Here is a 121,896-nt window from a genome sequence, read left to right on the forward strand (position 1 = left end):
TCTGCTAACTTGATGGAGGATGTGCTGATATAGGGACTTCTCGTCTTGCCTCTTTAACTTGCAGTTACTTAAACAGTAATTATCTTACTGGAGGCATTCCAGCGCAGCTTGCAAATTTGACGAATTTGGAGATCTTGTAAGCTTTATGTTTTGGTCTTCATGTAAAGTGCTTATTTCTTGATAATAGATGCCAACTCTTTCCTGCAGTTATGCTTGTGCTTTCAACTTTGTATCAAATTTGATATCTTCGGTTACTACAGATACTTATCCTACAACAAGATGGCTGGAATTATACCAGCTAGCATTGCTCATATTCCCAAGTTAACTTACTTGTAAGTTTTCATCTCTATAGTTTATCTACGACTTTACTATTGGATGTGAGGTTACAGCCGTTTCTTTCATGTATGGCATCAAGGATCTTTCTTTAATTCTTTTTTAAGGAGATAACTCTAGGACTTTTCAGCTTAAGAATTGCTTTGGCATACTGGTTATAGATGTACTTGGGGCTGGCTGGCCGACCATATGGGACCTTAATCTTGACCATTTATTGATGCGTAACAACTGGCAGAAAACAATTAGTATAAGAAAGTTCACATCCTAACATTAGCTTGCCTGCGCAACCCTTACAAGAGCTATACATGATGAATGAACTCTTTCCAACATTTAAGCTTGCCGACAAGTTATAAATAGCCTTCTGCTTTTGGACTTCCACAAGGGCGATACACTGTGATATGTATGGTCCTAGATAAGAGCCTGTTATTGCAACTAACAACTACAATTCATAGGTTAAATGTCAGATTAGGTTTTTCTCTTTTGCCCCAGTCTACTCTCTCACCCCCAACCACCCAAAAAGAAAAGGATGGAAAAGGGTGTACTTTGAGTAGTGAAAACTGTTGCGTCTCTATGAAGCTAAACCCAAGTTTATTTGGGCAGTAAGCTCTTTATACATAGCAATATTTTAACAGATACTGGTAGGCCTGCCACGAAATGAGCTCATGTGGACTGGTTAGTCTATCAACATATACTCTTTCAGCGTTCAAAATCTTGACACCATATAGGTTTCAGTGCTTGAATCAACCAAATTACAGTTACTTAATTCTGCTCCTTGTCCATTTTAAGTGCTTACAGATCATTTTTTACTCTTCATGACTTTTTAATAGATCTTGTACTTGAAAACATCTTTGAGCATGCATGTGATTTTGATTCTTGAATCGTGATGTCTGAAGCTGTATCTGTTTTCAGGTATCTTGATCACAATCAGTTTTCTGGGAGGATCCCTGATGCCTTCTACAAACACCCCTTCTTGAAAGAAATGTAAGTGATAACTCTAAGCAACTAAAACTTTTTGGGCACCATGCAGATACTAATGTTAAATCATGTTACAGGTACATTGAAGGAAATGCATTCCGGCCTGGTGTAAATCCAATCGGCGTGCATAAAGTTATAGAACTTTCAGATTCAGACTTCCTGTTTTAAATCACTTACACCAATTAGATCAGCCATGAGTAATCACACGTTAATTGAAAGAAGCAAAGCAATTCTTTTAGTAACTATTCTTTAGTTGTCAGTTGAGTGAAGGTTATATTCTTTCGTGCAAATAAGCAGTAGTCCAAAGCTATCTGGTGCTCTTGATTTCTTTTCTGCGAGAGAATTAGGCGTTTTCGAGCTGAAGATAGGGTATATTCCACGGTTGGTCCTGGTTTCGGAATTAGAACAATCTCTGCTTCATGTTAAATTGCAAAATTACTGCAATAAAAGCACTAGTTATTGATTATAACTTCTAAGTCACTCTAAACCTTGCAACTTTGTACGTTTTGCTGGTTGAAAGTGATGATTGGAAATGTCTTAACTGAACCATCTTTCTATTTATTTTCTTGAAACTCTGTATTGCTGGGTTGGTTGTCTTACCGTCATAGGATACTATTGATCTGACAATTTTATACTTAACTCCTTTGTTCATCCTGCCCCAAACTAACCGAGGGAAAGGTCATTATTTTTTGAGTTTGAATTTGCTTAATGAGCTCATATTTTGTTCATAACTCATTCAAGTTTAGTGTGAGATGATTATTTGTCTTTTTGTGGGTGCTTTTCCCATGCTCGACAGATCATAGGATGCATTAGTCATGTGACAGACTGACAGTCAGCAAAGTTCCGTTAAGGTAATAGACAGAGATGGGGCAAACGAAACTTATACTACTACTTCTTCCGTCTCAATTTGTGTGATATAATTTAATTAGATACGTAATTTTTTTTTTTTTTAAAAAAAGACTTTTGAAACTTATGTAAAATAAGCCATAGGTATTTGTGTGGCTGTAAATTATTTCATTAAGTGTAAAAATGAAAGTTTTAAGTTAAGTTATTTCTAAATATAGAAATGTATCATTTTTTTTGACAGACTAAAAAAAAGTGTATTACATAAATTGGGACAGAGGGAGTAACATTTTTTAACCCGTTGTTCTTTCAACCATGAACAAGAAATGTTTTAATGATGATATTAAAGATGTATATTGTAGGTTCAAAAACTTTCCAGCCATAATTAGTTAGTGATTGGAAGGGAAGAGAAGGCACGTTTAAATTAAACCATAATTGTTGGAGGTGCATGTCTAAAAGAGTTCTGTCTTTTTTCTATAGATGTCATATGACTTAAAAGATACCTAAGGTATTATGAGTATACTTCCAAACATTATTACACACCAAATCAGATTAGCCTATAAGTTACTTCTCTTCTTGGCAAAAGAATTTACAAACGTGTTCTAGTGGAAATACAGTTATTGCTACTTGCTAGAACTTGAATTTCGATTTTGGTTAATAAAATCCTTGAGGAATTCTAACAGATAATATAACAATATAGTAAATATAGCAAGCGTCTATCATTCAAATAAGTAAGAAATGGACAAAAGTTTGAAACAGACAGGAGCAGAATCGCATTCCATATTTCTTAAATTCAAGTTATAAAAAATAGACATGCTTTTGAATTTTAGAGTATCAAAATAAAATTTTATTTAGTTCTAGATATTCTGAACGTGTATTTTTTTAATTGACATCGTCGATAGGCTATTCTTTTATCGAACTTTAAATTAGGCAAGGCTTTTTAGTTTACATTGGCGTCGATCTCTCAATTATTATCAAAAAGTTGTGTTTGTCTTAAATACTGCTTAATCCTAAAATTAGCCTTTTTTATTCGAATAACATAAAGCAGGATATTCGGATAAGTTAAATTCCCTGAAGATATGATATAGTTAAAGTAGGCATGTCAAACTATTCAACGATTGGTTTGAGCTTTGTAATTTCACAGTATACATGTTTTTTATACCATCAAATTACAATGACCTACATTATCAACACGTAATTTTCTATAATAATAATAATAAGTCTAATTTGGTGATCTAAAAATGACATGAAATCACCGGTCATAGATGGTGGAAAAACATTGACAGGGTAACAAAATCTTTATTTTCCGAGTTTATATATGTTATTATTTAAAATTATTTATAGAGAAAAATACTAATATTGTAAGAATTTTTTACACCGTTAGTGTATCTAAGTTGAGCTTCTAAGTTATATATACTCATATAATTTTTTTAGTGCAATTTAATTAGTCAATACAACAAATTATTACTTTAATATTTGGATTACAATACTATAAGACAACATAACCTGATAAAGTAACAATTCTTATGTTGTCGGTATATTACATAAACTCATAAAATCCTACTTGTAATCATGGACGAAATTTGTCTTTGTGTTGACTGTTGAGTCCTCTCAAACTTTGAACTCTTAATATTTACAATATAAAGGAATAATTACTGGATAAGTTTTCTAAATAGAATCATAGTTGTAGTAGTTCACATTTTGTAACAGTGGCCAACAAGGATTTAAAGTCCTTAAGCCACAATATTTTTTTCTCTATATAAACGTCTCAACCTGCATAATTTCTTATCACATTCTTCTTTCTCTTCCACTTCTCATTGATCATTAAAATCATTAATTAAATGATGGTTTCAAGAACTAGGTTGTTTTGTTTATTGGTTTTTTTAGTGTCATCATGTTTTTTTCGTTTGTCTAATTCAGATGAATTGAAATTGATGGTGAAAGGAGTTACATCTATTGCTCAAACAGATGATAATTTCATATGTGCAACTTTAGATTGGTGGCCAGAAAATAAGTGTGATTATAATCAATGTCCATGGGGAAAAGCTGGTCTCCTTAATCTGGTAATTATTCTATTTTTATTATCTGTCCAAGTTTTGTATTTTGTATATAATTATTTCTTGAAGAGAAGAGAATGATTGTTGAAAAATAATAATCATGCAGGACTTGAAAAACAGGATTCTTGCAAACGCCGTTAAAGGTTGGTACTGTAGTTTATTGCTTTAATTTCTATTGTTTTTATATGTAATGTAAATCCTCCTTTTTAATATGTACACACTATACATGGACCAACATTACTTGAAAATAATATCATTTAAACAAAAATAGAGCCTCTAAAACACCACGGTCCTTGAATCAACTCATTTATTGTGACAATATCACTACTTGCCTAAAATTAAGGGTGGATGCAGCATACTAATAGCGGCTTCATTAGATGTAATAAATATTAGATCTGAACTCATAAATTTAGAAGTACAATAAATTGATTGAATCTGTCAAGGTTTAATTCTAAATATGTTTCTACTAAAATCTTGTTAATTTAAAATGTAAGAACGGAATAGAAAAGAGAGAATAGAATGGAAACGAGAAACATCTAGAAAATATAATGAAAACAAAAGAATTTGTTGTTTTTTAATAGAATTTAATTTTGGAAAGTTGTCTTTTACTTTAGATGTTGTCATAGTTTTCTTGCCCAATTTTGTTTTTATTCTAAACGTTTGTGTCATTAGAAATACGTTATATTTGCAGTTTTTTTTTTTTTTCCTTCAAATAATGTTTATAATTTTAATTAATTTGCAGCATTCAATCCTCTAAGAATCAGAATAGGAGGTTCACTGCAAGATCAAGTTTATTATAAAGTTGGAAAATTCCCAAAGAATTGCTCAAACTTTGAGAAAAAATCTGATGGCCTTTTTGGATTTGGTGATGGTTGTCTCCACATGAATAGATGGGATGAATTGCATGGTCTGTTCAACAAAACAGGGTAAGCTCATTAAATTCTTGAACTCCTATTAAAAAAAAAATTGAAAAATTATTCTAATTAATGCTAAGACTATGTTATAAGTGTGACTCCTAAGGTGAATTTATGCTAAGATTATGTTCCTTAGTGTGATTCCTAAAGTGAATCTACACTAAGATTATTTTTGTTGGTGCGACTCCTAAGTTAATATTTCAACTTCTTTGTGAATTTATGTGTAAGATTATATTTGTTAGTGTGACTCCTCAGTTAATATTTCAACTTCTTTGTGAATTTATGCGTAAGATTATATTTGTTAGTGTGACTCCTAAGTTAATATTTGAATTTTCGTGAATTTATGCGTAGGACTATATTTGTTAGTGTGACTTCTAAGTTAATATTTCAACTTATTTGTGAATTTATGCTAAGATTATATTTGTTAGTGTGACTCCTAAGTTAATATTTCCAACTTCTTTGTGAAATAAATGCAGGGCTGCAATAACATTTTCATTCAATGCCTTACTTGGAAGAATACAATCAGATGAAGATAATACTCTTTGGGAAGGCGATTGGAATCAGTACAATGCAAAATCATTGATGAAATACACTATCAAAAAGGGATACAAAATTGACTCATATGAATTAGGTAAAAATACAAAAAATATGAATTGTGCACTACAAAAATAAACATTAATTAGCGACAGACAATAACCGTTGTACATCAAACTACAAATTTTGTAGTACAGATTAGCGACGAAATTTATATTATGTTTATATATTTATAAAAGTACTAACATCAATCTTTTTAAGGTAATGAGCTTTGTGGAGGAGGAGTGGCTGCAAAAATAAAAGCTCAACAATATGGCAATGATGTCAAGAAACTAAAGAGACTTGTAACACATATGTACCCTGACCCTACAAATAGACCAAAAATCTTGGCCCCTGGTGGATTTTATGATGAACAATGGTTCAAAGAATTCCTTCAAACTACTGGACCGGGTGTCGTCGATGGATTGACACATCATATTTACAACCTTGGAGCAGGTATATAACAATTTTCTTGCATCCAGAGACGGATCCAAAGATTTAAACTCCGTGTAAAAAATGTTGTATTGGACTAAGAATCTTGGCAATTTGCAGGAAGGGATCCAACTCTGATTAACAAACTTCAGAATCCATTTTACCTCAGTCAAATAGCTCAAACATTCAAAAATGTTGAAAATTCTGCTAAGTTATTTTCACCATCATCTGGACCTTGGGTTGGTGAATCTGGTGGAGCTTACAATAGTGGTGGCAAAACTACTTCACATACTTTTGTCAACGGCTTCTGGTAACTCTTCATAGCAAGTCTGATAATACGTAAACAATATCTTTTCATCGTCGTTGGCTACAATGTCTTATATTAGTCTCTGTGTTCTAGGTATTTGGATCAGTTGGGAATGACTTCAACTTTCAACCATAAGGTATACTGCAGACAATCTTTAATTGGAGGAAACTATGGTCTTCTCAACACTACAACTTTCATCCCAAATCCAGATTATTACGGGTATTTAACGCGATTTTTATGATCTCAAATCGCCTTTTGTCATGCTAAAGTTTAGCTCTTTTACAAGTTTTTTTCTGATAATTTTTGCAGTGCTCTTTTATGGCATAAGCTCATGGGAAAGAATGTGCTTTCTGCTACTCATGAAGGCTCTCCTTACTTGCGCACTTATGCTCATTGCTCAAAAACAAGTGTAAGCTACACAACATCATAAAAAAATGTTTCATTTTGGCCCGTCGGTCAAAAATTAATTACGGCCTCTAGCAAAAATATACAAAACCTATACACTAATTATGTATATTATATATCTCTATACTTAATATACAAAACCTGCTATGATCTTTAAAGTTGTCTGAAAAATCTTTATTTATTATTATTTTTTTTTTTGGTCTCTCAGGGTATTACAGTTCTACTAATTAACATGGACAAGTCAACAACCTATGAAGTCTCTGTGGTGGATGACTTGAATTTGTACCCTGATAGTGTTGAATCTATACATGAAAGGGAAGAGTACCATTTAACTCCAAAAGATGGAAACATTCAAAGTGACGTGTTGTTGCTAAATGGCACTCCATTGAAGCTCACTTCCTCATTGGACATTCCTGAAATGAATCCTAAGCTCGTTGATCCAACGTTGCCCATCAGTGTGGCTCCTCGTTCTATCGTCTTTGCTACCTTGAGAGGGTTCCAGGCTCCTGCTTGTGCATAGAGAATTTACAAAGTTCAAATTATTAATTTAGTTTTAGATTAGGATAAAGATATTAGGTCCTTCTCATGATCAACATGTTTAGAGAAGTTTCAGATTGAACTTAAGAGTTTGTTTTATTGCTTTAGTAAATTGCTTTACACTGCTTTTTAGTTTTGTTTTCTTTATTTCTTCTATTGGTTTCTGATAATGGAATTTGAATCTATATAACCAGAAAAGACTCAAGATTCTCCTTTTCAACTATAGAGGAATCTGAATCTCTTCTAGAAAAAGTAAACCAATTAGCACAAGAAAAGAATGCTTGATAACTTTGTTTCAAGATCCAAAACCAAGCCTTACATGCAAAAATACCTTAACTTAGTCCTTCAAATTCCTTCAAAAGCAGCACAGCTTTTATACCTGACAAAGAAGCTTCCTTTTTTGTTGTGCTTCTTCAAAATAAAGTTTCACTTTTTTATCTGGTCTTTGATTGAAAGAGCTTCAAAATAAGGTTTCGTTACAAAGAAAGATGGATATGCTAAAGCAAATGAGGTAACATACACCGTCAACTTCAAATTCTAGCATAAGAAATAACTTTTTCGTCGCGTTGCAATTAATACAACTGTTCCAGGGTGACATTCTCCGGTATAGGGGAAGAAGAGAAAGGAGGCAGCAGCAGCAACACAAGAGATAAAACAATACCACCTCAGAAAACTCAATCCTTTAAAGGTAATAACTCAAATTCATAGTCTCAATCTTAGGACAAAACAACATTGTAATTGTGAAACATCTGAATAATGCTAAAAGTTTGGTTTTTGTTTTGGCAGACACAAAAAGAACACCTAGCTGGTTGTACAGACAATTTATAAGAACAATGAGTCGTGATTATGATTCAAGCGATGTCGACTATCCAGCTGCGGTGGCTGCAGCTGCATTTGCTGTAAAATCAGTCGAAGACAAGAGTGAATATTATGACCACAGAAGGATCAAAGGTAAACCACAGGATATTGCTAAGATACCTGAAAAGTTTTCAGGTAGGAAGAAATCTTGCAATGGTTTTACTTTGATTATACTTTTGTAACAAAACTTTCTTCTTAACATTGACTTGTATCAGATGAAGGTTCAAAACTTCCTGATAAAAGTTTGCCAGTAAGGTCAGCAACAATCAATCCAGAGCCAGTTAAATCTGTTCCATCTATTAAGAAGACACCAACTTTTGGAGATAACAAACCTGGAAGTGAAGTTGCTGAAAAGGCCAAAAGAGTTCCATCCGGTAAGAAGATACCAACTTTTGTAGATACCAAACCTGAAAGTGAAATTGCTGAAAAGGTCAAAAGAGCTCCATCCATGAAGAAAACACCCACATTATCAGACCAAAGCACTGATATTAGAGCTCCTAAAACCCCTGAGGTTCCTGTTTCCGATCCTGCTCTTAAGCCAACTAGACAATCTCCATCTCAACTTGGAAGTGGAAATTCTAAGGCAGATATTTGGGAGAAAGAAAAGATGGAGAAGATCAGAGAAAGGTACCTTGTTAAACTGATGCCTTACAATTTTCATCACACTAGAAAACCTTCACTCATACCCTTTTCTCCGAAAACGTTTTTGCATGAAAATTGTCTGATCTTCTCCAACCTGCCCAACATGACTCAACTCCCTCCTCTTTTATTTTTCTTTTAGAAAAAAGGGACTTATATTTTGGCGCGTCGGCTGAAATTAAATACAAAACACATACACTAACTGTGTATATTTTATATGTATAAATGTATACAATATATATAATATATGTATATTTAAGTATTAAATATACAAAACCTATACATTTGCTAGCTAGTTTGTAAAATTAGATCACCCAAAGGCATTGTACTGTAATTATGTGAAAACCGATCTAAATGGTCAAAGCGATATGCCTGCATACTGACAATTACATTTCATTGTCCTATTATATATGACCTACTTGTTACCCTTTTAATAAGAAAAAGAATTTTTCAGGTACAGGAAGCTCATAAATGAAATAGTGGAATGGGAGACTAAGAAGAAGAAAAAGGCAAGGCGTGAATTGGACAGAATTGAGGTTGATTCTATGTTCAACTTATTATAGTTGGTCTGCTTGAATTCATTTATTTTACCAACACCAATTACATACTGAATGAAATTACAGGCTGAATTACGATCAAATAAAAGTATGAAATTACAGGCTGAATTAGACAGACGTCGGGCAAAAGCCTTGAGACATTTCAACAATGAAGTCGGAAGGATTGAAAGCATTGCAGGAGGAGCCAGAGAACAAGCAGATCAACATCGAATAAACAAAGAGCTTAAGGTTATAGAGAAGGCAAATAAGATCAGATCAACTGGGAAAATGCCATCAACATGTTCATGCTTTTAAATAGTACCATTCATTAAGAAAACTGTAAAAATTGTGAAAATCCAACTTTTACCACATTTGTTGGAGAAACATGTAAATATGCTGAGTACAATACTTGCCGTATATAAGCTTTCACAAGATTATCACAAATCAGTATTGATGTCAAGTTGTAATCCATCAAAGGAGAACAAATCTATCTGAATACAATTATAACAATTATATACAATTATACAATCTATCTGATGTCAAGTTATAAGCTTTCATAAGATTATCACAAATCAGTCAGACCTCTCTATAACAACCATTCTCTATAACAACATTTCACTATAACAACCATATTTTCTGCGGAAACGATCTTTCATATTATGTTATATTATATGTTCTCTATAACAACATTTCGTTGTAGCAACCAAAACATATCGAGACAAACAATGCTGTTATAGAGAGGTTTGATTGTAGTAGAAAGAGCTGAATGTGAAAGGATCAAGCAGTGAACCCTGCTATATCATCAATCCAATTACGACAAAAGATATAAACTATGAAGGAAAATTAACATTAACTTCCATGAAAACCAACAAATATTTACAGAATCTCTTGTTAACTAGTGCAAACAGTACTTTGTATTACAGCCTCGGAACTCTAAGAAATAATTCTCAAACAAATTGAACGGAAACACTTCAAGCAGTAATTTCTCTCACCAGCCAATCCAGAGCAGGATAAGCGAAGTATAATACTAGCAAAGATGGAAGCCCAAAGAGAATTGTGATAACCAGGTATAGAATCAAGATGCCCACACTTGAAGGTATCACAAATATAACAACCAGAAGAAGTACAATAACCAACGGAAACTTGGATGTCAATCGGAAAAAGAAATCAAGGGACTTCTGAAGAGAAAACTGGGTCCTTTGCATTGTAGGGGTCCCACTTGTATTGCTAGGACCACCTGAAGAGCCTAGACGATGAGACCTCCTGCAGTTTGTGATAGAACTCTGGGTCCCAGTTGAAGTACAAGGGGCGGAGCCCACTAGTTGATCCTGGTATATGGTAGATGGAGACTTCATCCGGTCACCATTTCGGCTCTCCACCATCCATAGGAGGAAGAAGTTTTTGCTCGGAAACTTTAGATTTCCCTGGTAGAACAATCGAAGTGTCAACAAATTACACCATGGGCAGGAAACGAACAATGGAATCTGGACTTGTTGAGTGGATATCTTCACGGAAGCCGGTTTAAGTCCCAACAGACAATTCTTACAAAGAGAGTGGCCACACCATAATACATAGGGAACATTCTCAACAATGTTAAATGATTCCCAACATATTGGGCATTCTAGTCCTTCCTCTGTGCTGTCATTAGAGCAGATATCATCATCGTCTGAGTATTCGTGACAAGTATGACTGGGTGTAGCAGAATCCTTCTTCTGACCAAAGCTTGTGATGGCATTTGAAATGGATTTCCACATAGCACAGAGCAACTAGTGCAATAAGGATCTGATAGGAAGCACTTGTTCAACCGAAGAACCTCTTTTGGTTCTTTTGAACCTGAATATAGAGTTTAAAAAAAGCATTTATCAGCAATCTCTAAGCAAACTCGGAGAAAGAGAAGAGCTAATGTTTACACGCCTCATAAACTGCAATCACAAACCTCTATAATATGTTTCAACGAAAAAACGAATAGCTCCATTTCGTTGTCCTTCTGCCTATTCACTACGTATCAGCACCAGAAAAATGAAGTATATATACTCAACGTCACTAGAAAAACAAAATCTAGTTTAGCCCCTCCTGAGGCCAGAAGAAAAACTGAATTGGACCTATTTTCCCTCTAAGTAGTGAAAACTGTATCCAAAGCCAAACTAATTCCTCTGAACGAACCGTTTCAATGTGAACGGATGGACTGTTGATTGCCATATTGAACAGAAAAGGGATTTTTTACATGGCTGCCTCGTCTGGTGCTTTGATGCTGGTTGTAAATTATACGTGGATTTTTACATGGCTTAACAGAACTATCATGACTGCTAGGCATAGCTCATGCGCAAGTAGCACAGTAACTCATCTAAATCTATGTCAACTTACAACTCCCATGAGGGCTACGGAATTCCAATATCTGGATATAGTTGCAGTTAAGTTCTCCTCTATTTGGTTTTTGTGTATCCGTATCATTTCAATGCTCAATAATTTGTTTTACAAGACAACTTAAAGGTTCTCTAGATATAGTTCTCTAAATCTTGCAGTTGTCCTTATACTGACATATAAATCTCTAACCAATCGTATCATTTCAATGCTCAATAATTTGTTTTACAAGACAGCTTAGCGGTTCTCCAGATATCGTCCTCTAAATTTTGCAGTTGTCCTTATACTGACATATGAATCTCTAATCAAACTGGAAAAGCTCCTTGGAAAACCAAAAGCCTAATGTGTAGTTAGAATAATTCCTTACAAAATTATCCTTGGAGAACGGGATAATGCTCAAAAGGAGATATCTAGACACTACGAGACTCAGACATTGGGTACTCCTTCACCCACTCCAGCCCTCGAAATAAACACTGTTAGAGGGGGAAATAGTGACCTTGATCACTCTCATTCATTTATTACAACGACGATGACATCTTAACCCCAAGCTAGTTGGGGTTGATTATACCAATCCTCATTAACTGTGTAACTCCGTTTAGACCCGTATCAACTCAATATGCAAGAATTTAGATCTATTAGCACTAGAAGTTATCTAAAAACGTTGGACCTGACATAAAATCTCAACACGATTGAACTTTAATTCCAACTGATTCGTATAGCATATATGATTTTTTTTTTTCTCTTCCATTTTGCTCTATTTTGTGCTAAATCTGCATTTATTCCAAGAGGTTTTAGGTATTTCCAGACAAGTTCCTTCTATAAGATTTTAGGCTTACCTCATCCCCTTTAACACATTCTATCACCATAGTTCTGCACCCATAGACCGATGCATTGAGAGCTCGAGGTAGGACATGACTGATTATCTCAAGAGACCATCTTTCATTGTGCTACTTGCATATTCTGCCTAATGTGGTCATTCCTAATCTTGTCTAATTTTGTACGACTGCACATTAATCTTGCAAACGATGACAACTGTGGGATCTGAACCCATGCCCTTTCTGACCAGAAACTAAATCTGACACCTTAACCACTCTAGTTCATTTAACACTTTCAAATTCTTACTAATCCAATGACGAGAACTAATCCAAAACATTATGCAAGCTCATCAGCAAAGTTTCAAAATCCAAACTTTTCTATTAAAACTTTACTAATCCAATGACAAGAACTAATCCAAAACATTATGCAAGCTCATCAGCAAAGTTGAAACTTTCAAAATCCAAACTTTTCTTCAACTCTTTTATTTCAAACTAAAATTAAAAACATACACAAGATAAAAAAACCAAGAACCTCCAAAACCCAAAAAGGGTTAAACCAAGAATTTGAATTCCATAATACTTGGCAAATCAATAAGCATTGCATCAATCACAAAATACCCACAAAAATTCAAAACCCACAAATAGATTTATCTATCTCACATGTAACAACAATTTCTACACATAACAAATCCACCAAGTTCATAATAATCCAATCTTGAAATTTAATCACCATCAAAACAAGATTTTAAAAAAAATAAAAAAAATTGCAGAATAGAGATAAAAAAAAAAAAAATCAAGAAAACAGTGATGGACTTACTAGAATTAACAACAATTATAAGGAATCCACAAAGTTCATAAAAATCCAATCTTGAAACATAATCACCATCAAAACAAGATTAAAAAAACTATATAAAAATTTGCAGAATGGATATGGAAAAAAATCAAGAAAACAGTGATGGACTTACTAGAATTAACAACAATTTCTATTCATAAGAAATCCACAAAGTTTATAAAAATCCAATCTTGAAACTTAATCACCATCAAAACAAAATTTAAAAAATACATAAATTTGCAAAATGGAGATGAAAAAAATTCAAGAAAATAGTGATGGACTTACTAGAATTAATTGATGATTCTAATTAAATATACATAAAGAGAGAGACCAATAAAGAGAATTGGGAATTTTTTGGTTTAGGTCTCTCTCTCTCTTCTTTTTTTTTTCTCCGTATGTTTTTCGGAGAAAACTTTGTGGAAATTGTACATGGTACAGCCAAGTGGAAAAACGTTTGATTTTCCTTTTTATTTTCATTTTTTAAACCCTTTTTTTTATGTTTTATTTATTTATTTTAATTCTGTTGTATGTTATAGGATGATTTCTCTACTATATTTGTTATGTCTGGTTTGTATTTTATTCCTTTAAAACTTCTTTTGATATGTGTTATTTGAGTCGAGGTCTTTCGGAAGCATTTAATAAGATTTGTGTACATTCTACACACTCCACTTTGTGAGATTACATTAGATATTTTTTTTTTTTTTTTTGTGGTTATTTGTGTGGAATTAGGTGTACTATTTTTACTTGTCCTGCCAATATTGGGAATTTGGTAAGACTGGATTTTTGCTACTTTACTATTAATAATATCCACTTTGACGGCTAGCTTCATTAAATGTGAGCACATGAGAATAAATTTGCATACTTTGGAAAACAATTGATCTTTTTGTTTATTTGGTATTATACATTTTTCATTATCTTTTATTTGGAAAACCATCACAAATATTATCTAAGAAAAGTTATTCCCACCACAAAATATTGTACTAAGAAAAGAAAACCAACACACAAATCTTTTGTATTTTCTTAAAGCGTTAGTCGGAACAACACTGCACTAATTTTATACATGAATAACTTACCGTATGTAATTATACAATGCAATAATGGTAATGATCGAGTGTTTACCATAATGTAATTACAATATACTCCCTCCGTTTTATTTTATTTGGTCCTTATAGTAAAAATAGATATTTCTTTTTACTTGTCCATTTAACAAATTAAGAGAATTTTTTTTCTCATACTACCCATAATATTAAATAACTACATAAAGTACAACTAGTCAAATTTAAAGTTTTAAAGCATCGTTAATAAGATTAGTTTAGTAACATACATTCCTAATAAATGTTTTAAGTGCCGAGTTAATATGGGTCAAGTAAAATAAAATGGAGAGCGTACTTTTTAGTGCTATATTTGATTGCACTTCTCATATTTTGATATCCTCTGATAATGTCTAACCAATATATGTGTTTATAAGAAATAGTTAAAAAAAAATTGAAAAGTCATCAAGTAATTATATCACGAAATTATTATCGATTCTTTGTACTTCTCGAGAATTGGGGAGTGGTTCTCTATCTTAATTGCACTCAATTACATGCTGACCAATTAATTATTTAGCCATATAAACATATCAATTAATGTAATCACACTCAAATCCTATTTCGAAATAGCCTTCCAAACATGCCCTCAAGGAAACATAGGATTAAGACCCTGAGTTGGGAACATAAAAAATGCTCCTCCACTTGTTTAAAGGAGAGTGTAAATTTAAAGCGGAAAAGGGTCAAAATTACCCTGAACTTTGAAAAATAGTTTATTCATACCCTTTTTATTATACTTTAAAATTCAATTATACCATTGCGTTATACTATGGGATCAATTATACCCTTATATCTAACGGATGCCACGTGGCATCATCCAACTTCAAAATTATTTCCCCTCAAATTATTATTTATCCACTATAATAACCCAACCCGACCCGGATTCATTTTTTTCAGCCAAAAATATACGGACCCATTGGGTTTTGAATAGAAACCCATTGAGAAAAATCAAAATCCAAAAAGCTAACCAAATCATACCCAAAAAAAACCATTCAAGATGGCAGAAACAAAACAACAACAAGAACCTCAAATTCCTTAAACATTTTTTTTCTAGTTGACCTGCTTTATATGCATGTTGTTAAATTTTAGCTTTTGGTGTTCTATCAATGGTTGCGCTTTAAAAATTTACTTTGAAAACTACTTTCGTGACTTGGATTACTATTTTGATTTTGTTAACATTTTAACGGTAAAAATAGAAGGGATTTGGTGTTGGAAGGAAAGAAATTGACGGAGTGACGTTATTGGATTTGTGGTTAAGGTTTTGATTAAAGAATGGAATGTTTCTCTGCTCTTTGTCTTTGTTTTTGGTTATTTTGCCAAAAGGAATAAAACAACAAGGAGATATATTGATTGAATTATTAGAAATTTGAATTTTGGGAAATTAGGAAATTGTAATTTTATTTTGTTGAAATCATCCCATGTCTACGTTAACGTTATACCATCATATTCATCTTTTCGTATAAAATTCGTATTTTTTTCAGCAAAAAAAATAAATCCGGAGTCGGGTGGACCTTATTATCAAATGGATTTGAGCTAATAATTTAAGGGAAAATAATTTTGAATGGCCTCTGGATGATGCCACGATAACGTTAAACATAAGGGTATAATTAATCCCATAGTATATCCGCGGGATAATTGATCTTATAATATAGCTAAGAATATGATTTGAGATTTCTCAAACATAAAAATGTCCTGGTAATTTTGGATTTTAAATTTAAAGTGTTCTGAGCTCACGATACATCAAATTCTAATGGTCTGAATCAAAATCCTAGAAAGTCCTAAAAAATATAAAAATACTTCCAATCTTGACAACTAGTACCACCTTGTTCACTCTGTGTTAAATTAATGAGTTCTTTTGTATTTTGCACTCTTAGACCGCCACCATTTATTTTTATGAAGCCAAATTGAGTTGAAATAAATAGATACATAAAATATTGGCCTGGTGATGAACAAGTATCAGCTTATAAATTAGGTTTAAGGTTTGATTCTTTGTAGGACTAAACTAATTTCGTAAACACTCAAACATTGACGTGAATAAATTTTTAATCGGGAAAGAATGAAAACTTATGACATGTTTGGCAAACAAAGATAAAAATATATGCGTTCTAACACGAAAAATAAACCACTTGGTTCTAGACTCCTATCCTAGTAAGTTAGAATGAACAACATCACTGTCGACGTCAGGTTCATTAAAAATAAGTTATATTGTTGAATTAAATTAGTGGCTAGCTGTCTTATTGGAATGTCACATTGTGTCAACATAAGTTATAAAAATAATTCGATAGCCGTTGTTCTGGTCACTTCAATTAAATAAGCATTAGCCCTTCATTTCAACATACAGGTACTCATGAAAGGCATGCTTTTTAATTAAGATTTAAGTAATAAACATTGACATGGTAAACAAAAATCATATCGTTAGGTGAATTAAATTAATTGTAACAGATTATTGTTCTATTTTCAAGTTATTATATTAGACTTGTTATAAAAGATTTGTTTATTGTTGGAGTTTAAGTTTTGTGCACCGTCAGTGTATAAAATTATTTATACCATCAGGTAATTTTAAAGGTAATAGATCTTTACTTTTATATTTACAATTTATTTAAAAGGAAATTGAATCCTAATTGTAACTAACCAAATTAAAGTTCTTTCCTTTTCCAGCATTATTTACTAAAAATACGTTTTCATGGTTTTCACCATTTTCTTTTCAACTTTCATGGTTTTCATGTCAGTAAATTGATTCTTCAACACCAAATTATTTCATAATTGAATGCTATTTACTAAAGTATTATTTTCTGTCAGCATCATGGGAAATCTTCAACGCCCAAACATTAGAATTCTTAAAAGAAATAATTCATCAACGTCACGTTGAAAACTTTTCTGATTTTCATTAGGAAATTGCTGCAATTCCTTATGAATTGAAGTTGTAGTGGCAATAATATTACCATTAACAATATTCTAATTCTGGTGATACAGGATTAAAGTTAGTGGTAAAGTTAATTATTTAAAAATTAATTTACTCATATTCATGAAAAAATACCAATAAATCCTGGAAACTAAACCCAAACAAAAATACATATAGCCAAGAAAATTGGATTTCATTAAAAATATGAGAATAGAATTGGCAAAAGTTTGGTATGATTGTTATGGACTGAAGAAGAATAGCAAAAGATACATTAGGCAGTGACAAAGAACTTCGAGGAAAATCTCAGAGATAGAAGTTGTGGATTCATTCAAGGTACTTCCTATAGAAAGAGAAAATAGATTAAATTTTGAGGGTGGGGGGAGACTATTGGATTGAAAGGGATAGAGAGAAAAGCCATTGTTTGACATTCTTTTTTGCAAAATATTTAACAAAAATTTGGTAACCTGTTGTTGCTCATTGTTCTGTGTTAAAAAAAAAAGTTAATGAGCTTAAATAAACTTAACATGATAATGTAAAGAAAATTATACACACAGTTTACAGAACTTCAACTCGTTTGATTATTGTGTTCCATTTCTTTTAGTAATACAAATGGAAATACTGCTGACTTAAGTTACGAGATAAAGTGACAATATTCTTCCACAACTTGAACACTGATCCCATAATTCTCATTGGTCTTTAAAATTTTGACGAGGTATAATGTGGTAATTAACAAAGCTAGTATAATTAATGGGTGTAAAATACATGTTTAAGTCAATGCAATAGAAATCAAAACGAATGACATATTCAAGCAATTAGTGGTAACTACTTGCATGCATACAGTTTTAAAAATGGTTTGTTATATACATAGTTTTAAATGCCCATGTACTTTAGAAGCAAACTATTTGAAAGAAATATTTCAAACACTGTTCACTTTCATTGTCGCGTTATGTTTTTCTAGGAAAATTTGAATTATAACTAATATCATTATACATGGAATGTAACTTATATAATCGTTATATTGTTGAATTAAATTAGTTACTAGCTGTCTTATTGGATTCTTGTCACAAATTTCTTATATATTTAAAGAATTTCACATTATAAATATAAGGTTCGGATAAAAATTGTGGGTTCCCGCGAACCCACACGCAATGATGTGGATCTGCCCTTGTATATAATCAATGACTATTTAATCCCCCAGAAAACTTTATTTATTTGTGTTAGGTGTACTATTTTTTTCTTGTCTTGCCAATTTCGGGAATTTGGTAAGACTGGATTTTGGCTACTACTATTAATAGCTTGATTAAACATGAGCACATGAGAAGAACTTTCAATACATTGTGTGTTTGGTACCACGAACGTTATTTTTCTAGAAAAATAATTTTTATTAATGACTATTTTTTGGTCTTTTTAATATAATATTGGCTTTTAAAAATACTTTTTAGTAAAAGTCAATTTTTATAAAATTATCTTGACTTTTAACTTCATATTACTTGTTCCATCTAAATCGTAAACATTATTATGACTCTCTAACCACATTTTGTTTTTTTTATATTTTAAAAAACGGAAACAGAACAATCTAAAGACTAATCATCTCATACAGACAAACAAACAAAAAAGAATCAATTTAAAACAAAATGGTACAATTTTGTCCTAGTAAGTTAGAACACTGGAAAAAAAAAGATAGAGCAAACAAAATCACTGTCGACGTCAGTTTTATAAAAATGAAATTATATTTGTTGAATTAAATTAGAGGCTGTCTTCTTGGATGGTCACATTTGTGCAACATAAATTCCAGAATAATTTCAATAGTACAATAGAGCAGCCACTGGTTCGCCTCTTCAATTAAATAAGCATTAACTTTCATTTAAACATTCAAGTATTCGTGAAAGGCATGGCTTTTTTACTTAGGATTTAAGTTATATATGTTAGACATATATATATTCCTTCCGTTTTTTAATAAATGACGTTTTAGGTTTTTTATTTTGTTCAAAATAAGTGGTGCTTTAGGATTTCAAAAAGAAATTGATCTTATTCTTCCAAAATTACCCTTATTTACATGATCAAGAGTCATTAAGTAGTTTTTTAGGAAAGAGTTAATTTGATTAAAAATTAAGTTTAAAAACACTCTTAATTTTCATGAAAAAATTTCTTAAGGGGTGTGCATAAGCTAAAAACACCACTTATTATGAAATGAAGAGAGTGGTAAAAAAATGTTTAGACGATCATTAGGGGAATTTAATTAGTTGTAATAGGTTGCTTTTTTATTTTTCAAGTTACTCCTATATTAGACTTTTTATAAAGATTTATGTACTGTTATAAATAAATGAACTTAACTTGATGATGGGAAGAAAATTATATGCACGTAACTTAACTCACGTAAAGAACTTGAGGAAAATCTCAGAGATAGAACCGGTTGTGGATTCATTCAAGGTTAACAAACCACCTTAACAAGAGAAAATAGATTAAATTTTGAGGGTGGTTAGAGACTATTGGATTGAAAGGGGTTCAGAGAGAAAAGCTCTTTTTTTTTTTTTTTTTTTTTTTTTGTATAGTATATATATATATATATTTAGTATTTATTAGTATATTGTAGGTATATTTATATTTGTTATATAAGTTTATAAGTAAAGTTTATATATTTACGACTAACGACAATACTTAAATATACGTAACATATATATATATATATATTAAGTTATATGCAAGTTATACTACATATACCTAAAATATACTAAGAATATACTTATATATATCAATATACTTAGGTTATATAATATATATATATATATATATATGTTTAAGTTATATGTATACTATATTGACTTATAACTTATATATATATATGTTTAAGTTATATGTATACTATATATACTTATATATTATAACTTAAGTTATTTATAGCTTAATTTTTTTCTAAGTTTATAAATTCGTATTTTATAAATTAAGTATATTTATATTATAAGTATATTTTTAGTATATTTTAGTTATTTTTCGAGTACATAACTTTCCGGCAATTAATTTAAGTAGATGTATATTATAAGTATATTCTTAGTATATTTTAGGTATATTCCTAACTTAATATAAGTAAAAATATGAACACAAGTAAATAGAAGAAAGCTCAATGAGCCATATATTTTATTCATTCTTGGATAACATTTATTTGCAAGTTGTAATTTTTTTTTAACTTGCAAATAATACATGAGTTGCAAAGAAATAGTAGAATAATAAAATCACCAATTCTTAATCATTTGGTTAATAATCATATTCGACCAAGATATCTTCAAAGTCTTCCATTTGGTCCGCTCCACTTGATCAAATCTTCAATCTCTTCCTCTTCGTATTCCACCGCTTCTAAGTTTTGGTTCCTTCAGATCTAATCCAATCGCGAATGCACACAAGTACTTGCAAGCTAGATCCGGATAATGAGTGTCTATGGTGTTCAATTTGTTGTCTTCTTGGCTAAATGCACTCTCCGAAGCCAAGGTTGATAAACATTGAGCACATAAGGATATCTCGAACTTTCTTGAGAGTATCGGATGACTTGCCTTGTATTTCTTCCACCATGCTAAGACGTCCAAATCATCTAGTTCCTTGATATCCCCATTTGGCCGCATCAAATAAAAGTGATATTCATCAAAGTTTGCATTACATGAAGGAGTTGGATGTGAATGTAAAACTTTTAAATAGATAAACTTTTAAAAATACCCTTTTTGCTACCAACATCAATTTTTGTAAAATTATGTTTCTTCCATTTAAATGTTTGTTATATTAAACCCAACTTAACAATACCACTACTACCGCAACCACGAAATCTCTTCGCCACTATTAAGTAGAATTAATTTAAATCACACTCAAATAAATCACAAGAAAATAAATTGCAACAAATTAAATTGCTAGAATTAAATTGCGAAAAATAAAGATAGAGTTGGAACGTACCAAACTGAAGTTACATAATTTCCAACAAAGTGAAGGCGGTGAATTCAAATCCACAAAGCTACTTTTTTGTTGCAAAATCACCAACTCCACCAACAATATTATAATTGCAAAATTAATAATTGAAACTATAATAAGACTTTATAATATTTAATTGAGAGAAATTTAAAGTGGTTAATTGTTGTAAAGTAACTATAATTGCAGATTGAGAGAAATAGATGTGAATGGTGTGGATTAAAATGAAAATGTATAGGGGTTATATATAGGGGTGGGGGATGGATTAAAGTGTTAAAAAAAAAAAGTTTGAGGGGTATGTTTTGGGACTTTGTCAACTTTTAAAAAATTGTCTCAACGGTCTACGTACTTTGCATTCCTGTTGGACATTTAAAAAAAAATTAATTCGATGGTTTTCCAGCAACCGATTTAACTAGTTCCGATTCCAAAAAAATCAAAACCGGACCGGTATTTAATAAGCAGAACAGAGCTGTCAATTCCTGGCCTTCAGTTTGGACCGGTTAACCCGAACCGATTGACGGGTTTAAGGTGCACACTCTTTGCCGGAAAATTACGTGCATATAATTTTCTTCCCATCATCAAGTTAAGTTAGCTTATAGTCGTTTGTTTATTGTATTCCATTTCTTAATATAAAAATGGAAAGTACTGCTGACTTAAGTTACAACATGGCGTCATGAAGTGACAATGTTCTTCCACAACTTTGACCTTTTCTTGGTGAAGGAAAATATTGTATTAATCTCCACGAACCGATATTACATTTTATCATCCAAGAGGCAAACCAGAGTTGCCTCACAGTTATTCTATGTAAAATAAAAACTCAACTTGTACATGTATCGTGCTATCTAAGTATATCCTCTATCCAATCCTTGTATTTTTGACTTTGTCGTCTGTTAGAAAATGTCTCCGTACGTGCTTTGCATTCCTGTTGGATTTGAACCAGCAACAATTGAGGTCTGGGAACCTTAAAAGTCCCATAGAGCTAAACCAATTCTCTGCAGCAGTTCTAACTGGCAAGTTTTTGAGAAATCACACTAAAAAAATAGGTGTTTCACATTCTCTCTCTCAGTTCCACATAACAAGCATTTGTCATCTTGACTTATCCCCATTTTCAGAAGTCTATCCTTTGTCATAAGTCTCCCATGTAATGCTAGCCAGCTGATAAAACTTTTGGAAGGATCTCTTTACTCCATATCCACTTGATCCACGGCCATTGATCTTGTACTCCAATACTCCATTTATACCCACTGCTTATGGAGTATTTGCCTGTCAAAGTTAGCTTTAATATTTTGGATGTATGAATATCGTAATTAATAAAACTTTTAATTAATTAACGGGTGTAAAATATACATGTTTAAGGTCATTTGTTATTTAAACCTTACTACTAAGAAAACAATTATATAGAAATCGAGACGGACGACATATTCAAGCAATTAGTGGTAACTAGTTACATCATTACATGCATACATTTTTCAATATGGTTTGTTAATCAACTACATAATTTTAAATGTCCATGTACTTTAGAAGCAAACTATGACAAGAAATGTTTCAAACACTGTCCAGGTCACTTTCATTGTCGCACTATTTTTTCAGGAAATTTTGAGAACTTATATCATTACATTTGGGATACTTATGTAATCAGTGACAAGAAAATTTCTATTTAACCCCATAGAAAATCAAATCAAAAATGTATATATTCTACTTAACATGCATGTACATTAACATTTGCATGGCAGCTCCTAGCTAGCTAGCCACACACACAGTACATGTTTCCATTATTACAATTCAAATCGAACTATAGCTAAAAATCCTAAAACTTTATGAAAGAAGAACAGAAAAATTGATCAAAAAAGCTTGTAAAACAACAGATCATGACATTCTACGTTACAATTAGTCTATGTTTCTTATTACTTGAAGAAACTTCCTGCCATCTTAAGAAAATCTCCTTTGCTCTCACCTTCCTCATTGTGATCTTTGGTAGGGCTACGATCACCCCCATGATCAGAATCTGTCTTAAACATACCTTGAGCCATTTTCATGACCCCACCAAACCCGCCACCGGAATCTCCATCACCTCCATCCCTTGGACTTTCATCACCTGATTTTTTGTTGAGCATTCCCTGAGCTTTCTTGATATAATCACCATACCCTCCACCAGATTCAGCATCATCTTTCTCTGGACCATCATCGTCAGCTGATTTTTTCTTGAGCATCCCTTGAGCTTTCTTGATGTACTCGCCATACCCTCCACCAGATTCACCATCACCTTTCTCTGAATCATCATCACCACCGGGTTTTTTATTTAGCATTCCTTGAGCTTTCTGGATATACTCGCCATACCCTCCACCAGATTTGCCATGATCATCTTCCTCTGAATGTCCACCGGATCTATTAGCTTTACCGTGCCCGCCTCTCGGATGATCATCATCTTCCTCTGAACGTTCATGGTGATCATGATGGTCACCAGCTTGTTTCCTGGGCATCCCTCTACCCTGCTGCACATGCTTGTCGTGCCCTATTGAGACATGATATTATTAATTAATTAAAAGTATGGTCTCACCTTAAATTTTTAAAATGAGATCGATGGTCATACAATTAAACATATAATTAGAGCAGGCAGAGGTCTTGTTTTCAGATCTCAAACTCACTCAAAAAGCAGAAAAAATATATCACGTGTTTGACCAGCAAAAAGCGTAGTATCCAAAAGTTATCATATGTATTGACACATAATATAATTAACTATAAAAAGTATGGTATCTGTAACAGTTTAAGCTTTCAGCTGAAACGATCACATGATCTAAATACTCACCTCTAGCATAATCATCATTACCTTCCTCGCGATCATGATCGTAGTTGTCACTGGATTGTTTCTTTGGTGGCATCCTTTTCTTATGCTCTCCGTGCTCATCACCATCATCATCATCTCTTGAATTGTCGGCATTGCCCCTTGGGCGATGCTCCGAGTCCTTGTGCGCCGCAGTAGAACTAGTTGTACTCTTTTTGGCTGAGGTAGCACCTGCACCTGCACCCGCTTTTTTTGCATTCTTGAGCTCATAACCATGGAGATAATCCTCAGCTTGCCCCACATACTTACCGATTCCTTCTTCGCCTAATTTCCCGTATTTTTGGGCGGCGCTAAGGAGGTCGGCAGCGGCTCCGGCAAGCTTTCCAGTGTCCAATTCTTCTTTTGGTTTGCCGTCGCCGCCGCCACCTAATTGAGATTGTGCAGCTGCAGCCAGCAGCTTTGCACTAGCCATCAGCTCAGAGTTTGTTGGCTCTTTGTGCTCATTTGGATTATGAGCACCACCCGCGCCGCGGCCTGCACCACCCTCGCCGCGGCCTGCGCCACGGCCTGCACCCGTCTTGGCGCCACCACTTCCGGTGGCACCACCTGTCTTGGCGCTGCCACTTCCGGCAGCACCACCTGTCTTGGCCCCGCCACTTCCGGTGGCACCACCTGTCTTGGCCCCGCCACTCTCGGCGGTGCCACCTGTCTTGGCGTCACCGCTTCTTGCAGAGGCAGTTTTGGCGCCACCGCTTCCGGAGGCGGCAGTCTTGGCGCCACCGCTTCCGGTGGCAGTCTTGGCGCCGCCACTTGCTGATGTTTTCTTTTCAGGGTGGTCATCGGAATCATCCACGTCATCATGATGTTTTGTTCTTTCAGGGCGAGGAGAAGTTTCTTTGTCACTGTTGGACCTGAGAAATTCCTTTCCTTTTGCAAAAAGAGCGTCCATTGGATTGAGTTATTGTTTGGATAATGAGAAAATAGTAATAGTAGTATTTGAAAATAGAAAGTGTATCAAAATGTGATTCAAATGACGAAAATGGTGAATGTGAAAATTTATATGGACGCTTTAGAGATTTTCACTGAAAAATGGGACGCTGCACAAAACTTTCGTAATTTTATGGCTTTAGAGTAAGCTTATACAAGTGAACAACGATTATTTTCCGCATAATACTTTCATCTTCAAATTAAAAGAATAAAAAGCGGATTATCTCACATTCCACATATACGCATTAAAATGTTGTTAATTGTTCTTTCTTTTTTCAGTTTCTTTCAACAAAATTTACAAGTCATTGTGAGATTTGTGTTTGACTGATGGCATGAAATCCGTTTGGATCACGCACCAAAAAATTGATGAAATTAACTCAAAATTTTTGCTTGATAGTATGGCTTAAGATAGGAGTTTTAAGGATTCATTCTCGTTAGCATCATTTCCAAATTTCCTTAGTCCGGTTCCCAGTAGCATCACTTTCTTGCTATGGCCTATGTTGCTCGAACTTGTTTAGTGACATGTTTCTTATACGTTCGTTTGAGAGTACTTGATATGAGTATGTAACTTTTTTCTCCCTAAGTTTTACTCCCTCAGTCCCAATTTATGTGATACATTTCGCTTTTCAAAGGTCAATTTGATTAAATTTTGAAGCTAAATTTGATAACATTAACTGAATATTTTAAGATTAAAATTTATATATTTGAAAGTTACATGAAAAGTATTATAAATTGCAACTTTTCTCATATCAATTTGGTGAAAAAATACATCATAAAATTTTGGTCAAAGATCATGTATGTAGTTTGAATCTCGAGAAGCGAAAAGTATCACGACAGTGGGAGTACCATATTTTAAAAAGTTCCCACGACGTACTCACACATTAACACATATGTTGGACATGTACATGAATATTCCAGTTAAACGACAACAAATGAAGAATGCTTTGGTATTAATCAATGGAGAAGACGAAAGGAGGGTGGGGTAAGAGTAATGGGACTAATAGCGGACATTTTGGAAGTTTAAGAAAATATAAGGGATAAAAAGGTAATACACTTGGTCAAAGGAATAGCTTTTTAAGTAGTTTTTAACTTATTTTAAGCACTTTTCTATTTTGCCAAACACTTTAAAAGTTAAAAAGGGCTTATCAGCAAGTTTGACCAGCTTATAAGCTAATCCAAACACCCACTATATCAAGACAATGGAGGATTCATATGCCATATACTTTTCTTGTGGTTGCATCTATTATGTACAATTTAGGCTAAACTCGTGAGTCATTAGTTTTCGAAGTGTCTCATATGTCCTCGAGTATCCATCATTAGTTAATCTGATTTAGACTTTAAATGAATGGAGAATCTTAATAGTCCGGTTAGATGACTACCTCAATGAAAATTTGTTAATGGAGAATCAATTCTTCGCCTTATAATATCATTGTATGCGTAATAAAAAACATTTTGAAAAATTAGACATGAATGATGTTGAGGTTTTTTTTTTTTTAAGTCTCTTAAACAGGGAAAAAGAATCAAATTTAAGTCCCTGTAACAAGTCATTTTCCAACACAAACACTGAACTCAAATTACAACTGAGAATTGGAAAAAAAGGTAATAGCAAATATTAGAGGAAGAATGTACCATAAGGCATGGACGGAGCTAGGTAATAGCAAAAGTTATACCATATATATAAGGAAAAAAATTTTAGATATATATAGACTTCTTTATATTTCTGGAAGAAGGTACCATGCCAAGGAAATGAGTTACTGGAACATAGAAGGGAGATATATATGAGGGGACATTTATCAGACACCGCAAAGCTGCAGTATATATATAAGTTTTTGCACGGGTTGTCCTTCAAACGTACTAATCTTTAATTTTTGTCCCTGCTGATCATTTCTGATTATTTCATAAATATATCCAGATGTTTAATTAGGTTACTATAACATTTATCTTTATATTTTTGTCAATCCCCTTAAAGTTAATAAAGCGCGTAGTATTTTTCGCATTATATTAACCACTTTGAAAGTTTTCATTGTCCGAATAACTTGGGAAACGAGTTACTGGAACATAGAAGAGAGATATAAAATTATACCGCCTTGTGGGAAAATATTAAGGACCATAAATTTGAGGATAAAAATTAAAGACCACCCCAAAATAGGTATTTGCTGAGTATATATATAAATATTTTGTTGGGCTGTCTTATTATTCGGCATTGAAGTTTAGTCCCTGATCCAATAACTTTAGGGTCATTTGCACTTTCGTCTCTATTTTTTGTTGGTTTTCAATTTTGGTCCTTTAAATGGGATGGTTTTCAATTTATGTCCGCCCTCTTAAAAAAATTATGTCCCTGCAGGCATAAGTTTTATTTTGAGGATCAAAGAAATAATATTTGAAGACAAAAAAATACAAACCGAGCAATTGTTGTTATCCAAATAATTGGCCCATATGCATTATTTGAGTTAACTTCACGATATGATATTTGCGCTAAGAATGTAAACTTTTTATCCTCAAATTTCTAAAATTTTTTTCCTTCACTAAAAAAAGTCAATGAAAAAATTTTAAGCTCGAACTCCATCTTAAATTTCGCAAGGCAAAGATTTCACAAAAGTTATGCCAAAGATTATGCCTTATAAACAAAACTTAGTTATGCTTAAGGTAATAACTTCTGTAAGTCATAACTTAGAACTACAAAAAATTTGCCTTAAGGCATAATTATATTATGTCTTATAAAGATAACTGCCTTAAAAGCGTGACTAAATTTCGCCTTAAGGCATAATTATCATGAGGTGACTGGGGCATAGTTCCGACTGCGTGACTAAATTTTAAAAGAAAATCACAAGACAGAAGTTTTTTTAACAAAATTAGGATTGAAACCCGTAATCCTCGGATATTTTAAGGCACTTTTTTTAGCAAAATTAAAGACGACCAATTTGATAAAAATTAAAGACCAGCCTTTGAAGCAAACCTCTAAAAAAAAAAAAAAAAAAATGTTGTTATTCCGGTCTACAATAGTCCCCTACCAGTTTTTCCGAATGATCTTTTTTTTTTTTACCAATTACATCCCAGTATCATAATTATAACGCCACATGAAAACTATAACTCATGAGTCGTGACTATCAGGTAAAGCACTTTTTTTTTTTTTTTTTAAAAAAAAACAGATATCTTAGATGCCCAAGAGTTTGTTTTAAAGACAAAAAATTAAATACTCTGCACCAATTGATAGGATGTTAATTGTTCGTGTATTACTACGAACCTAAGGACTTGGAATATGGTCCGATAATCTTTACTGAAGTGTACATTCGGGTTATGCAAATTATTTGTTGTAAAATTATGTCTCGCCAGACGCCAGTCGTCACCTATTTCATTTTGTCTATGTGCATGCAAAGGCTATTTTACATTGTACCCCAAAAAAAAAAAAACCGCTATGTTACAAATCCAACTGCTAAAGTAAAAATACTAAAAATTCAACAGCAAAGGCTCTGCTGGTCCATCATCAATAACTGGGCACCCAGGCATCTATATCAAATGAAAAGACTTCTTCATGGCCCTTAAATTCGAAAGAAAAATAATCAGACATTATGTTAAAGAATTATCCGAAGATATAAAGAATGTTAAAAATAAAAAAGGCAAACTTAAAGCAAAGACGATGATTGGACTCTATACTCTAGGTATATATTGATATCGTTACATATATTAATGCCAAATAAGTTTATAAATCAGCCAAAAAAATTACTATTTTCCCACTGAAAAATTTTTCAATAAATAAGTCCAAAAAGCATAGTAAATAGTAGAGTTTTTATGAATTATGAAATTTTGTTTAACAATTACATTTTCCAGTATCATAATTATAAATGAGGTGCCAAAAAATGAATTTTATACTAAATTTTTTGATGAGTGTGGCTAAAAAAATCTCTTTTTCTAGCCGTGAATGTAAATGATTGAAATATTTCAAGTATTGAGTACTTGTCTTAAATTTTTAAAAAAAAAAGTGATCACGAGTCATTCATAGACGTGTATGAAAACAGACCAAGGAAAAAAGGAACATGAACCTTGTATATCGAAAGGCTAATATAGAAAGAACGTGTTTAGGACTTTAGGTTGCTGCGATAACAATATTTCTCATAAATTATCAACATTAATTTGTTGTAAAATTATTCGTGGCAGCACCTTAGATATCAGTCTTGTCAAGGCTTGCTTTTGCTTTCGTTATTTAGATAAATTCAGAACAAATAAAAAAATTATTTCCTCCTAAAGTTATAATTTAACTCTCTTTCAAACAAAGGTAGAAGGCTATAACATTAAAATCCAACTATATGTTATGGGTTCCAATCGTAAAAACAATCAGTAGTTAATATTTTTATTAGAAAGGCTTGTGCTTACATCATCAATAACTGGGCACCCAAGCATTTATATCAAATGAAAAGACTTCTTCATGGCCCTTTTTTTCGAAAGAAAAATAAAGGATCATACCCTTGAATGCGATAATTTTTTAAAGAATTATACGAAGATATATAAAAAATGTTAAAAAAAAGATAATGCATAAATTTGTAAGATGTCTTAATAATTTCCATAAGCTGATTAGCTGAAAATGGGGATCCGTGATTGGAAGTCTTGTTACGAATGCCAATGAACTTGTTAGTCATACTTGATACATATTTGATAATAATGCTGTTTTCAAGTGTATGTAGTCAAGGAATTCAACTTTAATATTCTTTTCTCATGATGACTATAGTGACTACCAGTGTTTTAAAAGGCGTTTTCGGAGCGAGCGGGGCCTAGCATTTACGTAAAAAATGTCCCGGCGATGGGTCGGGGCGAAACATAATTACGTAGAGTTTTCACACAAATTTTTTTATTAAGGCGTGGTGAGGGGTTAAAACTTCTTTCAAAGTGAAAACGAAATTTGTTAAATAAGTCCTTAATATAATTAAATTCTCAAAAGTCAGATGTAATTACTCAAATGTTTTAAAAAGGCATATTAGATTTAAAAGTAAATTTTTTTATTAAATGTCAATATATATTCTTTCCTCATTTTCTTAGTTTCTACTATCTCAAAAAAGTGGATATGATTGAAATATAATAGATTGTTCTAATTAGTTTTTTTGTGAGGCTTAATCCAAAAAAAAAAAAAACTGATTTCACGATATATATATATATATATGTGTGTGTGAAAACAGACAATCTATTATACGAAAAGGAGCATGAATTTTTTATAGTAGAAAGGCTAAATAATTTTTTAGAAAGGACTTTATACACTAGACTGTCTTTTTTCAAAATAAGATAATGGATAAATTTGTAAGATGTCTTAATAATTTCCATAAGCTGATTAGCTGAAAATGGGGATCCATGATTGGAACTCGTGTTACGAATTCCAATGAACTTGTTAGTCAAACTGATAAATTTGTAAAATGTCTTAATAATTTCCATAAGCTGATTGGCTGAAAATGGGGATCCATGATTGGAACTCGTGTTACGAATGCCAATGAACTTGTTAATCATACTTAATACATATTGATAATGCTGTTTTTAACTGTATGTAGTCAACGAATTCAACTTTAATATTCTTTTCTCATGATGACTATAGTTACTACAGTTAATTATGCATATGATATATAATCAGGTGGGGTCATTTTATAAAGAGAAAAGACATCATTTAACCCCCTAATCCCCAATAGTAAAATTCACTTTAGCAACTAAACTTAAGTTATATTTATATACCCCCCTTAACAACTTTCATTTCAATTATTTTCCACCCTAAAAAATAATAGCATTCAGTAGTTAATGCTTGTGTTAGTGGTTCTTTACATCAAAATTTACCAACACTTCATTTTTTATTTTCTTTTATTATTTTTTTCTCTTTCTCTTTCTCTCTTCTTTCTCCTAATCCTCACCCTACTGTAACAACCCTATCTTTTTTCAAGACAAAGATAATGAATCATATCCTTGAATGCCACCATTCATTATTATTATTTTTATTTTTCTTTTATTATATTTTCTCTTTTTTCTTATTCTCCTATCCTCACCACACACCACCATAACCACCGCTGATTAAATCAACCCAACTAAAAATTCCATCTTTGTCATCTTCATCTTCCTCCTTATCCTTGTCATTGAACCTCCATTATCATCAACAAAAAATACCATCTTCAATTTTTTTTTTAAATCCGAATTAGTCAAAATTAGCAAAATATCAACATGACTAAAATCTTTATCACTGGAAAAGAGACCGTTTTATTGTTCTTTTGACACAAAAAGTTCAGAATTTCTCAATTGCTGTTGGTATTGGTATACTACAATTAAAATCTTTGACCCATTTAATATAAATCATTTGAACCCTAGGGTCATTTTATAAAAGAAAGGAAAAAAATCAGAAAGAAGTACAGAAGATGTATAACATCATTAGTGGGAAAGAAGAATTTGAAGGATGAGACCCTAGTGATGTTGTTATTGTTGTTTAATTTGCCTATTAGCTAATTAGTTGTTGTTTAATTTGTTGATTAGTTTAAAAGAGTAAAGAAAGAGGAAATTTAAAATTAAAAAAAGAAGAAATGCAATGAGAGGATGGGGAAGAAGAAGGAGAGCCCAGGGGGGGGTAGAAGGAGAACCTCCATCTTTATTTTTTATTTTTATTTTATGTTTTAATTGTATATTATTTTTATTTTATTGTTTAATTGTATAATAATATATATATATATATATATATATATATATATATATATTAGCGGGTCCATCTTTTTGTGTTGTTTACTCTCTTAATTTTTTTTTTTTTTTTATTTTTTGCCGATTTGTATTTAATTAAGATGAGTTGTTAAAGATATAAATACTTAAGTTTAGTTGTTTAAAAGTGTAGTCTGTAAATTCGCTTAAATGATGTTTTTCTTTTAAAACTTCAAGTTTAAAATATACCATCACCGTCTATCCGCATATTTTAATGTCGCGAAAGGAGATGATATTCTATTTAGAAGAACCAATCAACACAACAAAAATCATATTTAAAAATAATTTGAGAAAATTATAATCAAAGGAAATTATTTGACTCCTCCAATTATAACATGCTCGCATAATGAAAAAGGAGGAGTACTACTGTACTAGTAATACCGGAGGAAATTAGGTAAAAAGGGTCATTACAAAATGAAGAGGTATACGACCCCAATATTACCCTTTGTATACCTGGACGATTTTGAAATAACAAATAGGCAACCTGTTATATTATATTTAGCAGGGATCATTGAAAAGGAACAAAAAGCACCAATTCACTAAATTAAACACTCTAAAGGGAAGAAGACCACAAATTAATCCATACAACACAAATTACACTCTAAAAATCACACTGAAGTACATACATACACACACAACTTACATACATACATATTCCATAAGAAAGTGAAACGAAAAGAAACCTAGAACACAACAGCCATAACTAAAAAGCACAGGCCACAATTAATTAAAGAGGTACAAAACATATCTGAACTACTATTTTCTTTGCGAATTTTACACCCCAATAATCGGTAGTTTCTTTTCTCTACTGAACTATCACGATGTACTAAAACACGCCTCGATAATTTCTATCTATCATCATCTAATCAACCACGTGTCTTTTAATACATAGATTGTGACAGTTCAAATAGAAAAGGAAACAACTGATAATTGAAAAGTAAAACTCGCGAAAAAAAGCAATAATTTGAGTTATGTTTTTACCAAACTAATTATCTCTTAACTCACTTCTTGCCTAAGAAGTCACCAGCCATCTTAAGATAATCTGATCCTCCACTCTTCTTTTCCTCTTCATGCTCTCCTTCAGTAACCGGTGCCGTAGTAGGCGCCGGTGCTGCTTCCGCTGCTGCTGCCGGAGCTTTTGTTTCTTCCGGTGCGGCGGTTGGAGGCTTGTCTGTGGCGGTGCCGGTGCCAGAACCGTACTTGTGGAGGTAAGTTTCGGCTTTTTCAATGTATTGTCCAACTCCTTGAGTTTCATCTAATTTTCCATATTTCTGTCCAGCATCAAGGACATCAGCAGCAGCTTCAGCTACCTGTTGAAAAATTGCTTCTGTTACGGCTGATTTACCAAAATAAAAAGTAGTAGTAGTTTAGCTTTAAGAGGAGTTTTTGATTAAATTTATAAATTTAATTAGATTGGCTTAGTTGAGATATTTCAGGTTTTTTGAATATTAACGGGCGTTTAGCTATAGAAGTCAGAATATTTTTCACCTTATTTGGAAATTTTGAAGCGGGAGTTGTTTTTTATTATAGTTTTTGAACGGAAGAAAAAAAAGAAGTGAAAACAACAGTTTAATATGAAATTTTCATGGCCAAGCTATAATTTTCAAATGAAGTGTCCGGAAAAAAAATGAATAATTCTAATGACAAAGGTCCAATAGCGGCGAAATCAGAAATTTTATTAAAAATTCAAAAATATAAAAAAATAAACATGCGAACAAATCTAAAGGGCTTAACTTCTACTATATATAAACATAAAAAATCCTAAATTATACAGATTGTTTGTTTTATTTTAAGTTGACTATTAAAAGCACTCCTACACTCAATAAGCCCGGCTATACTTAATAAAAAAAATAAAATATTGAGAGACAGTTCCGATTATTCAACCTTTTTGCCGCACATCTTCTAAAGAACTAGGATTATTTAAAAACTAACCTTTTTGTTATCGACTTTGGTTCCATCTTTGTTGATGTGGCTTTGAGCAGCTTCTGCTAACACTTTTGCACTGGCAAAAAGCTCAGTTGTGGAACCTGATTCTTCGCCGGTGGTTTTTTTGGGCTCGTCGGTGGATTGGCCACCTGCACCCTTGGACAAAGATGAGAGAAAATTCATGATTTTTTTTTCTTGTGAAGAAAAGAAGAGTTAATTGTGTTGAAGATTTGCTTTGAATAGTGAGGAGATTGATCCTATATGTGTTAGGTATATATAGAGGTACTAGTAACATTTAGTGATCGTTTGGTAGGTATCTAAAATTATTAGTGGATTATAATTCTTCGCCGGTGGTTTTTTATCTCATTTTTGGAATTATTTTATTTCATTTGGGAGATGAGATGAAATAAATTCATGATTTTTTATCTCACCCTTAGATAAGAAGAGTTATTGTGTGTTTGGTAGGTGTATAAATTTATTTCGAATAAATTTATCATTGACCAAACATGTAAAATTAGGGTATATAGATACTAGTAACACCCCTTAGGTGTGTCGGTTGAAGGAAAATATTTTTCTAGAAAATGTGTTCTTAAAAAATAAGTAAATTTTTACTTATTTTTTCATATTTATTTGGGATGTGAAAAATAAGTGAATTTTTTATTTATTTTTTCTTGTTTGTTTGATATTTTAGAGTTGAAGTTGTGTTTGGTTATAATTTTTGTAAAGAATATTTAGTTGTTTGAATGTATTGAAAGTGAAAACAAATATTTTAGTATTTTTTAAATTCCAATAAATCTTATGTGAAATTTTTATGGTCAAACGTTTATTTTCAAATAACGTGAAAATGTTTTTTGGGGAAAAGTGAAAAATTTCATGGCCAAACGGGCCCTTAGATAAGTTTCATTATTGATACACCGACCAATAAATGATGAGGTTTCCCTGTTCGGTTCAAGGCTTAGAGAGAGCAAAACGGAAAATTCAATTTTCGTCCCTGAAATTTAAGTTTCACTTCTTGTTCTAAATGATTTCAAACTTTGTCCATTTATCCCGTATTATACTTTTTGCTTTTCGGTATTCAAATTGCATGAACCTTGATTAATATTTTTAAATACACTTTTTTATCAAATTGACATGAGAAAAATTGCTATAAATTTTAATTTTAAAATATTAATTTAATCTATTCCAATTTAGTTTTAAAGTTTAGTCAAATTGACTCATAAAAAAATAAAAAATATCACATAAATTGAGACAAGAAGAGTACATAAAATAATAAAGGACATAAATAGCTGAGCTTGAGTTGTATTTTTGTGGTAGTCTTGTAGTGAAATAAGGATAAAATTTTAATTCATAGTAACATTTTGTCAAATCATCCATTGTTAGATTAGTCATGGTTATACAAAAATTCGAACATGACAAAATGTCACTAGTAACGAAACAGTAAAGCTCCATTTATTCTTTCTAAGTGTTATTTTTTCCATTGAAGTTTCAACCTCGCACAGCCACACCTATGTTTAGTCTATTTTCGAAAAACTTAACTGTAAGATATTGTATTATTTTTAATAATGTTTTATTTAGTTAAACATTCGTAAAATTATACACCAAGATGAGGAATTAAGACACTTCTGATAATTTTCAAAAGATACGAGATATCTGCTTAAACAATTAAAATAACTAAGAGATTATATCTACACATGTAGATGTCACTTGAATGCTTTAAACAATAAAGCCAGATACTTTGTTTTCTTTTATATCTTGTTAATGAACTTATAAGGAAATATTTACCCGCATCGAATGTTATATTAAATTAATAAATATTTAATTAATAAATTTATAGTGAAGATTTTTTTCTTGGGCTTTATGGCTATGAACGTGCCTCATGGAGGCTTGGGCCAGGCCCCCACTGTTCTGGAGGGGCCCATAATTTGACAGATCCAAATCAAAAGAGGATATGATTTGGGAAGAAAATAAAGACTGTCGGCCACACACATTATACGCGACTCAAATAATTCAATTGCTTTTATCTAACAAATCATCAAACAAAGGCTTTGAATAAGTCCTTTTGAATTTAATATTCATTGAAAGCTATTTAATTGTCTATCCACCACAGTTCAAGCCATTGAAAACCCCATCACTGATTTGTTTTGAATTCCGCTCGGTGTTCGGTATTTACATTAAAATTTAACTAAATTTGAATTTATACCGAAAAGTTTCATATTGAGAGTTGAGAAAGGGAGGGGCGATTGATGTCCACCAGTTATTTTGACGCATAGTGTGAACTTATGTGTAAAAATCAACTACTATTGCAACAAATAATAGATATTAACCCATAATTTAAATATATAATGGGTTTAATGCTAAAAAATTTAAATATTTAATTCATAAAAATTAAATCCTAGCTCCGCCCCTACTTTGATCACCACAAATTTTTTTCCACAACCTACCGCTAGCCATTTAAATTATACTCCCTCGGTTTTAATTTTTTGGTCTTATTTTAACTGGGCACAAAATTTAAGAAGGTAAAGAAATTTTTTGAATCATGTCGAAATTTTTTGAATCATGTCATCTTAAACTAGAGATATGCATAATGTACCAAAAATGCATTTTAATTTTGTCATCCTAATGTGCTATGTGTGATGTTGTGACAAATAAGGAATGAAACATTCTTTTTGAAAAAGACTAAAAAGAAAAGTAAGACAAACAAATTGAAATGGAGGGAGTAATACTTGGAGTTATTTTCCTTAGCTAAATTTTGGATAATTGAAGGATTATACTCTTTTGTTTGATTGTTGGGGAATATTGCTTGTATTTTCCTAATTGAACTTCTTTAGATTCAACCCTTGTATGATTTCATGTACGAGTTTAATCTTTTTTTTTTTACTTGGATTAATTAATAATAATAATAATAATAATTTATTATATTATTATCTCTTCTTTCTCTGATTTATGTTCTTCTCGATCTAATTTCTTATGTTATCTATTAATCGTATATTTTGTTCTTAGTTATTTTGTTACAATTCCTTGTTTTTTTATTGTTATCACCTACTCACGAGAATCTATCTCTTTCCTTCCCTTGTATAAACAACCAAGCCACGATTGAAAGCCTTAAAATTTCTCAAATACGTAAACTACTTTTTTTTTTTTTTCATCATCACAAGCACAACAGAAAATTAAAAAGAAATAAAAAAATAAATGTGATGATGGTGACAAAGGTACTCGAGATGACAAAGGACTGAAGGAGAATTTAAAAACAATTTAATTTCTGTCGGCAGAATATACCATGACGATGCTACAAAATTTCACCGCTATTTTAAATTATCATCATGTATTTCATGCTAGGAAATTAAATATTTACGGCTTCCATTTAGAAATGAACCTAGTGATCTTTTTTACTTTTGTTCACCAATAATTGGTATAGTTGAATTTGTATACATGGTCAAGGACATGTAGATCAATACGATAAAATTATGAGATAATAAGCAAAATAATTATAAAGAAAGCTAAAGTAATTTAAAGTAATAGCCTGAGCCTTGACAAAATAATGAACTAGAAAGATCCGGGCAAGCTATACGTCAAAGCCTTCTAAAGAGCAATCAAGACCAAGAATAAAGATATTAATTTAAGAGTATTTGTTTTCTATTAGATTTCAGATGTCCCACTTCTGATGAAATGAAGAAGGCTCATTTATATTGGTATAGAGTGTGACAAGTTGCATGAATCGTGCCCTTTTTACTACCAATATTAATGCTATGACAATGAATGGTAATAAAGGGTATTAATGCACATTTAAGACTCAAGGAAGACTTGAAATTTCTTGTAACGGTTGTGCATTGAATGACATTTGACCGGTGAGTTGGCATGCTTCTCCGGGCCCTTTATAGTTTCTGTCTCCGTTAGTGGTTACTAAATTACTTCTCCAGAGCATCGTATGCTTTCCCGAAGCCTCTCCTTGCTGACTCGAATCTGACCTGTCACTGTCACCACATGTCATCTTTTGATACGTCCACTTGGTGTTTACGAATTTTGCCCTGTACAATTTTAGCAAGAAGTCTCTAAGTTAGTTCTTACTTTTTATCTTTTTAAGTGTCTCTTTTGCAATCATCGTGAGCTTTTATCTAAATCCACGTGAAATTTGATTTGCATACGCAAGTTGCAAAAAATAAAAATCAATATATAATATAAAGTTAGGCATAGATAAGGTGATGTGACACCTCTCTATGGCCTAGAATACCATTTATCTTTTTTCTCCTTTTTTTAGCTCTTTTTCTTCCTATAAAATGTCTCAATATAAACTTTCCATGAATTTTCAATTATAAATCCTTCATTATAAGCTTTCAATAACACTAAAATCTATATAATAATGTCTTGAGTCTCTTGAGCTTCCTATCTTTATTATAGTCTTTAAACCTTAATTAAATCTTATACACTAGGCTGAAAAAGAATGTTAAAAGTCACACCTTTTAATGAAAGACTCGTGAAGGCAATTAAGACTTACAATGGCATATTATATGAGGTAACGGTTGATTAATGTTAGAATTAATAACAATGAATCATTACTTGCGTTAAACAGTAACCTTCTTATTGACCACATAGTTCCTCAGGTATTAAAATTTATAGCTAATCTATAGTAATATAAAGCAGGGACATGAAGTCTATTCATTTTCGCAGCAATGGATTTTGGGTCTTTGTCCGTGGGGTTGATATTTGGGACTTCAGACTATATAGTTCCTCAGGTATTAAAGTTTCATTCTTCACAATACATTTTTATTTTGTTAGCAGGGAGATTGATATGATCCTAAATGGTACAAATGGCACAAGGATGCTTGGAAAGACGTGGGACATTTGGATGATAGCATGGAAAGAGATTGTGAAGGCTTCTACACCAAGTGGCTAAAAGCGCAAAGCGCTAAAAGTGCAAATTGTGGCTATAAGATGCAAATCATGGCCAAGATCCCAAATTCAAGGCTATGGATGTAATTTGGGATATAATTGCAAGACAATTGGTGTTTGGAAGATGAAGATCCCATGTTGGGCTATTTTCGCAAAGACCCACTTTAGGGCCTTTGTTGTACTTAGTCTTTCATTTCTTGCTTAGCATATGCATTATGAGAAGATGAATGCTCTTGTTGAGTAATATTTTGTTTAGCTATGTAGCTATAGTTTTAGTGATGGACAATGGTGGATTCCATTGTTGGCTTATGAACCTCATTTCCATTGATTTCATGAACAGTTGTTCATTTGTGGATTCAGTTGAATTTCTCTTGCCTTGATTTCAAGTAGTATTGGTTCTCTTGATTGAATCCAATTGAAAGGGTCTAGATTTGATTTATCTAGGTTTGTCCATAGATTCATTATCATTAGGGTCTAGTTTTTATCTATATTTTCTCATCCTCTTTTCTTCAATTCTCATCCCAATTTTTTGTTATCCTTTAATTCCGCATTTTAGGTATTGATTTGGTCTTTCCCCCAAATTGATCCTTGTCATTTGGTATCAGAGCTTAGGGTAGAGTGTTATTTCTACAATCCTTAATCCTAGGTTCTTCATATTTGAAATTTTTGAAATTCTAAAAAATTGTTGTTGTGTTGTGTTTTGTGTGGATTTGAGGTTAGATTTGAGTTTCTTGATATCAAATCTAGCTAGATTTTGAATCAGAGAGTGTTTGGAGGTGTTTTGAGAAGTAACCATTGAAGGACCTTCAAACCTTGAAGAACACAAAGTGGATTGATTGATTGGAGGCTTAATCGAGTTCAATTTGGAGTGTGCTTTGTTCTCCTAATCGAGAGGAGGTTAGATCTGAAATTTGAAGCCAATTCGAGTTGAAATTAGAGTACATCGAATCTTGGGTGTTCTTAGAGAAATTAGAGTACATCGAATCTTGGGTGTTCTTAGTGTTTTTAAGCATTTTCATAAATTCATAAGGAAGAAGACGCCTAAAGAAGCCTTTTGATCAAAATTTCAAGTACGAAAAGTGAAAAAGTGTTTGTTGGCCCAAATTTAGCAAAACATATGATATAGTGGGCCAAAGGTACCTCAAATACAAGAAATATTCAGAAAAATCCAGCCCAAAGATCGAGGTACGAAATACTATATGTCATCACTGAAGGATTTTTACGGAGGCAATTTATGGACCGTAAATTGAGGCCTGAATTGGTTCCAAAATTTGAGCTCACTGTTACGATTTTACGAGCACAAAATACGGACCGTAAAATGCACTTCTCAAATGCATTTTATGCTTCTGCTTGTACGGTCCCATTTTACGGACCGTAGATCAAAGACGGTCTATCAATGTTGACCCCAAAAACTTGTCTACTATTGCTGATTTACGGTTACAAAATAGGGACCGTAAAATGCACTCCTCAAATGCATTTTATTCTTTCGCTTGTGGGCCAGCAACGACCCTTTGTAGGGTCATATTACATGCCATTATCAACCCATATGAAAAACCACGACCCCTAGATGTGGGTGCATTTGCCCGAAATTGCATTGCAAGTTTGTTCTTCAACCCTGTTTCACTTCATTTTCAGTTCTAAGTTTCGTTAGGTATTTGTTCATCCTTCCTTGATCTTCCAAGCTAATTGAAACTAGTAATTGCCCTTACTTAGTTGTTGATTAGTTTTTGAGTCTCATTTCTTTTTGTGCTAATTCTTTTTCTAGCTTTTCTCTTTTTAACCTTGTTGAAACTTCTTTGGATCAAGTCCGTTAGTTTAAGCCAGTCATCCTTCTTTCAATTAACAAGAATCTACTCTTTCACAAACATTAGCAACCTTGTGAGTTGATTTAGATAAGCGGTTCTTGACCAACTGTGGAAGAAGCTTTAGGTTGAGTGGTAAGCTTGAGTGCAAATACGAGTGACGTGAGGAACTTTACTACTAATTTTATTTGCTCGTTTTGTAGATACAAGAAGGGAATTTATAAGGAGAGGAGATACAAGGATGTCATCCATAGCTTCGGAATATTGTGGTGATGATTTGGAGAGTTATGCTCTAGCAATGGAGGTATGACTATGATAGTGAAGAAAGCTATGAGGGAGATGATGTGACTTATGACAATGGTCGATATGAGGGTGAAGAGTATTACTACAGAGGTGAATATGAGACAAGTGGATCTCATGGGCCTTATGAAGACAATGAAGGAGTAAAAGAGCATAATAAAGAGTCCTGTGGTGAAGACGAGAGCTTCAAAAAGCCTCATGCTACACACCATGGACATAGAGGCAACTTGAGGTATATTTTTTCCTCACACTTACGATATGAAACAATTGGTGGAAACTTGCATGAATTAGGAAGTTGTGATGAATATGAACCTTATAGTTATGCGCTTTGAGGTGACTATGTCTATGAAGATAGTAATGTTGAACATGATAATTGTGAAGAATCTTCTAATGGCTATTCATGTACATTGAATTGTGATACCTCCTATTTCAAGCGAAGTGATATAAATGTGTGGGTTGGACTAAGTAGGAGTCGTCCTAGAAAGAGTAGAAAGTATACATTTCCTACTTCAAGAAATACAATGAATCATACTTCTTATCCTAATACGAAGGTATCATGTTCTCAATATGGCTATGATGTCGAAGGAAGGAGGAGAGAAGTATTGAAAGGTGATGGAAGTGGAAGAAATGCAAGGTCTTAAGCGAGAAATGACCCGAAGAGGCGAATTCTTGCAAAGATGAACTTACTTGGTAGTGTGGGGCGAATTCTTGCAAAGATGAACTTACTTGGTAGTGTGGGTTATGTCCTTGTGTTGGATGATTGTAGTTGATAACGTCCAAATCCATTCTTCAAAGAGAAAGTGTACACCATCGTCATAATATAATTTACTCAACTATGAGTCAGGGTCGAATCCATAGGGAATAATATAAAGGCGATTTAAACAAGGAATTATTATCAACTAAGCTAAGCTAAACACTTTTTCAATATTTGGATTTTTTATTTAAACTCTAACAAAGGTAAAACTAACCTAGAAAGCAAGTAAAATGATCAATGGCCTCACAAGCAAAGGAACACAAGAGAAATTACTTTCAAGTAATGATCCAATGTATTTTACAATTTTACAACTGGGAGCGGGTTTATATTAATAGATAATGATTTCTAAAATCTCATTGAAAGTCTCTTAACCAAATCAATGAATTTCACTTTAAGCTTTCTCAAGCCTTAGAGTGTGATGTTAAACACAATCAATTCAACCTTAAGTTAACTATCCTGTCTCTAGCTCAAGTTATTAGATGGATTTAATTACCCAAATTCTTGCTATTTAACTCTTTTCCTAACTTTTACTTTCTTTCTCAAGCAAAGTAAAAGTACTTAGGCACAAATAATGTTTGCAACCATTAAGAGACATTAAAGCATGAACAGTTGATAGAAAAAAAACATTAACCCACTTCATTAGAAATAAAAATTGTTCAATACATAAGCAATACAAGAGATTTAATTCAACACTTGATAATGGATATTCTCATAAACAAGATGCAAGTGAGAGAATAAAATACAACACACTTAAATATTCAATACATAACAAGGAATTGAAGAAAGGGTTAAGAGTTTGCTCATTAAAGTGCTCCAATCTGCTCCTCCAATGGTGTTGGTTAAAATGGCCAAAGATGATGATATTTGCCTTCAAGTCTTCCTTTTATAGTTGCACAATTTTCCAATCAAAAATAAGACCAAAACAGCCCCATATTTTCAGATTTTACAAAACTGTCCTGATTTTGTAAATCTGCCCCTTTTTGCAGTTTTAGCCATTTTTGTCATTTCTTCAATTTGGCCTCTTTTTGACTTGTTTTTCACTCAGTTTCTTCCAAAGCTCTTCTCCATCATATGAACCTATAAAATGGACGTAAACGACATAAAATGCACTATTTTCTCAATCAAAACATAGCAACAATATAAGATTAAAGAAGAAATAAGTTGGTAAAATACCAACTTATTAGTAGCTACGGCAACTATCTTGCCCCTCAAGTGGTTGAGACATTGGGTATAAAATGTGTGATGAAACAAGACCCTTACTATAATCAAAGAGGGTACTTGGTTTATAGGAGCGCAAGGGTGTTCTTTACCCAAGGCAAATGCCAAGAAAAGGTTTGGTGTGCTGTACTTGTACTAGACAATTGTCACTTGTATTTGGGGAGTCCCTGGTTCCAAGAACATAAGGTTTCATATGAGAAAAAATGGTACAAGTATGTAGTGGACAAACAATGGAGACCTCTCTTTCCACCCGTACTTCCTAAAGATGAAGCAATTATAAGTGAACCCCGTCTTATGGAGAGTGGTCCCGAAATCTGTTACACCTCGAAAATTCCATATGTGTTGCCTTGTGGATAGGCTAATGTGAGCTTAAGGTGATTATGAAATCCTTAGGGGATTAAGGGAAGCATTAAATAGCTTAAAGTGTATATTATAAGAGTTTTGGAGTTATATGAATATATGAGCCTAAGTTTGTTAAAGGAAGTGAAATGTAAGTCGTGTTCGGAAGGTTTCTGCTACAATTGAGTTAATGTTTATTTAAGAATATCTTGAGGGGCTGCTAAAGGGCCTATTCTGTGGTTGATGAAGTATTATGTAAGTGCCAAGAAGGTTCCACGAGGATTGGAAGCCAACGAATCTACGAGAGAAAGTTCCGCGCAACTGGGAGTTACATGACCACTTATACGGTCCGTATAAGTTTATACGGTCCGTATAAGGGGGGTTCGTATAACTCGACCCATTACAGAAAGGGTGTTTTTCTTGGTGGTGTTATACGGTCCACTTATGCGGACCGTATAATATTATACGGACCGTATAAGTGGTCCGTATAAAATCCGTCGGGCAGATTTTAAGTTTTTGTATAAATAGATGCCTTTGGTTCTTTTATTTCATTTTTCATCTTCTACAAATATTGAGAGCTCAAAAACCTTCTCTAAGCATATTCCACTCAATCCAAGGGAAAACAAAGATCAAAGGGCAAGAATCAAAGTGTTCGTACGTTAGAAGGTTTCCTAGGGTTTGTTGAGTACAAGAGATTTTTTAGTATTGAAGCTAGGGTTTTCACATAAGTTCATAGCTGCTCCAAAGCTCATTTTCATGAGATAAAAGGTTAGTTTTCATGCTTATTTCATGTTAATAAGAATGTTTGGTTGTAGCAAAACTTGGGTAGAAGAAGAAAGTAGAAAATGAGGGTTAAATGTAACTTTTGTGATGTTTATGAGTAGTAATCTATATTGAGTCATGATTCTTAGTATGATATGGGTATAATCATGTTATGGGAGGTAATAATGGTGATGAAGAAGCATTATATAAAAATGTGCTAAAATTGGTACGAAGTTGCTAGTATGAGTTGAACGTGAGGGTGAATATTGAAGGCGTAGCGTAATGTGATTACTTGATTTTGATATTATGAGTGTATTATGGATGTTATTGTGGTTGTTGAGGGTTGTTTTGTGATATGGTGGAAGTTGACGAAATAGGGAAATGTTGCCAATTTTCATTAGACTATGAATTATTCTAGTTTGAATTTAAGAGTATCATTAAGGCTTAATCATGGTATGAATCCTTCTAAATGTAGATTATTCAAACGAACGGTGAACGTTAGATAGTTAAGAAAGACAAAGAGGTATGTAAGGCTAACCCTTCTTTCAATAAGGCATGGTTCCTTGGATATATATATATATATATATATATATATATCCTTTCATGAGTTCTTTAATGTCCTCCAAATGGTTCTATCTCTAAAGTTACTAAAGCTCATGATCCTCGATACTTTCATGATTTCCATTGCATCCTTTATATGATAGTTGATCCTCCAAGGGTAGACGTAACGAAAACGATGATGGTAATGATGTTGATGATACTTATGGACCCTTATGTATACGTGTCTAACTATGTAAGACTATTATGTAACACCGAGCTTATATGGCTAGGGTATGATACTATCGCGCGCACACCACCGCATTGGGTACGGATAACACCAGCCTTGGTAGGGCCGGGTATGTATAATCACCGAGCCTTGTCATGGTCGGGTATGGTATGGATTCGAGTATGAATATGAATATGAATATGAATATGAATATGAATATATATGTATGTGTGTACACGAGCACGTTTTAGAAATGGAAGGTCTCTATGAAAGCCAAGTAAGTAATTATGATGATGGCTCTACTATCTCCCGATTCTCCCACCTTATGCTAATCCTTATGCTAATCTTTATGCTGTCTTTTATGCTCATACAGTACATTATTCATACTGATGTCTTTTTGTTTGTGGATGCTGCGTCATGCCCGCAGGTGGACAGGAAGACAAGCTTGATCCATAGATTTCTTTTCAGGGACTACATAGAGGAGCTCCATTTCATCCGGAGCTACATCTTTTGGGTATTATTCTTTTATGTACATACATATGGGCATGGCGGGGTCCTGTCCCACCTATACTATGTTACATACCCTTCTTAGAGGCTCGTAGACAGTTGTGTATGGTTAGATGTCTTGTAGCCTTATCGGCTCATATTTTGTATATCATTTTGATAGCCTTGTCGGCTTGTGTATATGGATATGGGCACTGTTATTGATGATGATATAAATGCTTTGTTGCCCAATGAGATTAGCACTATTGATGTATGTAAATTATAAGTAAGCCATGTGACTCACCTAGATGTGAATGCAAATGTACGATAAGAGGTACCCGGGTGGGTTAGCATCGGGTGGCCGTCATGGCCCTCCGGTTGGGTCGTGACAAAATCCCATAATGGGTGAAGAAGAATTTAGAAGAGATTCACCTAATGATGGAATACTTACCAAGGAACAACAAATGAAGGTGAAGAAGTCTAAGTCTTGTGAAGTGAAAGAGAAGAGTAAAGTGGAGGGTTCCCTTAACCCTTGCAAAGAAGTACTTGGCACTTGTCCCAACTCCCATGAAATTGAGAGAGAAAATATTAAGAGGAGTAAGGGAGTGAAAAGTGACAACTCTAGAGTGGAAAAAAGAGAGGTTGTGAGGAGTGATGTGAAGGAGTTGTCACAACCCCATTTTAACTCATGTAACTTTGCTTTCTTCTCTAGTTGTCTTAATATGGTGCAGGTGTTCTTGGAAGTAAACCAAATGATGAACCTCAAAGTTTGAAAGTTCATGAGGTAGTTAAAAGCTTCCCGGAAGAGCAAATGGACTCCAAAGTTGAAAATCGAGGTAAAGAGAATGTTTTATGCTAACTTCAAGGTAAAATAGCTAATCTTAATACTACAAATGATGTGAGTAACCATGATGCTAAAATGAGTATGATAGCTTATCCTTACTTGAGCTTAATGAGCATCTATCTTGTGATGACCTTAGTGATTCTTTATTGATTGTTGACAATGTAGTTGATATGGGTGATCCAACACTAGTTGATCCTATTGATGACCATCTTGATTCTTCTTGTAAAATCAACTTGTGTCCACCTAGTGTTGATCCTTATGATTTGCATGTTAATACATTGTCATATGATTTGTTAGTTCACCCACTAGTTGATCCTAGCGATGACCTAGTTGATTCTTCTTGCAAGATCGATTTGCGTTCAACTAGTGTGGATACTTGTGTTGATAAATTTAATTGCTATAATAGTCCACTAATTGACAAATTTTGTGATGTGCTTAATGAGACTCAATTTAGTGATATTGTCGATATAATTGATCATTTAATTAGTCATGAAAATGCTTCGAAATGTGATATTTGTCTTTTTGAGAGTCAGATTGTATGCTTTGATTCACCGTTGTTCATAGAATCTTTTCTCTTAATTTATGTCTTATTTAATGGTAATATGACTAGTGAGGGTGATGTGCATAGTGAATTATATTGTCATGATTAACATGGAGCCACCTTTGGGGGTTATAGTGCGTTTTGTGAGTCACTATGGGATAATGATGAGCTTTGCCATGATGACAAGCATGGGGTGGACGAAATTGTTAACACTATCCTCGTTGACGAAAATTCCTTCTTGAGGGTTTGTTACCTACTTGATGGACCCACGTCGAATTTGGGAAAGACCTTCGAAAGTGATGGGCACCCTTTAAAGAAGGGGAGTGTCAAAAAAGAAGGTGATGCTTGCCTACAAATTGCTAATTCTTCATTGCACGTCCAAAATCTTAATAGCCTAATGCATGATATTGTTCTTGAACCTAGTAAGGCTACATTGGAGGATAACATAGGTGAAAAAGCTGTTGTGCGTGATACCTTTCTTTATTACTTATTTGCATATGATGACACTCTTGTGTGTGATAGGGGTGCATCTTATGTTCAAAGGGGGTCTTTATGGGTTAGATGATTTTGCTCTTAACTGAGATATATGTATACTCTTCCCTTTTGATCCCGATAATACCTTGTGTGATCTAGTCTTGACACTACCTTGGAGGAATCAACTTCTTAATGCCTCATATGTAGAACTTTTGTTTTTGGTAGTGGTTGATGTGTGGTTGCACCATAAGTTTGTCCCTCCTTGGGGTGAGATTATGATTATTGCCTTTTGTCTTAACCCTTATGCATTGAGGAATATATCTTCATATGTCTTTCCTTAGATTTTCCTAGGTTCGGATTCGAGGATGAATCCTTTTGAAGAAGGGGAGGATGATATGATCCTAAATAACACAAATGGTACAAGGATGCTTATAAGGATGTGGGACATTTGGATGATAGCATGGGAAGAGATTGTGGAGGCTTCTATACTAAGTGGCTAAAGGCGCAAAGGGCTAAAAGTGCAAATTGTGGCCATAAGATGAAAATCATGGCCAAGATCCAAAATCAAGGCTAGGGGTATAATTTGGGCTACAATTGCAAGACAATTGGTGTTTGGAAGATGAAGATCCCATGTTGGGACATCGCAAAGACCCACTTTAGGGTCTTTGTTGTAAGAGCTTTTAGTATAAATAAGAGACTTAATCTTTCAATTCTTGCTTAGCTTATGTATTATGAGAAGATGATTGCTCTTGTTGAGTAATAGTTTGTTTAGCTAGGTAGCTATAGTTTTAGTGATAGACAATGGTGGATTCCATTGTTGGGTTATGAATCTCATTTCCATTGATTTCATGAAGAGTTGTTCATTTGTGGATTTAATTGAATTTCTCTTGCTTTGATTTCAAGTAGTATAGGTTATCTTGATTGAACCCAATTGGAAGGGTCCAGGTTCGATATATCTAGGTTTGTCCGTAGATTCATTATCATTAGGGTCTACCTTTTATCCATCTTTTCTCATCCCCTTTTCTTCAATTCTCATCCCAATTTCTTGTTATCCTTTAATTCCGCATCTTAGGTATTGATTTGGACTTTCCCCCAAATAGATCCTTATCGGAGACTATCTTCTATATTTGTCTACTCCCTCCATCCCAATTTACGTGGCACCTTTCAGATTTCGATTCAAATAGTTTTTCTTTGACCACAATTGTTTCATATGTCTTCTAAATATTTTGAATTGTCAATTATTGTGTCTTGTATTACTTTTTACGTAGTTACTAAATATGTAAATTTTATGTCAAAATAAACTTAAGGATTCTTTGTCCAGATGTTAGGTCAATATTAACAAGTTTCACTCTCGAAAGTTGAATTGTGCCACATAAATTGGGATTTTTGGTAGTCTCACATTCTCTTTTCATCTACTCGCTCTCTTTTAATTTAATTTTTTTAAAAATATTTTTTACTTAGTTGAATTTCATATTGAACCATGATTCATGTCGCAATACTTAATTAGTTGGGATGTGTTTCATGTTTTTATGGAGATTTTGTTATTGTTGTGGTTGTTATTATTTATTTATTTATTTATTTATATATTTCTGATAATTTTCTTGAGCTTTTGGTGAGTATGAATCAAGGGAATCACTTTCTGTTATCAATTAGGAGGCAAACAACAAGAAATTTGTACGTAGAGATTTTGATAATTTTTCTTTTGAGTGTTTCTTTTTCTCTACAATATCTTTAAGATTTGAAGTATCTGATTGAGAATTTTGAATTTATTAATTTGTAATGAGATTATGCTAAACTTGACTAGAATTTTTAGCATTTGTAGGAATATTACTATGTTGCAGGTGAGGAAAGTATTTTTCACAACGACGACCCAATGTTGTACATAATATGACAAAGAACAAAAATATAACAAATGCTAAAAAGTTACTTATATTGTTATACTATACTAAAGTTAAATGTTCATACTAACTCTTGATGTGCGAGAGAAAGATACGAGCTTTTTCTATTGTTCAATTGAAGTATTAATCTTAAGCTTTCCAATTTTTAGGACCGAACATTTTCTTTTTTATTTACAAACTCTTTTTATTCCAATATGAGCTCCTCTTTGGATATCAATCTATACGTTTTAGGAGAAAAATAGATCTTTTTCGTTGATACCAATTATTTTCATTTTGGGATCATAATTTTTATGGGATTTTGATTATTTTCGTTTTTGTATCAAGCTGATGTTCTCGGAGAGAGAGGTTCCAGGCTAATAAAATGCCTATTGTGTTCTTATTCCACTTTTTTTTCTTCATATTTTCCTCTTGCTTTTCAAAGAATTTTTATGCATTTCAGCATGTCAGGTCTCTATGGTAAAATTGTATTTTCTTAGTAGAAATAATTATTCCCTTTAATTTGTCTCAATTTATAGGAAGGAAATCGGTGTCAAAACACTTAATTTTGACTATGAATTTAGGTATAGATTTTCAAATTTTTTAAATTACAATTTACATATTTAAAAGCTACACAAAAAGTTTTATGAGTCAACAAGCTGATGATCCAAAATACTTTAAAAAAAAAAAAATTGGAGAAAATTGCAGTCAAAGAAAAACTTATTTGACTCCCAAAACAATAATACATTCACATCAAGTGAGACGGAAGACTCATGTGGATTAATGCCTATACCTCTATTTTACTTATCCACATTCGTTTTTGTATTTTTTTATTTATTTTAGTTTTCTCTTCCATTAAATCTATAATTTTGTATCTGCAAGAGAATTATTTTTTATGACCGCGCGAACAAATACACTAGTAAAGAAAGAAAAATCGATAAGATGGTCGACATTGTAACACAATGATCCCATAGTCATTGCCTTGCAAATGTTGACCATGGGATGCCTTATTTCAATTTGACTACTTAAATGAAAGATTCAAGTATCTTTATTTGATAATTTGAGTTTGCAAATTATATTTTTCCCTACATTCCAATTTATGTTATATTTGCTTGGTCATAATTTTTTTTTTTTAAAGATTTTTTTAAAAACTTTTGGTGTAAATTAAAACAAATCACAAACATTTGTGTGGCACTACCCGGAACGAAGCCCAATCGATTTGTATCGGTCGGTCAAACAAACGAAGACTATAATTCGCGATCAAGTTGTTCGCTTCTATACCGGTTCGAAATTTCATTTTATTTGTAAAGTTGTTCAATATAATTGACCCATATCAAGGATAGGATGGAGCAGGGGTATACGTAGGGACTTCTTGAATGGGACTGTTAAATGATACTTGAAAAGAATTGGATACACAACTTGCTAAAATCGAGTCACAAGTCACAACTTGAATACGAAAAAAAAGAACGTGACACGAGAGCAAGGGTCCGATATGCAACTCATTCACCAGAAGTAATCTTGAAAGTTACAAACATTGTCTAAAAATTGAAGTGAATTAGTGTTGGATTTTATGCTTCCATTAAGAGTGAATTGATAGATGATCCATTTGATGAATTATGATTGTGTCCCACTCGTGTATCTAGGGATGTTTATTATTTAGACCGATTGAAATGAATTGAATTATTAACTGAGCTGTGACGTAATAGAAAATCCAGTTATTTGGGTTAAAATGAATCTCTTCAAAATTATTTTGTTCGATTAAAATTTAGAAGTGATATATGAGCTAAATTAGATCATCTCATTTAATTGGGTTCCACTAGAAAAGGATGACACTTCTAATTGGACTCTTTAAACCATATTAAATTAATGGGAAGTGGTAATGCCTTGTGGATTTTTCAACAGAAGATTAAGGCCCTTGCCCATAAACTTAGTAACTGGTCTAGAATGTCCATATGTAATGTCTTTGACATTGTCAAGCAAAAGGAAGACAACACTAGACTCATGGAAGATGCCTTTGAACAGGATGACACTGATGAGAATAGAGAACTTATGCATAAGGCACAGGCTGAATACAGATTATGGCTGAGCAAGGAAGAATCTATTCTCAAGCAAAAATCTAGAATTAAATGGGCCGAGGAAGGTGATACTAACTCCAAGTATTTCCATAGTGTTATCAAGCAAAAAAGAAGAAGGAATCAGATCCACAGGATCAAAAACAGGCAGGGGCACTGGGTTGAAGGCAACCAAGACATCTCTGAAGCTGCCATTCACTACTTCAGAGAAATATTTTCTAGTCAGCATGATGAAGATATGGGTAACATTTTGAGATGGGTGGAACCAGTCATTACTGATGAGGATAACTACAATCTAGAGGACATTCCTACTGAGGAAGAAATCAAACTGGCTGTTTTTTCCATTAATCCTAACAGTGCTGCAGGCCCTGATGGCTTCAATGGGCACTTCTACCAGACTTGCTGGGATACTATCAAGAATGAGCTGTGTAACTTTGTGCAAGAATACTTCAATGGGGCTAATCTTACAAAATTCTACACCCATACCTGCCTTGCCCTCATTCCTAAAGTCCAATCACCCACTAATTTCACTCAAATGAGACCTATCAGCCTGTGTAATGTCTCTAACAAGATCATCTCTAAAATCTGGACTATGATGATGGCCCTCTTATTACCAAAGCTGATTTTTGATAACCAAGCAGGCTTTGTCAAAGGCAGACTCATCACTGAAAATGTCCTTCTTGTACAAGAAATCATACATGGCATGAAGGAGAGCAATGATGGAGGTAATTTGGTCATCAAGCTGGACATGTCTAAAGCTTATGACAGATTATCCTGGGAATTTCTGTATAATGTTCTAAGGAGGATGGGTTTTTCTGAATGGGTTATTGGAGGGATTCACAGAGTAGTTTCCAACAATTGGCATTCTATCATTATCACTGGGACTAGATTCGGATTCTTCAACTCTTCCAGAGGATTGAAACAAGGAGACCCTTTGTCACCAGCTCTCTTCATCATTGCTGCTGAAGTGCTGTCTAGAGGATTAAAAACCTGCTTAACCAGAATCCCAACTTCAATGGCTTCTCTATGAGCAAGAATGGACCTCAGATTAATCACCTTTGCTATGCGGATGATCTGATTCTATTCAGCTCTGGAGAAAGGAAATCAGTCAAGCTATTAATGAAAGTTCTGAGGGATTATGAAGAAGCCTCAGGTCAAGAGATCAATAAGGATAAGACTAACTTCTATACCTATGGCATCCAGAGTAGAAGAAACATCAGAAGGCTACACAGATGGACAGGTTACAAACATGCTAAGCTTCCTTTCACATATCTGGGATGTCCTATATATACAGGAAGGAAAACATGCAATCTCTTCTCAGACCTAGCCACAAAGTTTCTCAACAAAGCAGGAGGGTGGCAAGGTAACATGCTCTCAGTTGGAGGGAAAACAGTTATACTTAAACACATTCTGCAATCCTAAACACTGTACTTAATGGTTGCCTTAGTCCCTCTAGTGACTATCATGAAGCAAATAGAAATGTACTTCTCCAACTCTTTTTGGGGAAAGAAAGATGATAAGAACAAGTATCACTGGAGCTCTTGGGAGAAGATGTCTTACCCTTATGAGGAGGGTGGTGTTGGATTCAAAAGACTCAGTGACATATTCAAAGCCTTTGCCACCAAGAGGTGGTGGAGATTCAGAACTAATGACAATTTATGGGCCAGATTCCTAAAGGCTAAGTATTGTCCTAGATCAAATCCTATTTCCAAAAAGAAAAACTCCAAAGACTCTAATGCTTGGAAAACAATGCTGAATACAAGAGCAGAAGCTGAAAAGTATATAATTTGGAGAATTGCTGAAGGGAAGGTCTTGTTCTGGTGGGATACATGGACTGCTTTTGGTCTTCTAAACCAACTGGTCAATCAAAATCTGAAGCTGGGCAACAATAAGGTAAATGAGTACAAGGTGGATGGAGCTTGGGACCAAACTAAACTCTCTGAAGTTCTGCCTCAACAAGTGACACATGCAATCACTCAACAAAGCATAAATACCAACAGCAAGGACAAAGCCATATGGACTCTCAACAATGATGGAAATTTCTCTATTGCCTCAGCCTTCAAACAACTGAGACAGAAGAGGGATATAATGACTCAATCCAAAGAAATTTGGAGTAAAGGTTTGCCTTTTAAAATTTCTTTCTTCATGTGGAGACTTATTAAAAAGAATCTTCCTTTTGATGACACTCTTACCAGGTTTGGAATCCAACCAGACACCAGATGCACATGCTGCAGAGTGGACAAACAGGAAACTTTGAACCATGTATTTGCTAGAAGTGAATTGGCACACAGAATATGGAAAATTGCTGAAGATCCATTGGGAATCAAATGTAGACACCAAAATGTGCTCACAACTCTAAATCACTGGTGGACCAAGAAACCAGCCAATGCTATGCACAAAGCCCTTCTTCAAATATCTCCTAGTATTGTATGCTGGGAGATATGGAAAGCTAGATATGTCAAAAAATATTAACAGAAAAATACAACCGATGCCAGAATCAGACAGAAGCTTCTTTTTCAAGTTAAGGTCACACTAGGCAAGGTCTTCAGCAGAATGGAACAGGAGTGGTCGTGGGAAGTTGTCTGTGACATGGCCTTGAACCGTGCACCAATGCAAATTCACCAAAATACCAGCCCGGGTCCAATTCGTACGGAAATGCCAGAACATTCCTCATACATTCTGAATACAGACGGGAGCTGCTCTTCTTCCTTAGCCATAGCAGGAGCAGGTGGAGTAGTTAGGAAAAGAAATGGAGAAATGGTTATGGCCTTTGCTAAACCAATTCAGTTCTTGACTAACAACTCTAGTGAAATTCAGGCAGCTCTCTATGGTTTAAAATGGTGTAGAATGGCTAATATTACTAACCTAACCTTACAACTAGATTCTCTTTTTGTTGTACAGATGATCATAGAGAAATGCAAAGTGCCATGGAACTACCAGAGGCTCTTAGAAGAGATCAAAACAATTGTCCATCAAAGAAATATCAAGGTGGTTCGCTGCTTCAGAGAAGAAAACATGGTAGCAGATGCAATGTCCAAACATGCTAACAGCCTGGATCAAGAAAGTTTCATATACCAAGAAAGAGAGCTACCAACCAAACAAAGTGCTTGGGAGCACTCAAAATGGATCAAATGGGATTGCTTTTTTTAGGATCAAAGCTTTATGCGTTCTTAACATACGGGATGGTTCTTTGAACCTCCTTAGATGAATAAGTTCCCATGGATCGACATCGGGGCTTAACGAGTTCTTGCTTAATCTCCAATGATGGGAACAACTTTTTGGTGCCCGATCATTCAATCCTGTATGTAGTAGCCGATAGTCACCCCCGAGTCAAAGGTTTCTTTTGATAGTTTGTAGGTCGCTATATACATGCCTATCTTAGTACTAGTTTCCCATTATTCGACAAAATATACCGTATTAGGATAGAAGAGGTAAGGTTTATGCCCTCCTCCTCGCTCTTTTTGTAATCATATGGTTATATAATCAACAAGGTAGGGGTCTATGCCAAACCCCCCACACCACAGACGTAAAAATCTGGGTGATTGGATGAAGGAAAAAAAAAAGAATTAATGGGAAGAAATGGCCAAATAACCGTTTTTTATAACACTAATTAAATATTAACCACCATTCCACTTTGTTATTAGTCGACTAGTTAAATCGTGTTGAGTTTAGGAGTACTTTCAGTCTTTCCTTTCTTGAAATGGTTTGAGGAGTGTTTTCCTTGTTTTCTTAAAAAGATTTATCAGGTTAAATTTAACTATCCAAAAGAAACATAAAGAGATCTATTTTGTGTAGGATGAGTGGCTCTAGTAAACTCTGTTCGTTTGGCACGCGGGATAAGGTGAGATATCCCAATATTTGTATTAAGTTTGGTATTAATTTTATACTCTGTTTGGTACAAGGTATAAAATTATCCCAGAATAATTTTATACCTTGTACCAAACAGAGTATAAAATGAAGCCCAAAACTAATTCTGGGATATCCCACCTTATCCCATCATTGTTGGGATTATTTTATCCCACCTTTCAGATGGGATAAATTAATCCCAGGACTATAATCTCAGAATTATAATACCGGAATAATTTAATCCGCGTACCAAAAGACCACTAATGTAATAATGACCATATCTTAATGAAGTTTGGTTAAGGTGACGAAAGTTATATGGGTAAAATATATTCTATACAATGGTTAGTTAGGATGCCATGTTACTATGGTTTGATAGACATGGCAACATGTACTCTTTCTTGTGTTGATAGAATGACCACATTTTTTATGTTATCATTTATGGAATGACCACATTGTGATGCTGCAATTTGTTCACAAAGGACACTATAAATAACGTTCCAACCTATGCTCATATCTTCACATTATTGTGAGTGATGAACAATGGTGTACCCCAGAGGTGTGAGCCTGGGAACACAGGTGCATTTTGGTCTTTTTGTTTGTAATTACTGGACCTAAATATACTTGTGTTCTCAGGTCACCCCTTTGGGGTCACCTTGCTTTTTTTTATTTTCTTCCCTCAATTCTTGTTTTTTTCTTCTTTTCAATTTGAATTCCTCATTTTTCTTTCTTTATTTATAGCTTGTGAGAGTTTCACTCTTTTTTACAGCAACGTCTACGAATGCTACTCGATTAAGGTACTGTCATTTCGCTTCTTAAATTTTCTTTTACTAACTAATTCATGTATCAGATGCAGTTGAAAAATTAGTAGAGACGTATTTACAAATTCTTTTTTCATCGAAGAATCATTCAAAGAGCCGGATTTCTCAACTCCAACATTGTCAAGAAGTTGTTGATAGTTTTATGTTAATTTTTGACGCCTGTTCGACGGATTATGTAGTTGAAGTTTCAAAAATTCCGACAATGTTTACATTTAGTTGTGTTCATTTGAGAATGGTATATTACAGCAAACATATCAGGATTTATTTTTATGGTGACACAATGACACCATTAGTTGTTGGCTTGCAATGTTGCCCTTAGGTATACGTTATTTCAAATTGACTTTTAGGAAAGAACGGTCCGAGCATCTTTATTTAAATTTATCAATTATTAGATCTTTTCTTTCAAAGATAACGTGTTGCAAAAGTATTTGATGGATCTTTAGGATCTTATGTAGTCGATCTTATTTGTTTTTCTTTTCTTTGGGATGACAAATTAGGTGACTGTTTCATCTAAAATATTTGAATTAATGAAGGAAATATTATTTACCTAATTAAATCCTCCACGTGCTTGTAAGCACTTAAATTTAATTGAATTTAAATTCATAAAATAATGTGAACTACATTAAGTGCAAGACGATAAATCCGAATAGATATTACGGCTAATGCAATTGAATTAATTATTTAAATCTAATATATATGGATCAAGTAATAAGTCCAAATGCATTGGCCTAGTCCTTTAAATTGCGCTACAAATAATGAGCCGAAGGTTCAAATGACCTTTAGCTCATCTTAAAATCTAGGTTCATATTATGTGTCAAATGATGTGACAATCTAAATCAAATAAACGAGCCAATGGAATCATGTCACACGTCAAGAAAAGATGGTATGTCAAGTCAAATCAAATACTTTGTCAGGTCTGCAGATGACATGTTCTGGTCAATCAAATTGGAGCTTGTATTCGTATAGTAGAAGAGATTCAGAACAAGATCTGTGGAAAAGTGCTTGTGGATAAATGCTACAAATTTCGCTAAAAGCTACAAACATTCAAGCATACATTACTCCCAAAATATTCAAGGATCAATAATAAAATAACTCAAGATTCAAAGCGCGTTCAAGTTGAAGCTTTTTTTTTTTTTGTTTTTTTTTGTTTTTGTAAAGTGAAATTTGTATTCATTATTCATGGCAATTATCCAAGTGTTCATGACGAATAATTCAACTCCAAATTTGAGATGACGATTCAAGATCAAGCTATTCACGTCCTTGAATCAAAATGAAATTCAAATTCAACATAGTTTATATTATTGTTGGGGACAATAGTTTATATTATTGTTGGGGACAACCAGAGAAGTAGTAACAAGATTATAACGCTTAGTACTTGAAATCAAATACCACATTTGTTTCTCAATTTTCAAGTCTTGATAATTTTTAAAAAGCAAAATTTGTTGTTTACAATGCTCTCTTCAAGTGGGGATATATTCTTTTTTCATGGGCTAAGCACGTGAGAATTTTATTGATAGAAGGCGATTGTGACTTGAATTCACGACGTATGTTGGTTTTGTATCATATTGAAGTATGTGGCTATCTCAACATGATATTAGAGATACATTTTATAAGCTTATTTGGACGTGCGCAAGAATGCTAGAAATGCTACCATTTTTTTCACAAGGGAGGTATTACTATACATAACAGCTTTGCCTTTACCCCCCAAAAAAAAAGATATACAGCTTTATAAACTGACCACTCAAAAGCAAAAACTTCTTTATGTAATATTAATTAATAAATTAAATTGTAGTGATATCAACTTTAATTTGTGGTTGCATTATTAGACAACTCTGGTCTCTGTTTGAGCTTAATCGGGGAATATCAAGAAAGAGAAAAAAATTAATCTTGAAAAGGACCTTAATTTGAATACAAATTGCCAAGTCCTGTCACAATATAAGTCGCTCCTATAATACGAAAAATATGTGCCTGAGAACGAGAGTCCGTTATACAACTCACCCTCTATAAAAGTATTAATCTTGGATAGGTACAAATTAATATTGTCTAAAATAAAAGTGAATAAAAGTCGGATTGGAGAACTTGATTAAGAGTGAATGGACAGATGATTGATCTTATGTTTACGTGCCCCATATGTTTGTGTATCTTGGGATGATTAATACGTGGAATAAGTTAATTTGGCCATTTGTTTGGCATATAAAAGGATTTTATGGTCAGTTATTGGATTGAATAAGAAATTTATAGTTACAATAAGTTGAGTTTATGTTCAAGTATGAAAGACGAGTCACTATGCACAACAAATCAAGAAAAGGAGGAAAAACATATCATCGAGAGTGAGTGGTAGCTTGATGGTTTAAAATGGACATTTCTAATTGTACTTGTAATACCATATTGAGTTAATGCAATTGTACATCTAGTGGGCGTGATGGTATCAGGAAGTTCAATATTTACTATATATACATAAAAAATGATCTTATATATACAGTATGATTTTCGGTGAAAGGGACTCGGATGAATCCCTCTCGCCCCACTGGCTCTGCCATGATACATCTCGCATTGGTCCAGTTATCTAACAGTCTTTAAAATGGTCAACACTCAACACGATCTAATAAGTAAATTACGAATTGGAAAAAGTTTACTTAATTTCTAATTACTGTGTTATCCTTCGAAAGATACTCGGGGCTTAATATAGGAGTAGTGTAAATAAAATCAACTCACATGCTACTCCATAAAATACGATAATTTTCCTTATTACTACTGTTACTTTATGAATTTTGTTTATTAAGCTTAGAGCAGTTTTATGAGTATTATACTAGGTTATTACAATGATTCCAGAGATATGACAACATAGTATGTATATTCTCCTTGTGTTGATAGAATGACCACACTGTGATGTTGTAATTACATTACAAGGAAGGCACTATAAAAACGGCCAATGTGTGAATTATATCTTCTCATTATTGTGAATGATGAACAATGGTGCACCCCAGAGGAGTGAGCCTTGGAACACAGGTGTATTTTGGTCTTTTTGTTTTGTAATTACTGGACCCAAATATACTTGTGTTCTCAGGTCACCCCTTCGGGGTCACCTTGCTTTTCTTTTTTTTTTTCTTTTCATTTTTCTCCTTCAATTCTCACTACTAGAAAAAGAGGTTTTTCTTGACCGATATTTGGTGGAAAACTTGTGCTATAAAACATTATTTTTTCACCGCACAATTTCACTTGGAAAACGCATAGTGAGAAACAAGTTCACATTGAATCGCTGGGAAACTTGCTAATTTTTCCTTTTGAAAACAGTACTATTTGGTTTTTCCCACCGACATTCAGTGGAAAATAGCCCCTGAATATTTTTCGATGGGAAAATAATGGTTTTTTAGCAGTGTTGTTTTCTCTTTTTCAATTTGAATTCCTCAACTTTCTTTCATTATTTATAACTTAGCAAGATTTTCACTCTTTTTACAACATCCAATGCTATTCGATCAAGGTATTATCATCTCACTACTAATTTTTTTTTTACTGACTTATTCATGTATCAGATGCAGTTGAAAATTTCGTCAAGACCTATTGACAAATTCTTTTTTCATCGAGGAATCATTCAAGAGCTAGATTTCATCAACTCCAGTTTGAAGCGCCATCAAGAAGCCGTTGATGATTTTTTTTATTTCTGATGGTCGTTCAATGGATATTTTCATCGAAATTTACAGATATTCCAGCTGTGGATCTTTCATTAAATACATTTAGTTGTGTTCATCTTTTTGGTTTACTAGTCTCTGTGTTCGTGCGTTGCACGAATATATCTTGCATGAAATACATACTTAAAATAATAAACTTTCAGCTTATAATACAGAACAATTTTCTTACAAAAATAATACTTATAATATTGAAGTACATAAAAATTGATTGATATTATTGAATCAACATTTCACACGCTTTGACCTATGTGCAATGTCTTTAAATGGAAATTCTATTTTTAAGCTTTTGAAAAACAACTTCTGTAACTATTCTAAAACACTTACGTTTTTCCTATAAGTTTGGCCAAATACCTTAACTCTCTAAAATAAGCATAAAACAATAATTTATGATTCTCAAAAGACCGACCAAACAGATTAGTAATAATTATTTTTAGAAATTGTGTCAATTTTGTTAACCACCCATGTCCTTAGTCTACAATCGACTTTGTTATCGAAAACTTTATGCACTTCAAGTTGATTCTTGAATTCTATCCATTAATTATTTTGATTACTGATTTCTCAATATAATTTTTATTTTTATTCAAATGTTAGGCTTGAGAAAAAAGAAGTAATTCTTCCCTTACATGTACTCAAATTTCATAAAGTTACCTTATCCTTATATAATTTTTAAACTGCAAACGTTTATTTCTTTTTTAGTTTTTAATAAGAAGTCTATTCATCCGGAAGTAGTATTTCTTTAAAATTCTGTTTATATTCTTTTTGCCAAACATTATTCCGAAAAATATTTTCATGCGCAACTTTCTTTTGTATGCTTTTTTCTATTTTATTGTAATAGTAGCATAATATTATTATTAAATATACTTTTTTCCATGGAAATTAATATACTTTGAAATTAATCGTACTTGCCAATGGCAAGATATTTCATATATTTCATTTTTTGGTTTTTAGCATTTATTTATTTTACAAAAAAAATAAGTTGATATCTATAGGGAAGGTATAATATTCTTAAAAGAAAACAATTGGACCCTCTCTATAACGTTTGAAGTCGTTACATTATTTGGGAGCATGACTTCTATACCAAATAGGATTTAATTATGTCCCAAGCAACTTTTGGAAGCTATTGGTTTCATAATTCTCTGAATAACCCATCACGGATTGGAATCCATACTTTGCAGGGATAGATAATTTTATGTATAAAAGGCTTGGACTCTACAACAATTAAAACAATTGTACGTTTTTGGTCATTAATATTGAAGAGATAATTTGAATATAGAGGGTATAAAAGTCGTTCAATATTTAAAGGATATTTTGGTCAATCTATATTTATATTCATGCTTTTAAAATAATATAGATTTGAATTGGTATATTAGAATATCTTTTTATTATGACACAACGACCCCATTAGTTGTTGCAATATTTCCCTTAGGATACCTTATTTCAGTTTGACTTCAAGAAAGAACGATCTGAGCATCTTTATTTTAACTAATTTAGTGTACGTGCAAATATATTGCATCAATCAATATAAAATGTGTAAGAGAAGAATAAATTGTTGAAAAAAATTACTTGGCGTTAAACGAAATACAATAATTTTTCTTTGATTTCTACAAAGAAAAATGAAATTCGAAACTCTTTTTGCAAATTAAATATAACAGTTGTAACTACTTCTACAATATATTCGATTGTTTCATTTAAAATGAACTAATTAACAATGAAAGAGCAATTCACTGCATTTATTTATCCATTCTATACAGTAAATTTTTCCAGTACTCCCAAAAAGAAAAAGTTTTCCTATACTTCCTATTGCCTATTCATGAAAATCAAACAAAAACAACTCAAAAGCTAGAAAGAGCTAAATGGTCTTTCACACTTGCCTCATTCCATCCTAGTAATCACCTTCATTATGAATAATGAATGAGAAATTTCAAATATAGTAGATTCAATACCATTTAACCCCAGTCTTCAAAGGACTTGTAAAATACTGCACAGTTTAAGTCAATGGCTCTAGTTTTGACAAGGTGATTATAATATACATATTTTTCGTTAGAAAATAGAAAGACATAACTGAAGAGCATCACACCATACAAAGAAGAAAAGCTTTAAACATGCTTACCGACAATAAACTGTACAATGCAACAAGTATACAATCAATTATGAAGTTTATTATATAAACTACCTGTCAGTTTGAAACCTATCCAACAAGAGGTTTATGCAACTTTACACACCTAAAAACAATAGTTACCGAAAACCTATTATACTTGAAATCAAATACTAAATTTGTTACTCAATTTTCGAGTCTTGATAATTTTTAAAAGCAAAATTTGTTGTTTACAATGCCCTCTTCACGCGTGGATCGATTTTTTTTTCATGGGCTAAGCATGTGAGAATTTTATTGATAGTAGGCAATTGCGACTCGAATTCACGACATATGTTAGTTTTGTACCATATTGAAATATGTGGCTATCTCAGCATGGTATCAGAGATACATTTTATAAGCTTATTCGGACGTGCGCAAGAATGCTAGAAATGCTACCATTTCTTCACAAGGGAGGTATTAGTATACATATCAGCTATGCCTTTACCCAAAATAAAAATCTAAATATACAGCTTTGTAAACTGACCACTCAAAAGCAAAAACTTCTTAATTTATGTAATATTAATTAATAAATTATAATTGTAGTGATATAAGTTTAACTTGTGGTTGCATTATTCGACAACTCTGGTCTCTATTTGAGCTTTATCGGGGAATATCAAGAAAGAGAAAAAAATTACTCTTGAAAAGGACCTTTGAATACAAATTGCCAAGTCCTGTCACAATTATAAGTCGCTCCTATAATACAAAAAATATGTGCCTGAGAACGAGAGTCCGTTATACAACTCACCCACTAAAAGTATTAATCTTGGATAGGTACAAATTAATATTGTCTAAAATAAAAGTGAATAAAAGTCGGATTGGAGAACTTGATTAAGAGTGAATGGACAGATGATTGATTTTATATTTACGTGCCCCATATGTTTGTGTATCTTGGGATGATTAATACGTGGAATAAGTTAATTTGGCCATTTGTTTGGCATATAAAAGGATTTTATGGTCAGGTATTGGATTGAATAAGAAATTTATAGTTATAATAAGTTGAGTTTATGTTCAAGTATGAAAGAAGAGTCACTATGCACAACAAATCAAGAAAAGGAGGAAAAATATATCATCGAGAGTGAGTGAGGGCTTGATGGTTTAAATGGACATTTCTAATTGTACTTTTAATACCATATTGAGTTAATGCAATGGTACATCTAGTGGAGGAGGCAGGATTGTATTAGGGGTGCAACATTTGCTATACAATCAAACATCTCTATAACATTATTGGGTCCGAAATTTTTTGGGCACAAATTTTTTTAAAAAAAAAAATGACTGAATAATAGAATATCTGTATACGCCTATAACAATATTAACATTTAAATAATATTTCACTGTTATAGGCAAAAAAGATGCATAAAATCTAATTTTTTATTTAAAATTGCCAAATTTTAAGCTTAATCAACGAAGAAAAATGTTTTAGTGATGAAAATATATATATTCATATAATATGATGAAAATATATATATTCATATAGTAATATTCTTTGTCACAAATAGTCTATTAAAGGATCAAATATTTGATTAAAATCTCTATACTTATTATTGATAATCATAGATATTCTTTTTTATAAAGATGAAAATTATTATATTACCAAAAAAAGAAGATAGTTGTTATATGGGAGGTAATTTTACAAAGCGTGTGTTATTATAAAATTGTTGTTGTTGTTGTAGGTAAAATGCTACTATAAAGAACTAAAATATAACATAAAAAATCGGTTTCGAAAAAACTTGGTTGTTATAGAGAGGTGATGTTAGATGCGGATGTTGTTATAGAGAGTTCTTACTATATGTACATAAAAAGGATCTTATATATACAGTATGATTTTCGGCGAAAGGGACTCGGATGAATCCCTTTCACCCCACTAGCTCCGCCACCAGATACATTTCGCATTGGTCCAGTTATCTAACGGTCTTTAAAATGGTCAACGCAATCTAATAAGTAAATTACTAATTGAAAAATGTTTACTTACTAATTACTATGTTTGTTATCCTTCAAAAGATACTTGGGGCTTAATATATATAGTAGTTTAAATAAAATAAACTCACATGCTACTCCGTAAAATTCGATAATTTTCCTTATTACTATTACTTTATGAAGTTGTTTATTAAGCTTAGGGCAGTTTTATGAGTATTATACTAGTTTATTACAATGATTCTAGAGATATGACAACACAGTATATATATTCTCCTTGTGTTGATAGAATGACCACACTGTGATGCTGCAATTGCATTACAAGGCACTATAAAAAAGGGCCAACATATACTTATATCTTCTCATTATTGTGAATGATGAACAATGGTGCACCCCAAAGGAGTGAGCCTTGGAACACAGGTTTATTTTGGTCCTTTTGTTTTGTAATTACTGGACCCAAATATACTTGTGTTCTCAGGTCACCCCTTTGGGGTCACCTTGTTTTTTTTTTTGGTTTTATCCTTCAATTCTTGTTTTTTCTTTTTTCTTTCAATTTTTCAATTTGAATGTCAACTTTCTTTCATTATTTATAGCTTGAGAGATTTTCGCTCTTTTTATGTCGTCTACGAATACTACTCGATCAAGGTATTGTCATCTTACTACTTAATCTTTGTTATACTAATTTATTATATTCAGGTCATGTATTAGATGCAGTTGAAAAAATTGTCAGGACGTATTGACAAATTCTTTTTTCATCGAAGAATCATTCGAAGAGCTGGATTTCGTCAACGCCAGTCTCAAGCACTGTGAAGAAGCCTTTGATAATTTTTTATTTCTGAAGGCCGTTCAATGGATATTTTCATCGAAATTTTAAGAAATTCCAGCCGTGGATCTTTCATTAAATACATTTAGTTGTGTTCACCTTTTTTGGTTCATTTGAAATGGTATATTAGAATATCTTTTTATTATTATGACACAATGACCCCATTAGTTGTTGCAATATCGCCCTTAAGATACCTTATTTCAGTTTGACTTCAAGAAAAAACGATCTGAGCATCTTTATTTAAATTTATCATTTATTACATCCTTTCTTTCAAAGATAATGTGTTTCAAAAGTATTTGATGGATTTTTAGGATCTTGTGTAGTTGAACTTATATGTTTTTATTCTCTTTGGAATGTTGAATTATGTGATTGTTTCATCTAAAAATTTAAATTGGTGGAGAAAAACTTTTATTTACCTAATTAAATCTTCCACACACCCGTAAACATTTACATTTACTAAAATCAAATCCATAAAATAATCTGAACTACATTAAATTCAAAACTATAATCCAAATAGATATTACGGCTAATAAAACTGAATTAATTATTTAAGTCTAATATATATGGACCAAATAAAAAGTCCAAATGCATTGACCTAGCCCTTTTAGTTGGGCTACAAGTACTGAGCCACTATTATTAGCCCAAGGTCCAGATGACCTTTATCCTATCTGAAAACCTAGGCCATGCCACGAGTCAAATGATGTGGCAATCGGAATCAAATAAATGAGCCAAGAAAAGGTGGCATGCTAAGTCAAATCAAATAACCAATAGAATTGTGTAGATGACATGTATTGATCAATCAAATTGAAGCTTGTTAGATGAATGTGACTGGTCAGTTTAAATGAATCAATTAAATCACACAAGCTACACCATACAACTATAAATAGAGGTGTTCATAACTATAGAAGAGGACCAGAATTCAGAACAAGAAGCAAAAAAGAGCTCGTCAATCAAATACCACAAATTTCTCTAAAAAATGTAGCCGCCCAAGCATTTATACACTACTACAAAGTATCTAAGGATCAAGACTAAAATAACCCAAGATTCAAAGCGGTTTCAAGGTGAAGATTATTTGTTTGCAAAGTGAAATCTATATTCATTATTCATAGCAACTATCCAAATGTTTGTGGAGAATAATTCAAATTCAAAGGTGAAGATTCAAGACCAAGATGTTCAAGCTCTTGAATCAAAATAAACTTCAAGTTCAACATAGTTTATATTATTGTTGGGAAGAATCATAGGAGAAGTATTGAGTTATAACACTTATTATATTTTAAATCAACTACTACATTTGTTACTAAAATTAATTTCGAGTCTTGATTATTTTTCAAAAAGCAAAATTTGTTGATTACAATGCCTCTTCACGTATGGATTGATTCTTTTTTTCATGGGCTGAACACGTGAGAATTCTATTGATAATAGAAGAATTGTGACTCGAATTCTTGACCTATGTCGATTTTAAATAATGTTAGAAGTATGTGGTATCTCATCATGATATTTGAGGCAAATTTTATAAGCTTATATGCACAACTTCTGTCTCGAATCATGTTTTATTGTTATGGACTTCTCTCTCCCTACTTTGGTATTGGAGCTGCTATAGCTCTTTCAATTCAGCCTATCAAGTTATCAACATTTCGTTGGACGAACTCAATATAATCAATATTATAATATGTCTCCTTCTCCTTCAAGCTTGCTCTGAATCTCCTCTCTATTTGTTTAAAAGAAAAATCCACGTATAAAGCCAAAAATTGAATTACACGTGCGCAAGAATGTTTGAATTCTTTCACAAGGGAGGTATTATATCAGGCGGCGCAGCCAGGATTTTCACTAAGAGAGTTCAAAACTATAAAGTAGTAAACAAACGAAGAAGCTAAGGGGATTCAACATCTACTATATATATATAAAAAATAATTTTAACCTTGTATATACTGGTTTCGCCCGTGATTATATCAATATCAACTTTACCTTTACCTTTACCCAAAAAAAATCCAGCTTTGCAATATGAGTAAATGACTACTCAAAACGAAAAACTTCTTTATGTAATATTAATGAATTATAATGATAGTGATATCTACTTCAACGTGGTTGCGTTTGAGCTTTATCGGGGAATATCAAGAAAGAGAAAAGAATTACTCTTGAAAAGGACCTTAAAATACAAGTTGCCAAGTCCATTCACTCCTATGATAAAAAAAAGGATGTGGCCTGAGAACGAGAGTCCGTTATGCAACTCACCCATTAAAAGTACTAATCTTTAATAGGTACAAATTAATATTTTCTGAAACAAAAGTGGAATTGGAGCACTCGATTAAGAGTGAATCGACAGATGATTGATTTTATGATTACGTGCGTCATATGTTTGTGTATCTTCAATACATGGATAACTTAAATTTGGCCATTTGTTTGGCATATAAAAGGATTTTATGGATCGGATATTGGATTGATTATAATTAAAATAAGTTGAGCTTATGTTTAAGTATGAAAGACGAGTCCCTCTGGGTATGGAGTTGTCTTTGTTAGGGAACGCTTTACCTGACTAATGTAGATTTTCTTGTACAATTCAAATTTAATGACTAATATTCGAATGTGAATGCGAAACCCTACGAGAAATCCAAAAAGAAAAACTAAGTGACTATGTAAAATAAATCAAGAAAAATAGGAGAAACATCATCAAGAGTGAGTGAGAGCTTGATGGTTTAAAATGGACATTTCTAATTGTACTTGTAATACCATTTTTTTTTTTTTTGGTTTCCCATCCCGGTGTTAGGTACCCGCATTGGAGCCCAACTATATCCGACTTATAATATCATATTGAGTTAATGCAATGGTACATCTAATGGCTGAGGCGTAATTTTATTATAGGATTCAACATTTACTAGCTATATGTATATAAAATTAAATGAACTTATATTTACAATATGATTTTCGATTTAGGGATTCGGATGAATCCCCTTTCGCCCCACTAACTCTGTGCCTAGATATACAAAATCGTACCCTCTCTATAACCGCACTCGCATATAACAAAGACCTCTCTATAACAAATGTTTTTCGAACCGATTTTTTGTGTTATATTTTACTTCTGTATAACAACATTTCACCTATAACAGCAACAACCAACTTTATAAACAGTACGCTATTTGTAAAATTACCCCTATATAATAACTATCTTCTTTTTTTGGTAATATAATAATTAACCATCTTTATAAAAATAGAATATCTATTATTACCAATAATAAGTGTAGAGATTTTGACCAAATATTTGATCATTTAATACTCTATTTATGACCAAAAAAATCATATATATATATATATATATATATATATCTATATATATATATATATATATATATATATATATATATATATATATATATATATTCATTATTAAACGATCTTCCTTCGTTATACAAAGTGTGATTAAGCTTAGAATTTGACAATAAAAAATTAAAATTCGATTTTATGCTTTTTTTTTCCTATAACAGCGAAGTATTATTTAAATGTCAATGCTTTTATAGGTGTATAACAGTCATCCTCTATAATAGCTGAAAAATTTCGGACCCAACGATGTTGTTATAGAAAGGTTTGACTGTATCTCGCCAAGGCGATCTCATAAGTAAATTACTAATTGGAAAATGTTTACTTACTATGTTATTGTAATACTTAAATAGGAGAAGTATAAATAAAATCAACTCACATGCTACAGAAAGTTTAGCTACGCCGTAAAATACAATAATTTTCCTTATTTCTATTACTTTATGTCGTTTTTTTATTAAGCTTAGAGCAGTGTTATGAATATTATACTGGGTTATTACAATGATCCCAGAGATATTATTACAATGATTCCAGAGATATGACAACATAGCATGTATATTCTCCTTGTGTTGATAGAATGACCACATTGTGATGCTGCAATTTGTTGACAAGGGGCACTATATATAAAGGCCAACATATGCTAATGTATTCTCATTATTGTGAATGATCTAACAATGGTGCACCCCAGAGGAGTGAACCTTGGAACACAGGTGCATTTTGGTCCCCATCTTAATTGCTGGACCAAATATATTTGTGTTCTCAGGTCACCCCTTTGGGTTCACCTTGTTTTTTTCTTTGTTTAATAGAGTTCATTCACTTGTTTTTTTCTTTGTTTAATAGAGTTTATTCACTTTCAATCTTTTCTTGTTTTAATTGAATTCCTTTATCATTATTCTTTATATAGCTTGTGACTTGTGAGATGATTTCCATTCTTTTTATAACATCGTCTTCGAATTGTACTCAATCAAGGTATTGTTATCTCAGTACTAAATTTTTCCAAGGTTTACTAACTTATTTCATATATGAAATGTAGTTTGAAAAGGTCTTGCAGACATATTGACAAATTCTTTTTTCATCGAAGAATTACTCTAAGAGCTGGATTCCGTCAACTCCAGCACCATCAAGAAGTTGATGATATTTTTTATATTTCCAACAACCGTTCAACTGAGTACTTCTCTTTGAATTTTCAAAAAATTCCAACAGTGTCTTTCATTAAATATATGTAGTTGTTTTCATCTTTTTGTTCATTTGAGAATGATATACTATCGCAATAAATTTAAAATATCTTTTTGTTCTTAATAGAGCAATCAATGTTTGATTTATCCCTATAGATCTTGATTTATTAGTTATTTCGAAGGTGTGACTAGAGAGACTTTAATTGGTGGAGCGATTTTTGAGCGATTTTTGGTTTTCATCCGATCTCTGGCCTTCACTTTAGGCTTAACTAATCCGAATTTGGATCGAAAAATTAAAAATGACTTAATTTTCAATACTCGAATCCGTAATCTTTAATTAAAAAAGAATGTCTTACTTTCTTACCACCAACTGCAACATTGTGGTGGTGGTAGCGATTAAAGGGAAAGAATCCCCACATATTATCCTCATTTGAACACACGGGAGGTCCATTTTTTGGATTCTTCCATTGCTTAGAAAAATTGCTAACTTGTTTATCACAAGAGTGTTGTTTGAAATTATAATTATACAAAGATATCTTGAGTATCAGTTGTTATAACTCCAAATAACAATTATCCTACACCACAATATTTTCTGAAACTGATTTCCTCTTAAATGGTTCTACATTTAAGTGGATTTCAAATATTTGTTCATTTTTTAATTAGTCGTAAGTGGGTTTCAAATACTTGTTCATTTTTTAAAGAGAAAATCAGAATTTTCTTATTGTACAACTAAGGGATGCAGAGAAGGGATATGAGATCTCTCCATTTTTAACTAGAAATTTTGGAAGAAAGTTCAGGCAAAGAGTGATTCCCTCTTAAATGGTCCCACATAATCAATTAGCCCGTCACCGTGTTTCAAGTACTTGAATTAAAAAAAAAAAAAAAAAAAAGATAATACATCAACCCTCTTAAACTGTTACATTTTTATTAGCTTCATATTTAAACTATGCCTAGTTTACGGTATCCCCAGAACTACAACTTTAAGGTGCTAATAAGAAACCTCACCCTAAGCTATCACATTTTTACAAGTTTCATACTTAAATTATGCCTAATTTATATTATCTCCAACTATAACTTTCATGTGCTAAACCTCCTTGCACACTATATGTTATGTAAGTGTATTTACCCTCCCAAAAATCTTTAAAAGAAATGTCAAATGGCACTACATGTGTTATTTAATAAATTATTTTTCAAATTTCGTTTAGATTTTTTATAGGTTTAGTTATTATATAAATTCTAACTGAATAAGTAAAACTAAAGAGAGTTAAAAGTTAAAATGAATTAAAAGTTAATAGGGAGATAAGAAAAGGCAAAAGAGAGAAATATAAGGGAGGCCACTTTTATCCCATTTCGCTCAGAGCTCGCTGTAGAGAAATTAAAGCAAATGAGTTTTCATTTAGTTCGATTTCACAGTGATTTCAGTCTATAAATTTTTATTTTATCGTGTCTTTGGATTGAAAGATGTAAATTAAGTATTGTGAATAAAAAAATTCTAAACTTTGAAAGGTTGAAGAACATATCTATATATTGGTAGGTTCTTTTTCTGTCTCCGTCCTCTGTTTTGATGAGTTCATCGCTTGATTAGTCGTTAAAATCCACGTAGATGGCTTTTTTCGCCCTTCACCCGCCTCTAAGGATGTGGTTACTCTACAACACTTTGTCATCTGTCAAGCCGATGGGTTTTTAGTATCCGAAAGTTATAGTTCAGGGGTAATGTAAACTAGGTACTCCTTTCATCTATTTTTACTTGTCCTCTATACTAAAAATAGATGTCCATTTTTATTTATCTATTTTAGAAAATCAAGATAGAATTTAACACTTAGTTCCTAAATTAACCATTAATATTTATTATAATCAGTTCCGAATGGATTTTCCAAAATATTGCAGTTATTATATTCAAAGATTGATATAGTAAAATTGTCATTCTATTTTTGACTCCTTAACAGGCGTGCCAAGTCAAAAGAATATGAAACTAACAGAAAAATTTAATTGGGAGCGGTTGTTTTTTTTTTTTTTTGGGGGGGGGGGGTTAGCATATGAAAATTATAATGTATGGGTAAGGTAAACTACATATATAATTCAAAATGTGAAACTAATAAAAATGTGATAGTTTAGAGGGGTTTTTTTTTTTTTTTTGATAAATTATCTCTTAATCTTAAGAAAAGAATCAATGTTTTCTTTTTTATTTATACTCCGGCCATCCCGATTTAGGTGTTTTAATTTCCTTTTTTGATTTGTCACAAAAATAGTGTATTTATAATTAATAAGTTGACAATTGAAACATCCTATATGACAAGCTTAAAATCATAAGATTCAAAGAGCCCGTTTGGCTTAGCTGATAAGTTTGGCAAAAATTTAGCCGTAAAAGCCATTTTTCGTACTTAAAATGTTCTCAAAAATAAGTTGATCCGTTTGGCCAAAAAAAAAATAAATTTATAAGTCAAAATAAAAATAAAAATTAGGCTATCCCAACTTTTTTTTTTTTTTTTACTTATAAGTTATTTTTAGCTTATAAACTGTTTTTTTTTTAAGTCCATCCAAATTAGCTCAAATAACATTTTAGTACATTACACGCATCTTTAATTAATATAAGATCACAAGATTCAAAAATATCTGTTTTACGGAGGTTCATAATTTCTTTCTTGACTGGTAAGAAATAGGAGTTAAAATTCCCATATTACCCTTTATTTAATCTCAAAACTACATATATGCAAATTCTCAGTTATCTCAAAATCCAAAATGGAACCCTCATCAGTTCAAATGAAGGACAAAGATTTGTTCAAAGCAGCTGAATCTGGTGATTATTCATTCTTCAAATCACTTACAGAAGAACAACTCCTCAATGCCCTTTCTCTTCGTAATGAAGATGCTCGTTCTCTCCTTCACGTTGCTGTCTCTAATGGACACTCCCAGGTTCTTGAAATAAGTTTATTTCTTATTTTCTTTGTGTTTGGTAGGTAAGTAAAAATAATATTATTCTAAAAGTATTTGTATTTAATTTAGACAAATACTATGGGAAGTGGAGGGTGGGGTAGGGTGGACGGTGATGGAGTTACGATTTTTACTAAGGGAGTTAAAAAAATGTAAAGTACTCCCTCCGTTCCAAAAAGATTGTCCTAGTTTAGCTTGGCACGGAGTTTAAGAAATAAACGAAGACTTTTTATGTGGTCCAAAATAAGCCTTAGGTATTTGTCTGGTCCCTCCGTCCCAAAAAGATTGTCCTAGTTTGACTTGACACGAAATTTAAGAAATAAATGAAGACTTTTTTAATATGTGGTCCAAAACAAGCCTTAGGTATTTGTGTGGTTATAAATCATTTCATAAAGTTAAAATGTTTGTAAATATAGAAATATGCTAATTTTTTTGGGATAAACTAATAAGGAAAGTAAGCAATCTTTTTGGGACGGAGGGAGTAGTAAACAAACGAAGAAGCTAAGGGTTCAACATCTACTATATATACATAAAAAATAATTTAACCTTTTATATATAGAGTAAATTTCGCCGAAGGGGGTGAACCCCCTAGACATTAACAGGCTCCGCCCCTAAGAGTGGGGTGGTGGGTGGTGAGATTGGGGTGGGGGTGAAGATGAGGTGTTCGGGGGTGGGAAGGAGACAATCGAGTTGAAATGCCACTTGTGGAACTTATTTTTCTTAGAGAAAATGTTGTCTAAAAGATTTTGACCAACCACATATGAGAAAATTGAAAAATATTTTTCGGAAAATGTTTTCCTCCATACTGAACACACCCTAAATGAGAAAAAGTTGGGATTTTGTACTTCTTTTGTCCCAAAAAAGATTGGCGGAATTCAGAGTGCGAGAATTATTTTTGAAGAGAATTCACTCGTTGATTTCTTAATTTTTTGAAATTAGGACTCTCCTAGTCTAGTGTTGTTAAAGGCAAGCTTAAAGCGCGCTTTAGCCCTGAAGCGAGGCTCAAAACATGTTGAGCGCTTCGCGTCTTTTTATGTGCGCTTCAGTGTCATCATCAAGGCTCTAAGACATACTTTTGCTTGCCAATGAGCCTTTCTTGATGAGGTGACACTAGATAAGTGATATTTCACTTTATCATAATGTTTTTACAATTTCTTTGTCCGTACATTTGTTATTCATGCTTATTGTTATTAGTCTTGGACTAAACATATATATATTTATGTGTTTGCACCATTGCGCCTTTTTTCATTAAAGCCCATGCTTTCGCTTAAAGCCCCAGGTGACCTTAGAGCTTTTTTGCGCTTTTCGCTTTTGATAACATTGTCCTAGTCTCCTAGTCTCAACATGTTTGGTGTTTTTCCCTGTCGAAGATTCAAACTTTGTGAACTTTAACCAATATTTTTGAAAATGTATCTTTCTTGTTGAAGTAAGTCATTCAGCCATTTTGCGCACAGTTAAACTAATTCTCTTGTTTTAAAGTGTATCATGTTACAAATTTGATACAAGGAATTGTAACTTATTGTACTTTTGTGTAGTTTTCAGATATCTGATTTTTTAACTTGGAAGGATAAATTAGTCTAGCCATATCTAGTTCTGGAAGTTAGTCTAATCGATTTTCAATAAGGGTAAAGTGTTGACAAATAATATATTTGGGTAAAAGAGGGACTAATTTAAATCACATTTTTTACAGTTAAAATATCTTTCAACATTTGAAAAATCATAGTGAAGAATGTTATGTTTGATTTTCCAAGTAGAAATGGAGTCAAACAAATTGGGAGAGATAGAAAGTGTATAATTTCTATCTAATTCCTGAATGGGATGTTTACGATGTTGAATATCGGGGTTGAAGTAATAAGTTTGTGAAATTTGGGTTTTGGTGATTGTATATTAGGTGGTGAAGATTCTTGCAGCTGCTGATCCCTCAGCGAGTGGTATAAATAGTGGTGATGAAGAAGGTTGGGTCCCATTGCACTCTGCAGCAAGCAGTGGTAATGTGGAAATTGTGGAGATTCTGCTCAGCAGAGGTGAGTAGTATAACAATTTGCTGGCATATAAAGAATTTATCTTTTCAAAATTGGAAGCGGTATGACCAAAAATGAAAATAAAAGATCTGAAAGATTTCTATGCATTTAAGATAATGGATTTCTCTAGAACTATCAGCCTTTTGGAGTTTAATTAATTTGTGTTTACTGTTTAGTAATTCCATTGACTTGTGGATTTTAAGGAGTAGAAGAAATTGAATTGATGTGCTAAAAGCAGATGGATCATGGATGTACAGTAAAAAATATAGCATTAGTTTTTGTTGAGTGTTGACTTATATACAAATGTTTTGCATTTTGCCTACCTGATATCCAATCACAAGGGTCAGCCATCTAGTAAAATCAAATGAATCACAGCAGAAATTGAATTGAAATAATTTGTGCTCAGTTTGTGCCAATGCATCTATTCTCCAATATCAAAGCAGGATTCCCCCTTCTCTCGAAATCTATTGCAGTGTAGTTCTGTAAGATGAAAGAAGGTTATCCTTATATCAGCAATATGTTTTTGTTACCTTTAATCTCGTATATCCTACGAGGACTCTGTTGCCTTCCCACGGAAGGGGTGACCTGTGAATGCGTACCTGCTTTTGTCAGCATCTTTTAGGCAGTTTCAATTAATTCAGTTCACTCGTTTAATGGTCGATCCATGAATTTGTGATAGTAAATGTGAATATATTTGTAAATAGGTGCTGATGTAAATCTGAAAAATGATGGTGGCCGCACTGCTCTTCACTATGCTGCTAGCAAGGGTCGAGTGAAAATCGCTGAACTTTTGATTTCACATGGTGCTAAAATCAATGCAAAAGACAAGGCATGCTATCTTATGCTTGGAACTACTCATCTCCTTGGAAAGCTTATTATAGTTCCAATTATATGTGAAAATTAGGGTGTTCATAACGACTTGCTATTGGTTTTATTAACATGTGATATAGGTAGGATGCACCCCATTGCATCGTGCAGCTAGCACGGGGAACTCTGAGCTGTGCGAACTATTAATTGAGGAAGGCGCTGAAGTTGATGAAGTTGACAAGGCAGGCGAAACGCCCTTGATGACTGCTGTTGTATGTGGCAATAAAGAGGTAATTGTGCCGAAGTTATTTCCTTCACGGAGGTTAAATGTCTTTAATCTTGTTCATGCGCTATATAGATCAGAAGGGTCATAAATATCTTACAAGTGAATAGTGCAGAGATCTTCTTTCTTTCTTCTTCTTCTTCTTCTTCTTTTTTAAATAATTTTTTTGTGATAGGGAGATCTACTTTCTTCTTTTTTTGAATACTTAAGCATGTCAAGTATCAGATATCTCATGCTGCCCTTTTTAAGTATTACACCTTTTCATTTGGTCTGAGGAAGGTTCCTTCATCTTTTGCGACTCCTTTCTCGTAATTCTATTACTTCCACCCACTTCCCTATTTGGGAAAGAAATAACAGTTCAATCGTTTTCTCTTCTTTGTTTGTTATGCTGAGGTCAAACCTATGAAACCAACTTATATTTGAACAAAGTTGTTTCCCTTAGAAACTCGGTATGAAACTCTGGATTACTCACCTGTGAAGTATTTCTCCGAAAAGCTCACCAGAAATCATCCAACTTATTCATGCTACGTTTAGTTACATGGGAATGGCACCACATCAGGTGGATGCTAATGATGTCTTTAATATTCATGCTACTCTTCGTTGGGTGATTCTTTAACTCTATTCATATTACTGATGTGCAAAAACAAATATCTCTTCCCATTTTATATTGATGCATCGAAAGTTGTGACCTAGTTGGTCAGTGTAGTGGAAATGCTCTGAGAGAACATGGTTGAAATCCCAAGAAAAACTAAGGTAATTTTTTTCCTCAGTGTTGCCCAGTATGTGCATGCTGATAGGAGGTAGCAGGTAACCCGTGGATCTGTTTGAGGGGCGCAAACTGACCCAAACTCCACCCTTATAAATACACACACCGACACACGTATCTTTGTCGTAGAATTGGTTGTGTGCTTCTGGAACCAAGCACTACAAAAATGTTCAGCCTCAAGAGTCCCTTTGAGTGTACCTTGAACTTCATCGATGTTAGTATTCTTCCCAAATGAAATTTATGTGAGCTGAAGAATTCACTGCTGAAGTGCTGATACTCTCTGGAATACGTTTGGTATTTTTTTATTCATAATTGTGCTTGCGATTATTGCAAAAACTTTTGATTGTAGAGAACATGCTTAAGGAGCCAAAACTTCTATATAATATTACGACATTACTTAAACGACATTTTGTAACAAATAATAATGCACGTCGTGATTACTTTTACACAGGTAGCTTTGCTCCTCATAAGACATGGAGCAAATGTTGACATTGAGGACAAGGAAGGTTACACTGTGCTTGGTCGAGCTTCCAATGATCTTCGCCCAGTATTGGTCGATGCTGCAAAGATGATGCTTGAAGGATAAACTCAACGACCTCATAGCCTATCAGAAAATGCAAGCCAACTAATTTACAGTATTGTTTTCTGCTAACTTAAACAGATATGTTTCATCCCCTGAGGATACGATATATTGATATGTACTATTGACCTTTCAGAAAGTTTGAACAAGAGGTGCTAGGTGCAAAATATATTCTTCACTGTTTTAAGTTTCTCTCAACCTCTGTAATGTACATTAACTTCTGTCCTTTCAGAATGACCTCCAAGGCATCATTAATTTTCTTGGCTCCTTGTTGTGCTCTACATTGTGGAGTTTGAGATTGCAAGACAATCTTTAAAATAAAACTGGCAAGCTAACTTCTGACTAATATATCTGAAGCTTGTAACTTAGATTTGTATGTTTGTAGTCTGTAACTTCTGATCCAAAAAAAATCCAACGTCAGTATCATAATTCAAAGTTGATTTTCAAATGCTAAACTTATAAAAATTTATATATTTAGATAATCCCTTAAATAGGAATCTTAAATCAGCCGTCCGTGCACTTGCCCTTGTTAAAGGACTAGCAAATACTTGGCCAATCCTTGAACGTGATATGAACCAAGGAGATACATTCGTTTTTGGGTGATTTGTACAAAAGGTATACGAGTTTAATGATTTTTTTTGGAACTAAAATACCCTTTAAGTTGAGAGGCATAGATGGTAAAGTGACGTTGACAACTACAAAGATGCAATTCATGACAAATCGGTATGACTTCATGTTATATTCAACTTAGTTGTCCTGTTGAATTACTCACAAGCGATATTAGATCTTCTATTTCGAAGCTACAAACAAAGTAGAGAAAAAAACATTTAAGAACGATGGCATGCAAGTCATGACAAATTGATAGGACCTCATGCTAAGCAACATATTTGTCCTGTTGGGTTACTCAAAAATCATATGGGATCATCATGATTTTTCTATTGACTCGGACTATAGCTTGTTCGAAAGCTTGTAATGGCCCAACAAGCGAATGATGGCCCAAGCCCAACGAGATAACTACCACTTCAATTTAGTTGAAACTAAATGATGACCGTTTGTTTCTTGATCTTCCCTATCTTCTACTTTTGCTTCTACTTTGGCCTAGTGGAAAGCAGAGGGCAAAAGCAGAAGTATGACTACTCATATTTCACCTATGGCAACATCAATGAAGCAATTTCCATCAACTAGCTTCAATATTCAGCCACTTCCATCAGTTTTCCATGGCTTTAAAAGAAAACCAACAAAAACTTCTATTACTGCTTCCCTTAAAAAAGCTCCTCATCTTTTCTCTTATTCACTTAAATTGCCTTCTGAAAACTTCATTTTACAGAAGTCATTTGTTCCACTTTCTGCTTGCCTTGCTATTCTTCTCTGGTCCTCTCCTGGTAATGTTATCTTGATTTATCTTTCTTTTGCCTCTTTTGTTATGGTGGTATTTTTTTGTTTCTACAGTTATTTGTGTGTGTCATGAACATAGACGGATCTAGAATTTGAACTTTATGATTTCTGAATTTTAGGAAAACGACCTTAAATGTCAGTAACTTGGTTCTGAATTAAATTTTTGTACATCTTTAGTAAAGTTTTTAACACATATATAAGTTCTAGCCAAAGTTACTGGGTTCTGCTGAATCCGTATATTCAAGCCTACATCTGCCCCTACCTATGAAGCCTTGAAACAAAGGACCCACATAGAGCGGAATGTAATATAGAGGATTCAAGTAGTCGTCCCATCTAGTTTGACATTAGTTGATTTAATTGATAGAAGTTGTGAGGCCTTGATGTAAGGTTATTCTAAGAAATATACTCGCCTGTGCATAAATTAAGAATGCTTCAGAGCGATAATAAGCTTAGAAGCGTTTAGATAATGAGTTTATAAGCGTAATTTTTATCCATCATAGTTCTTCCCATCTGTCCAAGCCTTGGTGGGCAGAGTTATTCGGTATGTGTGTTGGTGGGACGTATTAGGTATCTTTTGGAATTAGTCGAGTTGCGCGCAAGCTGACCCAAACACTACCGTCATCAGAAAAAGAAAATTATCCGTAATAGTGCAAAACTTTACTAGAACAATTGAATTGGCTAGTTTTTTTGGTCCTACAGTTGGCAGTTGAATGGAACACTTGCCTAGGTTGAGGGGACCTAGCCATATATTTTTAGATTTAGAGCTTCCCCATAACAGGCTTCTTAGTCTAGTAGAAGGCCTACACTTCCGCCAAACCACGCCAATAAATGAAGTGACATAGGTCTAATATGGAACCCAAAATATGTGGCTTCGGTATTTTCCACCATTTATATATGTTTAGCTTGTTTTACAAATATCACATTAAAAAGTCAAGTAGCCTCTTTTGTTTAATGCTTTTAGCTTCATACACTATGACGTGATTTTTGTGTGTATGAAGCCTTGAAACAATGGAACCACGTAGAGCGGAATGAATATAGAGGATTCATATAGCCGTCCCAATTAGTTTGACATTACAACTTAGTTCATTGATAGAACGATATGAGGCTTTCACACCCACCGTACCATTCCCCAATACCCTCTAATTAGTAGAAACACTTTGCAGATAGGAGAAGTTTTTGAAATTCTTGAATGTTGAGATTTAGCATAAACACTCTGCAGAACCATCTAATAATTCTGATTTTTGCTATTTGTGGGGGAGAATTAGGTTGGCGTCTTTGCTTTTTAGTTTATGTTGTCTCATCTGCATTTTGAGCTTTGGCACTATATTGGTCCCAAATGGGAGCAATGAACACTTATTGATCTAAGGTAGCCTTTTTTTCTTGTTTTGAGTGTTCCCTTTGTTTCCCTTTACTAATTATGCATGAAGATTTTGCATCAACACTAGAAATTTTAGCTAATGGAAGTCAGCCAAATGCTATTGAACACCATTTGAGATTCAAGAGAACAGGAAAATGTTGTCATGCAGATGAAGTCTTTATTATGGTTTAGCATGTATATTGATTAACTGCTAAAAGTTACTACAGAGTTTTGCTAAACTAGGAAGTGTATAAGTTTAGCAAGATAAATTGATATAAACTTGAGATGCTATGGAAGTTTAAGTTATTGAATTCCTATGGACATATAGAAATATCTCGAACCATGTCAGAAGCCACACACCTTTTTGACAGGTGGCCCTGCTAAGAACTTTGAAGATTAATAAACGCTTTTGTTACTTTAATTGATTCTCTTAATTTCTTTTGAATACTTTTCAGTAGGACTCGTGATAAACTGAGTTCCTCTTTGCTTCTATGTAATGGATATAGAATTTACATGATTCTTTCGTTTTTTCAGTTGTCAGTGCTTGAAAGCTTAAAATATGTTATTGTGTTTCAATTGCAGCTAATGCTGGATTTCTTTCGGGTTCAACCGGAATAGAATCAGTTCCTGGACCTGAATTGCCTAAGATTGATTTTCTTAATCGGTGGAACGGTATATTCACTAATACATTGTAAAATATTTCTGCTGACATTATGCAGTATGATGATATGCAAAAAATAGCTTTTCTTGCAGACGATAATCAGAAGAGGTATGCAGAACTTGATGCAAAGTTCAAAGAGTCGCCCCTGCTTAAACAGTTACTTGAAAAATCCAAGCAAAACAAAGAGAAGTAATTTCTTCCTTTTCAGAATGATTAGCTTTTTGGTTAATAGATCATATTACACTTCTAATATGTTATATGCTAATATTATTACAATATGCTTATTTCAGTATGCTGGTTAAACTTGGAAACTTTCAATATTGTCTTTGTTTCTAATAGTGATTTCAACTGCTTGCTTGGAGGAGGGTTGAGGTTGACTATCTTCTGTCAGTCTGTGCATTTCCTTTTCTATGGTTATGATTAACTTGTAATAGGAAGTAGAAGAGCTAGTAATTTTAACAAGGGGATTCAGAAAAATGCAAGAATGCCACCTCAGGGGTTTGAACGCGAAACAAAAAGCAATTTGACATCAAGGGGATTTAACAATTTTCATATATACAGAAAATATTGTCTTTACCCGCTTTATAAAATAGGGCTGCCCGGTGCACAAAGCATCCCGCGTCAGCATGCACTAAATTTTTTCGATGAAGGGGATTCAATTGAACCCCCTTAGGACCATATAGATCCACCCCTGCTAATAGGTGAAGGTTGATTGTCCGGTTTTTTCTTGTCTCATGAGATTGCATCGTGCATTGTGTTTTCAAAAGCTATAATATGTTTTCCTTTCAGTTTCTTGAAGTATATATGACAATAACTGGCATAGATGACATCAAGCATCAACCAAATGGTAACTGTTCGTGTATTTTTCAGGAACGAAAAATTAATTCAAGACAAGTATTGCCTACGAGGAGCTGAGTGGGGAGTTGGAGATTGCTCTACAGCAGGAATGACACCAGAAGAAAGAGACAGCTTCATCGCCATGTTGAAGCAGAAGGCAGGAGTAGAATGAATACAACTATATATGTACCCTTTGTCACCAATGTTGGTTCCAATTTCCACTCTTCAAATTTTCAAGAATGCAAATGGATGATGCAAAGAGTGATGATTGAACCTTAATGGTGAAAATTCACGATAGGTTTCTGCAGAGACGAGGAGTTTGATAAAGCCTCAATACATCAGAAGCTATTAGTATAAGCACTAGAATTATGTCTAGGTCCATTCTGCCCATTGTTCAATAGCTTGTCTATACATTGCATTAGTAAACTATAAGCTTGATAGTGGCATATTGATTATATAAAAAAGTGAAGTTTTGCACCTAGTGCTTTCTTCTAAACCCCATTTCTTGAGCTAAATCTGTTAACATTTCTAAAACTTACTGATTCTGTATCCTTATAAATGACTTAAGTTACAGTTAAGGTTACTGCCCTAATAGGATTGCTTGGTCATCTTTCTTTCTTTTTCCTTTTTTCATTTTTAATTCAGTGCAAGTGAATATCTACGAAAAAAATGTCGCAAAGTTTGTTATTACTTTATCACTCAATCACAGACCGCTCTGCCATTATCTAATTTTTGGTTGTCTTCACTTCCGTTGCTATTTAATTCTCTAAAGCTTAATTAGAAGTTAGCCGTGGGGAGAATTGGATAAGGATTTGACTTTTCTAAAAAGGAGATAAAACTATTTCATCTGCATCTAGGACTGCTTTACTTGTTGGCTTATCTAATACTCTCTCCGTCTCATAATAAGTGTTACCTTAGCTAAAAACACTCATATTAAAAAATTAATAATGCAATATGAAGTTTACTAAATTATCCCTATATAATAAAAATAAATTACCTTTTTCTCTTAATTAGAGCATGCACAAGTAGTAATCCTCTTGACATTAAGAATCCAATAATACTAAATTATTATTTGTCTTTTTCAATCATTTAGATATTATTTTAACTTGTTATTTTTATCTAAGGATAAAATTAAAAAAAATTAATTAATTTATATTTTAATTTTCTAAGATGGCATTTATTATTAGACTGAGGGAGTAGTAGATTGTTTTTAGCTTTCACCTGTTGAGAGGGAGGCTAATGATGGTGATAAGTGATAATTTTGTACGACTGTAGTAAGAAAAAACGTGGTAAAATGTGACATTCTCTTGAAGCTTTTAACAAACGACATCCTAATGATACATTAGAAACGGAGCCAACATAGTAATTAAAGTGATTGGCTATTAAGATTGCATGATCATCTTTCTTCTCTTTTTCAATTTCGTTATGATTATGATTATAATCTTACCCAAAAAAAGAAAAGAAAAAAGAATTTACAGTGATATTGTTCCTTCTTTTTTTTTTTGGCTTAAACAGTGATATGGTTAAATGTTAAGAATCTTGGTCTCTTGGACCTACTCTTCATCCCAATTTATGTGACATACTTTTTTTTTTTATCAGTCTCAATAAGAATGATATATTTTTTTATTTAATAACAATTTAACTTTAAACTTTATTTTTTACACTTAACGAGATGATTTATAACTATACAAATATGTTTGACCTATTTTAAAATACAAGATTTTTTTATTTCTGAAACTCCGTATCGAATTAAACCATATCAGATGGGGAGTAATAAATTTGTGTGTAATTCTCAATACCTTTTACAGCCCCTTTTATGGAAAAACTTTTCTTTTACCGTAAAAAAAGCAAGAAGAAGGGAATATTCACAAAGGTCCTTATTTGAAACTCTAGCAAGAATTCAGAGGGCATCTAACAAAAAAATAAAAATAATTTAACAGTGATTGCAAGAAACAGAAAATGACAAAACAGCCCACAATAATAAGTTAAAGATAAAAAATTCCTCAAATCAACAAATCCACTCCCCACCTTCAAAGGGGGTCTCTAATTTTGGCTTTAACTCATTAATAAGACCCCACAAAATAGTTGTCTTCTTGAAATTTTCACATCTATTTACAGGTAATAATTTTCTTGAAAAAATACCCATTTATTTTATATGTTTTTGTTAATCATGTTCTTGATATATTAGTTTTTCTTTTTTTTGCTTTGTGGGGTGTATGGACCTATGATTTTGAATCCATGGATGAACTTCTAAATTGGGATTTGTAGGTATAGGCTCTGTTGAGTTTCTAAATTTGTAAAGTTTGATTTTTTTTTCTTTCTCCTTGTAAAGTTTAATCAATGATAGTATTTCTTGGTTTAATTTTATATGGGGTTTGAAAATAAGTGTCAGGGTTGTTGATTTGATATAGTAATAAACTAATAATGATTTTTTTTCTCATTGAATTTGTGGGAATTGAGGGTTAGTTCAGTATGATGAGTTATTTAGATTTTAGATGCAAAGGTTCAATTTTTATTGGAAATTATCTCTGTTTCGAGCCTTATATAAAGTTGTGTAATACTGAATTTATGAGAATTGAGGTTTAGTTTAGTATGATGAGTTATGTAGATGCAAAGGTTCAATTTTTATTGGAAATTATCTCTATTTCGAGCCTTATATAAAGTTGTGTAATACTGAATTTGTGGGAATTGAGGTTTAGTTCATACTAATGAGTTATGTAGATGCAAAGGTTCAATTTTTATTGGAAATTATCTCTATCTCGAGCCTTATATAAAGTTGTGTAATACTTTCTGTTCTTTCTAGGGGATTACGGTTCTTCTGGCAGAATTCACGTGGGGTTACTGAGATTTCAGTATGTGTTTGACTTTAGCTGTAATCGAACAAAGTGAGAATATTCTGTTCTTTATGAAGGAATTGGAAGTGAAATCGGAGTTAAGAGAAGAAAAATTATGTATCTAGTAAGGCTGTTTTTAGCTTTTACATGTCGAGAGGATAAAAAAATTGAACAATACTTTGTGAGTATGAACCTTTGATTTTGAATCCGTGGAAGAACTTCTAGTTCTGTAGGTATGGATCTGTTGAGGTTCTAATTTTGTTAAGTTTGATCAATGGTATAATTTCTTGGTCTAATTTTCAAATGGGGTTGCTTTAGATTCCAACTATGTTTGAAAATAAGTGTCAGGGTTGTCGATTTGATTCAGCGATAATGAATATATCTTCTCATTGAATTTGTGGGAATTGAGGGTTAGTTCAGTATGATGAGTTTATTTAGACGCAAAGGTTCGACTTTTATTGGAAATTATCAGGGTTTTTGATTTTGATCTAGTAGTAATGATATTTTTGCTCATAAAATTTGTGGGAATTGAGGGTTAGTTCAGTATGATGAGTTATTTTAGATGCAAAGGTTTGATTTTTATTGAAAATTATCCTATTTCCAGCCTAATTTTTTATGTTCTTGTGTCCTTTACACAAAGTTATGTAATACTGCCTGTTCTTTCCAGGAGATTCAAGTTCTTTTGGTGAATGCATGTGGGGTTACTGAGATTTCAGTATCTGTTTGACTTTAGCTGTAATCGAATAAAGGAGAATATTCTGTTCTATATGAAGGAATAGGAAGTGAAATCGGAGTTGAGAGAAAGCAAATTATGTATAGGCCTGTAGGAACCACTACTACACGAGGCGGGGTACCTACTGATAGTGGAGATTCTGTGGTGACACTTGACCAAGTTCCCCGTTGGATTGATTCTGATATTAGGTACTTGTATGAGAACGAAGATCCTAATTCCGACTATAAGGATCCTTTATCATCTGCTTCTGGGTCTGAGGGCAATGCAAATGGTATCATTTCCAAGTTTCCTGTGGATCATGAGATTAACTCCAAGATATACCTGTGGAGAGGAGACCCCTGGAATCTCGAGGTAGATGCCGTTGTTAACTCTACAAATGAGGTGAGAAGTAACTTCTAGATAACTCTATTGTGTTTGTGTTTATTTTGATGTGGTCTCTGGACATGCCTGGTTTTGCTTCTTACGTGGATGTGCAATGTGTATAATTTGCTTTTTTAATGTGGAGGGTAAGAGATTAAATAGTTTGTTGGCTTGCATCAGTCCATCTAAGATGTTGGCAGAGACATGAACTTGCAGCCAACAAATTAGCTAAAGATTTTGGGTTTCATTGAAAATTTTGAGTTCCAAGTAGCTTATTTGTGTGTCTGATTCAAGTAAATACTGTTTGGAGTAGGGGATGCTTCAAGTTATATGCTTTTTCTTGAGCTAAGACTTTAAGGGGTCGTTTGGTAGGGTGTATAAGAATAGTACTAATTAGGGTGTATTAGTAATGCTGGCATTGTCTTTTATCGATTGTTTGGTCAGTTGTTTTAAATGAATAGAGTGTATTAGAATAGGAATAGTACTGGTATTGTTAATGCCATGGTTTACTATGTAGAAGCAGAGTACCGAATAGAGTGATATAACTAATATATGTATTAGTTATACATAGATTGAGAAAACTACCAAACAAGGGATTAAATAAATCCAAAGCTAATACCAGTATTATTTTCTTTAATACTCCTACCAAATGAAACCTAAAGATTCTAGCATCCAAGGGTGTGTTCTAGTGGTCATGGTTAATGAAGTGGGTTCAAACCTTAGAGACCAGGGGATTTCTTTTCATCTACCTAACCCTTGGGGGCAGAGTTACCCGTATCTGTGCTGGTGGGAGGTAGCAGGTGCACGGTGGAATAGTTGAGGTGCGCGCAGTTGGTCCGGACACCACCATTATTTTAAAAAAAAAAAGAAAAAGGCAGAAGACTTTAAACATCCAAAAAGGTGGAATATTTTCCAATCCTGTTTCTAGTTCTTTTAAGGGATGGGGGAGATTAGGGTTGGGGTACTTTATCCACTTCCACTAATAATGGGAGGAGGAATATCGATGCAAATTTGCATTCTCTTTCTACTTTGCAAGTTTATCATCATAACCAGGAAGTACCTAAAACTGAAGCATGTATATGTAGGCTATTGGATAATATTGTCTGTTTTTCCTGCCAGTATGTGTCTTACTCTACACCTTACCAAAAGATTATAAGGCCGACCAATGCGATTATTAAATAGTTTCCATACATACCATATAGTTAAGATATGTCTGAGCTCGTTGTATTTTGTGCAATAATAAGGATGTTTGTAGAAATGTAGAGACCAATGCTATTTTGATTGTTGCAAGTAACTACATCAAGAAAACACTTTTTCTGTCAGTGGAATTGTTGACAATTATACTTAAATTTTGTGCTCAACAGAATTTAGATGAAGCGCACAGCAGCCCTGGATTGCATGCTGCAGCTGGACCTGGTCTTGCAGAAGAATGTGCTACTCTTGTAGGTTCCTCTATTGTCATATGTTTTCCAGATTTTTTTAGAACTTATTTCCTGAACTGGTTCCCGAATAGGGTCAGAAGCATAACTTGTGGCAACCAATTAAATCTCAAATTGTTTCTTTATATTTGTTTCTGTACTTTCTGTTTGTTCCAGCTTAAGGATGCTATGTAACGCCTTTTCCAAATGTTTACCCTTGTATTCAACTTATAATGCTGACACTTGAAATATTATATATGGTTTACATTTCTTTGTAGGGAGGCTGCCGGACCGGAATGGCAAAAGTTACCAATGCTTATGATCTTCCTGCTAGGTGAGTGATATCGGGTTACTTTTATCAACTCTGTGCATTATAATTGAGTATGTTTGTAACTGACGGCTTCGTTAGTTGATCTGCAATACCTTATCTTTTCATATGCAATAGCGATTGCTTTTAAATCCCAAACTAGTCGAAGTCAGCTATGTGAATAGCCTACATCTATTCTACTCCATCTGGGCATAGTTTATTCTGTACTCAATTATTTGTCTTATAGGACAAATCGTGGATTCCTTAAAGTTAGGGATTCTCTCAATCTCACATCTATCCCTGCCTTGTCATATGATCTCAACCAAACTTAAATGATTCCTGTCAAAAATCAGGCCCAGTGTAAATGCACCAACAACTAGCCTTAACTGCAACTGGTTGTCGGATGCTTTGCTTTTCATTGTGTTCTATTATTCGCTAAGTCTGTATAGAATTCAAAGAAATTCTTTGTCTTTCGAGACAACTTTCGTCCATGTGATTTTTTGCTCCTTTTAATACATTCAGTAATCATGGTATCACACCTTTGGACTGCCGTACCTGTGATCATAGTTGGAGATCTCCCTAAGAAATTTAGCTGTTTCCATCGATATCCGGTTTTCGAGTATATTCACATAGTAAAAGAAATAGAAGTAGAAACTGTGAACAGCTAAGCTGGTCTGCAGTAAGGAAAAAAGAGCAGATGTACATTGAGGTACCACCTGCATAACATTTCCGGAATATCATAATACGCATGTATGAGTTGGTTATGGAATTTTTTTATATGAAAGCCAAGTTGCAGTGATGTCTGGCATATTGATAAGTTGTTGCATGATCACAAACAGCGTGATCGTACTTGTGTTGGATTATCTAAATAAGGATCTGATAATGTGAGAGTTTAAATAAATCTTCAATCGTGGTTAGGACTTAGGAGGCAGTACGACATCTCAATTTAATGCTTTTAGCCTTACTATAATGTGAGAGGTTGGCCATGGATGGTTTCAGAAGAGGTAGGGTTAGGCCGAAGAAGTATTAGGGAGAGGTGATTAGACAGGACATGGCGCGATTCTGACTTACCGAGGACATGACCTTAGATAGGAGGGTATGGAGGACTCAGATTAGGGTAGAAGGCTAGTAGATAATATCGTTTATCCTTTCATATTAGTAGTCACATTATCGCGATATAAGTTCTTGTGCTTTGATTTCTGCTACTATCTGTTATTTTCTGTACTTTGATTATCTTATTTTATCTGTGATAGCTACTGCCCCTTTGCAAACTGCTTCATCATGGCTTAGTCGCTTTCGTTATTTTCATTTCCATATCGCTTTGAATTTCTTGGCCTTATCTGACCTCTTTTTATGCTTTTTATGCTTTCTATTGAGCCGAGGGTCTTTCGGAAACAGCCGTCCTACCTTGGTAGGAGTCAGGTCTGCATACACTCTACCCTCCCCAGACCCCACGTTGTGGGATTTCACTGGGTTGTTGTTGTAGCCTTACTATAATGTATTTTTCAGAGAAGCGGATGAGAACTGAAGTCATCAAGCTTCTATGTATCTTACTTTTTACACTTTACAGATAAGAAAAATGGTGACATCGCTTAACAATTTTTAATTTGAATGGTGATGGCTGGGTGTTGAGCAGCAGTAGTAGTAGTAAATGCATTCCTGTATCACCATATTTAGCTACTAGTAAATTATAGTTAATTAAAGAAAAGAAATAAGTAACTACATTTAATTAAGATATTAAAAAAGAAAAAGAAAATATTCAATGTTCTCTTTCCCTTTGGACTTAGTTCATGATGTTTCATCACAGTTTTAGCATGGGAACAAATGCAGCATAATCATAAGCCTTGCTGATTGTGTTTCATGTGCAGGAGGGTCATTCACACTGTTGGTCCGAAGTACGCTGTAAAATACCACACTGCTGCCGAGAATGCTCTAAGTCATTGCTATCGCTCTTGCCTTGAACTTCTTATAGAAAATGGGCTACAGAGGTTGTCTAATGGTCATATATTCTGCGGTTTGTTATTAATGCCGTGATTTTGTTTATTAAAAGGAAAAAGGGAGAGCCAGTCCCTTGATTTCATTTTGATTTTAGGGTGTCAAATATTTTTAAAAAGCTACTTACTATGTTGGTTTATGTGGTGCAGCATTGCGATGGGCTGTATCTATACCGAAGCCAAGAATTATCCGCGAGAACCAGCTGCTCATGTTGCAATAAGTGAGATATCTCTCTGCTCTTGATCAAGTGCTTATTTGTTCGTTATTTTATTTTCAAATTAAAGATAAAGATAATTCTTTCTTTGCTGAGACTCTAAAGAACTATGATATCTCCATCAGAAAGATTCTTTATATTAACAATTTGTTTAAATGTTTTATCTGCCACTTCTTGAACTCCATCTTGTGTTTCTTTGATTAGGAACTGTACGACGGTTTCTTGAAAAACAGAAAGATAAAATAGAGGCAGTCGTTTTCTGTACAACTACTTCATCTGACACGGAGATATATAAAAGGTATACTTAGTACATTGTTTTCTGCCAATATTGGAGGGGATGCAGGAATTCTGTGTATATTGTTTTGCTGTTAAAACTCACAGTATCTTTAATTTTGCAGATTGCTTCCTCTCTACTTTCCTCGGGATAATCATGAGGAGGAAATTGCCCGATTAAAACTTCCTGCAGATGTTGGGGATGAGAATGGAGAGACAACTACAGCTGAACGTAAAATAAGAATTAAACCGTTGCCAAATTCGAAAAGTTCTAGTCCAAGGACCCCACAAGCCTCTGTTGATCTATCTGTCAGCAATGTTGGTTTGTCCAGAAGGTTAGTGATGAACTAAGCAGTTCATTCACAACAAACATCATATGAACAGTGGGCTTGCAGGATACAGTTGAAGTGTTAAAGTCGGTCAGAACTTAAAAACTGGTTTCATTGCTTTATATCTCCCCCAACTTTTTGAATCTGTGTGTGTTACAGTAGTATGAAATTGACAAAGAAATTACATGAAGAAAGTACTTCCTGTGACATTTATGATGTAATATTACTTTGATGAAAAGTTCTATTATTGTTGTTCCTCATCTGATTTCTACATGTTGAAATCTTATTTGTGATATATATATATCATTAAGCCCGACTAAAAACGTTTTTCTTAAGCAGGAGTTCATCCTACTTGGATGCGTTTTTGGATCCCGCTTTTATGTCCCTGATCAAAGATCCAGATCAGCGACGCAGAGAACAATGGGAAAAAACAACCCAAGCACAAAACAGTTGGAACTGCTTTAAAATCCTTGGATATGGTGATCTTGGGGGACCTCCTTTATCAGCTGCAGAAGAATATTCCCTTCACTCTAGATATCTTGCAAAAGCAAATTCTCTGAATCTTTCAGAAATTGCAGAAATGAAAATCGTGTAAGCAGAGTTTTTGTAAATTATGTCTTTGCAAACATTGTTTTGGGTAAAACACAACTACCCGATTGCATGCAAAGGTTTTGTTAAATTAACATGACTGATAGATAACTGAAGTGCTATTAACATATTCATTAAAAAGTTTCACCTGTCTTATGTTAAACTTATGTTGCTTATTTCTATGTTTTCAGTTACCGGGGAGGGGTTGATAGTGAGGGTCGTCCAGTTATGGTAGTCGTGGGAGCACATTTCCTGCTAAGATGCCTTGACCTTGAGAGATTTATTCTATATGTTGTAAAGGTAGTTATAATTTCTGCTAAAAATATATTGCATTAGATCTAATCGATAGCAATTTGATGATTCAATAATTTGTTTTACTTCAATTTTTTCCTGCATGATTTGGCAGTAATTAGTTGATCTACTTGTCGCGTTTCAGGAGTTTGAGCCTTTGATTCAAAAGCCTTACTCTATCGTATATTTTCATTCTGCAGCGTCTTTACAGATGTAAGTATTATCTTTTGGCCCGTCTTTTCATTGGCTCATGTTCTTATGATAGATTACCTCATCATTGAGCTCATGTTGAATTTTGTTGTCTTCCGTATTTTTAAATAGATGCTTCCGGATTTTGTTTTGTTGTATAAGAACAGGCAACCAGATCTGGGATGGATGAAGAGAGTACAACAAATACTTGGACGGAAACACCAGCGTAACCTTCATGTATGCAATGCCTTCACCTTTTTTTTCTGGTCTTTCCATGGTTCCCCGAAGCTGGAACTTACTCCTGTTTTTTTTCCCCTTCTAAATCTCTTTTTTCTGTGAGCAGGCAATATATGTTCTTCACCCTACCTTTGGGCTGAAGTCTGCAATTTTTGCAATGCAACTCTTTGTCGATAGTGTGGTACTTATATTCTCAGTACCTTTCCTTTTTTCCTTTAGCTAATCGCATTATTACTTGCTTACAAACTCAGCTTCATTTCTCTGAAAGCTTGTTACTGGTGAACTAATCTGCAGGTGTGGAAAAAAGTAGTATATCTTGACCGTCTTCTACAACTCTTCCGCTATGTTCCTCGTGAACAGCTTACAATTCCAGATTTTGTATTCCAGTTAAGTTATCACGCTACTGTCATTCATTTTTTTACTGGTCATTGAAGTGGAAGGAGAACCATGAGGTCTTAGGTTCAAATTCCAACAGAGACAAAAACACGAAGTGATTTTTTCCTAGTTGTCTAAGCCTTGGTGGGCAGAGTTACCCGGTTGGAATAGTCTAGGTCCGTGCAAGCTGGCACACCACAGTTTGCCCAAAAAATGTACGAGCTTGAGTGCAACGCGGATAATTGGTAATGTTAGGCGTTGTCCATATTTTGCTTCTTTCTTTTTTTTTTTTTTTTTTTTGGGGGGGGGGGGGGCGATTATAGGTACTACTTGCCTATTTTGGGGTGGCTATTGTGTCCTTATAGGCTGAATTTCTTGTCGTGTCTCACACTTTCACATGTAGCAACTCAAAGGAGGATGAAATATGAGTTCCATTGGTTCAATCTGTCCACCTGAACCTAACGTTTTTGACATGGAACTTAGATATATATGCGCATAATCAATTCATCAAGTTTAAATTCTGGTCTTCCTCTGCAGCGGCGGTCATCTCCCTTCTTGTAACGAGCGCTTGAACTACTTACATAAAGATAGAACCCATCAAGTTTATATTCTGGTTCTGCCTCTATAGCAACAGTCATCGCCCTTCTTGTAACGACTATCTGAACTACTACTCATCTTGTGATTGCAGGCACGATTTGGAAGTGAATGGAGGGAAGGGCCTAATAGTGGATCCTAGAACAAAATATGTTTATCAGCGACCTTAGTGTTATATCCATTAGAGCTCCAACTCAAGATTCACCAATTAAACCAAGCTATGGAGCAAGTTGCAGGATATGAAGCTTGTAATCTCTTATTTTCTTTCTTGTTATGAGGCTAGTGGCATTTGTTTATTTCTACTTTCTTTTGTAAATTATTTATTTATTTGTTCAGACAATGTCTTGTCTCCTGTGGCAATAAAAAGTCCATCTCTGTAACATTCTCCATGTAATGAATGTATTTATTTATTTTTAGAATTTGATTGGATAATTAGTAATCTTTGAAATACTTTTACTAAAAGTTTCAGCATATATTTCTCTGGATCTTGAGTTGTTTTCTCAGTTTTATGTTTGCAATTTTTCCAAGGTAAATATTCTTGGCAGCCAAACACAAATAGCTAGTAGCTTTTGCTAAGCAGAGGAGAAGAGTAATAACCATTGAAACAGAACTATGGAATTAAATTATGTGCACTTCACAATGCAAGCTGCCTTCTTGTACTTATATACTATGTTTCTTTGATATATTTTATCCCATTTTTTCTTCAATTTCTTCAGAACACATTTTTCCTTAATCTCAAGTTCTAAAAGCTGAAATTGTTCACTTCTCTGGTCATCATCCTATGCACCCCCCACCCCCCCATCTACCTTACCCTAACCACCCCCATTCCCCAACCCTAAACCCCCTATACCAGTCCATATATTATTGAGCCAAATGAGTAACACACTAGCATAGCGTCTGCCCCCCATCAAATCTCACCCTTGGACCCAAAGATATGAACTCATTATTATTATAGAAAACATTTCTTTTAGTATATATTTATAATAGTTAAAAATATATTATGGACATTCAGATGTTGAAAAACAAACATTCTTAATCATTCAAAGGTTCGGATCTAGAAATATAAGATATCATATATACTATGCATAATTAATTTTTTCTTCAGAACTTCAGAAAGAAATGAACATAAACTTTATGCACATTAAAAAAAAAAAAAAAAAAAAAAATAGTGACTCCCCCATCAAATCTCACCCTTGACCAATAGGTCAAAGTTTGTATTGCAATGAAATATAAGATATCATAATGACGTGCAAATTAATTAGAAAATGAACAAAGTTTGGAGTCTGGCGCCAAAATGGCACAAAATTGGATTAAAATTTCCAAAAAGGGTTGTGAAATTTGTGATAGACCAAAAAAAAAATTGATTAATCGTGGCACTCGCTACACGATTTACCCCCAATTCATTAACGCCCTGCTTTCCGTCTGTTAACTTAAAAAAAAAAAAGTTAAAGGGCAAATCGTGGACCAATACACGATTTGCAATTCTTTTTGCAAATCGTGTCCGTGTACACGTTTTACCTTAATATATTTTGCAAATCGTGTGTAGGAACAACTTTTGACTTGCTAGGGAATCATCATTTCATGATAACAATATAATCATTCGGTGGATTACTATACCAAAACTCATCATTCTCATGAAATGAAACATAAATTTCCAATACAGCCCTATAAGCATTTTGAGGAATTTTAAACTCCTTTGACACGTCTGTAGAATTCTCAACTTCAAACCATCATTTAACCTCAAATGTATTTCATGTTATTCTTACCATCACCATATATTTCTTCAACAGGATAAAAGTGAATATAAAGTTTCACATGATATACACCAGTATGCAAATCGTGTGCATGTACACGATTTGCAAAAAGAATTATGGCAAATCGTGTACTGTTCCACGATTTGCCCTTTAACATTTTTTTTAAATTAACGGAAGGAAAGCAGCGTGTTAATGAATTGGGGGTAAATCGTGTAACAATGCACGATTAACCCCTTTTGGTCTGTCACAAATTCCACGACCTCTTTTGGAAAATTTTGTGCCATTTCGGCGCCGGACTCTCAAAGTTTGGACTCATTTCAGATTAATCAAAACATCTGAATAGAACATATATACATACACTTGCCCTTGGATTTATGTTATTATTTGTGTTTCTTGTAGTTCGATTATCGATTTATCATATGATTTTGTGGTAGTTACAGTATTGTCCCTTTTTTTTTTTAGACTGCTTCGTCATGCTTAATATCGTATTTTGCCATTACTTCTGTCATTTCTTTTTCCCGACTGCTTTGGTTTGCTTTTCTTTGAGCCGAGGATTTATCGGAAACAACCTTTCTACCTTCCAAGGTAGGGGTCAGATTTGACCACACTTCATCCTCCCCAGACCCCTTTTGGGATTACACTGAGTTTGTTGTTATTGTGTCTATTATAATTCGACTCACACGATGTTACCAATCGAATATGTCATCTGCCTTTCTGCTATCTTACTCGAAAAAGTCAGCTCGTAGGCACTTACATTATTTAATGCAAGTAATGGTTAAATTAAAGATGTTCAAATTTTCTAAATATATCCTTAAGAGGATATAATCAGGCATCATTTCATGCCAATGAACAAAAACAAAATCCTACACTAAACAATTTGACTATAACCTTCAATACAATTACTACGAGCACACAAAAAAATTCTTGGATGAACCACAAAGAATCGACACAACATGAAATTAAAATATATTGCTAAAATAGTATACTTGTGCTGATGGCAGTTTGGTGACATTTCATTAACTTTAGAATAGCATCCACAATCCCCAAAAATTGGCCCGAGGCCTAAAAAGTCGAGAATGCATTAATCCATATTTGATTCCCAATAACTTCGTGTTCTTTAACTTTATGTGACTTTAATTTGGCAATCAAAATTCTGAGATCAATCGACAAGTATCACTAAAATAATTGGCTAAATTGATCAATCAACAAAACTTATTTTTCTCCAATGCACATTTCTTAAGGCAAGTATGTCTCACTCAAAACTGAAACATATTTGCTCATGTAGAAGATCGGATGGGATTACTTCCGCGTATACTAGGAAGATCAAATATATTGCTAAAATAGTATACCTACAATGAGATTGACAGTGCTTGAATTTTTTGTCAAAAAATATTACCATTAACTTTTTAAGTAACTATTGTCCAATTTCAGTTTTTATACAAATAAATAGAAAGCCTATCCATCCTTCTTTATGCACTATAAGTCATTACAAACCATTGAGAATAGTGTAAAATGAATGAAAATCACTGGTTCAATTAGAGAAGTCCATAGTGATGTACACCTCGCTATATCAAAAAGGTAGTTGCAAGAGACCAAAAAAAAAAAAAAATGAACCATCCTACAATTTTTTGAAAAAATAAAAGGCCTATTCCTTTAATGCTTCTCTGAGTGAATAGCATGAGAAGATCAGTAGGTGCTTAATTATGGTTTAACTAGTTCAATGTGCAATAGACAGCCAAAACTTGTCACAAATTACCAGATTCTTTGTAGTGCGCCACTCTTGATATATATTGCGAATATGTTTCGTATCTCTTCCTTTGCGGCGATTCAAACTCTCCTCTTAAGTTTTGGAGACGAACCTTTTTCTCCTTGACCAAATCTTTAAAGAAAGTTTGAAGACTATTCCATGCTTGCTTGGAGGTGGCCATTTGCATTTGCAACCTTTTCAAACATCTTTTCATCCAAACTTGATGGATGAGAGTGAGCGCCGTTTGATCTTTCTTCTTTGTGGAAGTGTCATATTCCACTTCATTAACTCCGCTCTCCATCATTTTCCAAACACCATAGGCTCCAAGCAAAGTCTTCATTCTGATGCACCAATTTCCATAGTTTTCTGTAGTCATTGGAACTTGGAATGGAGTTACATTAGTGTTAGTCATCTTCTCTCTACAGTTAGTTGTCTCCCGAGCACACCGTCTCAGATACCAAATGTTAGAAATTTGGAAGAGCAAGACAACAAAAATAAACACTCAAAAGCTCACTAGAAGAGAAGTGGAGGAAGAGATGATATTTCACTAGTTTTGCTTGATCAAAATGGCTAGAAATACATGGATATTTATAGGTGTTTTCCATCATGTATCTAGTTTAGGATTCATGTATCTAAATTTAATTTGTGAATTCTCCTTTCCCCTAGTGCAAGAACAAGAACTCACTAGACTAATTCTAGAACTTTTCACCAATATATATGATGCATCTCCAAAAACATTCAATCTACTAGTTCATGAACTAAAAATATAAATAATGTATGAACAAGTTTAATTATCATTTCGACATTTTTTAGAACCGAAATGCCATTATCCGAGTATCTCTGAGCCCTCAATTTTCATTGTTGTCTCCGAAAATTTGTGTGTTTCTAGTTTATATGCAGTATGCAAAGAATTGGTTAAATTTTGTCAAATCATTCGCAGTCACGAGTGTATGTACTAAGAAGGCATATAGTAAAAGGTAACTGACATAAAATATTATTGAGAAATACGTTTATTCTATTTCTGAAATTTTTTAAAATACAGTAATACTTTTGTTAAATATTTTCAATAATAATATATTTAGGTTAAAGTTTTGTAGATTCTAGGAGTATTAAATATGATTGTAGGTACTTCATGATTGCCGATTTTAATTTTTTGAAATTGAGGTGAAATAATTGTTATTGTTATTGCAGATACTTCATTATTAAATTGGAGAGACCAAATATACATCACGTTTATAAGTAAATCAAGCAACAGATTACAATGCAAAATGCAGAAAAAGATAATTTGTTCTATAATAGCAAATTCCCTTTCGTAATGAGATAATGTAGAAAAAAAATATCTCATTTTTCTAATACTTACAAGATCTTAAAGAGACTAATGGTGTTTTTGGTACGAAGGAAAATGCTTTCTGGTGTTTTATAAGTAAGTAAAAAATATAATCTAAAAAGCGATTACATATAATTTCGACTAGGGGGGTGGGATTTGTTGGAGGATATAATCGAGGCTTACTTAATACGTAGATAGCCCTTTAAATTTGTTAGCAAATTTCATTTAGACGGTACAATTATGACTTGTTCAAGTTGAGCACCTGAACACATGATAAAGTGATCCTATTAGACACTTTCGCTTCAAATTTTGAAAAAAAAAACTTGTGCGCGTGCCATTACATAAATAAGTTAACCACTTAAAATATGTCCCTCCATTAATTATATGAATTAGCCTAATAAGTCGTAAAACCTCACGCCTATTCCAATTGAGGATGATATGTATAATTAAAGGATATGACATATTTTATGTGGTTAACTTATCTACGTAATGGACACTTGAGAACACGCGCAAAAGTGTTTTCAAAATTTGAAACAAAAGTGTTTAATAGGAACACTTAGAGTCTGTTTGGATTGGCTTATTTTAGGTGCTTTAAAGCCAAATTGTTTTTAAGCACATTTATAGTGTTTGAGTAAAATAAAAAGTGTTTTTAAGCCAAAATGACAAAAATAAGCTAAAAGTCATAAGCTAGAATTTCTAACTTATGGCTTTTGGCTTCTAAGTCGAAAGTCATATACCCACCCAAACAGACTCTCAATCACGTGTTCCGGTGCTCAATTGGACAAATCGTAGTTTAGTGTGCGGGCTATCTATTAGGCTACAATCAACGTGGAATGCCACTATGCAACTTGTTTTCCCTACTTTCTACTAAAAAAAAAAAGAATAATTTTCCTTATTTTAAGAACACGTATTCCTAGAAAAAATATTTTCCACAAATTACAAAACAAGAAAAAATTGAAAAACATTTTCCTCCATACCTAACGCACCATAATTTCACTTAGAAATGTCCTTACATGTAATATGATGCAAAATTAATATAAACAATTATCTTTTAAGGAAAATAAAAAAACACAATCACCATTTAATGTTGTACGAGAGCCACGTGGCAGTACTGCTTCTACAAAAAAAAAAAAAAAAGTATATATCAAATGGGGTTAGCTTGAAAATTAGTGGACACAAATTGGCAATCAACATTGAACTCCGTTCTTCTTCTCCGGTGAGTATTCTTTCACTCAGTTATCAATACACTTTCGTATATTTCAAATATCAAATAATTGAGCAAATTGATATATCTTGAAATTCCTAAATATTAATCTTATATGGAGTAATTTACTCTTATTGATTTACTTATTACTCTTAGTGGTGTTTGGTTCATGGTATAAGAGAGGAAATGTTTTCTTTATACCATTTGTTAAGGTATAAAAATAATGAATAAATTTATATTTTGCACCAAACGTGGTATAAAAATTAGTAGTTGGAATAGCCCACCTTATACCTTCTTAACCCCGCCTCTATACTGGGATTATTTTATACCATCTTTTAGATGGTATAAAATAATCCCACTGTATGGGATAAATTAGTCCCATTATAATCCCTATTTCGACCAGCAACCAAGGGTGTGTTCGGTATGGAGGAAAATGTTTTTCTGGAAAATGTGTTATTGGTAAATAAGTGAATTTCTACTTATTTTTTCAGTGAAAAATAAGTCAATTTCTAACTTATTTTCTCACGTTTGGGAAGTTAAGGTAGAAAATATTTTTCTAAAAAAATGTTTTTCACTAACCCCATCCCAACCCCACCACCCCATACCACACCAACGGTGGTGCAATAAACATTTACAAGTTGGTTGGTTGGGGGTGGGGTGGGGGTGGGTTGGATGGTGGTAGGGTGGTGGGTGAAATGACACTTGTGGACTTGTTTTTCTTACTTTGATTAGGAAGTCATTTTTCTTATTTTTAAGGAACTTGTTTTCCTAAAGAAAATGTTTTCAAAAAATTCTGACCAAACGAACATGAGAAAATTGGAAAATATTTTTTTGAAAGTGTTTTTCTCCGTACCGAACACACCCTTAGTGTTGGAATAAACATTTACAAGTTAGTTAGTTCTACTTTATTTGTTGTGAAGCTGTAACATCAATTCGTTTTTTACTTTTTCTTTTTATGACCTCAATTATCTAAGGCAGTTTAGTAATTTATAGTGTTTTTTTTTTTTTTTGATAGGTTAGTAATTTATAGTTTCCAAAAAGTGATTCCAGAAATAACTTGAATTGCAAATTGGAAATACAAGTCTTTCTTTGACTTAATAATTTTCGATAAATGTTAATCCCTCCGATTCGAAATAAGTGTGCGCACCCGTTAACAAAATACTACTCCCTCCGGTACAAAATATTACTCCCTCCGGTACAAAATATTTGAGGATTTAGCCTCTAAAAGTTGGTCCAAAATAATTGAGGTTTTAGTCTATCAAGAATGTATTTTATACTTTTTCCAAATTTACCCTTGACATATTCTTAATTCAGTGAACAAATTTAATGTTTGTTATAGTTTTAAAGCCCCTCTTAATTAAGGGTATTTTAGTCAATACACCTTTTAATCTTATTTTTTAAGGTTCCATCCTTATGATGGAGGAGTTAGGCATGACTCGAACCTGTATATTTACCAAAAATCATAATTACATGGATGACGTAAACCTTAGCCTCCAGCACATTGTGAAAGTTGGTTGTAAACTTTAGATACATGTGAATGCAAAATATCTAGCCTGCACATACATTGCTGTTAGAGTAAATGTTAGGTAGTTTTGAAGCATCACTAGAAGATGCAATGTACATATTTGTAATCAGCACCAAAAGTATTTATCTAGTTGCATTAATAACATATTTGTTTTGAGCCGAGGGTCTTTCGGAAACAGCCTCTCTACCTTCCAAGGTAGAGGTAAGGTCTACGTACACTTTACCCTCCCCGGACCCCACATTGTGGGATTTCACTGGGTATGTTGTTGTTGTTGCATTAAGAACATATTTGTTTTTCTTCTATCTGAATATGAAGTTTGGGATTCCATCTGTTTCCAACTTCACTGAGGCTCTAACTTCAGAAGGAAGAGAAACAGCCTCTCTGAAGATGGATAATCTTTTTGACTCTAATTCCTTCTTGATTATATAAGTGGACACTTATTTTGAACCAAAATAATAAGGCTAAGCGGACACTTATTATGAACCGGAGGGAGTAATTTAGTTAATTTTTAAGTTGAAATAAACATAGAGATTGAATTAAGTGAACCAAAATAGAGTAGGATGGATATTTTGGAATTATATACCCGTCCCGAACTAGTTCTGGTTGTTGCGAATAAACATGTAGAGATTGTTGTGAAGCTATCAGAATGGTTCTTATTTTGACCTTTGCTCTGCAAGGAAGTACACTAACTGTTGGTTTCCGGATTGATTAGAGAAATATTGAAGTTGAAATGTTTGGAAAAGAGTAACTTTATTCAAAGAAAAGAGGGCTATTCTGAACAGTAGACATGGTACAAAGTATGTCAATGAGTACTCTTGCGACTTCTAGATATTGTGGAGTTTGTGGGCCCACCTGTTTGTGGAGGCAGTTTGGACAGATAAAAGAAACCACAATAGGTTTTGGGGAGAGTCAATCTATCTGGAATAACAGTCGGAAAAGCTTGTCTTTTGCAACCCATATTGATATGCTAAAGCCAAGAAATTTGAGAGTTCAAGCTGGATGGCTGTTTAAAGGAGGTGGTGAGCAAGGCTCAGAAGCAAGCTGTGAGCGTAGCGAGAATGCCAATGAAGATATATTGATGTTCTTTTTCCAGCTGGACCTGGCTACACGTGTGCAGGTTACCACTCTAGCTCGATTTGTTGTAGTTTATTTGGTATATCTTCGACCATTGCTTCACCAGTTGTCTATCCTGTTTGCTTCACAGTATGCTTTGAACGTGGAGGAGTATGAAATTGCACAACAACTAAGAGAGAAGCTCACTGAGGTTAATCTATGGAGATCTTAAATTTCCTGTTTTGATCTCATCTTTAACTGATTTTCCATTATTAAAATCATGCAACTGTTGCCACTGTTCTTTCTGCGCTTTTATTGGATGTTGGTTCTCTGAAATTGGACAAGCCAATGGATCAATGAAAGTTGTTTACTGACTAGATTCGGCATGCTTGTTGCATGCTAATAAGGTGGAAACAGAGGTTTTGAGGCAGCAGGAATCCAGAAGGGGATCAGCCTCAAAGAGTGAAGCTCAAGATATGGCTATAAGCATCTTACGTCTACGGTAAGCATCCTCACATTCTTTAAGCATCCCCACATTCTTTTCGTTCTTTTCTTTAATGAGTTTTGAGTGCTGAAATCAAGGTATTTCTTGAACTGACTATAAAAATTCTACCTTTAGTACGTTGGAAAGGCATCCCCTTTTGAAGCATCTCTGATTAGCTTTTGCTTCGTCCAGTGCAGACCTGCAGAATGCAGTTCAGAGTGAAAACTATGATGTGGCAGCAAAATTACGAGATGAAATTTCCAAACTAGAGGCAGAGTCTCTGACTGCATCAATAAGAGCTCAGGCATATGAAAATGCTCAATTTGCATTTCGATTAGGCCAGAAAGTGAGGCACAAGAATTTTGGTATGGAGACTTCAACTAATAGTTTGGAATGGAAGGAACAGTTTTTGTCTAATTCAAAAGATAATCAAATGTAAAAACCAAAAACCAGATGAACAAATTCTCATATATTCTTTATATTAAGTCGTAGCTAGAAGTGATATATAAATTTGAGAGCCTAGTATAACGTTCCTGGTAGGATCATGAAATCTTGATGATTTGGTTAATTGCAGTCATTGATTGCAGAAGTTGCAACTGCTGCGTGAACTACTTTACTTAACCTCACTGACTGATCAACCCTTTCTAATTTCTGGTGTTGACCTATGAGGAATACATAATCACGAAATGCCTTCAATATTTTTCCTTTAGTGATGTGCTATGCCTTGCATGGACATCTTGTGTCTCAATGTATCGGATGATATGAGTTACAAGTCTCAAAAAAAAAAAAAATGTATCGGATGATATAACTATTCTTCCTGACACATTGTGTGAAAATGTGTTCTCTTAACTGACATTCATGGAACCCCGAGATTCAGCTCGATTAGTAAATGTTACTCAAGTTATATATGATATTGAACCCTGATCTTGTGACTTCAGGATATCGTGGTGTAATATGTGGGATGGACCCAATATGCTGTGAATCAAGTTCTTGGATGGAAAATGCTCAAGTTGAAAAGTTGACTCGTGGTCCTGATCAGCCATTTTATCAGGTTTATCTGGATCATATAACATAAAAATATGTTTCATCTATTGCAAGCAAAGGTTAATTCAATTTATCAATCTGAACATGGTCTGGTATCAACAGTAATGCTTTGTCGCCACGTCCCAAAGAAAGACCAAATAATTTTGAAGTTGTATATGTCAAATTATTAACGACTTTTTTTTTTTTTAGCTGTTATCCTCCTTATATCTGAAATTTACTGCTTAAGCTGTAGAGTTCCACTTCCTGGTTTCATCATCTCATGTTAATCATGAAATGTTGCATATGTACTTACTGTGAATTGACCTGATAATTTACTAACTTCAATGTGGGCCTCTGGCAACTTCTTGTCAAATGGCTACTGTAGCCTTGCATATTCATGGCAAATTTTCAATCTGTTGCTGGCACATTTAGCTGTTTACTAACACAGAAAAGTAAGTTTACCTAGGCCCTTGTTTAGCAAAAGTATACAAGCTCAGAACGATCCTGAGTGATGTAGAAATTCGCTGTCTTTTAGAGTTAGGTGCCAGTATGATGACTTCCGTAGCATTTTCGTCGTCTTGTTGACTTTTCTCTTTAATGCTCACTACATCTTCTGGCGAAAAAGGTGTGTAAATCTGAGGGAGGGTTTGTCCGGGGAACTTCTTAATCCATATTTCAAACTTCAGCTCTCATTTTTCTGCATTAGAGGGACTGAAAGTGGTGCTGCTTTAAGTGCTCTTTCTTTAATTATTACTTCTGATCTATTTCGTTTGACTCAGTTTATATATTTTCAGGTGCTGGTGGATGTACATACAGATCCCAATCTGTTAGTGGCATATGGTAAGTGAAATTTGTGACTATGAATAAGCATTTTTAGTAACTAGATAATCTTGTGTGAGCTGAGGAAGGTCATCTACTGTGCTGAATTGTACTTTTGATTACCTCCTAGAACATTTTACCGATCTTCTTTGCTGATTGTGTCTCATTAGTCTGATAATTGTTCATCTTGCAGTACCTGAGGAAAGTTTAGTGGCGCCTAGCGAACCAGATAAGGTATGTATACAATTAATCTAAAATTACAACATGAAGTTTTCATTCAATCGCTAACTTGGTGAAAACTGCAACCACGTGTAGGATAGATTTGATCATCCATACGCCTCATTCTTGTTTTTTGGGATGGATGCCGCTGGAGATTTCATACCAATCAAGCAGCTGCGCGAGAAGTACAACAGGCCTCGGCATGAGGTGCCTTATGATCCGGAGGACGAGAAGAAAGGAGAAAGTTCCTAGATGTGACCAGGAGTTGCTCTCCTCGAAGGCGCTAGATTTGGATATATGAGAAATTTTCCTGATTTAAGAGAAACGCCTTGTCCACTTTCCAATATGGTGGGGTTTACCTCATTTTGAGAGACTGCAAAACATGTTTCCTGCACAATGTCCTTAGAATACACACAATTGTGGAGGTTCTTGTATAGTTCTGAATAGTACATTGAGCTTCGGTTATTATCAGCCAGTTTCAACAGAAAATGGTCAATTTTTTATCTAAGAACAAAAAATGTACTGTATACTGATGTATTACTTCAAGTTTCCTTTTATAATTTTCCTTTTCTTAAAAAAAAAAAAAAAAATTATCTTTATCTCAAGTAGAACAGATGAACAATGTTCAATGATGAAAAAGTCCAAAACTTCCAGTTGCGAGTGATATAAAAATTGAAGGTTACTTTAAAGAGCTTATGGCCAACTCTGTATGGGGTATAGCTTATTTGAAATTGACGTAGCAATTACAGAAATATCATGTTGCTGATTTGAACCATAATATGAGCTTTTAAAAGTTAAATTAATATTGATAGATTTTAAATTTTAATTATCCAAAATCAATTTATTAATCCTCATTTCAAGTTTGGACTAGCTATTGAAAATTGAAATATCAATTGGTCCACTTTATACCGGACTTTACTTATTTATACAGTATAAAATATTTCATATTATTATCATTTATAAGTATAATAATTTTATTGTAATAATTTTTCTAATTCTCAGTTAGTAGTTTATATACATTAATAGTTGTAAAAAGAACTTACATTATCATTGCGAATTAACATTTTGTATCAAATTATCTGTCTTATTTTTTAGAGTATTATTTTAACTTATGATGGATAATTACATAAAATATTTTAGGTGATCTAATAACTTAAATTTAAAAAAAATAAAAATACATGGAAACTACTCTTTTGGCTGCCGGCTTTTATATAAGCTCACATATGCTCCCTCCAAAAATCTGACAAAAATGCAACTCACCAAGCTTCAAGTACTAGTAAAATTCAAGAATGATACAGTACATGCCTTTGTTCAGATCATTAACAAGCTCAAAATCAGTAGCTTAACTACATGCACATCTCATTATCAATGGTCTTCACAAAAATCCACAAGCTTCACTAAATTGATAGTCTCTATTCCCTAATGGGTTCCTTGAAAACTTCAAGAATTTTTTTTTTACATATACCCAAACCCAGATTCTTTCATGTGGGGTGTTATAATTAAGTGTCATGTTTGGAATAGTTGCTTTCAAGAATCCATTTCTCTTTACCACAAATGGGGTCAAATGACATTCCACTTGGATAATTAAAATAATTATTGAAAATTTAAAATTAATAATAAGAGATAATGGTCAAAAACACATCCCAAATATTACTTTTTTTGCGAGTTTACTACTCACTAACTATTTATCAAAAAATACCTGAATTAATGTGTTAGCGTACACTCTACCCTCTCTGGACCACACTGGGTATGTTATTGTTGTCGTCGTTATACATGTTGTCACGTAGATGAAATTTTATGGGCAAATTAAGTAGTCACGCGCGGTTGCATTCAATCACTTGGTCTGATCAATTTCGATGTGTGTTTTGATAAATAGTTGATGGGAAAAAAGTGAGCACTTGATTATCAGGTAGTAAACACAAACAACTAACTCGTGAAAAAGTAATACTTAATGCGTGTTTTTTATCATTATTTGTTTATATAAGCTCACATATGTTCACTCCAAAAATCTGACAAAGATGAAACTCACCAAGCTTCACGAAGTACTAAAATTCAAGAATGATACAATACATGCCATTGTTCAGATCATGTTCAAACTCAAGATCATTAGCACAACTCCATGCACATCTCATTATCAATGGTCTTCACAAAAATCCACAAGCTTCCACCAAACTTATAGAGTCTTATTCCCTAATGGGTTCCTTAAAATCTTCAAGACTTGTTTTTTACACATACCCAAACCCTGATTCTTTCATGTGGGGTGTTATAATCAAATGCCATGTTTGGAACACTTGTTTTCAAGAATCCATTTTTCTTTACAACAACATGATTAATCACATTTCAAGAACCAATAGTTTTGTTTTTCCTTCAGTTTTAAGGGCTATTTCTGCAATTGGTGATTTGGGTATTGGTCGAAAAGTTCATGGAAGGATTGTAAAATGTGGGTTTGAGAGTGATTCCATTGTTGAGACTGCATTGTTGAGTATGTATGGTGAACTTGGGTGGATGGTTTATGCAAAGAAGGTGTTTGATGAAATGTCTGTGAGAGATGTTGTTTCTTGGAGTTCAATTATTTCTAGCTATGTACGTAATGGGCAAGCTAATGAAGGGTTGGAAATGTTTGAAAATTTGGTTATGGAAGGTTTTGAAATTGATTCAGTGGCTTTGCTTAGTGCAGTTGAGGCCTGTAGTGAGTTAGGTTTATGGAGAATGGGGAAGTCTATTCATGGTTATATATCTAGAAAGAGTATATGGATCGACGGGTCTTTGACAAACTCACTTGTTTCAATGTATGGAAAATGTGGCGATACGTGTAGTGCAGAATTGCTTTTTGACAATGCTGTTGATAAGAGTACTTATACTTGGACAGCAATGATCTCATGCTATAATCAAAATGGTTGCTATCATGAAGCATTGGCGTTGTTTGTGAAGATGCATGAGTTTGATGTGGAATACAATGAAGTGACTCTTATGGCTGTTCTATGTTCTTGTGCTAGGTTAGGTTGGCTAAACGAAGGGAAGTCAATACACGGTTATATAGTTAGAAATGCTTTAGATTGTGAGAGTGATCTTCTAGGTTCAGCTTTGGTTGACTTATATGCTAATTGTGGCAAGCTAAGTGATTGCCACAAGGTATTTGATTCATCTCAAGACAGACATATCGTCTCGTGGAATATGCTAATATCAGGTTATGTGCAGGAAGGATTTTCTGAGAAGGCATTGACACTTTTTGTGGATATGGTAAGAAAAGGAATATTGCCAGACTCGTATACTCTGGCAAGCGTCCTCTCAGCTTCTGGAGATATCGGGTTTTCTGAATTTGGGTGTCAAATTCATAGCCATGTTATTAGGACTGGTATTTCAACGGAGTTTGTCAAGAATTCCCTGATTGACATGTACAGTAAATGTGGACTTGTTGACTATGCGTTCACGATATTCAAGGATACACAAGAAAGAAGTGTTGTGACTTGGAATTCAATGATGTGTGGTCTTACCCAAAATGGTTTCTCTCATGAAGCTATCGGTCTTTTTGATGAGATATACTCAAACTTGAGCGAAATGGATGAAGTGACCTTCTTGGCTGCAATTCAAGCATGCTCGACTATAGGATGGCTGGAGAAGGGAAAATGGGTTCACCATAAGTTAATCCTCTTCGGTTTGAAGCATGATATGTATATTGATACTGCACTAATGGACATGTATGCTAAATGTGGAGACCTCCGGATGGCTCAAAGAGTTTTTGACAGTATGTTGGAAAGGAGCATAATATCTTGGAGTGCCATGATAGGTGGTTATGGAATGCACGGTCAAATCGATGATGCCATCTCACTCTTTGATGATATGGTAAATAGTGGAATAAAACCGAATGATATCATTATAACAAATATTCTATCTGGTTGCAGTCATGCTGGTTATCTCGATGAAGGGAAATATTTCTTTAACTTGATGATTGACTTAAACATTGAACCCAAACCCGAACATTTTGCATGTCTAGTTGATCTTCTGAGTCGAGCTGGTGATATAGATAAAGCCTATGAAGTCATCACTTCGATGCCATTTCCTGCAGATGTTAGCATTTGGGGTGCCCTAGTAAATGGATGTAGAATTCACAAGAGAATGGATGTTATCAAGATGATTCAACAAAGGCTTGAAAACATGCAAACAGATGATACGGGATACTATACCTTATTATCCAACATATATGCAGAAGAGGGAGAATGGAACGAATCTAGGATGGTGAGGTCAAAGATGCGAAGTTTGGGTATAAGAAAGCTCGATGGCTATAGTATGATTGAAGTTGAGAAAGGAATACATACCGGTAAAGCACATGACACATACTCATTTGCATAAAGGGAGGTCTCAAGCTTATGATTTTCTAGATTTGGCTGGTAATTGCATTGTGATTGATGTTCTGTTATTGGACGCTAGCTGCTTTCATTGTTTCGGAAAGAATGGGTTACCCTGGGAACACAAGAAAAAAGCTGAAATTAGCTACGAACTTCTTCGCCAATCCGTCACTAAATTGCTCATACAGACGGATTTTGCTGTTTAGCTACAGAATTTGTCCGTCGCTAATTCTTGTTTTTTTATAGTAGTTACAGACTCTGAACTGGAAATGATTGCTGATCCATCAAAATCTGGCTAAGAGGGATAGCTGTTTCTGGTTCAGCAGGAGACTTTCTTCAACAGCTTCCCAAGGTTGAACTATGTCTCCTGTGGAGCTTACTACTATCATTTTCTTTCTGTCAAGTAGCTATATTCTCATGGATAGAGCAAAAACTTGATACAGGGCCCATTTTTCTACTCCAACAATCCTTGGCATTCAGACAGCACTATGAAACTCAGTCATCTGAAGCCGAATCAAGAAAGATGAGAAATGGAACGAAATGCATATGTTACCCTACATGAGAATGCAAACGAAAATGGAGACGAAAGAGAAGTGTCCATAATCCATATTTTGATGCTGCATGGCACCGCGCATTCTACTTGAAGCATTGGGAAAACCTGGCTAAACACAACCTTGCTGTGTGTTCTGACTAGTTGCTGCAAGTGTGAAGCCAATGTTAGCAATGTTGTTGCAGTAAGCTTGCTGGTTGTCACATGAGTTTACACCATTAAATGGTCAGCACAAATCGCTTTAAAGCCTAAAGCAGATTCTCCGTAGGATAAACAACTCAATTATTTCAACTATAGCGCCATCATTTGTAATTTTACTCTTTCTGTCATTATCCCATGAGGGTTTTAAGAATCATTAGCTAAGACAATCTCATATAGTGTACAATGTTGGTTACATCATAAAATTACTTGTAATAGTCTCATTTTGTATAATTTTTTAAACTTAGCACTTAATGTACAATGTAATGTGGTTTACCTCGTGTGGCTCATGGGTTTGCGAAATTTATTACTTTGTGCACACCCGAAAGATAGCATATGCGGCTTCCCTTGTCAACAAAATAAATAATGTACAATGTAGCACCTTCCGGACAGAAATTCATACTCAAATGAAAAAGGTTTATTATTGGGTATTACTGTTACTAATACCATACTCAGCTCTGTTGATACACTCAAATGCACTAGTTACTGTTGGAAAAAGTGACGATGAAAAATCAAAACTTGAAACTCCAAGATATAGAATTGAAGTATATCTTTAAGTAATTACATAATTCTCTAAGTTTGGTAAAACAGAAGTCATTTCCTACAAAAAAATTTACTATGAGGAAGTCATTCTCTTTCTATGAAAATGGGAAAACAAGTCCTCTCACTTCTAAGCAAAAGTCATTTTTTTCGTAAATATATACAACAATATATCCAGTATAATTCATATTACTTAATCTAACTAATATTTAGACATTATTATTAATTCTTAGTGCTCAAGATTTCATCAAAACACTGTCTTATTTATTTATTTATTTATTATTATTATTATTATTATTATTATTATTATATTATCATTACTATTGGTGGTGGTGTTGTTTTTTAATGAAAAATATTTTTCGTTGTGAAAAACAAAAAAATATTCTATAGAAAATGACTTCAACTGTATTCTTTTAAAGTTCTTATGATGACTCATACCTTTGGGCAGGAACCGAATAAGTGTGAAGCTGACAAAGAAGTGGAGAGCCAAACAATGGACAGAACGTGGGAGTACATAGTCCAACCTAGTACTTTGGAGGCCCAAACATAAAATCTTTTCAAGACTTAGACAAGTGCTGTCGTAATTATTTGTTGCAATAACAAAAACAAGAAAGAAAATAAAATAAAAAATTGATTTTTCTTTTATTCTGACAAATACCAACAAAAAAATTATGCTTTAATCCTAAACAAGTTAGAATCAACTATATGAATTTTTACCGACCAAATGACCATTTTACTAGTTTCCATCCAATTCTTCTTCCAAGTATCTCTCGAGTTCTTGTAACAGCCGAAGTCTTGCTAATTTCAAGTTTAATCGTTATTTGTAATAAAGTTGAAGTGTACATCATCAATCAATTTAATTAACTATAGCAAATAATTGCACTATTTCAGATTATCATATTTATCTTAACATAGAATTAGAGTTAGCTCCCTGTTGTTGTAAGTCAATTTAACATGTGTACGTAAATCTTTTTACACTAGGTATCATGCCCTTGAGCAAACATGATATTTTTAGCCTCTGCAGATATTCCAGTCATGATTAGATTTCCTGAATGAAGGATTCTAGGCTAATCTCATGAAACTTTGATGTTAAGATTGAGAGAAAATGCAAGAGGAAACCCAACCACATCACTCAATAGCGTTAATAAATGCTAATAGCACACGACATTATGCAGCATCTTGCTGAATACAAGGTCAGTAATCCAATGGAAGAAACACAATAATGGGGCCCCCAAATTATGGAGCAAGAACAAAGACATGTACAATGACATCCCCATATAGCTAAAATTTTCACTCCTGAAGTTCATAAACATCACTCCCTAAATCCGTTAATGTCATCCCTATAAATGATGAATGGATAAAATTACAGCCTCATTTGCCCCATTTTTTAAGTTAACAGGACAGCCGGAGGATTGCCTGCTGGGCATCTTTGCCTCCGAGGGCGTCTAGGTGTCTTTCCCCACCCTGTTAGGCTTTTATCCTCCACCAAACTGGCTTCAATGTTATTAAATTGGTGCATTAGTGGTGAGCTCGTTGTCGTTGTGGTCAACACCATGGTGGCAGGGGTGGGGTCCACAACTTTTTTCCGCCTTCCCCTGGTACCTCCATTCCTTCTTGTCAAAGTGGAGTTCCAAGTATGGCCTGTTGCTCTCATCAACCCTCCGAAAATTTGAATGTCTTCGGTCACCTCATGCCTTGACAATGAAGCTAGACCAGGAAGGATATCCCTTTGGAAGTCCCTCCGTTGTCTTCCCCTCCTTGCATTCCCTCTTCGGGGTCGATTTGTTAGTGAACTAGGCCCCTCATCTTCCACTATTTGGACTTCAGGAACAAAAGGCTTGGGCATGTAATCTTCCTCCTCGGTTTCTGTTAGTTGCAATGTCATTGCTTCAAAGTAATCTATGTCCTTCAAAGATTTATCCGCAACCATCATGTTATTATCCTTGCATGTAATTTCTTTAGCAGACGTAGTATCAAGCTCGGCTGCACAAGAAGAGACCGCATCAACAAACCATCGTAGAGGATCATCAGACGGATCACCACATGTTTCCTCAATCGATGTGCAATGAGTGGCTGATGACATGGCAATTATTGCTTCTGCTGCAGTTCTGAGTAATTCCTCACGTTGCTTGTCTTCTTCTCCAGGCAAATTATCCTGTTCAGTGTCCATAACTATAGGGGCTTCGAGATCTATATCCAAGATAGTCTTCTTCACATTGGTCTTATGGCTTTCAGCAGGAACCTGTTCTTCATCCTCAGTAATACAGGAGTTCAAATCAAAGTGATTCCTGATGTTGATTGTTTTCGTCTCCATCACTTTCTCAGTAACAAAGTGTTCAGGTTCTTCGGCCTCAACTTCAAGAGCCATGTTAATGTCAATCACCATACTCCTCTTTTCATGTCTGATACTCTCTCTCTCAGGAGAGGAACGAAGATTAGCAGAAGCGGAAACGAGTGATGATGACTCACTTATGGAAGCAGTGGGAATATCGAGGACTGGAACACCAAGAATTTTTCTTGTTTGTCGCGTCTCACCCACTTCTTTTGTAGTATTGATTCCCTCATTTTTACCATTTGCTTTAGCTTTAAGCCATGGCAACACTGTTGCAGAGTCTTGAAGCTCTCTTTTTTCATTACCAAACTCGACATCTCGCTTGGGATGTTCCTCGCTCATCGCTAGCTCATTTAAGTTGAAGCCTTTTGCAGATTTCGCATCCGTATTGTTAGAGCTAACGAGAATATTCTCACATGCATTATTAGAGGAGGGTTCAGATGTAACCCCCTTAATGTGGCCCAAAGAGTCAAAAGCAGCTGAAGGGAAGTGAATTGGTGATTCTTTTGTCCCAGATGAGGAACCCTGGTGAAAACCGGTCCTATTGGGTAGCTCCCCGGCACAACCTGGATGCAACCTAGAACTTCCATTAGCGTGCCAATAGTTTCCAATTTGACTCTGAGATGAATTGAAGAATGAGTTTGTATGCATTGAGGATAACCTCTGAGTAAAGCTACCATTTCGCTTCTCCCAAGAAGAGACAGAGTGTGGCCATGAACTGTTAAATTCGGAGGAACTCGCACATGGATATGGACTAGCCATCTTGGAAGTAACAAATGGTGGTCCCACTTGAGTACAGTTGGACTGCTCACCATTTCTGCGAGACATATCTAAACTATGTCCTGTTCCATCTTTCCAAATGCCATCCTTAATATGGTGAACTCCAGGAGCTTGATAGGTTTTGTTAATTATTACTGGTGCTTGATGGAAAGCTGCAGGTCTCTTGTCTTCTTCAAGACCTCTTGGCAATGAAGCTGAGCTACCTTTGATGTTACCTGCAAATTGAAGCAAACCCCTTAGTCAAGGTAGGTACAAATAAATTCCGGAAGCTGCTAAACTCGAATAAGATATAAAAATTTCGGAAGGAATTGTTACCTGTTTCATATGCTGAAGTCAACCAGTCCCTCTCTTTCCCTCTACAGTGATCATATCTGTTACTTAAAGAGTCATTTGGCCTTGCACAATTGGAATTCCAAGGCAAAGCCACAAACGGCGGATTTGATCTTGCAGAAGGATTTATGCTTCTAGCCTCTTTATGATTATTACCATAACCAAGAAAATCAACAGGATGGGTTGCTTCATCAAGCTGCGCTGGTTCATTTAGGTCAGCCAACCCAATTGAGCTTCTAAAACACGAATTGGATGTTGAAGCATCTTTTCGGCTATCACTCTTTGCACCACCACCAAGAAAAAACTTTGTTCCACTCTCCTGAGCAACTATATAATTTCCATTATCTCGCAACTGTCCACCTTCTTCTGTATCTACGTAATCATCAGCTGGAAGTTGAAGATCAAACAACTTTTTCCGGACCTTTGAGGGTCTAGCCTCCAAAACATCAGAGGTTTTTGAAGAATAACCATTTTGCATTTGAACTCGACCAAGCTGTACAGCATCCCCTTTTGAAGAACTGAAGGGAGAATTAACAATTTCAGTACCAGATGTAGATGGTCTAGTATAACTGGAATTTTCCAAAGGAAAGTTTGTGATGTGCCATTTCCGGACATCCTCAGATGGTACTTGAGATCCTAGGTGACTGGATGAACATGATGGCTCCATTGATGAGCGAAGTTTATGCATTTCCTTCCTTCTCAATTCGTCCATCATGTCCCTTTGAATTCTGTAAAGGCGATGAAGTTCCACCACCTACATGCAAACCATTGCATAAGTATATTTTCATAATGCAGTTGACACAAGGAAAAAAAAAAAAAAAAAAATTCCAACTTACCTGATTCCTGAATATGGCCTCGTGATCGAGCATTTTCTGCTTTAGAACGTCCTTATCATACCCCGTATATGCATCAGTTATAGTCCTTGACGTGAAACCATTACAATATTGCCCGTTCGGTAAGGTCTTATCTCCATAAAATAGGGGCCAACTGCTGCTATTAGAATCCTCATTAAGGTCCTTCATAGAATAATAGCTCGGTAAAAATCCTTTATAGTGCACTTGTGTTCCCATTCCTGCTAAGATTAGGCATCAAAGAATTTAATTAAAACCAAACAGTTTATTCTGAAAAAACTTCAAAAGCGTTCTAAGAAGATGACCACAAGGAAACAGAATTGAGAAATCATATGATCCCAACACATAACAGCAAACACCAACAGCATTTCAAACTCCAGTAGGCATTATGTAAAGCACATATATATTGAAAGGGCAAACATATCCTTACGGAGTTTCAAAAGAAGTTGTATCAACAGTTATATGAAATCTTGAAATAATTGCGGAGTTAGCTAAAAGCAAAACACAACACATTCGATAATAGCACTAGTAAAGATTAAGACTAAGTTGCTGTTACACTTACGTAAAGTCCGGTGTTCCTCAAGAGTCTTTTAGTTAGGCTTTGAAACGTGTATGTTCATGTATATGAGAATTAGAGATTCTCTAAGTTTCGAGAAATTTGCCAACTAGTGGATTTCTTCATTGACGGGCCCATCGCTTATACCCTAAAACAGAAATAAGAACATCAGGATGCCTTGAAGAATTTTTTGAAGAGAAGATCAATTGCATAGATACTGTCATGAAGAAGACCTTTTTAGGGTTTTTTCCCAAAAAGAGGAAACGTAAAAAAACTATTCTGGTTCAAAGTATGTCTTTCAAAAGCTAACTTCAACTATGTCTTTCAAAAGCTAACTTCAACGACTTTTCCTTTACATAGATCAGCAATTAATGCTTTGTTGACATCTCCATGTAATCGGTTGTATAGATTACATGGATCAAAAGATAAACCGTGTTTCTACCAAGTAAAATGATTCCACATAAACCTGTAAGAAATATTCTTGGAAACCTCGCCATCAAAGGAAAATTGCACCAGAAAAACCCAAGTATTGCACGCATTCTGCACAATTCTCATCAGCAACATGGAAAAAAAAAACTCCCAACTTTTTTTCTCCTAGAGCACACTTTAAAAACCAACTTATGAAACTTGCATAATACTTTTTCAATCACTCCTTTGTTAAAGTTACGTTCACACAGGGAAAAGGTCACTAATAGCATCCATAAATATCAAAATTAGGATTTATGCCCTAAAACAGAAATAAGAATATCAAGACTCGTTGAAGGATTTTATGAAGAGAAGATCAACTGGACAGATACTGTCCTGAAGAAGACTCTTTCAGGTTTTTTTTCCCCAAAAAGAGGAAACCAAAAAGATTATTGTGGTTCAAGTATATCTTTCAAAGTCTAACTTCGAAGACTTTCCCTTGACATTAACCAGCAATTAATGCTTTGTAAATATTTCCATGTAGTTGGTTGTATAGATTGCAATTTAATGATGCCAGATCAGCACATGCAAGATTATCTCCCGGAGTAGAAGACTTTGCTCGCAATGTGTGCACGTGTGCCTTCTTTTTTGTACTTTTTCTAATCTTAATATGCGACAAAAGATATAACTATGTTTCTACCAAGTAAAATAATCCCAAATAGACCTGCTAAATATATTATTAGAAACCTCGCCATCAAAGAACAAATTGCATGAGAGAACCCAAGTATTGCACGCACTCTGCATGATTCTCATCAGCAACAGGGGGGGAAAACTCCTAGCTTTTATTTCTCCTAGAGAACACTATCAAAAAACCAATACATGCCTATACTTTTTCAATCACTCCTTTGTTAAAGTTATGTTCACACACACCGGTTTCAAGACTTAAAATTAATTGCTACCTAATGCATACAGTAACGAGGAACCAAATCGTCTTGTCCATCATTAATTAGAACCACAATGTAGTGCCCGGAGATACAAGAGGAAACAAACAAGACAACAGACAGCGGTCAAGATTGCAATTAAAGGGAAGCCCCGCGCACAAAGCGTCCCGCGTTAGCAGGGTCCGCATTAGACAGCCTACCCTAATGCAAGCACTAGTGGCTACTTCCGCAGCTCGAACCCATGACCTATAGGTCACACATAGACAACTTTACTGTTGCTCCAAGGCTCCCCCTCGTGGTCAAGATTGCAATTAATTTGGAAATTTGTCTCTAAGCAGCACCAAAATCCAAAACTCTCCAGTTACAGCAATCTACTAATGAAGACAGAAATAAGAATATCAGGTCGCCTTGAAGAATTTTATGAAGAGAAGACCAGTAGCATAGATTCTATCCTGAAGAAGAGTCTTTCAAGGGTTTTTTTCCCCAAAAAGAGGAAACGGAAAAAGCTATTCCGCTTCAAGTATATCTTTAAAAAGCTAACTTCGATGACTTTAATTTTTACATAAATCAGCAATCAATGCTTTGTTAACATTTCCATGTAATCGGTTGTATACATTACGTATTACTGATGCCGGATCAGCACATACAAGATAATCTTCAGGAGTAGAAGACTTTGCCTGCAATGTGTGAACGTGTGGACTTCTATTTATACTCTTTCCTAAGCTTAACACGCAACAAAAGAGATAATTGTGTTTCTACCAAGTAAAATAACCCCAATTAGACCTGTTAAAAATATGTGTACTGGATGGGGAGACCAATGAACATTTATACATCCATTGCAAGACAACAACAAATCTATGGAACATGTTCTTTTGTACCCTAGCTATCAGTTGGGTCATGCCCAGAACCATATTTGATCTGCTTAATAACTGAAAGGAGATTAGGAAAAGACATGGAAGTGAAAACTAGTGGCAATTGATCCCAGCCTGCATATGGTGGATGGTATGGGTAGAAAGAAACTCAAGAGTCTTTGAAGATACAAGCAATTCCATACACAAAGTTAGGATGAAGTGCCTTAGTCTTTTCTATTTTTGGTGTAAACACAACCTTTAGGGGGATGCAGGGGATTTTATAGACCTAATTGGCAAATTGTAATATTATAGCTTTATAGATCTGGACAGTTTCCTTTTGGCTCTTATATGAGCTTGTAAGTACCCTTTTCAGCACTACCCAAGTGCAGCCTTTTGCTATATATACAAGATTGTTAACTTTCTCAAAAAACAAAACAAAAAATTCTTAGAAACCTTGTCATCAAAGGACATATTACACAAGGGAAACTCAAGTATTGCACGCACTCTGCACGATTCTCATCAGCAACAAAGGGGAAAAAACTCTTAGCTTTTTTTCTCCTAGAGAACACTTTCAGAAACCAATATATAAGAATTACATATACTTTTTCAATTACTCCTTTGTTAAAGTTATGTTCACACGCACCGGTTTCAAGACTTGAAACTAATCCCTATGATAGCATACAGTAACAAGGAACCAACTGTCTGGTCTGTCATTTATTAGAACCACAATATAGCGGGGATACAAGAGGAAACAAACAAGAAAAGGGACAGCCGTCAAGATTGCAATTAATCTGGAAATTTGTCCTTAAGCATAACCGAAATCCAAAAGTCTCCAATTATCATAATCGACTAATAAAGACAGTAATCTTGTGGTAGCACATAATTGGATTTTAATGTACTCCATTTTCACACATGAACTTTCTACTTGTCACGTTGTGAATCTAATGCACAAAAAATGACTAATATAGGTCCTCCTTTTTAATAATGTCTCAACATTTACTCATACAATTTAAACCTTCACCCAAGAGAAACCACTTTATAAGCAACAAAGTTCTAATCTTTTTCAACTGGAAGAGTAAATGAGGCCACAAGTGTTTTTTTTCTTTCTTCTTGTTCTTCTCAGAAAGAAAGAAAAAGAAAGCTCTTTTATTTTTTAGAGATAGAAGAAAACAAGAAAGAGAGAGAGAGAGAGACGAACAGACACAACTTGTATGAGACTTCAAAGGTTGTGTACTATATTTTTGTATAATAGGGAGAAAGAGAAAAAGAAAGAGAGATCCCAGATAAGAAAATCTTCACACAAACAAACGAGGCTTCTAGAAGAACAATGACATGAAATTTGTCAACATTCGGTCTCTTTTTATTCCTACGGGTTTTTTCTTTTCTCCCAGAGAACACTTTTAAAAACCAACATATGATACTTGCATATACTACTTCAGTTACTCCTTTGTTAAAGTTATTTCACACACCGGTTTCAAGACTTAAAAATAATTGCTCCCTGTTATAGCATACAGTAATCGGTTGTATAGATTATGTAGTAGAACACATTGCTCGTAATGTGTGAATGTGTGGACTTCTCTTTTATACTCTTTCCTAAGCTTAACATGCGACAAAAGAGGTAACTGTGTTTCTACCAAGTAAAATAATCCCAAATAGACCTGTTGAAAATATTCTTAGAAACCTCGGCATCAAAGAACAAATTGCACGAAAGAAGCCCAAGTTCTACACGAACTCTGCACGATTCTCATTAGCAATTTGGTAAAAAAAACTCCTAGCTTTTTTCTCCTAGAGCACACTTTTAAAACCAGTATATGAGACTTCCATATACTTATTCAATTACTCATTTGCTAAATTTACGTTCACAGGCACTCATTTCAAGATTTCAAATTAATTGTTCATTAATTAGAATCACAATGTAGTGCCCAAGGATACAAGAGGAAACAAAGAAGATAACGGACAACGGTCAAGATTGCATTTAATCTGAAAATTTGTCGATAAGCAGAACCGAAATTCAAAAGTCTCCGATTATCACAATCTACTAATAAAGACAGCAATCTTGTGATGGCAAATAAGTTGGATTTTAATGTACTATACTTTCACCGTGAGCTTTCTACTTGTCACATTGAGAATCTAATTGACAAAAAAATGACTAATATTGGTCCTTCTTCTAATAAAGTCTCAACCTTTACTCATGCAATTTAAAGCTTTACCCAAGATAAACCACTTTATAAGCAACAAATTTCCAATCTTTTTTTATCGGAAGAGTAAATGAGGCATAAATTATAAACACAAGAAAAGATCCCAAACAAAGACGATCACCAGTAAAATTCAGCAAATAACAACAGAAATACTGTATATAACATAAGAGAATGTATAAACCCAATTAACCATAGAATCCAAAACCATTTTAAGATTAAACATGAATGAATTAACCCATTAACTAAACTAAACAAAGCATAAAATAAGAAATATTCTGTTCTTGAGTCTTTAAAGTCAAGTAAGAATAAATCTAAAAAAGCAAATATACAAGAACCCAAGTATTGCACGCACTCCGCACGATTCTCATTTGTTTAAAAAAACTCCTAGCTTTTTTTTCTCCTAGAAAACACTTTCAAAAACCAATATATGAGACTTGCATATACTTTTTCGATTACTCATTTGTTAAAATTACGTTCACATGCACCGGTTTCAAGACTTAAAATTAATTGCTCCCTATGGCATACAGTAACAAGGAACCAACTCTTTTTGTCCATCATTAATTAGAAACACAATGTAGTGCTCATGGATACAAAAGGAAACAAAACAAGACTACGAACAACGATCAAGATTGCAATTAATCTGAAAATATGTCGCTAAGCATAACAGAAATCCAAAAGTCTCCGATTATCACAATCGACTAATGAAGACAGCAATCTTAAGATAGCACATAAATTGGATTTTAATGTATCCACTTTCACATATGAGCTTTCTACTTGTCACATTAAGAATTTAATTAACAAAAAAATGACTAATATAGGTCCTCCTTCTAATAAAGTTTCAACCTTTACTCATGCTATTTAATACTTTACCCAAGCAATCACTTTAAAAGCAACAAAGTTCCAATCTTTTTCAATTAGAAGAGTAAATGAGGTAGAAACTATAAACACAAAAGCAAGAAAAAGATCCCAAATAGAGAGGATCACCAGTAAAATTCAAGAACTTAATCAAATCTACAAATAACAACAGATATATTGTATATACAATTACCCATAGAATCCAAAACCATTTAAGGACTAAACATAAATGAATTAACTCATTAACTAAACTAGACAAAACAAAAAAAAAATAGAAAATATTCTGTTTGTCAGTCTTAAAGTCAAATAAGAATAAATCTTTAAAACAAAAAAAGCAAATATACAAGAATTTACCTCAGCCCCACATCTTGGAACCACTTCATGGATTGAAAAATGAACACAACTTGAAGCAAGTCATCAACACAAGAATCATAAAGAATTGAGTGACCCCAAAAGTGGGATTAACTCAAAAATGGAAAGAAAAAGAAAACAAAATAATAAATAGTATAATAATTATTATTATTATTATGAAATAAGTAGAAGGAAAGAACAAAATGGGTAGTTAAAAAACACCATTGAAGAAGCTCAGATCCTCATAAAACTGAAAAAAAAAGATTGGAGATTTCGATCTACTAGGGGCCACAAGTGTTTTTGTTCTTCTTAGAAAGAAAGAAAATAAAAGTTTTTTTAGAGAGAGAACAAGAAAGAGAGAGAGAGACAGACAGAACTTCTCTAAGACTTCAAAGGTTGTGTAGTACTATATTTTTGTAAGTATAATATTGGATAGAAAGAAAGAAAGAAAGAAAGAGAGAGATCCCAGATAAGAAAATCTTTTACACAAACAAACGAGGCTTCTATAACACAGTGACATGAAATTTGTCAACATCCGGTCTCCTCCTTTTTATTCTTCTGCTTTTTTTTATTTTTTTGACTAAGTTACATAATCCGCGATCGCCTAAAAATAATTACATTCGCTAATCAAACATATTAAAAATGTATAAAGAGTTTCAAAGGATAAGTTTTCGCTATGCAGAAGGTCTATCAGTATACGTATTACCTTACTTTCGATTTAAAAAAAATATTTCCACAAAATTAACGCATGACTTCCAGGCCAAAATGTATATTTCATATATATTATATATTAATACATAAAAATAATATCTGATGGCTATTATTTTGGTGGGATGCTACGTGTGTTAGTTTCTCTTCTACTTTTTTTTCATTTATATTATGTTTGTTTGAATATTTTTTAGTTATTATAATAATTTATGTTGTTTGGACGCTTTAAAAATATCAATAGGTGCATGACGGATTCTTCAAGAGTAAATGTATTTTTCTAAAATACGATGGGGGTGTAGAAATATTTTTAAAAATTACGAGCAATATGATTATAACAAATGTTATTAGAAAAATATAATATAATAACATGAAAAGTTATTTTTTGAAGAAATTATTATTATAGTGAAATGTTATTATGGAAGATGTATGGGGAGATCACACTACTATTACTTCCCTTTCTCTCTGTGATGATTTTTTTATTGTAATTTTAATAAATTTTTATATGTGTTTTTGAGGAAATGAAAAAGGAATGGCCATTTTCTAGATTCTCTCCACTTTCCTTGCTTTTGGTTCATCTCCCCTTTTGTCGCCTTATATTAAACTACTATACAATCATATTCTGTGTGTGCTTATTCTTGTGATAATTTTATTTGAATAGATTTTGATTAGTCCTTTCACTTCTTAAATGTGACAGTTTGTATCTTTAATTTCTTAATTAACGGACAAAATGAGGTAAATATTATCTGATACACATAACATATTCATATACAGTGTTTACACAAACATAAAATATATATAATACTCTTCCCGTGCCAAATTATTTAGCATTATTTTCTTATTAGTTTTGTTTCAAAAAGATTAGTGTTCATTTTTATATTTAAAAATAAATAACTTTAATTTTCTCATTTCAGGCTTAATAAAAAGCTTTTATAACACATAAATGTTGTGTCTTGTTCGAGATATCAAATTTCAAGAGTCTTATAGTTATATAAAAAATTTATTGCATGTTTAAGATCATAAATTTTAAGAATTTTTTTTTTTCCTTAAAATTTGTGTTGGATCTATGCTAAACAAACTGGAATGGGGGAAGAATGTATTTTCAGTTATACTGTCATCATTAATTATGATTCATAATTAATGCAAACACATTTTTCCCTTAATCTATCACTAACTATACTAATTACTGTATGCAAATATTTGACTAATTTTGTCTACCTAATTTGATTGACATACTTTCAGAAGATAAATTATACCACTTAATTATATATTTTGGATCTTTGAGGAAAAGGTCACTAATAGCTTCTGTAAAATATGAAAAACTGCACACTTCTTTTCTCAGTTTAGTTTTCTTTTGAATTTTGAGTGAATTATTTTGTTCAAATGGGAATTTATACTTTCCTAAATACTTTCAAAAGAATATTTCCTTTAAAGTAGTTGTTTGTGTAGTTCTCACCGTTAAACTTTACTTGTACTAGTAGAATTCTGTACAAAGATTCCTCTGTGATCTTTATGTCTTTCTAGTTCCTTTCCTCCTATAATTCTTTAGTCTAATCATTTGAAAGTAATTCATCAATAATTATTTTGAAAAATACAAAATTATAATAATAAATTTTAAGTGTCAAGTGATAGAGCATGATCTGGGAATGTTTCAAATTTCTGAAGCCACCCATAGACGCGTTTAATTTTATAAATTTTGGCGCTTTTTTTGGTAGTTTCGAAATCACTTTTGAATATTACCAAGACAAAGATCGCCTAATATTTGATAAAAATATTCAAATTGATTAACCAAATAAAAACAGCTTCTCTCCAAAAGTGATTTTTTGAATAAATCACTTTTGACTAAAAAATTTTTTTTTTAAATAAGCCGATTTTGAAAGTTTGATCAAACATGTTACTAATGTGGTTCTCTATTATAATCTAAAACTGAAGAAGTAACTGTTTTGCAACTTCAAAAAGTTAAAGGGATTTAATTCGAGTTACTCTTTTAATATTATACATATTTAATAGTTAGATGATATTTTGCATTTTATTGGCTTGCGCGTGTTATTCTTTCTAAATTATGCATCCACGTTGTAATGTGCTAGGTGCTTATGTGCTAGGTGCTCTCTTTAATTGTCAAAACAAATTTAATGTTGTAATTTATGTTACGAATTTGAGGCTTGCTCAAACATCTTATCAAAAAATCATGTATAATAGAAAAGTATTTTTTTTTTTTTGGATCTTTCACCCCGCATTCAATACCTGTTTGCTTCGATTAATTCGTGATTCGCATCACATATAGCGTATATTCTCACGTTCGAACTCAAGCAAGTGAATAAAGGTGAAATAACTCTTTCCATTTCCCCCCACAATCTTTGTAAAAAGTAATTGAACTTGAATTCCAACACATGTGATCATGCTTTTTGAAATCCTAAAAATAAGAATAGTATTTTTAATAACTATAAGGTATATTAGGGCTTTAATTATTTTTTTTCCATTTTAAGTGGTTTCAATTATCTGAATAGAGTACTTAATTTAGTATTTGTAGCAGAGGACTAAAATATCAGACAAAAGTGGGACCCACTGGCACTTTTGGTAGGATGAGGTTTCTATAAAAAGGTTTCTTTTTATTTCTTCTAGGACTAGGTACATTTGCTAAAATGCCCTCAGAATATAAGTAAATTTACTAAAGTAGGGAGCAAAAAAAATAAAGTTCTTTTAATGCTTCTGATAGTGTCTGATTGGTTGATACAGTACTGTACTGTGTAATTAAAAAAACAAGTACTGTACAAAATACCATTAGATTTTCAAGTACCAACATGGTATTTTTGTAGCAGCCCAAGGACTTAGAAGAAAATCCCTACACATCCAAAAGATTTTCTTAAAAAAATAAAAGGCTTAATGCATACGCGGCCCCCTAAATTTGTCACTTTTTTCCTTTTCGCACCCTCAACCAATATGATCTTTTGGCCATAAATACCAAAAACTTTTTCACTTTTTTGGAATTTTTGAAGTT

The 121,896-nt window shown here is 33.5% G+C and overlaps 13 protein-coding genes and 2 long non-coding RNA genes across 25 annotated transcripts in view; 11 read left to right on the top strand and 4 right to left on the bottom strand.

Moving 5' to 3' along the window:
* Nucleotides 1-1,869, top strand: part of LOC132067865 (probable leucine-rich repeat receptor-like protein kinase At1g35710) — a 5,891-nt gene extending 4,022 nt beyond the window's left edge. The window contains exons 8-11 of the mRNA XM_059461248.1: nucleotides 65-136; nucleotides 261-332; nucleotides 1,243-1,314; nucleotides 1,386-1,869. Coding sequence (XP_059317231.1) covers nucleotides 65-136; nucleotides 261-332; nucleotides 1,243-1,314; nucleotides 1,386-1,476 — 307 coding nt within the window. The 3' untranslated portion in view covers nucleotides 1,477-1,869. The remainder of the gene's footprint in view (nucleotides 1-64; nucleotides 137-260; nucleotides 333-1,242; nucleotides 1,315-1,385) is intronic.
* Nucleotides 1,870-3,826: 1,957 nt separating this feature from the next.
* Nucleotides 3,827-7,500, top strand: LOC132067866 (heparanase-like protein 2). The gene is made up of 9 exons (XM_059461249.1): nucleotides 3,827-4,214; nucleotides 4,315-4,351; nucleotides 4,951-5,134; nucleotides 5,599-5,753; nucleotides 5,918-6,151; nucleotides 6,248-6,437; nucleotides 6,528-6,653; nucleotides 6,744-6,843; nucleotides 7,048-7,500. Exons 1-9 carry the CDS (start codon nucleotides 3,993-3,995, stop codon nucleotides 7,357-7,359), a joined length of 1,560 nt encoding a protein of 519 aa, XP_059317232.1. The 5' UTR covers nucleotides 3,827-3,992; the 3' UTR covers nucleotides 7,360-7,500.
* Nucleotides 7,501-7,647: 147 nt separating this feature from the next.
* On the top strand, nucleotides 7,648-9,869 carry LOC132067867 (uncharacterized protein At3g61260-like). Its single transcript, XM_059461250.1, has 6 exons — nucleotides 7,648-7,887; nucleotides 7,967-8,064; nucleotides 8,163-8,369; nucleotides 8,450-8,861; nucleotides 9,328-9,409; nucleotides 9,533-9,869. Exons 1-6 carry the CDS (start codon nucleotides 7,865-7,867, stop codon nucleotides 9,722-9,724), a joined length of 1,014 nt encoding a protein of 337 aa, XP_059317233.1. The 5' UTR covers nucleotides 7,648-7,864; the 3' UTR covers nucleotides 9,725-9,869.
* Nucleotides 9,870-10,235: 366 nt separating this feature from the next.
* LOC132067868 (uncharacterized) lies at nucleotides 10,236-13,868 on the bottom strand. 3 transcript variants are annotated; one of them, XM_059461251.1, is made up of 2 exons: nucleotides 13,703-13,868; nucleotides 10,236-11,242 (listed from the first exon to the last, which is right to left on the bottom strand). In XM_059461251.1, exon 2 carries the CDS (start codon nucleotides 11,161-11,163, stop codon nucleotides 10,381-10,383), a length of 783 nt encoding a protein of 260 aa, XP_059317234.1. In that variant the 5' UTR covers nucleotides 11,164-11,242; nucleotides 13,703-13,868; the 3' UTR covers nucleotides 10,236-10,380. The 3 variants fall into 3 exon arrangements, with proteins under 3 accessions (XP_059317234.1, XP_059317236.1, XP_059317235.1); XM_059461253.1 differs by lacking the exon at nucleotides 13,703-13,868 and adding an exon at nucleotides 13,551-13,670; XM_059461252.1 differs by lacking the exon at nucleotides 13,703-13,868 and adding an exon at nucleotides 11,346-12,713.
* Nucleotides 13,869-22,998: 9,130 nt separating this feature from the next.
* LOC132066806 (glycine-rich cell wall structural protein 1.8-like) lies at nucleotides 22,999-25,166 on the bottom strand. Its single transcript, XM_059460012.1, has 3 exons — nucleotides 24,810-25,166; nucleotides 24,162-24,743; nucleotides 22,999-23,867 (listed from the first exon to the last, which is right to left on the bottom strand). Exons 1-3 carry the CDS (start codon nucleotides 25,084-25,086, stop codon nucleotides 23,260-23,262), a joined length of 1,467 nt encoding a protein of 488 aa, XP_059315995.1. The 5' UTR covers nucleotides 25,087-25,166; the 3' UTR covers nucleotides 22,999-23,259.
* A 7,220-nt stretch (nucleotides 25,167-32,386) lies between these two features.
* Nucleotides 32,387-33,993, bottom strand: LOC132067870 (nodulin-related protein 2-like). The gene is made up of 2 exons (XM_059461254.1): nucleotides 33,765-33,993; nucleotides 32,387-33,142 (listed from the first exon to the last, which is right to left on the bottom strand). Exons 1-2 carry the CDS (start codon nucleotides 33,939-33,941, stop codon nucleotides 32,834-32,836), a joined length of 486 nt encoding a protein of 161 aa, XP_059317237.1. The 5' UTR covers nucleotides 33,942-33,993; the 3' UTR covers nucleotides 32,387-32,833.
* A 17,907-nt stretch (nucleotides 33,994-51,900) lies between these two features.
* LOC132066235 (uncharacterized) lies at nucleotides 51,901-54,024 on the top strand. Its single transcript, XM_059459586.1, has 3 exons — nucleotides 51,901-52,237; nucleotides 52,322-53,301; nucleotides 53,350-54,024. The coding sequence occupies exons 1-3, from the start codon at nucleotides 51,901-51,903 to the stop codon at nucleotides 54,022-54,024; spliced, it is 1,992 nt and encodes a 663-aa protein (XP_059315569.1).
* A 1,220-nt stretch (nucleotides 54,025-55,244) lies between these two features.
* Nucleotides 55,245-64,239, top strand: LOC132066808 (uncharacterized). The gene is made up of 2 exons (XR_009416944.1): nucleotides 55,245-55,519; nucleotides 63,987-64,239. It is a non-coding gene; the product is annotated as an uncharacterized LOC132066808 (long non-coding RNA).
* Nucleotides 64,240-67,943: 3,704 nt separating this feature from the next.
* LOC132066809 (uncharacterized) lies at nucleotides 67,944-68,909 on the top strand. The gene is made up of 3 exons (XR_009416945.1): nucleotides 67,944-68,211; nucleotides 68,245-68,373; nucleotides 68,486-68,909. It is a non-coding gene; the product is annotated as an uncharacterized LOC132066809 (long non-coding RNA).
* Nucleotides 68,910-71,269: 2,360 nt separating this feature from the next.
* On the top strand, nucleotides 71,270-76,234 carry LOC132067871 (uncharacterized). The gene is made up of 5 exons (XM_059461255.1): nucleotides 71,270-71,492; nucleotides 73,402-73,534; nucleotides 74,236-74,360; nucleotides 74,482-74,628; nucleotides 75,839-76,234. The coding sequence occupies exons 1-5, from the start codon at nucleotides 71,319-71,321 to the stop codon at nucleotides 75,971-75,973; spliced, it is 714 nt and encodes a 237-aa protein (XP_059317238.1). The 5' UTR covers nucleotides 71,270-71,318; the 3' UTR covers nucleotides 75,974-76,234.
* A 785-nt stretch (nucleotides 76,235-77,019) lies between these two features.
* On the top strand, nucleotides 77,020-80,835 carry LOC132067873 (uncharacterized). 2 transcript variants are annotated; one of them, XM_059461256.1, is made up of 4 exons: nucleotides 77,020-77,349; nucleotides 79,302-79,391; nucleotides 79,461-79,569; nucleotides 80,251-80,835. In XM_059461256.1, the coding sequence occupies exons 1-4, from the start codon at nucleotides 77,097-77,099 to the stop codon at nucleotides 80,387-80,389; spliced, it is 591 nt and encodes a 196-aa protein (XP_059317239.1). In that variant the 5' UTR covers nucleotides 77,020-77,096; the 3' UTR covers nucleotides 80,390-80,835. The 2 variants fall into 2 exon arrangements, with proteins under 2 accessions (XP_059317239.1, XP_059317240.1); XM_059461257.1 differs by having other exon boundaries at nucleotides 77,021-77,349; nucleotides 79,473-79,569.
* A 1,350-nt stretch (nucleotides 80,836-82,185) lies between these two features.
* LOC132067874 (uncharacterized) lies at nucleotides 82,186-91,428 on the top strand. Of its 3 annotated transcripts, none has more exons than XM_059461258.1 (15): nucleotides 82,186-82,335; nucleotides 83,719-84,165; nucleotides 85,509-85,586; nucleotides 85,841-85,896; nucleotides 87,738-87,857; nucleotides 88,014-88,084; nucleotides 88,283-88,376; nucleotides 88,477-88,686; nucleotides 89,020-89,271; nucleotides 89,460-89,568; nucleotides 89,705-89,772; nucleotides 89,916-89,985; nucleotides 90,092-90,166; nucleotides 90,280-90,371; nucleotides 91,049-91,428. In XM_059461258.1, exons 2-15 carry the CDS (start codon nucleotides 83,863-83,865, stop codon nucleotides 91,122-91,124), a joined length of 1,674 nt encoding a protein of 557 aa, XP_059317241.1. In that variant the 5' UTR covers nucleotides 82,186-82,335; nucleotides 83,719-83,862; the 3' UTR covers nucleotides 91,125-91,428. The 3 variants fall into 3 exon arrangements, 2 of the variants coding, with proteins under 2 accessions (XP_059317241.1, XP_059317242.1); XM_059461259.1 differs by lacking the exon at nucleotides 82,186-82,335 and adding an exon at nucleotides 82,351-82,485; XR_009417248.1 differs by lacking the exon at nucleotides 91,049-91,428 and having other exon boundaries at nucleotides 89,911-89,985; nucleotides 90,280-90,321.
* Nucleotides 91,429-96,877: 5,449 nt separating this feature from the next.
* LOC132067875 (clp protease adapter protein ClpF, chloroplastic) lies at nucleotides 96,878-102,664 on the top strand. 2 transcript variants are annotated; one of them, XM_059461260.1, is made up of 9 exons: nucleotides 96,878-96,998; nucleotides 99,224-99,628; nucleotides 99,716-99,775; nucleotides 99,972-100,066; nucleotides 100,241-100,413; nucleotides 100,987-101,099; nucleotides 101,866-101,911; nucleotides 102,084-102,124; nucleotides 102,206-102,664. In XM_059461260.1, the coding sequence occupies exons 2-9, from the start codon at nucleotides 99,299-99,301 to the stop codon at nucleotides 102,359-102,361; spliced, it is 1,014 nt and encodes a 337-aa protein (XP_059317243.1). In that variant the 5' UTR covers nucleotides 96,878-96,998; nucleotides 99,224-99,298; the 3' UTR covers nucleotides 102,362-102,664. The 2 variants fall into 2 exon arrangements, with proteins under 2 accessions (XP_059317243.1, XP_059317244.1); XM_059461261.1 differs by having other exon boundaries at nucleotides 102,211-102,328.
* A 1,456-nt stretch (nucleotides 102,665-104,120) lies between these two features.
* Nucleotides 104,121-107,477, top strand: LOC132067877 (putative pentatricopeptide repeat-containing protein At1g69350, mitochondrial). The gene is made up of 2 exons (XM_059461267.1): nucleotides 104,121-106,807; nucleotides 106,899-107,477. Exon 1 carries the CDS (start codon nucleotides 104,168-104,170, stop codon nucleotides 106,457-106,459), a length of 2,292 nt encoding a protein of 763 aa, XP_059317250.1. The 5' UTR covers nucleotides 104,121-104,167; the 3' UTR covers nucleotides 106,460-106,807; nucleotides 106,899-107,477.
* Nucleotides 107,478-108,857: 1,380 nt separating this feature from the next.
* LOC132067876 (uncharacterized) lies at nucleotides 108,858-118,606 on the bottom strand. 5 transcript variants are annotated; one of them, XM_059461266.1, is made up of 4 exons: nucleotides 118,416-118,606; nucleotides 112,022-112,257; nucleotides 111,171-111,939; nucleotides 108,858-111,070 (listed from the first exon to the last, which is right to left on the bottom strand). In XM_059461266.1, exons 2-4 carry the CDS (start codon nucleotides 112,253-112,255, stop codon nucleotides 109,131-109,133), a joined length of 2,943 nt encoding a protein of 980 aa, XP_059317249.1. In that variant the 5' UTR covers nucleotides 112,256-112,257; nucleotides 118,416-118,606; the 3' UTR covers nucleotides 108,858-109,130. The 5 variants fall into 5 exon arrangements, with proteins under 5 accessions (XP_059317249.1, XP_059317245.1, XP_059317247.1 ...); XM_059461262.1 differs by having other exon boundaries at nucleotides 118,197-118,606; XM_059461264.1 differs by having other exon boundaries at nucleotides 112,022-112,260; nucleotides 118,197-118,606.
* Nucleotides 118,607-121,896: the final 3,290 nt, after the last annotated feature.

Source organism: Lycium ferocissimum, chromosome 8 (genome assembly GCF_029784015.1).
Source record: "Lycium ferocissimum isolate CSIRO_LF1 chromosome 8, AGI_CSIRO_Lferr_CH_V1, whole genome shotgun sequence".
In the NCBI taxonomy this organism is placed as follows: Eukaryota; Viridiplantae; Streptophyta; class Magnoliopsida; order Solanales; family Solanaceae; genus Lycium; species Lycium ferocissimum.

What these genes read in the sequence shown, in the direction of transcription:
- LOC132067866 (XM_059461249.1), top strand. Translation starts at nt 3,993, where the DNA reads ATGATGGTTTCAAGAACTAGGTTGTTTTGTTTATTGGTTTTTTTAGTG. An exon ending in TCTTGCAAACGCCGTTAAAG is followed by an intron (nt 4,352 to 4,950) that starts GTTGGTACTGTA and finishes ATTAATTTGCAG; the next exon opens with CATTCAATCCTCTAAGAATC. An exon ending in ACTTTTGTCAACGGCTTCTG is followed by an intron (nt 6,438 to 6,527) that starts GTAACTCTTCAT and finishes TCTGTGTTCTAG; the next exon opens with GTATTTGGATCAGTTGGGAA.
- LOC132067867 (XM_059461250.1), top strand. Translation starts at nt 7,865, where the DNA reads ATGGATATGCTAAAGCAAATGAG. An exon ending in ATGGAGAAGATCAGAGAAAG is followed by an intron (nt 8,862 to 9,327) that starts GTACCTTGTTAA and finishes AGAATTTTTCAG; the next exon opens with GTACAGGAAGCTCATAAATG. An exon ending in GTGAATTGGACAGAATTGAG is followed by an intron (nt 9,410 to 9,532) that starts GTTGATTCTATG and finishes ATGAAATTACAG; the next exon opens with GCTGAATTAGACAGACGTCG.
- LOC132067868 (XM_059461251.1), bottom strand. Translation starts at nt 11,163, where the DNA reads ATGTGGAAATCCATTTCAAATGCCATCACAAGCTTTGGTCAGAAGAAG.
- LOC132066806 (XM_059460012.1), bottom strand. Translation starts at nt 25,086, where the DNA reads ATGGACGCTCTTTTTGCAAAAGGAAAGGAATTTCTCAGGTCCAACAGT. An exon ending in GAGTGGCGGGGCCAAGACAG is followed by an intron (nt 24,744 to 24,809) that starts GTGGTGCCACCG and finishes GCGCCAAGACAG; the next exon opens with GTGGTGCCACCGGAAGTGGT. An exon ending in TAATGATGATTATGCTAGAG is followed by an intron (nt 23,868 to 24,161) that starts GTGAGTATTTAG and finishes ATGTCTCAATAG; the next exon opens with GGCACGACAAGCATGTGCAG.
- LOC132067870 (XM_059461254.1), bottom strand. Translation starts at nt 33,941, where the DNA reads ATGAATTTTCTCTCATCTTTGTCCAAGGGTGCAGGTGGCCAATCCACC. An exon ending in CCAAAGTCGATAACAAAAAG is followed by an intron (nt 33,143 to 33,764) that starts GTTAGTTTTTAA and finishes ATTTTTCAACAG; the next exon opens with GTAGCTGAAGCTGCTGCTGA.
- LOC132066235 (XM_059459586.1), top strand. Translation starts at nt 51,901, where the DNA reads ATGAGCAAGAATGGACCTCAGATTAATCACCTTTGCTATGCGGATGAT. An exon ending in CAAAGCAGGAGGGTGGCAAG is followed by an intron (nt 52,238 to 52,321) that starts GTAACATGCTCT and finishes TGGTTGCCTTAG; the next exon opens with TCCCTCTAGTGACTATCATG. An exon ending in TTCAAATATCTCCTAGTATT is followed by an intron (nt 53,302 to 53,349) that starts GTATGCTGGGAG and finishes AAATATTAACAG; the next exon opens with AAAAATACAACCGATGCCAG.
- LOC132067871 (XM_059461255.1), top strand. Translation starts at nt 71,319, where the DNA reads ATGGAACCCTCATCAGTTCAAATGAAGGACAAAGATTTGTTCAAAGCA. An exon ending in TCTCTAATGGACACTCCCAG is followed by an intron (nt 71,493 to 73,401) that starts GTTCTTGAAATA and finishes ATTGTATATTAG; the next exon opens with GTGGTGAAGATTCTTGCAGC. An exon ending in AAATCAATGCAAAAGACAAG is followed by an intron (nt 74,361 to 74,481) that starts GCATGCTATCTT and finishes CATGTGATATAG; the next exon opens with GTAGGATGCACCCCATTGCA.
- LOC132067873 (XM_059461256.1), top strand. Translation starts at nt 77,097, where the DNA reads ATGACTACTCATATTTCACCTATGGCAACATCAATGAAGCAATTTCCA. An exon ending in TCTTCTCTGGTCCTCTCCTG is followed by an intron (nt 77,350 to 79,301) that starts GTAATGTTATCT and finishes TTTCAATTGCAG; the next exon opens with CTAATGCTGGATTTCTTTCG. An exon ending in TCCAAGCAAAACAAAGAGAA is followed by an intron (nt 79,570 to 80,250) that starts GTAATTTCTTCC and finishes TGTATTTTTCAG; the next exon opens with GAACGAAAAATTAATTCAAG.
- LOC132067874 (XM_059461258.1), top strand. Translation starts at nt 83,863, where the DNA reads ATGTATAGGCCTGTAGGAACCACTACTACACGAGGCGGGGTACCTACT. An exon ending in AGCTGCTCATGTTGCAATAA is followed by an intron (nt 88,085 to 88,282) that starts GTGAGATATCTC and finishes TTCTTTGATTAG; the next exon opens with GAACTGTACGACGGTTTCTT. An exon ending in ATTCCAGATTTTGTATTCCA is followed by an intron (nt 90,372 to 91,048) that starts GTTAAGTTATCA and finishes TTGTGATTGCAG; the next exon opens with GCACGATTTGGAAGTGAATG.
- LOC132067875 (XM_059461260.1), top strand. Translation starts at nt 99,299, where the DNA reads ATGGTACAAAGTATGTCAATGAGTACTCTTGCGACTTCTAGATATTGT. An exon ending in AGTGAGGCACAAGAATTTTG is followed by an intron (nt 100,414 to 100,986) that starts GTATGGAGACTT and finishes TTGTGACTTCAG; the next exon opens with GATATCGTGGTGTAATATGT. An exon ending in CGCCTAGCGAACCAGATAAG is followed by an intron (nt 102,125 to 102,205) that starts GTATGTATACAA and finishes AACCACGTGTAG; the next exon opens with GATAGATTTGATCATCCATA.
- LOC132067877 (XM_059461267.1), top strand. Translation starts at nt 104,168, where the DNA reads ATGATACAATACATGCCATTGTTCAGATCATGTTCAAACTCAAGATCA.
- LOC132067876 (XM_059461266.1), bottom strand. Translation starts at nt 112,255, where the DNA reads ATGGGAACACAAGTGCACTATAAAGGATTTTTACCGAGCTATTATTCT. An exon ending in AGGCCATATTCAGGAATCAG is followed by an intron (nt 111,940 to 112,021) that starts GTAAGTTGGAAT and finishes GTTTGCATGTAG; the next exon opens with GTGGTGGAACTTCATCGCCT. An exon ending in GACTTCAGCATATGAAACAG is followed by an intron (nt 111,071 to 111,170) that starts GTAACAATTCCT and finishes TTCAATTTGCAG; the next exon opens with GTAACATCAAAGGTAGCTCA.